The sequence below is a fragment of the Microtus oregoni genome, unplaced genomic scaffold (genome assembly GCF_018167655.1).
Source record: "Microtus oregoni isolate MIOR12 unplaced genomic scaffold, Mior012 000000F_ref0000247, whole genome shotgun sequence".
NCBI lineage: Eukaryota > Metazoa > Chordata > Mammalia > Rodentia > Cricetidae > Microtus > Microtus oregoni.
In genome coordinates this window covers 61,203,523-61,347,701 of record NW_024543059.1, presented here as the reverse complement: position 1 = coordinate 61,347,701, position 144,179 = coordinate 61,203,523, and the positions used below count along the sequence as shown (strand labels likewise).

At 42.6% G+C, this 144,179-nt stretch overlaps 3 protein-coding genes and 1 pseudogene across 5 annotated transcripts; 1 reads left to right on the top strand and 3 right to left on the bottom strand.

The window, feature by feature from the left end:
- Positions 1-8,292: 8,292 nt before the first annotated feature.
- On the bottom strand, positions 8,293-8,745 carry LOC121451464 (annotated as a pseudogene).
- Positions 8,746-21,008: 12,263 nt separating this feature from the next.
- Positions 21,009-47,371, bottom strand: Clca1 (chloride channel accessory 1). Its single transcript, XM_041652853.1, has 14 exons — positions 47,202-47,371; positions 41,577-41,717; positions 41,256-41,403; positions 38,978-39,083; positions 35,696-35,876; positions 33,682-33,900; positions 32,671-32,898; positions 30,912-31,086; positions 29,006-29,112; positions 26,985-27,200; positions 26,220-26,481; positions 25,025-25,192; positions 23,169-23,402; positions 21,009-22,406 (listed from the first exon to the last, which is right to left on the bottom strand). The coding sequence occupies exons 1-14, from the start codon at positions 47,361-47,363 to the stop codon at positions 22,018-22,020; spliced, it is 2,736 nt and encodes a 911-aa protein (XP_041508787.1). The 5' UTR covers positions 47,364-47,371; the 3' UTR covers positions 21,009-22,017.
- An 11,221-nt stretch (positions 47,372-58,592) lies between these two features.
- On the bottom strand, positions 58,593-82,188 carry Clca2 (chloride channel accessory 2). Its single transcript, XM_041657073.1, has 14 exons — positions 82,003-82,188; positions 81,032-81,169; positions 79,007-79,157; positions 76,846-76,954; positions 75,016-75,175; positions 72,543-72,770; positions 71,015-71,245; positions 69,651-69,828; positions 68,758-68,864; positions 66,617-66,841; positions 65,335-65,605; positions 63,548-63,718; positions 60,599-60,829; positions 58,593-59,788 (listed from the first exon to the last, which is right to left on the bottom strand). The coding sequence occupies exons 1-14, from the start codon at positions 82,186-82,188 to the stop codon at positions 59,346-59,348; spliced, it is 2,829 nt and encodes a 942-aa protein (XP_041513007.1). The 3' UTR covers positions 58,593-59,345.
- A 10,612-nt stretch (positions 82,189-92,800) lies between these two features.
- On the top strand, positions 92,801-122,337 carry Odf2l (outer dense fiber of sperm tails 2 like). Of its 3 annotated transcripts, none has more exons than XM_041651923.1 (16): positions 92,801-92,938; positions 94,874-95,027; positions 96,495-96,627; positions 97,416-97,544; positions 98,128-98,187; positions 98,304-98,375; positions 99,187-99,303; positions 102,487-102,672; positions 105,407-105,516; positions 106,331-106,466; positions 109,480-109,590; positions 111,972-112,076; positions 115,585-115,670; positions 115,803-115,965; positions 118,714-118,839; positions 121,703-122,337. In XM_041651923.1, the coding sequence occupies exons 2-16, from the start codon at positions 94,921-94,923 to the stop codon at positions 121,829-121,831; spliced, it is 1,770 nt and encodes a 589-aa protein (XP_041507857.1). In that variant the 5' UTR covers positions 92,801-92,938; positions 94,874-94,920; the 3' UTR covers positions 121,832-122,337. The 3 variants fall into 3 exon arrangements, with proteins under 3 accessions (XP_041507857.1, XP_041507873.1, XP_041507864.1); XM_041651930.1 differs by having other exon boundaries at positions 92,858-92,938; positions 94,867-95,027; XM_041651939.1 differs by lacking the exon at positions 111,972-112,076.
- Positions 122,338-144,179: the final 21,842 nt, after the last annotated feature.

Genomic DNA, 144,179 nt, shown 5'->3' with positions numbered 1-144,179 from the left:
CTTGCATTAGTTGCAAACATCTTCTTGATTGGAGGTCAGACCCCATGTCCACTTCCCCTCTCAGTAATGTAACCCCATCTGGTTTGAACCTGTGCAGTTCTTGTGTGCACTGCCATAATCTCTGTGAGTTCATATGCACATCTATCCCATAAATTCTTGATGATACTGTTTTCTTGGCATCATCTATTATCTTACAATCTTTCCGTTTCCTTTTCCGCATAGATCCTTGAGCTTGGAGAGGAGGGATTTGACGAAGACACCCCGTTTAGAACTGAGTGTCCAATTCACTGCACGTTGTCTAGTTGTCAGACGCTGTGTTAAAATGTCATGTACTGGAAGAAGTTTCTCTGATGAGAGCTGAGTGAGGAACTAATCTGTGGATATTAAGCTATGTCATTAGGAGCCATTTTATTGTTATTTTCTCTCTCTTTTTTTTTTTAAACAGAGTGATAGTAGTTTCCCCCTAGGCCCACAACTTATCTATTCTCAGTTTCTTGGCCACTCTAGCAGTGTCTGGTATGGTTTCTATTTCATGAAGCGGGCTTTAGCTCCAATCAAAAAGTGATTGGTCACTCCCATAACATTTGTGCCACTATTGCAGGCAGGCCACTGTTGAAGGTCACAGGGTCTGTTAATGTGGGTAATATTAATGATTATCTTTCTTTTCTGGTAGCCTGCAGAGTACCTTCCAGTACCATGACCATTGGTCATTAAGGGTAAAGCTTCTTGTTAGGTACCAGCTTGACTTCTCTGTGTTCGATGACCTAAATAAGTGTTGTTTTCAGCAAGAGGGCTTTACTGTCAAGTTGCAGCGAGCAACCAATAGTCTTGACAGCAGCCTGTGATGTTTCAGAGTTTCATCGGGGCTCCTTTGGTCAACAACTTAACATGATATTGAGACACTGGAGGTCTTACTTGGTGGCTTAAGATGTAGCTTCAGCATTGTCTCCTTTATTATTTTGTGACTTTATTTAGGTTCCATCCATACGTGGATAGTCGTAGGTTTCCATATGGTTTTTCACATGGCAGGTTCTTTCTATATTTCTTAGATTGATGGTTTTTCACTTGCAATGATAACACGGTTGCTGTGCGTGGGCCCTCAAACCTACACTCTTAATCAGAGGGAGGTGGTGGCCCCAACAGTAGTATTAGCTCTTTTGTTAGAAGTTTTTCCAAAATCCTCAAAAGATTTCAAACACCAGCAAATAGGATGGACCTTCAGATCATGGCTGTTCTGCTGGTCAGGAGGAGTCATTGTGTATCAACTACAATGGCTGATTACCTGAGAGCTTGTTAGCAATGCAGATGCGCAGGCGTTAGCCCAGGTCTGATGGATCACAGCTTTCATTTCAACAAGGTTCCAGGAAGAAACCGCATTGTATCAAGATTCCATTAATTGCATTGACTTTCGAGAGCTGCTGGTGCTCACCATATGGGCAGGATTGTCATCTGTTGGCTCTGTTAGGTTGCCTTGCACGCACGTTCCTGCTTCCCAGCCACAGCTCTCGGGAGGAGAAATAGGCTCTGCATAGCAGGCTTGACATTCAAATAATCCTTCATGCTTGGCCTATTTTCTTTGCAAGGTTCACATCTTTACGTTTTTTAGTAGTCATGAGCTTGGTTGTTGGTACAGCCAGCTTGTGTATTTGTGTTTTGGCATGCCCACCTATCTCTCATTCTCCTGCCGATCCTTGCCACCTGTGAAGAAATGTTGTGCGTTGCTCCTGTTTCCATGAAATAGTAGCCCAAGTATTTACTAATGATTGGTTGGGTTGCTTGTTTCTAAGCACTTTTAGTCCTCCCGCCCATTTTTTAACATGTGTTTCAAAGCAACACAATGAAAGTCATCATTGAACTTATTTATAAACAATAAAGCTTAACCGAGTCTAAGGTCAACAGAGAGAAGACAAAGGCTACTTTAGTGAGGTTAACAGGAGTGAAGAGTGGTTTTGTTTGTGGAACAAGACGTGACAAGTATTTCAGCAGCTCCACAACAGCGCATGGACAGGTCTTTCTGTGCAAAGGGTTCTTCATTCAGGAAACTTAAAGGAAATCCCAGTGTAGGATTCAAGAACGGACCATTGTTGCAACACTGGCCTACACCAACAAGCCTGAACATGTAGCCTGAACAGGGCATGGCACTCTGTGGTTCTCTGTCAGAGTTATGAAGCACTCTTCTATAACTTAATAGATCTCAATTTATGGTAGCTGACCCCTCCATGCTCCTTGTCATATACGCGTGCTGAACTAAATCACGAGATGAAAATCGTCCCACTATTCCTAAAAGACTACAAGCATCATCCAGCTGGCCTTGGTGAGCTCCCATTAGATCAGCCCCACCGTCTCAGTGGGTGGGCGCACCCCTCGCGGTCCTAACTTCCTTGCTCATGTTCTCCCTTCTTCTGTTCCTCATTTGGACCTTAGGAGCTCAGTCCAGGGTTCCAATGTGGGTCTCTGTCTCTAGCTTCATCCATTGCCGGATGGAGTTTCTATGGTGATATGCAAGATATTCATCAGTATGGCTATATGATAGGACCGTATCAGGCTCCCTCTCCTCACCTGCTCAAGGATCTAGCTGGGGACATCTCCATGGACTCCTGGGAACACCTCTAAAGTCAAGTCTCTCACCAACCCTAAAATGGCTTCCTTAATTAAGATATATACTTCCCTACTCCCATATCCACCCTGCTTCCATCCCAACCCCAGCTCACCAAGGCCACCTGGATGATGGAGCATGTGATCAAACCAAACTCCCTGAACATGGCTGACAAGGAGGGCTGACTGAGAAGCCAAGGACATTGGCACTCGTTTTTGATCCTACTGCATGTACTGACTTTGTGGGAGCCTAGTCTGTTTGGATGCTCACCTTCCTAGTACTGGATGGAGAGGGGAGGACTTTGGACTTCCCACAGGGCAGGGAACCCTGACTGCTCTTTGGACTGGAGAGGGAGGGGAAGGGGGATGGGGGAGCGGAAGGGAAATGGGAGGAGGGAAGGAGGTGGAAACAGTCAAGTATGCCCTTTGTTCTGGAGATTGGTCTGAAACTCCCTAGGGAGAGCGCTTGGTTGGGCTGGAGATAAAGGCTTGGCAGCTTGCTGAAGAAGCTTTCCTGGCCTCTACCTGCCCTCCCTCTAATGGCTGTCTTCGTCTCTTCTCTTCTCTTCTCTTCTCTTCTCTTCTCTTCTCTTCTCTTCTCTTCTTTTCTCATCTGTCTTTCTCTCATTATCACTCTTAATGGAGCTCATCCTCAGGTTTGACAGGGAAGCCTCTCATTCCCTCTGAAGCTCCATCATGTAGATAGCTCCATAAATTGTATCTATCCAAGGCCCCTTCATGTCCTTGAGGCTCTTTCATGATAGTAAAACATCATAGAAGTGAATTGTGCCAAATTCCTTTCTGAGATGACTGCCACTTATCATCTTTCATAACAAATATGAAGTTGGGAAAGAATTCAGAGTTTCTGAGAGCTAAAATCAAGAGCTTCACACTGAGGTACTTCTTCACACCTGTTAGAGCCGTAGACTAGCTACGTGTCGGAAACAAACAAAGGGCTGTAGCCATAGACCAGTTGCTGAAGTGCTTTCCTTGGGAGCATGGGGACCAGAGTTTAGTGACCCCGGGACAATCCAACAAATAAACAAGCATTCTATCTGCAGTGGCATGCACTCATAATCTCGGTACTAGAAATGAGGAAGAGACAGACAGATCTTTTGGACTCAATAGCTGGGCAGCTCAGTCTACTTGGTTAGTTCCAGGATAATGAGAGATAACCACTGTCTCAACAAATCAAAACATAAAGCAAAGGTGATAAACAAAATCTGAGTTTGTCATAGGCCTGCACATGTATATGCACATACTTGTACCTTCACAATGAACAGACACACTCATATACACAATCTATATCTATATACACACTCACCAATATGTTTGTATGTATGTATTAATATATTACACACACATGCACACACACACATACACACACACTCATATACACAATCTATATCTATATACACATTCACATATATGTTTGTATGTATGTATTAATGTATTATACACACACACACACACACACACACATATATATATATATATATATACACACACACACAGTCAATAGATGATGGATAGATAAAAACCAGAAAATAAGTAAGGATACACAGAAAATAGAAGCACTGTGCGTTTCTGGTATAAGTATTGCAGCCATCCTAGAAAACGTGTGGTCAGTTGTCACAATAAACACCAGCAGAATCACTTTGGGGTATACACCACAGTAAATGAAATTGAGAGAGTGAACTGTACGCGTGGTCATAGCTTTATGATTCACAACAGCAGCTCGAGTGTCCATTCATGGCTAAATGGAAGAGGATACCTATGGCGGAATATTTTCCAGCCTTCAAAATGAAGAAAATCTTCATGCATGCCACCCTGTGGGTAGCCTTGCAGATGGATGGCCTGCAGGCAAAATGATGCGGTCATACAAGGACAAGTGTTCTCATCCACTTACATAGAGCACTCAGAGGAGTCCGATGTAGGGGCAGAAAGGAAATCAGTGGTTGTCGGGGGCTGAGATGAGCAAGAGGGAGTTACTGTTTAACGGAGAAGGTGCTTCAGCTGGAGCAGATGATGAAGAGGATTGAGGGCTGCTTTACGGTATGAATGTGCTCAGTGCTGTGACTACGCACATAAGGAGGGTTAGCAGGAAACTTTGGTGGTCTGTGTATTTTACTGGGTCACTACGAAATGAATAATAAATACAAGAAATGTCTTACAAGAAGTTGAAAACACCCAAAGAATAAAATCAAATATCAAATTGTAAGAAAGATATTATGTTTATAGTTGGAAATGAGAATGGCAAAATTAGTTGTCCATAAAATTTTCATTCCGCCTTATTTTGTCTTTGCACAGTAGCTCTCCAGCTCAGATCACAGTCTCTCCTGACAGACTGAATCTCTTGATTCCTCCTGTTATATTGGCCAGCACCCTTGTTCTCATGCAAAGATGGTCCTGTCTTGTTAGTACAGTTTATCATCTGTGAGCATCGCCCAAGTTTAAAGTTCAAGACCTGCGGCTTACAAGGGACTTTCCAGATTCATGGCTTAGCTGCTGTTCTGGCCTTTTCACCTCTAGGTTGTTATCCTCATGCTTTTGGGATGAATCGTTCTGACTTTACTAAACGGGGCCTTAGTTTTGCTTATTTCCTTTTCCTGTTTGTCCAGAATCTCCCTCCCCCTTCCTCTGAGATTTTGATGAGGTGCTGTCTCATTGAAATTGTTTTCTCTTTTGCTTCCCTATAATTTATTACACTGTGTTAACTGATATTGCCTTTTTGTTGGCTTTCCCTACGAAACTATAAGCCATTTGTAGGCAAGGATCTTATAGAAGGAGCCTTTAGCACAAACTAACACATAAACAGTTATTATAGCCCAGATGTTAGACCATGCAGTGCTCAAAGTGTTACAATTTATCTATCAAATGACCCCTACAGGCTCATGTGTGGAGCCAAGCATCACGCTGTTTTAGGAGGTTCTGGAGTCTTTAAGAAGTGGGGACTGGTTGGACTGGTTGGAGGAGCTAGGTTACTGGACGTGCACTTTGAAGATTATTCCTGTTCCTTCCTTCCTGCTTCTGTTTCCCGCCCACCACAAGGAGAAGACTCTCTTTTTCCAGACGCTCCCACTGCCATGATGTCCCAAATGTTTGGGACCAAAAACCAAATGACTGAGCACTCTGAAACCATGAACCCAGAGAAACCATTCCTCTCTTCAGTAGTCCCCTCAGGTATTTTGGTCAGTTATGTGATTAAGATACTGACCAAAATTTAGGAAGTAGGCTCTCTCTTTAAAATTCCAATGAAGGATTTATTTAGCTTTTAAAAATGGAAGATTAACTGCTTCCTGAATTTTAATTATATTTTCTGAGTAATATGTAGATGGCATTCTTGGTGCATTGAACAGAATATCAAGTAAACTTTTACACAGAACGGCTATTAGAAACATATTATATGCCACAGCAAAAGTAAGTATCAGGTTGGGAGTAACTATGGAAACAAGGGATAAGGATAGAGTCAAGTTTCTGGTCGTCCCCTGCCTTCTTGGTTTCTTCTTTCATCAGAACAAGTGCCCAGAGCTCAGTTCAGAACCTCATAGCATACAGCTTTGCTTCCAGAGACACACGGGTCTTCTTCCTCATACTTACCTCACAAAGAAGAGAGTTGCCTGGTTTCTGACTCACTCATCTTCAATGAGTGAGTCACCTGTGTCCAGAAGAGAAGTGCTCAGCCTTCCCTGAGTCACCCACCCTGAACATTCAACTGCCGGCAAGAGAAGATGCACATCCGCCTGACTCAGGTCCACCCTGGTGAATCAACGTCGAAGGAGAAGTTAGGGAATCAAAGCTAGGAGGGTTGGATCAATCCTTCCTTTTCAAGGGGAGGCCCTCAGCATCACTTGAGTCTCGCTCAAAACAAAGAATCCTGGGTGTTTGAATTTACTGAACCAGATCTGTGTTTTTAAATAGCTCCTGAAGCGATTTGTGTTCAAGAAGGTGACAGCTTGTTAATTGGGAAAAACTCTTCATTTCTCCTGAAGCTGGAAAGTTTAGCACTGACGTCAAGCAGGCATTTCAAGAGATACAAGGTCATTTGAAGCACTTGGGACAAAATATGACAAGGTTTAGAAATTCCTTTTAGAGGAATTAAAAAATAGATTAGTGATTATTTATTTATTATATTATTAGGAACTCACTACACAGATTAGGCTGGTCTTGAACTCATGGAGATCCTTCTACCTTTGTCTCCATAGTGCTGGGATTAAAGGAATGTGCCACTATGCCTGTTACAGGAATTTTTAAAGAGAAAAAGTATTTTTCTTAAGGATAATTTGTCACATATGCAAAGACAGGCATTTGTACTCCCTTTATAATTTTTATAGCAAATTTACTTTCCTCAATGCACCTGCCAGAGATTTAGTACTGGCTCCTAGAAACTGTTTGCACTGGTCAGTGGCAGGCATTCTCCTGGGGCTACTTTCCTTGTGTTTCCCATATGTTCCCACTTTACATGTTGGTCATTGACTGGTATCCCTTCAGTATCAGAGTGACCTGTGTCAACCAATCAGCCAAATGTGAGACACTGGTGTTCTGTAACAAAGCCTCTACAGGATGTCAAAGCTTTTTCTGGAGAGAATAAAGGGAAGCAGTCACATGCAGCTCAAGTTAATATAGGTTTCCTGTATTTGTGATTCTTTGCTTCTGGTACATATACATATATATCATATACATATATACATGTAGAGACATGACTAACTAGGTTCATTAGTTTTAAGTATGGAAGACTTTTTAGAGTTCATTTCTATGTAAAGAAAAATGGAGTCTTACTGGAAAGGTTTCCTGGAATATGAAGTAGCATGGGACAAAGGAGGCTTTGTACGCACAGAGATACACACAGACACACACATGCACAGCAACACAAACACTTGTTCCTTCAAGCTTTAAGACCAACTGTATTCAAGTATTGAAAATAATTTATATCATTTTATTATATATATAAATATATGTTATATTATTAATAAGCCCAGAAACCTGATTTGTAATATACCCCCCCCAGGTTTTCTGCCCCATCAAAACCTCTTGTAACACACTCTATGCCTCCTTAGATGTTGCCAGCACCAAGGGAAATTATACCCCATTAGCTGAGTCCTACCTCACTCCCCTCTTATTGTTGTGTCCTTGAATATATATATATATTGAATACATATATTGAATATATGTATACACACATATGGTTTACAGGACACTTCCTATAAAACATTGGAAAGATGTTGAGAGCTGTTTCCTCCCATTTTATAATCCTTTCTAGGGCTGCGATTAAAGGAGTGCACCACTGTGCTTAAAGGTTTGCACCACCCGGTTTCTATGGCAACTAGTGTGGCTACTGGATTAAAGGTGTGTGTCCCCATTACCTGGTCTGTAAGGCTGACCAGTGGGACTGTTTTACTCTCATATCTTCAGGCAGTCTTTATTAAAATACAACAGAAATTCCACTACATTCCTCTTTTTGTATAAAATGAAAAAGAAGGCTATAACTAATAAAAGAGAACTATATACAATAAAAACAATGACTATATGTAATATATACAGGCAACAAATACATCAATAATGTCTAATCAATTTACACTTGACAAATTCAGAGAAAATGTTTTTTATCTATCCGACTTTGGTGAGTCCAAAGTCTTATACCTAATTTACTTTTTTTTAAATTCAAAGTGATTTTGTTGCTCGTGTACACAAGGGAATTTATGCCACTAAAGCAGAGGTTGTGGATTACTCATATTTCCAGTTGGGTGGGAGGACCCGCTTGGTCTTATAGTAACGAGCCAGCCGGTGAATTCTGCTCTCTCTCAGAATCAGGCGGAATTTAGCATCCTTATCCTTTCTGTTCCTCTCAAGATGCTTTCGGAGGGGACTGCCTTCTTAATCAACTGGTAGAGATCCTCAGGGAGATCAGGGGCAAGGCCTTTGGATTTAAGGATTCTCAAGATTTTATTACCAGTAACAAAACGGACCTGGGCCACACCGTGTGAGTCCCTCAGGATCACACCTATTAGGGGGGAGGGAGGCCTTTCTTGGCCAGTTTGTAAATCTGTTCCTTCACGTCGTCAGACGTCAGCTTCAGCCACGTGGGGACGCTACGGAGGTAGGGCAGCACCCACTGGGACAGGCCCTTCCCGGAGCGTGCACACGACCCATGATGGCGGAGGTCTGACAGCAAAGAGAGAACGAGGGAGGAAACTCCTCAGGAAGCCAAGATATGCAGCTTTACTTTCTATCATAACTTGCTTTCTGTGTCTGATAAACTATAAGTATAGCTATCTGATCTTCAACTCCCTTGGAGACCTAAGAAGGAAATAATATTATCTGAGTAAGCAGGAAGTGCAAGCAAGCAACTTCCAAAAAATGTGAGTAATGACAGAAACAGCTGACTGTGTAAACAGTCACCAAAGTTCCTCTGCAACTCCGGGGATACAGGCCTAGCATATTCAACAGACTTTTCTGTGAAGCAGGGTATTTTGTGTCCTGCTTGTCTAATTAGGACAGCATAATATCACCAGTCAAGGCAGGGCCATTTTCTTGCCCAGTGGCTTATTTTTGCCACAAAGAAAGTAAACTCCATGTGGAGTTTCTTCAATGCCCATTATCTTCTCTGAAGTAAATTGGTGCTGCCAGGAGCAGACATGTCTCATTGCCATAAAAAAGAAAAACCTAGGTTATTAAAACATCTTAAATGCCATATTCTGTAGATCTCTGAAGTGTTTGAAGATGACCTATCTATCTAAATTATATCTTTGTTTGACCTTGAGAACATACCTAATATGACTACAAGTTTGATTATGCTAGGTGATTAACTACTAATCTATATTTCTTTATTATCCCAAACAGTTGATAATAATAATTTTTAAGGACTAGAAATTTGAATTACATTTTTGTTTATTTATTTATTTTATTTTTTTGTTTTTCAAGACAGGGTTTCTCTGTGGCTTTGGAGCCTGTCCTGGAACTCACTCTGTAGACCAGGCTGGTTTCAAACTCACAGAGATCCGCCTGCCTCTGCCTCCCGAGTGCCGGGATTAAAGGCGTGAGCCACCATCGCCCGGCCTGCATTACATTTTTAAATGAGCTGTATAGGTACAATACCCTGAACAAGATTAGAAATGTATGTACAATTTTTTGGAGTAGGGGAGGGTTCAACCTGAAGATCTGAAAAGCAAAATAGCCAGCCACTGACTCTTACCTCGACATCAGTCTGAAATGGCAATCCTGTCTCCCGGAATCTCAGATTCTGACCAAGTTTTCATCGAATCATGCTTCATTTGACACCCAAGTTTTTGGGGCATAAATTTGAAGAAAGGCCATTTGCCTGAGGCTTTTTAGCCAGGAGCCCAAGCCAGGGCTGGGATTGGAATCTAGTTCTAGGAATTGGAACCCAAACCTAGCCACCTGGGTTCAGGAGAAAAAATAACGCTCCCAGCTCCCATCCACCCCAGTTTAGCTTCCAGGTAAAGATGGAAAACTCACAGATACTCTGGATACTGTATGTTATTGTGCTGTCTTTGAATTGTTTGACTGCTGAGGAAGGAGCAACAGCTGCTAAAAAACTTTTGATTATAAATGCTGCTGGACTAATCCAATTTATAATTTTGAAAATGCCTTGACTTCAAAATTTAATTAAAAAGATATGCTACTTTGCAAAAGAAGTTTTGCTTTTGTCTCCAGAGGAATTGAGAGGCTGTGGATTCATTCTGAATTACAAGTAAATAAGGTTTGATCAAAATGCCTTGACTTCAAAATTTAAGTCAAATGATATGTTACTTTGGAGATGATGTTTTGCTTTTCTTTTCACAGGAATTGAGAGGCTGTGGATTCATTCAGGGTTAAAAAAATAAGGTTTGATCAATAAAGATGCCCTGAAAAATCTCCAGTGGGAACAGATGGCCCAGATGATCCAACGTTTCAGAGTACATTTGTTGCAGTTTCCCCTGAGTTCTACATCCAGAATAGCGTCAAGATTGCTGGCTGAAATGATCCAGCCTCACAGAATGCTCCAGTAAGGCCTTGTGTTGAGAGCTGTTTCCTCCCATTTTACAATCCTCTCTAGGGCTGGGATTAAAGATGTGCTCCACTGTGATTAAAGACATTCACTACCCAGTTACTATGGCATCTAGTGTGTCTCTAAGTCTGACCATTGGGACTGTTTTACTCTCAGATCTTCAGGCAGTCTTTATTTATTAAAATGCAATTGAAATGCCACTACAGAGAGAAGAAAGGATCATATCACAACAGGCAAACTAAAGAATTAGATCCCGTTGAGATTGGCTGAATTCATACACGGCTGGTGAGCTATACAGTAACTTAAAGGAACACAGCTTGTCTAGCCCATGTTGAAGTTTCATTTCCTAGACACCTGGGTGAAATGTACTGAATTTGCATCTATTCATTTGAACTGTGACAAGAAAAGAGTAGCCAAGGGACACTCTCTGTCTAAAGATGTCCTGAACAGGTAAAGGAAGTCAAATCTCTGAGAGCCCAGAACTCAGTTAGACTGAAGATATATACAATCATTTTTCAAAGATTTATTTATTTATGTGTTTTATGTATACAGTGCTCTACTTGCACATAGCACCTGTGACAGAAGAAGGCATTAGAGAGAAGAGGGCATTGGATCCCATTATAGATGGTTTTGTTTTGGTGGAGGCCACTTGTTGGTTCCTGGCTGCTTAGCCCTGAAATAATCACACAGAAACTGTATTAATAAAATCACTGCTTGACTCATGAGCCCTAGCTTCTTCTTGGCTAACTCTTACATATTAATGTAACCAATTTCTATTAATTTGTGTATGGCCACGTGGCTATGGCTTACCAGCTACAGTTCTGGCATCTGTCTCCAGTTGAGCTCCATGGTGTTTCTCTGACTCTGCCCTTCTTTCTCTCAGCATTCAGCCTAGCTTTCCCTGCCTACCTATGTTCTGCCTTAGCTCTGTCCAAAGCAGTTTTTTTTTTATTCATTACACACAGCACACAGAGGGGACTCACATGTCAGTTGTGAACCACCATGTGGTTACTGGGAATTAAACTCAGGGCTTCTGAAAGAGGAACCAGTGCTGTTAACCATTGAGCCATCTCTCCAGCTTCTACTATGAGTTTTATTGTCAACTTTTCCAATCTATACTGACTTCTGAAGTTACCTAGGGGGTGATTTCTGAAGAATGGGATGGTCCCAGATGAGAACATCCTGGTGCCCAAGCATGTAGCTGCTGTATAGACTGTTATGGGAGGACCATTCACATAGTAGTTACAAGAGAACTAACCCCAGCTGGTCTGTTATTCCCTGTTGCTGTTTGTATGAGTATACGGTAGCTCCATGGTCTGGCACAAATCAGGACTCGCCTGATTTATATAATAATGCCTGAGAGTTTTCTAGATAAGTGATTTAATTTAGCATACAGTTTTAATTTATACTATGTTAATGACTTTCTAATATGATTCTTTTCTTTCTCAGTGTGTTTTGGCTTTTGTATTGCACAGATAATTTCTTTGTTGTGTGTACAAACATCTGTTGGGTAAATTAGCTATGTGTGCTTGTTGTTTTAGTTTGGAACATACAAGGTTCAAAATAATTTAATTAGGTATTATCAGACACACACACATACACACACTTTTTTCTTAAAACATCAAAGCAATCTATACATTCAAACGTCTAAACACTGCATAATGTATGACCAACAGCCCACTGAGAGAATTCTTTGGAATGAGAAGGAAGAGGAAGGGAGAAACAATGAGACACTGAAACTGCTTAGTGCTTCTTCTGTGACCAGCACTTAATACAGAAATACATTAATTTTTCTAATTTACAAAATTAGCTAATATATATAAATTTTAAATCACTTATTATGCCTGTGAAATCTTTAACACATACAATTTTAAACAAATAATTTCATTATTTGAATAAAGCATAAATTGCTATTGTTGTTAAATGTTAAGATTGTGTTTATCTATGTTCATAGCAGCATTATTTCACATAGCCAGAACCTGTTAACAGCCTAAATGCCGCTCAACTGAAGAATGGATAAGGAAAATGTGGTGCATTTACACAATGGAGTACTACATAGTGGGAAAAAATAATGACACCTTGAAATTTGTGGGCAAATGGATGAATCTAGAAAACATCATACTGAGTGAGGTAACCCATACCTAGAAAGACAAATATTATATGTACTTACTTATAAGTGGCTTTTAGACATAAAGTAAATAAAGCCAGCATACAAATCACAATCCCAGAGAACTTAGACAACTATGAGGACCCTAAGAGAGACATACATGAATCTAATGTACGTGGGAAGTAGAAAAAGACAAGATCTCCTGAGTAAATTGGGAGCATTGGGACCTTGGGAGAGGGTTGAAAGGGTGAGGAGAAGAAGGGAGGGGAGTGGAGAAAAATATATAGCTCAATAAAAACAATTAAAAAAGATTGTGTCCATTTGAGATCTTTCAAATACCGTTGTTATGAATGTTACTAAATTTTTAGTTACTCCTTTATGATGGATAGCTCACTAAACTGATGTTCCCAGGGCAAAAGACTTTTATAGACCTTAACATAATTAGCTGCCTTCTAGAGAGATGGGTGCGTATTTCTAGTCCATGAGATAGCAGATATTAACACACCCTCATTGCACTTACTCGTACGAACCTTTAAAGGTATTTTGTTGGTGGGAAAAGTAAAGATTTATTGTCTAATTTGCTAACATGAATTTTGATGCCGTCACTATTACTAGTCATTTAAATTGCTCACAGAACACAGAAAATTAGGACCAGAAGCTTCCCCCATTCTCAGATGAGGGTATTAGTGAACTAGTTCCGGTGCTTGGGATCTTCCGTCTGTTTCTCCTGGCTACCTTTGTTACTCACGGCTCACCATTCATGGCTGTTGATTTGCTACCAGGCGAATCACACATAGATAGTACGTGTGTTTCCATGCAGATCTGACCCAGCACAGAGGTAAACAAAGGAGGAGACAAACTACTGAGTCAACTGTGTTATGTAGTAGATTATGTTAGCACGTTACCCAGCATCAACGCAGAAAGCAAACAAACAGGCAGGCCAGACAATGACCTGTGACCGTTGTTAGCAATTTGAATGACACATAATGCTAAAGCCAACAGCTATGCAGAGAACTGTTTCTTTTTGTGAGTCAACAGGGGTTTTGGTTTATTTTACAATACCTGTCAGATCATAAATGTAGACTTATAAAAAAGCATACAGGATATTTAGGTAAATGTCATATGTTTCTTAAATTGGAACTCCATTCAATGGTTCCTGTCTATGAAAACATTAAAATAAAATGTTTCTGGCATCTGTAAGCTCCCCACCTTTGGAAACTGGGCTATCTGATAAAAATGATATCTATAATAACACTATTTAAAAATTCTTTCCCAGAAATTAAATTATAATAAATATCAACTGTAACTTGGGATTTATTGATGTCAGATAAATTTTTTAAAAACATTAAAATTCCCTACTTTTATTCTGGGGATAGCATTTGATGATCTTGTCTGGGTCAGTGAGCAGTCCCACCTGCCTGCATGTAGGAGTTGCAGTTATAGAGATGGATCCAAGTACAGACAGAGCTGCGTGAAGTAGTAGAACGGCCTGGTTCGAAGTGCTAACGAGCTGTATGACTACAGTCAATTTGTGAATCACTCTTGGCTTTGATCTCCTGGTCTTTCAGATTTGGGCAAGACAAGATTATCAGGAACCTCATAGAGTTCCCGTGAAGAAAATATGATATTGTAGCGGAATCCTTGGGGCAGTGCCCAGCACAGACTAGCCATTCTGATTACTACATCTAAGCAATAATCCATATTATCATTTTTTGAATAATTGTTACTACTAAAGAAAGTATCTGCTGCTCCCTTCTTCATCAAGCTCATATTTCACGAATAGCATAGATGTGATTATAACTATGTTTCTGAACCCGTCTGCCAATGAATTGTCTGAAAATGCAATTTGGCTGAAAGGTCTAGGAGGCCTGAAAATCTCCATGGCTGGTCCAAGACTGTGTGTTGAGATAGGGAGCTGCAGGCTGCGTCCCCGGCACCCGGCTGCCCGCATGGCTAGCTTATGCCCCGAAATAATTACACGGAAACTGTATTCTTTTAAACACTGCCTGGCCCATTAGTTCCAGCCTCTTATTGGCTAGCTCTTACATATTGACCTAACCCATTTCTAATAATCTGTGTAGCCCACGAGCTGGCTTACCAGGAATGATCTTAACCTGCATCTGCCTGGAGTGGGAGAATCATGGAGACTCACTGACTCAGCCTCTTTCTCCCAGCATTCTGTTCTGTTTACTCCGCCTACCTAATTTTCTGTCCTATTAAAGGGCCAGGGCAGTCTCTTTATTTAACCAATGAAATTAACACAAAACAGAAGACTCTCCCCCATCAACAGTGACTAGCTTTCTGTTCCCAGAAAGATGGAAGAGTATGCTGATTTCAGTGGCTTGTCTCCAGAGTCAAGCTAACTTCAGGGTGGAGGAGGCCTTGGCACTTCCCAAAGAGACTGCAGGCAGTGTGTTAGGTTCTAAACTCTAGTTGCTCATGGAAGCAACCTTGGAAGGACCTCTGTGACTGCCCCTGCCTTTTCCCGGCTGTGCTGACCTACGGCTAACTTTGTGGGCATCAGACGGGTGGAGTCACCTGTAGTCCTGACATCACAAGAGTAGTGTGCAGTTTTAATGCTCTGCTCTGGTTATCCTGAAATTCTTAACAATTTGAACTCTTAATCTTTATCTGATAAGACCATGGAGAATGTGCTTCAGGAGAGGGGGTAGTGTGTGTGTGTCTCTGTGTGTGTGTGTGTCTCTGTGTGTGTGTGTCTCTGTGTGTGTGTCTCTGTGTGTGTGTCTCTCTGTGTGTGTGTGTCTCTGTGTGTGTCTCTCTGTGTGTGTGTGTGTCTCTGTGTGTGTGTCTCTGTGTGTGTGTCTCTGTGTGTGTGTGTCTCTGTGTGTGTGTCTCTGTGTGTGTGTCTCTGTGTGTGTGTGTCTCTGTGTGTGTGTGTCTCTGTGTGTGTGTGTCTCTGTGTGTGTGTCTCTCTGTGTGTGTGTCTCTGTGTGTGTATGTGTCTCTGTGTGTGTGTGTCTCTGTGTGTGTGTCTCTGTGTGTGTGTGTCTCTGTGTGTGTGTCTCTGTGTGTGTGTGTCTCTGTGTGTGTGTGTGTCTCTGTGTGTGTGTGTGTCTCTGTGTGTGTGTGTGTATGTGCTATTTCTTGTTGTGCCGTTAACATAGAGATTCATGATACTCATTTACACAGAATTCACAGGGACCAAAAATGTGTGGGAATTGAGAAACTCAAAGACAAACATGTTGTGTCTAGAACCAGGAACTGTGTAAGCAGATGCCCTGACAGTCAGACGTCACACTCCCAGTTTAGACCAGAACTTCAAACACAGAAGGAATGAAACGACATTTTAAGAAAGAACGAAGGACTTGTTCCTTTCTGTTTATGTGTTACTTCTCTGTATCAGTCAACCGCTTCATGAAAATTAACCTGTAGAAGGGCAGACAGAATGACCTATACTTCTTTTTCTTGTCCTTACTTTTCAGTAGGCCAAAGGTCGAGAATCTTGGTAGAATGCAATCATATAAAGGGTGATGTTAATTTCTTTTTAAACCAATGTAACCTTTTTATTGATTCTTTGGGAATTTTACACCATGCACTCCAATCTTTCCCATGTCTGCCCTTCTCATCCTTGTGATCCCCCCTCAAAAACAGTAAAAAGTCTATTTTTTTGTTTTGTATACACTCACTGGAACATGGTCCAACTCTCAGTGGTCTGCCCCTTAACTAGCACTGAGTCCTTCCCCTCCTGCACCCCTCCACAAGCCATCAGTTGTGGAGAGTGAATGTTAGCAACCCCATCACATTTTTTTAAAGTTCGGTTCAATGGCTTCCTGTCTACGCTGTTACTTTTGTGTGTGTCCTCAGAGAAGCTTCCTAGCCTTTCTTACATTGTTGAAGGTCTGTGAGTGAAGAAGGGACACGTACTCCAATTATCCCCGACTATGAATTTTCCTTACGGAGAATGCTATGGACAGCACAGTGGATGGTTGATAGCAAGCTCCACTCTCTGTCTGGCTTGTAGGGCTGGCCTCTTTTTCCCTGGTAACCTGGGAACATAGGGAGAGTATGGGGACAGGGCAGAGCTCTGCGGAGTGGCAGAAGACATATTTATTTCCTTAGCCCTGTTGCCCTCTATTTTCTGCTTTAAAAGCAGGATTTGGACATAAATGGGGACCATTTAAGATAGGAGAGGTTTTTCCTTTTGTATGTGTGTTTTCCCTCAGCCTTGGTAGCCAGCCTGCACATAACACACTTGGAGCCTAGTATTGTAGTTTAAGTCTCCTCCCCGTGTGTCTCCCTCACAGCTTTTACCAGGGCTAGATGGCATTTGAGCAGGGTATTAGCTTCTTTTGCTTTGGGTTCTTGGAATCTATGTTAGTGCAGTTCTTGAGGCTTTATCATGGCACAGAGTCCAAGTGGCAATCCCAGTGTAGACACAGGAATAAAGGCCTCTGCAGTGGAGATAGGCAGACCTTTGTCTCTAAGGAGATTTTCTGGGCTAGAATGATCACGGTCACCATCTGCTATCCAGGTGTCCATGGGTGAGTCTGAGTATTAGCACAGGAGATTAGAAAGTCTGTTGAGTTCCTAGGTCTTCTGTATAGACTCCTTCCCCAGCTGGAGTTTGAACCTCCAGCTCAGGCTGACTCCCTCACTCAGCATGAACTTGCTCAGTTAGGAGCATCTCTGAAGTTGTCTTTTTTTTCCCTCAGTGGAATAAGGCTTTCCTCTCAAGAATACCTTTAAAGACTAAAATCTAGCCAGGCGATGGTGGCGCGCGCCTTTAATCCCAGCACTTGGGAGGCAGAGGCAGGCGGATCTCTGTGAGTTCGAGGCCAACCTAGTCTATAAGAGTTAGTTCCAGGACAGGCTCCAAAGCCACAGAGAAACCCTTTCTCGAAAAACCAAAAAAGAATAAAATCTAGCTCTTAGACTGCTAGGTTCAGAGGGAGACCTGCTTGTATGCACAGCTTTGGTCATTTGTTTATGACTCTAAATTGCCATTCGGGCTCCAAGTGCAAAGTAGACGGCTTTTCTTTGGATCTCAGGCTCATGGGAATTTCCTGCCATTTGGGGAATTCTCCCCACACTTTTAGGACAGTCCTGTCAACAGTAAGCAGATGGGGAGAGCTGGAGGGAGGCAAGGGGGTAAGCAGAAGTTTATAAGGCATAGAGGTAGAACAGTGGGCAGTAAAGTTGGCTATGTGTACTGAGAGGACAAAGAACCCATTGTGTCGTGGTCTGCTGCCAGCCTGGACCATATATTAATTCTCTGGACCAGCCAGGGAGATGTGGGAAATAATTGAGACAATTCATATGGCTTTATCGGGAGGGAGATTCTCAGGGATCCCCCATGAAATCCCGAGTTCACATCCTGAAACTTCCTCCTTGTTTATTCTCCAAAACATAAACTGAGGGGGAAATTCATTAGCATTCTGTTTCCTAGGTAACCAGGCGATGTCTTTGGTCATGTCCACACCTTTCTATGCCCATTTTGTCTTTCTGCCCTTTATGCCAGCTCTCTCATGCAGGCCGAATTAACACCTCTATCCCAGGTGTCCTCCTAATTACAAAGAAGGGGCAGAACAGCATTAGCGTATCCTGACCCTTTGTTAGCAGTGTGGAAAGCCAGGTGACCACCTCCTGTGGCAGGTGCAAACTATGGCTTGACAGTCTGGCCGCCATACAATGTAGAAAAATCTTGCCCCACATCATTGTGTCCATGTTTGACTAGTGAGCTTAGGGACTTAGCCCTGGGGAGGAGGAGTCTCCACTGTTTCTGCCAACAGGCTTCGAGCTTGTTTTGCCTGTGTATCTGATGCTTCTTTCCCCATGCCTTTATTCTGCTGCCACAAAGCTTCAGACGACATGCCCGATGGAAAATAAGGCATCCTCAGGGCAGATGTAGTAAGATGGTAGGTAGAGGAGAGACTAAGGAGTTGTTAGGACCGACAAGTGACACACAGGCACGGAGGAGCCCCACAGAGCTAGCGAGAATGAGCTGAGCAAAGGGACACAACCGTGAGAGCCACCTGAGTACTCAAAGCCAGCATAGTGGGCAGAAGGAGCAACTCCGGGGTTTGGATGGCTAGAATGGGGTGTTGGGATTTCAGATTTCACAAGGAAGTGGTATAGTGGAAGCATGGGGAAGTTAAAACGGTTTTGTCTAAGGTATTTGTCAAAGCATTAAATAAATACTATATCACTCAGAGATTCTAGGAGGGTTGGAAGAGGATGTTGCCACTCAGTGTCTGTCTTAGATAAGGCTGGCAATGGCAGTGAAGAGAGGGGATGAGACAGCGTACACCAAAGGCAGAGAACAGAGTGTTACCAATGCGGCAAGAGTGAGACCCCAGCAGGTGAGGGCCACGGGCAGGAGATAAATAGCCATACAGACAGAGCTTGAGTGTGGAGTTTATTGAGATAAAGGGGATGGGGGAGGAAAGAGAGAAATGGAGAGAAAGAGAGAGAGAGAGACAGAGAGAGGGGAAGAGAAAAAAAGAAGACACACACAGAGAGAAAGCTACCTTCTCAGAGAAAATGGCAGAAAGGAAGAGTTAGGCGGGACTTGTCTCTTAAAGGGATCTTTTGCACCTGCATACAGACTAGGATCCTGGGCTGGCCAGGGTACTGCCTGAGTGATACCTGCCAGTTGACAGGGCAGACCAGCATAATGCCTGAGTCCTAAGAAGAAGCATTCAGGAAAGATTACAGGTGCAATGCTCAGATCAAAGCATCATTCAGGAGCTTTGTGAATGTTCTATGCATCCTTCCCTGGTACATGGTACTTGAGAGAAGGGACAGGGTCTTTTGATGCCAGTGAAGAGAACAGGGAGTGAGCACAGATAACGTCATGATCGCAGAGGACAAAGGCCAGGTGGGACATAGGCACTTATTAGAAAATCCTGTTATTTACAGTGTTCCTTTAAATATCCCTCTGGGGAGTTTAATTTTCCATTTGGGTGAACTCAGTGGAATGTACTCTGGAATAGTGAGATCTTCATAGACAGGTAAGAACTAACTTCTGAGGAGAAAGGGGATAAATGTCAGCAAGTAGCTAAGACAGAAAGCAGAGCCCAACAGAAGAACACCATTTCCATGAACTCTGAATCATCAGGCAGCTTGTCACAAAACGGATTACATGGGGGGAAAAGCTAAGCTTTTGCAATGAGTAATCTCTTAGAAATTTCCCAGGCAAGTCTTATGGCAACCATGTACTAGAGAGCTGAACTTGGACCTCAGACATATTTGTTCACTGCAACATAAGGTGGCCCTCTTACCTGGCATGTGACTTGGTGTTCATTTGCACTTGGCTCGAGAGACTTGCCTCCTGGCTTTCTGTTCATTGAGTTGGCAAGAATCTGCAAGTACCCCTGACAGATGGCTAACATCTAGCATAACCACCTGGCATGAATGAAGATATTTAAAGAGAATCACACGCCCTTCTGGCTTCCTTCCTCCCTTGGCCATCAGACTATGAAACTGATCCCTGTGCTGGCTAATTTGACGTCAACTTGAAACAAGCTATGGCTATTGCAGATGAGAGAGACTCAGTTGAGAGCGTGCCTCCATGAGATGCAGCTGCAGGCAAGCCTGGAGGTTAATTTTTAAGTTAGTGATGGATGTGGGTGGGCCCAACTTGTTGTGGGTGGCGCCATCCCTGGACTGGTGGTCCTGGGTTCTATAAGAAAGCAGGTTAGGCTACCTGTGAGGAGCAAGCCAGTAAGCAGCACCGTCTCCATGGCCTCTGCATCAGCTCCTGCCTCCAGACTGCTGCCCTGTTTGAGTTCCTCCTATGATGAACACCGCTGTGGAAGCGTAAGACAAATAGACTCTTCCCTCCCTAACTTGACTTTTGATCATGTTTTTGGTCACCATGCTTGATGGCCTTTCATCATCACAATGTTAACCCTAACTAAGACAATCCCCAAAGAATCAGAAGGTGGGGTCACCATTCCAGCCAGAGGAAGGACTTATGTCCTGGAACCCAGTTCTGACAACTTGCAGATGACTTTGCATGAGTGATAATCCTGGATCAGTGATGGCAAGGGCTTGACCTTGACCCAGATTACTCAACTGTGCACCTCTTATCTCCTATTTAAACTAAACCCACCTTAGCACTTTGAATATGGAATAGGGGGAGGGTGTTAGACATTTTGCTTCCTGATATGCCCACATTGAGTAAATCTCCTCTCTCTGTTTTTCACTGTTGCTGTAGATTTAATTGTTCTAACTTGTTCTTAAATTCTAGCTATAACAAGAAAGGTCTGAAAGTAAAGAAATACACTTTGGGTGGATGTAGAGTAGCCTGCTTTATTAGCAGATGAGATCATCCATGGATTTAATTGGACACTGCTAAATAAGCTCATTTTTATATATTGGTGTGGTGGTTTGAAGAGGAACGGCCTCCATAGGCTTACACATTTGAATGCTCGGTCTCTTGTTGGTAGAACGGTTTTGGGAAGGATTAGGTGTGACCTTACTGGGAGAGGTGTTTTTCTGGGGGTGGAATTTGAAGTTTGAAAATCCCCTACCAGGCGCAGTCCCCGACCCTACACCACCCAGTCTCCGTTTCTAACTTGAGGATAAGATGTAAACTCTCAGCTACTGCTCCAGTTCCATGCCTGCTGTCCCATGGCCACACTCCACATCGTGGTGATGATAGACTAACCGGCTTACACTGTAAGAAAGCCCCCAGTTAAATGCCTTCTTCTATGTGTTGTCTTGGCCATGGTGTCTTTTCACAGCTATAGAAAACTAAGATGGCTGTTAATAGAACATTTGGACAAAGTTATGAAATATATTTTTATTTCTGTATCACTCGGTCTGTATCTACCTCCCTTCCTTGTTCCCCGTCACTGTGGCTTTAGGCATCACTGACTCTTGCATTCTACACTCATGGAACTACCAATCTATGATTTCTTCCCACAGTGTGCCCCCGTCCATGAATGTTCCTTCTTTACTCAGATCTAGGGAAAGGAAGACACATTCTTGGTGATGTTAGTTCCAGATCTTTTGTATTTAAATAATTTGGTTAGGCATTTCTGACATTATAGTAGTTAGTAGATTAACTGCAATTGAATGTTATTTTTACCTGGAAAAGTTCCTTAGGACTAACTAAAATCTACTAGTAAAAGCAACATTTGGTTCTTCCAAGCATTCAAAATTACCATCCAAAGATCGAGCAAAGATTAAACCTTAGAATCTGGGCAGAGAATTATTAATACACATAGATCCAGATTTTGAGCTTCCCATATTACTATATTGCCCCCTACAGGAAGTCTAAAATCCATTTTAGAAAGTTCTACAATGCAAGGAATGCTTTATTTATTTATCTCCTGAAAATTCAGTGCAAGCCTAGCGTCACCTGCATTTCCCCTAGCCACTTCCACATTACTTTCAGCACATGGATGCCAGGGATAGTGCTGTTGATACTAACATCAGGGCAAAGAGGAGCTGTGTCATTGGAGGTGGACTTCTCTTCAGTGGGGATGAACAGAGATACCCGTGCAATGTTTGATATTTCTGATTTCAGGTTGGACTTATCCACAGCCCGGATAGCAATGAAGATATCTGTGCCATTTCCAAAACTATCATCTTCCAGTTCAAACTCAAAGATTTCCTCAGAGTTGGCCTCCTTGGGGATGAGGTTGGTGGCGTTCACTTGGATGGAGGTATTGAACTTGTCTCTGAGATCAGCAATATTTGTGCTTATTCGGATGATGTACTTGGAAGCTAAAATGTGTGAGAGATGGGGGTGGGAGAGAGAGAGGAGTGAGACAGGATGTGACTTGTAATTCTCAAATCTTGAGCTTTAAAAACCTGTTAGGGATGACATTATCATCTCACAAAGTTACCATGAATAGACTGTAGTCACAAAGATTGACATCTCCTGTGTGCATTTGTTACTCTTGACAAAGTGGATCAAAAGCCGCTCAGTGATTGCCTAAAGCCTCTGAGCATAGATAGGGCTTGGCTGAAGAAGGGTGGTTTGGGTGCTAGTGTTTCCTGAATGTTAACGTGCTCAGACGATCTTAAAACACAGATTTAGTTAATTAGGTCAGGCTGTCGCCCACACATTTCATAAACACATGCTAGAAACAGAGAACCTCAGGCTCCACCCCACACCTAATTTCTATACTGATACTTTGAGAGCCAAAGTCTGGTAGCGTGGGAGAATTCTTCCGCAGATGTTTATCGCCGTCTCTCTTCATAACCCTTCTCTAGAAACAGCAAAACCTCATCTGTCAGCAGCTAAAAACAAAATCAAACCCAAAACAAAACAAAAAGCAAAATACCAAAGTTTTCTTTTCTGAGATAAAATATCTCATTCCTTAAGTAGGTAAGCTTCTTGGACTTTTTTAAATCTTTAATTTTAATTTTAGAAGCCATTAGAGATCCCCTGCTTCTGTCTCCTCCTGCCTTCAACACCAACCTCTACTGTGTCTCTGGTTGGTTGATAAACTCGTCTTCAGGGTCCATACCACAGCATCTTACCTCTCCCACGGTCGTAGTCATCCCCGGGAGCGGTCCAGGTCAGATTCACAAGCTTGTGCCCCTGGATGCTAGCCTTTAGGTCGGTGACTCGGCAAGGTGGAAAGAGGTCAGGAATGGGAGCCGAGGGGACGTTCGAGGCCATGAATGACCCCCCAGAAGACGTCCTAGTGAAGCACAGTTGCTTGTCTTGTACAGTATTAGTTTCAGGACGTGGAGGATTGAATTTTACTTCACCTGTGTTAAATATAAAGGGCAATATTGCTGAAAGACAAGCCCTTCCTGTTTCTTACTGGATCTTTCTTTCTTCCTGTTTCTTACTTTTCTCCTTCTCTCCTCCCACCCACAAAATCCACTTTAAAGTTTGGCAACAAAACACCAAATCGGGTTGCATAAGAAGGAAATGAGCAAAGTGAGGTCTACATTTCTTTACCTAACAGGTGTTTCCTGATTGTAATACAAAAAAAAAAAAAAAAAAAAAAAAAACAACCCTGCAATTAATTTTTCTAACATTTGCCCTGGAATTATATTCCTTCTCTCATTTTTTTCTTGTCTTTAATTAAAAATTTTTATTCAGAGGACAAATTGTAGGAGTGGATTCTTTCCTCCCACACATGGGTACCAGGAGTGGAACTCCAGGTGTTGGACTTGGCAACCAGCTCCGTTATTCACTGAGCTCTCACCGGCCTCTCAAGTTCCTGTCTTCTATAATGTCAGATTAAATACCATCTCTGCTATTGTCTTAAGAAGTCGCTTATCACTTTGATAATATTGTGAGGGCCATGGCCACTCTCATTTATTTCGCACTTAATCTCCTTGGTCTTGGAGAATGACCTTGATTGTTTAACTTAGCCTGTTTTCACATTCTCCATAGTTGTGCTTTATCTTTCTTGCTTGATTCCAATTTCTCATGAAATAGTTTATGTTAAGATTCTAACACTTTACGCTTTTGAAAGAGACAGTGTCTCACTATGCAGCCCAGGTTGGTCTCAAACTCATGATCTTCCTGCCTCCCTTTCTGGAGTGCTAAGGTTGTAGGTATATGCCACCCACTTCCAGCCCAATTGTCTCAGTCAATTCCTGGGAATTTATTCACGAAGGAATTTGCTTCACAGTCTTATATAAAACTAATTCTGTGCCTCAAAGACTACTACGGCTCATGCAGCCAATTAAGCACTCAGAACTCATCCAATAAAGGTGCTCTGTGCAGAATATGACATTATTCGGAATTTACTTTCTCATACGTTCCACTTGTTTAAAGAGTTTTTGTGGTTGTTGTTGTTGTTGGTTTTAATTAGGAAGGCAAATCGTGAAACCCTTTAGACTCTGTTGCTCTTAATCCACTCTGATCCTGAACAAGTGTTTGAAACCCAGAGTGTTGTATATGGTCTTATTTCTTGAAGATGTGTTTTTTTTTTTTTTCACTTGGTTACACGTAGGCTCAGGGGGTTGCCCTCTAAGAATCTGTTTTGCAGTGGAAGAAAGTGAAGGACAAATTTTGTCTTGTAGATGATATGACTTGAAACCAAATGGTTAAAAGCTGTGATTTGCCTAATTGGTTTTCAAATGGGGGGATTTTGCCCTCTCTTACAGGACAACGGCAGATGACTAGGGACATTTTCGAATATAGTAACTTGGGGTTGGGACTTTACTGGTATCTAGTGGACTGTTTGGTTCCAGGGATGCAGCAGGATCCTACAAGATGTAAGAGTGTACCCAGAACAAAGGATCACCAGCCCCAAACACCAATAAGGTAGAGTGAGTGTCAGAAACCAAGAGACATCTTTGCATTATTCTTCCTCAGGGCTTACTGATTCTTCTAGACCCAAGTCTTTTGGTCCAGTCTGCAGACCACTTACCATTTTCAATCCAGCCGTCTATGTACATGACTCCATTCTGAGGTAATGTTCTCTGTTTGTCTGTTGTAATTCCTCCCAGAGCCCATATTTTTATGCTGTATCTACCATTTGTATCAAAAGCTGTAAAAAATCTTGAGTAGACACCATCATTCTTGGTAGCATCAGCACCTTGACAAGGAGATGAACGAATTCATGAATACCCGAAAGGCAACTCGACACCTGTATTTCCAGTCTGTGTGTGGATTAAGATTTTGCAAACATAGAAACTGAGCATTATCAACAAGGCTTGATTATGTATAAGATGAGGCCTGATGCTTTTGTATACATGTGTGTACATGTATAGAGACTTAGGTGTAAACCTTCTCACCCTGAGGAGACTGTTCCTTTTGGAATCAGAGGTCTCAGTCATGTCTCATGACTGAGACACATGTCTCAGTCATGACTGGTAGGATGAGCTATCAATTCACTAATTATCTTTCCTGTCAAGTCAGATTGCTTTATGTATATGATGGGGAAGAAAAATTCATAATTTCTCCCCAGAGGATGTTTGAGTAGGAAATATACTTATAAAATTCATTCTAATAAAGATTCTTCTACCAGAATAAATAGACACATTCCAAAAAGGAAATGCAGAATTGTATTTCTTCTTTATAGATTTCTTAAATGCAAGAAAAGTGGGCAGAATTTCTTACTTGGGGATCAAGCCTAACCAAAGTTCACATGGATATATGAATAATCTAGAACTCTGCTGTAATTCATCTTCGTTGATTAAAGTGTGACAGTATATCTTTACCAATAATGGAGGATAGTAATACCTAAAAAGTGTGTGGTGAACATAACAATGAAGATTATATATAATATATATATGAATAATATGTTTATATATGCAGACAGATTGAGAAGGCAACGGAGAGAAAAATGGTTGTTATTCCCTTCCCTTAGTTGGGAAAGCAGACAGTTCTGTGCAGGCTCTAATGCTACTGAATTCAAACTGTTAATGCACTTTAGCTTTGTAGAGGCTCAAACTAGACCCCTCTTCATGTTTCCCAATGTTTGGGAACGTGGCATGTACGAGCATGCTGAGAACTCTTTCACCAGGCCCTAGTACCAACTGTCCTCAGCAGGCCATGCCTGTTAGCTGTTCCATGGTGGTGTGTTAGAAGAAGAACTAATTTCTAGTTTCTTTGATGGTTACCTGCCCCATTATCCAGTAACTCCAGGGTCATTGTTTTTCCATTCACGGATTCAATCAAGGCTGTGACGCTGGCCCTGAGAATTGGAGAGACTCCTTGGCGAAGAGTTGCGTAGACTGTTACAGGGCTGGGGAAGTTTGCTGTGTTCGTATTCACTACTGGGGTCACTGTAATTGGAGGCACTGTAGCACTTGCTGACCGGGAGGTGACAGTCAAAGTAAGCGTTTGTGAGCTCGCTTTCAGGCTGTATTTCCAGTGGCCCACCTGACCAAAACAGATGCAGATATCTCCAGTCAGGAACAAAGACTTAGGACAAATGCTTATACAACCAAAGCATGTTGGGAGCATGTCTAGAAAGATGTGGGTGTCCTTGATGCCCTGTCAGTTGAGGCAAACTAGAGTGTGTTTGGACTATCAAGACAAATGTGGATAGGGATAATGGGGTCCAAAAGTCGCGTCCTCACTGATTACTACCGGGAGTTTCCAAGGATGGGTTTCTGAGGGACAGGAAATCATTTTCATAATCCCAAAGCCACAAGGATCACTTGTCATCCCGATTGCTATGCAGTTCAATTGTTTCCCTTTTGTTTGGGGACATAAAATTATCCATTTCCTCTCTCTTGACTTAACCAGCAGGATGACTTCAATGAATGAAGAATTTTTATTGTTTTTCCTAAAGTCGATACTCACTCTTAAAAAAAAAAAAAACCTACAGCCATTTGTAAAAAAAAAAAAAAATCTAATCTGTAAGGAAGTGGACTTCATACCTTGGCAGTGCCTGGGACTTGGAGGTAGGCCATCTTGGTGGCTGGGTCTACAACAAAGCCACCTTGTTTTGCCCCACTGGGATCCCAGAGAAGAATCTGAGGAGCTTGTGTTGTCCAGGTGACAAGAAATAAAGTGTCCTTCCCCACTGTGCTGTCCACAATCACCGAGCCATTCATCCACTGGTCCTTCTGGAGATTGGCTCCCCTGCTCTCCAGCTGTTGAGAAGACAGAGACTTCACATCCTAGACAACACGGCGGGCATCTCACAGTCTTAGTACCAGGTCCTCATTGCTAGGAGCCAGCTAAATGGCCTGTACGTGTTCTTGAGTCCTTTGTGTGGTATTTAGGGTCATTTAAGATTCAGCTGTAAATTACTGTTCTACCTTCAAGTTCCCATACTTCTTTCTCCACCAAAAAGACCACCTCCCTCTTAGGGTTTGCAAACCCCAGACTTCACACTCTCTGCTTGTCCTTGACATCATGACTTCCTCTCTGCTTATATGAGTCTTGCTGACCCTCCAGAACTGGGTGCAAGTGTGACTTTCTTCACTTTCACTGATGTCTGTCTCTTGGGATACAGGGGTCACCCTTTTCCCTACGCGCTCGATGCAGCTTTCTCCCTGGCCATCCTTTGATGCTTGTCGTCGTCTGCTTTACTCGTGTAAACATCCCACCTCTTGCTGCACTAAACCCCGAGGGGAACTGGCTGTACTCACTTATTACCCAGGGATAGAGCATATAAGTTAAAAATTACAAGTTAAGCATATGGCAGTCCTTCTGAAGGGAACGGAAATAAACCGCTGAACCAGGTGACTGCCGTTTGCCATAGAGTGGAGTTGCTGCAGGGTAGGGGCTGGGGTGGGAAAAGAACAACAACGCTCCAGCAGAAAACGTGATTTTGAAAATTGTCTCTTCCACAGTAATTCTTTCTGTCAAAGGTGGTGCCTATTAGAAGAGGTCTTCATAGAGCCAGGCTTTCTGGTCCCATGGGTGGACAAGGAATGGGTCTGGAGGTAAAGGGCCCTTGTTCTCCTGGTGGCTTGGTGACAAGTCTGCTCTCCTTTCCATTTCACTCCCTGCTTTCTCAAATTAAAAAAAAAAAAAAACATAGACAAGCCTGGGTGCTTCTCAGCTGCTGAATTCCTTTTCTGGGTCACATTCCTTTCTTGGCCAAAGGCGGCCCTTGAGTTTATTTTTAAATTTCCTGCAGGACAACCAACATAGGAGCCATTGCTGTCTCCCTAGATGACAGACACAGCACATCTGCTGGCCCCAAATCCTATTGTTCGGAATCTGTCACCCAGGCTTTGCTGGGCCCTCCCGCTTCATGCCCACTGAAACTTGGGTTGAAAGTTTGAATGCACACGTGCTGTTGTTTATTCTCTCTAGATGAAAACTCTGTGTGCAGCGTCTGCAGTCACTCGAAGAGAGCACTCTGAAATCCATTTGCCCTCCTCCAAAGTAGTCCCGAGACATTTGAAAGATAATTTGAGCTTTTTGGTGTATTAGAACCGGACAAGCCCAGAGACTCTTTCTGCTCCATGCTCAGAGAGGCAAGGTTCTTCACTCTAAGTCAGTAAGTGGTAGACCCAGGGTCAAGACTCAGGAGTCTGAATGAACTGCATGGGGTTTTTGTAGTGCAAAGTGCTGTCTCTCTGCTAAGGGAAAACCATGGCCAATCACAGGGAGCTGAGCAATGGAAAAATACGGTCATGAAGGACTGAACACTTGTCCTAGAATATGTATAGATGATCTGTTCTGAAGACAACACAAGTCAATCATATTCCAGCCCCTGCTTGTTAGCAAATGCTTACAAGGAATTAGTGGACATGCCATATAAGTTATTTCATTGTTTTATAAAATAAGTTAATTCCAACAGCCACATTTAAATAGGTAGGGTTGTATTTGGATGTCAACCTGAAGACTCCACGTTTTAACTAAAACCCAGAGGAGTGTAGAACTCAAAGTGTCTAGTAGCCTCGTCTGTGATTATAAGAAGCCAAATAGTAAGAATCCCAACCTGGATGGAGCGCTGAGAGGCAGCTCCATTTCCTGACGAAAGGGCTGCGAAAGCATCAACAAGGCCGTTGTTCTGAGCCTGATCAGAAGCATACGTCTGCAAACCTCCTAAAATGCAATTACGTTATCAGAAGTTATATTTCAGGAAGCAGATATTTACAACATTGTAGCCATAGCTAAAATAGCAGGATAGATAATACAGATCAATATCAAATATATGTGCACACTAACTTAGAAGTCAATACTGATATGTGTATGTGTGTGTGTATCCGTATGTTTGAGACATAGTCTCTTGAAGCTCAAGCCAGCTTCAAATTCACTATTTATCCAAGAATGACCTTTACACCAGATCCTCCTACCCCTACCTCTCAACCACTGGGACTACAGGTTTATAACACTGCGCCCCATTGATACTGACTTTTCAATTTTAGCAATGAATAGCTTCAGAAACTATTGAATAGCTTCAGATAATTGAAGCTGCTTCAATTATCTGCACAAATCTCCAAGAGTATCTCCATCTTAAAGGATATGTGCTTTTACGTGAGAGTCTATTAAACCATAGATAGACCCCTCTGATTGGCTTACCATTATTGAAATGCAATTCTAACAAACTGGGTTTTAAACTTGTATTTCAAATCCAGAAAGATACGTGTGTGACTATCAAGAATAACAGGGAGCAAAGGGGCTGTTACAGAAAATTGAGATGTGTAGAAAAAGAAAAATAATACGCCAGCCCTGAAAGTTTGGGTCCGGAGGATAAGTATAACTGAAGGAGTGGATAGGAAGCTGCTCCTAACTAATTTTTATATTTTTGTATTTGTGTGTGCATGTGTCGCCTTGTGTGTGAAGGTCAGAAGATGGCTTGTGGCAGTTGGTTCTCTACAGTGAATTCAGGCTGTGAGCTGGCAGCAAGCTCCTTAGCCCATGGAATCATCTTGGGCAGTCACTTTTAGGCTATTAGAGAGCATCCAAAGTTAGGGGCAGTGTTTTAGAGTGTTTCTGAGGTCCCCTTGTGTCCTCTTGCAGGTAAGTGCAAGTTTGCCTAGCTCTAAGGTTTAACTACCCATGACCAGTTCTTTAGGGGATTGCTTTACACCAGGACCATACTACACCCACCAAAAAACGATTCTTATGTCTGCTCTGCCATTGATTGAGGGGTGCAGCAACGCAAAGAGGAGTCCCCTTATTTCAAGGGAGGACCCAGTTTGGTGTGTCTGGCCCTGAGGCCCCTTGACTGCAGTGAGCCTAGAGTGTAAATCTGCTTCCATCCTTTGCCTGCTTCCTGCTCTGTCTGTCCCCCATTCCCTTCCCTGTGAGAACCCCTCCTTCTATAATCACAGGTATCCAACCCTCCATCTCAGGCCCTGCTTCTAGCGAACATGAGCAGATATAAGAGGCTCCAACAGTAATAATCTGTGTTTCTAATACTATCCCTAAATAAAAGAAGATGTTCACCTTTCCTGTTAAAGAAGCCATAGTCAGAGGAGACCTCTCTGAATCATGTTTGTGTGTGGGACTTGGATACACAACACACTGGTCTTCTGTGAAGAAACTGCCTGTGTGATTGACCCAGCCTTCTGCATTGTTCACGGGCTCTTCACCTCTTCCCTCCTTCTCCTTCCTGTCTTTCTCAGGTAAAGTTAAATACTTATAAAGTATCCGGGAAAGGCTCCCCAAGTGGTCCCGAAGGTGTAACACAATTATACTCTCTGTAGTTTGGCCTAGTCCTGGAACCAAGACCTTAAAGAGAATGGGTGGGTTCACTTCTAATGGTCATTTGGGAGAAGCGTAGCTGTTGGCTGAGACGACTCTATGTCTTCTTATTTTTTTTCCCTGGACTCCCCAGATCACTGGAGCCCAGGGTCGGCCGTGCAAACACTGGTGGGTCTCAGCAGAGCTCCCCTCACCTGTCATTGTGGACAGCTGCTCGAGCTCTTTAGCAGCAGCCGGGCCCAGGGCCACTGTATGGATGATGGCTCCACTCTTCTTCACCAGGTCAAAGCAGGCGCCGATGTTGTTGTCCTCGCCGTCGGTCAACAGCACGATTTCAGATCCATCGGTTGGATACTTCTTCTTTATCACCTAAGGGCATGATTAAGAGTGGGAATCAGTCTTGGGGTGGGCAGGGGGTTTGTGGGAACTGCAATTACACGGGACATGAAGGAGCAACTGCAGAGGGAACATGTGCAGGGCTGGGAATGCTGGAGGAGCATCTGTCTTGCAGAGATACTGTGGTAGCGCTTCAATATCATGGACCTCAACAGTGACTTCTTGTTAGTCTGCACAGCTGTGCAATGCAGGGTAGCCCTGGTGATGGGCGGTTCTGGGGAAGGACACAGGAGTTTTGAGTTTCCTTCATCTGATCTCTCCCCAAGAGGCTTCAAGAGATTCCAAGATGCCTTCAGAAAGCATCAGCAACCAGCTGAGGGATAGTGGACCCCAATGACATTGTAACTTTAGCTTTGTATTCTCTGACAATATCAACTGCATGCTGGTGGCCATAGATTCTGACTGGACAGTGTTACCCAGATCACAGAGGTAGCTACCTGTCCTTTACTATCCCTTCTGATTAAAGCAAACACTTTGTTCTCTCTCTCTCTCTCTCTCTCTCTCTCTCTCTCTCTCTCTCTCCCTCTCGCACACACACACACACACACACACCTTTCATTTGCTTTTTGAAACAGGGTCTCACTTAGCCTACACAGGCACCAAGCTCCCTGTGTAGACAAGGACGACCTTGACCTTTTGACCCTCCCACTCCTATCTCCAAAGTGCTTCCTACAGTTGTGTACCTAGATGCACTTTTAATAGCATACAGAGGACAGTCCATCTGCCAATGTAAAAAAGATTATGATGGAAAGAAAATGAAATAAAGTCACTTCTTATCCATTTAAGAAGACCAGACTCTACACATCACTGAAATGATAAAGAGAGACCAACAGGCAAGACAAACAGTCAAGGTCAAGTAAGTCCTGCAGCTCCTGTTCTCTGGATGAGATTGTGTGGCCAGAAGGCTGGAGGGGAAGATGCAGGCACAGGGGACTTCTCCCCACTGCGTTCTCTGAGTGCTGACAGTGGGCCACCACACAAGGTGACTTTGATGTATTAGAAGGGAGTGGACTGTGTGGACTGAGACTGTGGACACCGGAAAGAGACAGTGCCGAGGAGTCTCAGAGCTGTGGTCTTAACCTTGGTCTGACCAAAATGCTTCTGGTACTAGGAAGTAAGATCTATGGCTCAGTTTGGATCCCTTTGTCTAATTTCTCATGATTACTGTGTGTTGTGGAGTAGGTTGGAGTTTCCATGGTTCATCTCAGGGAGACAAAGGTAACCGAGTTGAACCATCAGGTAAGAGCAGGTGGCTCTGCCATAGAGTACGAGAATGGGTAACCTAGTAGAGCTGGGTGGAGGAGGCACGCCAGACGTCTTCTGAGTAGTGGTCTGCATGCAGAAATACCGGAATGCCTCCTCATGCAGAAAAGGACGGAAGCATGAGAAGTGAATTAGTGAATTAGAAGTCTGTATTTTTGCACTCTTTGACCATTGCTTTAGCCTTGCATATACTCCTATTTGACACCAGCCTTGTATGGAAACACCAGAAACGAAATTTTCACAGAAGCAAAAAATCCCAAACAGTTGCAAACTACCATAGCGAACACGCCTTACTGTAAAGGCTGCTTGAAGCCCGGAGCATATAGACGTCCCTCCTGCAGGTTCTGTGGGTAAGCTTTTGGTCAGCAGGTCTCTGTCAGCAGCACTTTTTATCTGTTTGAGTTCGCTTTTTACGTAGGCCGCGCTGTCAAATGTCACCATCCCGACCCAGGATCCCTGCTCCACGGTCTGGAGCAGGAAAAGCTTGCTTGCCTGATTAAGACGGTTAAGGCGGTCATCATCCTGAGGAGCAAGCAAATAAAAGGAGTCAAGCTGGCGCTTACACCAACAGGCTACCAGCAGACCAGGCTAAGGTGCATCTGGAAGTGACTGCCCAGGGTAAGGGTGTAATCAAGCTCTATTCTCTTATGGGGCCTAGCATCCACTTTGGGTAAAATTTTAGAGTGTTTGCATAAAGAGCAAAAGACAAAAAACTGTATTAGGCAATCGCTGGAACAGAATGCATTAGCATTAGTAATAGGTCTAAGTAAGGCTTATATGGAACTCTAGACCTATGTGTGTTAGTAAAATATGAACTGTATTAAGCTTATTATTCAGATCTTTGCTCATAAGTTGACATCAGTTTAATTTAACAAAGGGGGCAGTTGATATTGAGTCTGTGGAATGAGGCAATGTAAGCTCTGTGTCTCTGTGTGCATGCATGCTTGCTTGAGTGTGTGTGTGTGTGCGTGCGTGCACACACATGTGTGCGTGTACTTCTGCGCTTCTCATCGCCTGGAGCTCACTGGTCTAAGAGCCACAGGGATTTGCCTATCTCTACCTACCCAGCGTTGGACCACAAGAAAGTTTTGGGCCTTGAACTCATGTCCTTGTGTTTGCAAGACAAGCTCTTTGTCAGCTGGGCTCTAGCTCCAGCCAAAGACGAGCATTTCTGATGACAAAGCTGTTGCTGGGTTTTGGCCCTCCTGTTGTGTTTACTCTCTACCAAGTCCAAATTGTGGGCTGGATTGTATTGCACACACACCTATGATCCACATCCCCCAAAGGAAGGCTCAGTGAACGTACTATCATGCTCCCAGACTTATCCAGAACTAGACACAAAATTCTCTGTGCAATCTGCAGCAGAGAGAAGGTGGGCGTGGGTGGCTGAGTGGTCATGGGCACGCTCTGCCGAAAGTCTTCAGAGCCCTGGATCACTTCCCACGTGCTGCGGAGATTGCACCGTTGGTTCTGGGCATTTGGGGCTTCCTTGTTGTGGTTTTTTTCTGTACAGAATTCAACAACCTGAAATTGCCAATACAATAATACATATAACATTAATGGACTTGTTTAAAATATCTAACAAAATAACCCTCGTGTGTCCCCACCCCAGGCTCCTCTGCTACCTTATAGCCATGACTCAGTGTCACAATGGCACATGGCGCTCCCGGGGAAACTCAGTCTGAAGTCCGTTTCCACCCTCGTCTTTAATGTCTCATGGGACCTCAGTGAACAACCCGCCTGCTCCAAGGTGGCTTCCCTTACTCTTCTGATTTTCTACCCACGACATCGCCCCTTTGCACACCACACTTTGCAGTATTCCTCTCACTGTCCAATCATCTCTCCAGCTTCAGACAACCAGACTCCACTTCTTTGCTTCCTGAACCCCATTAACCAACATGCTGCATTCAACCTTGAACGTGCATCATTCCAGCTCTCTAAAAATCTACCTGGAGATCTGCTTTCTCAAACGCCCCGCCTTTATAATGACGTCATCACTTCCCGCAGGCGCTTCCTCACCATCTCTGCGCGAACCCTGTCACCCAGCTCAAGGAATCAGGAAGTTGCTGCTTTCCTCCCTCAGCAAAATAACCAAGGTCTGGATGTTTCTTCCTACTAATAGTTCATAATCCTCCTCCGCCAACCTCATTTCAATGAAATCTCCGTCACCCGAGTCCTCGTGGTCTTCCTTTACACCGTAGCCTGACTAACCTGGCTTTTCCACGTGGCTGTTTCTCCAGTTTGTTCTCCCCACAGTGTTTGAGAACTCTTCCCTTTACTCTGATATATTAGACTTTTATATTTATATTGCATGTGGTTTCTTCGTGTGCTGTGTGTACAGCTATGTGAGTGGGTGCACATGCAAGCCTGTTCATGTGGAGGCCTGAGGTCAGTGTTAGATGTCTTCCCTCAGTTTCTGAGACAGGATTTCCCAGTGCATCTCAAATCTGTCTATTTAATGAAACTGGCAGGCAGTGACCTTCAGTGATTACCTATCTACATCTCTCAGTGCTGGCCTCCTTGGCTTTTGCATAGGTTCTGGGGATCTGAACTCAGGTTCTCTCTGCTTGATCAGCAGGGACTTTACCACCGAGTGGTGTCTCTGTAGCCCTCTGAGACCCTCTGTGTGGTTGACTATTATTCAAGCCTTGTGGCTTCTCACACCAAACACAGTCACAAAACCTAATGTAGATTTCCCCTTCACGCCTCACCTTCCTGCTCTGTCCTGTTGGTCTTCAGGCTAACCAAGCTTCTTCACCCCTATCCCTTTGCTCCTGATTCTTTACCAACGAGAGCCTTCTCTACCACCTGCTTTTTTGTAAAATTTATTTTAGAGGCAGGGTTTATTCGTAGTTTTTGGTACCTGTCCTGTAACTAGCTGGTGTAGACCAGGCTGGCCTCGAACTCACAGAGATCCGCCTGCCTCTGCAGGCCTGCGCCACCACTATCCGGCTATCTCCTGCTTCTTGAACCCGCCTCCTTTTACTCCTTTCCCTCATCTTCTATCCTGCTAGAGAATGTCCGTCCTTCAGTCCTCTGTGGTCTTACAGTGCAATGGACAGATGTCAACAGACTCCTTTGCAATCCAACCATGTCACATTAATTTTGCTTCCTCCAGATATGGCTCTGTGTGACACACAGCAAGAGTTCTGTAGGTTTGTTTTCTGCAATAAGATTATCCTAAAGAGAATCAATTTCCCCCCCTCAAGCTGGTAGTCTCTCTAAAACTTGATTCTCCCTTGGAGCACCTGGGCAAAACCAAAACCAAACTGCCTTCTCTACATTCATAGAAACACTGGGGGAAGAACATGGCACTTACAGAATCAATAGTTTGAGAGTACATTACGGATGCCTTCTCGACTTGTTGTTTGTCTGGTAAGAACACACAGTCTTTTCCATAGAGTCCGGTTAATCTGTCCTTTCTGCAGTTTCCTTTATTGACACAACTGCCTCCCTGGCACCAACGGACTACATTTTCCCCGGTGATAGCTGCTGAACATCTGAAAGAGATATTAAGGTTAAATGCTTAGGCAATGGGTCCATAACGCACCTGAAATTTGTAAGATTTTTTTTTATTGAACCAAGAAGAAATTACATATCTTCATATAATAAAAGCACTAAGTTTACACCAGACATTTATGTGGCCAGAAAGTACCTGGGGAGCCTCAAGAAGAGTGCCTTGATAGCCCGAGTTAGGCCAGAGTCCTCAGGCTCTTCCAATCCTGTCTCCTCGTGCTAGAACATCAAGAGTTCTCTTAGCTTCCCCGCAGGACTTGGACATCGTCCCTGTGCTACTTACTTGTCCTAATTGTTTATTCCAAACAGTTTTTGTACAGCTCTTGTGTGCTCATTGACATTTAATTTCTTATTTGTTTATGGGGTCTATTATAAATTGAATGCTTTCCCCTATGTTTCATTTTAAAATTACAGATTTGAGTACATAAAATAATAAAAACATAAAAGCATAAAAGAATATGTGAATACTCATAAAAACTAAAGGGAAGAGAAAAACATGTTTCGTCATCAGAATTAAATGAGTGCTGGCTTGTTGAAAGATTTTCTGAGTGTCAGCACGACAATGCTTTGTTTTCTGATTCATGAACTTATTGAGGTGGCATATTTAAAATATTAATACATAGATATGTAGCACATTTTTGCATAGTGTAGTTTTATTGATTTTTTTCTCTTTTGACATTATATGAATTCACCCTAACTTACTAAATTTACTTTTTCTGTTAATTTTTCAATACCCAAAATAAAATGTGTAAAAATAAACACATGAAAATTTGACCATATTTTAAAAATATGTTGATATGGCTTGTCTATCATTTACTTAAAATGGATTTTTAAACATGAAATAGTTGCCTGAGAAACGGGGAAAATGAGAGCTCTGATATATGTTATATCTTCTTTCCATTGCATATTCTTCTTTTAGTGTTTCGCTCATTTCCAGGTTTTTGTTTTTGTCCCCCTGCCCTCTTCCTCTTAAACAAAGACTCTTGTGTCCCAGGCTTGTCTCAGACTGGCTCTGTAGTTGACCATGGCTTTGAACCCTCGCCCTCCTGCTCCCAGCTCCAGCATGCTGTGATTACAGGTGTCTGCCATCACACCTGCTCCGAATGTTCTTAAGGTTCCACAGTCAGTGCTATGGTTGTAAAAGCATGGATTGTTCTGCTTCTGTGAGCATATTTCTTTTTTTTTTTCTGTTTCCCTTTTCACCCTATTTAGTTCACGTAAAACAAAAAAATTATGGGCAGTTAAATTTTTTACCTTATTCTTTAGTTATGTCTTTCTCTAGTTTTGTTTTTTGAGGCAGGTCTTTGCTGTGTAGACCAGACTAGCCTTGAATTCATATCCTTTTGCCTCAGCCTCCTGAGTGCTGAAATTATAGCTGCATAGTGCTGCAATCATCTATTATTTTAATTCTTAAGTGCACAGCAAAACTTTCACTACATAGAGATATGAACATATAAAAAGATTTTTACTACCTGCAGATATAATCTTAATATTTATTAACTTGTTATGCATTAATATTAATAATTTACATTTGTAGACTTTAGTACCTAGATATGTATAATTTGTATTGTGTGTTTTTCAATTTGACAAGTTTATCCAATTGTAAGAGATTCTGTTAGTTTTTCCCATAGTTAGAAATTTTCTTTATATCTTAAGATATTTTACCTCTCCTTATCTATTTTTCAAACTCTGTTAAGTTACTCTGTATATAAATTTCTGTTGATATACATTATTATATTTAATTCAGTCTTGAAGTGTATTTAAAAATTGACAATAAAGCTTCCTTTATTATGATCCTTTTTCAGAAATAATCTCACCGAATGATTGCTAGAATCTTTGAATAAGATACAATTTTTTCTAGAATTTTATAAATTAATAAATCAATTTTTGTTGAATTTATACATTTCATGTATTGAAATCCTCTCTGCCTTTGTTTTCTTTTAAGTCATTTAGAATTATTTTGTAGTTTTATTCAGATTCATCTTGAGCATTTCTTCCTGCATTTTCCATTGAGTTGCTATCTTCAGTGGAGTGTTTTTCCACTCTATTTTTTAATGGGTTATTGCTAACACATGGAAAAGCTCCTGGAGCATTCCCTTTGTATCTCGTCCCTGTGTTGATGTTTCTTACAACCTGAGCTATTCACTTTACTTTCTTGGGTTTTCTAAGTACAACACTCCTTTGTGTTCTGTCTTCCCCTCTGGTAGCCTTGTTTTGTTCTGCCTCCATTTTGTGTGCTACTGAATCGGATACAACTTCCTGAATAAACAGAGACAACTGTGCTCATAGAAGCCACCTTTGTCTTCTTGCTGGGACTGTCCCTACCATTTCTTCATTAAATATAATACAGTCTGTCGGGTCACATAAATATTCTGTAGTATATGAAAAGAGTAACTTCCTACAGCTATCATGCTTGGATTAGTTATGGGCCTACACATACTTTAAACATTTGTTTGGAAGACAAGGGACAATGAATATTAATAATATAGATAAAGGTAGGTTTGATTGTTTGTTTGTTGAGACAGGGTTTCTCTGTATAACAGCTCTAGCTGTCCTGGAACTCATTTTGTAGACCAGACTGGCCTTGAACTCACAGGGATCCACTTGCCTCTGCCTCCCGAGTCCTGGGATTAACCTGGTAAAGTTTTTATCAAGAGGGCATGGCCGTCGTGTAGACTAATGTGCTCTGTAGCCATTGAAGGGAGAATAAGTTGATAAATACTACTAGATCTCAGAAAACAATGTGCACACATCAGCCTTGCTCTTAAGGGAGGACGCAGTACTATTTAATGGTGTGGAAACTTAGAAGGGAGAAGTGGGGACAACAGACAAGTTTGGGGTGGTGCCTATTGGCTGAGGTTTGAGTTGTCAAACTGACATGTGGTCATGTCAGTAAAGTGACGCTTGCTAGTGTGATGGAGATTATAAGCAGAGGTACCTGGCAGCCTGTCCATCGCCATGATTTACAAAACAGGAACTCAGCAGAACCACTTGATAGAGGATCAAAAACTGGTATTTTTAAAGTAATTCAAGGAGAAGTTTGCTGTGTTTAAAAATTGTGTAGGTAAAGTCAAAATGTCCATACCTTACTGCTTCTGTTTTTCCTTTGGATAGGTAGAATTTCTCTTCATTGTTGTATTCATCGAACACCCCCCATCGGAGATGAGCCCACTCGTGGAGAAACGCCCTCTCTGAGAGGAAGACAAATCAGATGGATGAAGATATAAAACGGGGTAAAATAACCTCACGCTAGAAAATAATTCTTCTAAATGTTCGCTTTGCTTGACTTTATTATTTACTTCTAAATAATAAAATTAGGAGCTTGTTTCCCTTACCATGACCTAATGTGAGAAGTATGCAGTTATTCTTGGCTTGCTGTGTGTTCATGGGGTGATGATTGAGGGCCGGGAGGTTATTCCCCCTGTCAGGCAGCTGCCTCACCCACAATGTGTGATCTTAGGGAGGACATGCAGGATAAGAGAGAGAATGCCTTGCAGTACAAGGGTTAAGTCCTTCGCACAGTGTGGGAGTACTAGGTAACGCCAGCCTTTTTGCTGCTGTTTGCCTTTGTGCTCCAGAATTACCATGTTTCTGGGGATTTTGCTCTGGGCCACAACATCCTCTTGTTCACCTCTGGTTTTTGTGACACCTGCCTTCTCTAGTTGGCATCTCTCACTGTCTCTGCAGGGGTCATTACTGCTCTTCTCTGAAAGCCAAGCTTCCGTCTAGGCCTGGTGGCAAGTGCCTGTAATCCTAGCTATTCAAGAGGCTGAAGCAGAAGGACCATTAGTTCAAGTCCTGCCTTGGCAACACTTTTGAGAATCTGTTGCCAAAGCATTAAGAAAGAAATATTAAGTTCCGATTCCCAGCTGCCACCCGAACATGCTCAGAGTGGACCAGACACGCCTCTTTTGCAGTTTTATCATGCCCCATTATGGCCCTGAGCATCTTACTGTCATCGTAGCTTATCCCCGCGAAGACAGACAATATGATTTCCCCCCTGTTGTATCTGGGCACATCCTATCTAGAGATGATTTGGCACCATTAAGTATCTGTTTTATCTGGATGACTCTTAGTGACTTATGAACATGTTTCATGCTGGCTGAGTCTGGAGAGCTCGGTGGGAGGGACGTGCCAAGGAACTCAATCCCTGCTCTGATCTAAGGCTTCGCACTGGATTTTCTTCTAAGTTCTGGGAGGGAAATGACTGTCAAGATAGCAGAAGATTTTGAGGGCAAAGAACTGGGGTCAAGATACATAAATAAGTGACTTAAAGGAAGGGTGTGATACACAGCTGTGACAGCAATCGTGAGCGCAGGACCAATGAGTTCAACACACACTTATTGAGTCATAGGTCAGGGATCTCCTGTTCCTTTTATGGGAATGAAGTGGAGTAGTGTAGAACAAAGGGGCAAAGTTCAGACCTTGCTACTCAGTGCGTAATGTGTGGGGCTGAGGCTTGCAGCACCACGGCTTGCCCTTTTCCTCTGCCTTGCCTAGGTTAAGAAAACCAAGCTGATAGTGGAGGAGTCTAGTCTTTTTTAGATCTTATTATTTCAACACTAGTTATTCAAAAATACTAGTTATTCAATAACTAGCCATATATATATATATATATCATATATGCACTTTGAATATTTCCTTCAAGATTGCTCTATATAGCTCATATTGATATGATTGAGTATATTTTTGTAAGGATTGGACTTTTTCTTTAGTTGTTCCTTCCTTTTAAGGGTCTTCCTGTGTAGCCCAGGCTAACTCAAACTCAGGATCCTTCTGGCTCAGCTGTCCTGGAATTACTGGTTCAGAGAGAAAGAGAGGAGAGAGAGTCTTCTGAGAGATGACAGCAAAACAATTCTGTCTGCTACCTAGAGAGTGCTACCCCGAGCAGCACTACCCGGAAACTTGTTAAAAACTCGGAATCTGAGCCTCTCCCAAGTCCTACAGAATCAAGACTCAAATTCTGCTGAGTCAGGACCACAAATCAATTGAGACTGAGCATGCTGTCACCATCTGGTGGCTATTTTATGAACTTCAGAAAGGAGATTTAATCCAGTCCCGAGAAGCCCATAGATCCATAGATGTCTAAGGCTTCGTGCCAAACAATTTTATTGCAATAACCTGGTGCTATAGTAATTCATAAAGTTGCCAAAGTGCCACACATCTGCAGGTACACAAGTCTATGTTAAAGTATAGCTCCGAAATACCTAGCTCTGGCTGCTTGTTTTAAATGAAAAGCTTGCTTCACTGGCTTTCTTCCTAACGTACTGTCATCTGTAGGCTTACGCAGAAAGAGAACACAGTAGTTAATACACAACCGGTGTGGTAAGGTATCTGCTGGAACGCTTTAGCTGAGTCCATACCTTGTGGTCCGTACTCTTTCAGCTTCTTTCCTGCTAAGAAGTTGGGAGTGAGGTGAATCCTGAGTCCCTTCTCTCCACATGCCCCCACGTGCTCGGTGTGTGGCTGGTCCTCACCCACAGGGCTGGTTGCTGACACCAGGACATCGGCCTGGAATGGAGGAAAAGATGACCACACCATTTCAGCAAGCAGATTGGCATCGCTCACAGCTGAGGGACTCAAGCGCAATCCCATTTCATTCTACACTACTTCGCCTCCAACACAGGAACAGAAACAAAAGCTAAACTGCTGAAGAAAATCGGCCCAAAAGAACTTGCTCTCACATTTTTGATGGTTTCGAGTTTTGGCCTCTCATACTCAGGTTTCGTCTTCCAGCTTTCAGGAATTAAAATGGCAACATCTTTGAAATAAAATCTTTTCCCCGTAGCTTCGAACAGGTATGGGGAGGCTCGCGCCACCATGTCCTGGGAGGAGAGAGAGAGCACATGTAACAACGTCACTGTAAACAGACCGAGTTACAGGTCACTCAAACACGGGTCTGGATCTTCCTTTCAAAAGCCTTGCCGGGCAAGGTCATGGCTTCCTTAATAACAGTGATCGTTCTTCCTGAGTGTCTATCATATCACAGAGCAACACCGAACAGCACAGACTCCAGAGGCAGATGCTCATCCTGGCTCCGCCACTTCTTGTGGAACATTAGACACTTTCCCATTCTTTTTTATTCAATTTACCATTTTAATTTTTCCTTTATGTTCCTGAGTAAGACTGACTTTGTACAATCCTTGTCTGTATTTGGATTAAATTTATATTATCTTCATTGAATATATAGAACAGATAACCATGGTAAAATAATATATTTTATTTTTTTATTGATTTTTCTTGAACTCTACATTTTTTTTGCTCCCCTCCCTGCCTCTCCCCTTCCCTTCAACCCTCACCCCTGGTCCCCATGCTCCCAATTTACTTAGGAGATCTTGTCTTTTTCTACTTCCCATGTAGATTAGATTTATAGGTGATTTCTCAGAAAATTAGGAAACAACTTTCCTCAAGACCCAGTAATACCAATTTGGGTATATATCCAAAGGATGCTCAGCCGTGCCACAAGGACATGTGTTCAACTATGTTCATAGCAGCATTGTTTGTCACTTTCCAGTTCTAAGCTCTGATTTCACCACTTACAGCATGGGAAACGTAGCTGTGACTACTTCACAGATGACATCACCCATGTGACACTGTCGTGGAATATTAGTTTAAGGTGTATTACATTTATTTGTGCTGTGGAATATTTAGTGATACAAAGATGTGTTGCATTCTTTTATATTGTATTTGCTTAACTCTGTAAAGCTGTGTTATTTTGCACTTAAAACACCTGATTGGTTTAATAAAGAGCTTAATGGCCAATAGCAAGGCAAGAGAGAGAAGTAGTTTGGGCTGCCAGGCAGAAAGAATAAATAAGAGGAGAAATCTAGGGAAGGGAGTGAGGAGCGGGTAAAGGAGGAGAGTAAGACACCAGGGGCCAGCTACCCAGTCACACAGCCAGCCATGGAGTAAGAAGGAAAGAAAGATATGCAGAATAATGCCCAGAGACGAAGCATAGTTAAAGAGAAAAATGGGATAATTTAAGTTAGGAAAGCTAGCTAGAAACAAGCCAAGCTAAGGCCAGGCATTCGTAAGTAAGAAAAAAAAAATCTCTTGTGTTTATTGGGGAGCTGGGTGGTGGGCCCCTAAAGAGGAAAAACCCACCAACTACAGGATACACTAGGAAGCATGTTCTCTTGACATTAATATTTATTCACTATCATCTTGTGCCCCCATTGCATTTGATCCCTCGACCATAAGAAAAGCTTGGACAGAGGAATCAAGAACTGGGCTATAACTCTCTAGGTCTCACAGCACACGGCAGGGAGAGAATATGACATACTTATGAGTTTCCTAACAGTTAAGCTAAATCTCATGATAAATATTAACGATAGCATTCATTTTAGTATAGTATGTTTTAATATAGTATTAAGAGTTAGATTTAAGGAACAGCATCGTTTAGTATTTGCAAATTATGTGTAGCTTTATTTCGTAGCAGTGAAAGAACCCCAGTAGTATGTGTTCCTGGAGGCTCCCTGGAGCACACCGTGACAGGGTAGAGAGAGAGAGTGGTGTATAAACAATGCTGTAAGTAGGCACTGGCTGGGTCAGCTAGGACAGATGGGCGTTGACAAGGAAAGAAGAGAACTCTGGTGTTCTCAGACTGGCAGGGGAAGAGAGTCAGTGCACAGAGAGGAAACCAGGAGTAATGGGAGGAAGGCTGGGGTGGCCCCTGCCTTGTGCAGTATGGTGATCCATGTGCAGTATGGTGATCCATGTGCAGTATGGTGAGCCATGTGCAGTATGGTGAGCCATGTGCAGTATGGAGACAGCTGTGTGTGTGAGTGCAGTCGGGAGGGTGGGAGGAGAGAAACTGGAGTTGGCGGCTACAGATAGCGGGTTAAGACACGTTTATTTAAATGGTAGGGAAATGAGAGATTGGCCATGGGGTTTGTTTGTTTTCATTGGAACTATTATAATTTGTAGATGTGAGTGGAAAAGGATAGTGCAGAAAGGAAGGAGGGCTTGCTGCAGGAGCAGAGTCCCGGCTGGAGCAGACCTAGTGGGGAGCTTGCCCAGTTGAGGAGGACCTGGGAGAAAGACAGTTCAACGTGGTGAGGGGAGGCCACACTTAGCGAATGATGCAGAGCTGAGTCTTGTTCCTGCCCATCTCAGTGGATGAACTTGGGAATTTACTTTTTTCCTCCAAGCCTGATCCTCCCCCCATTCCAAACTGTGACAATAATGATTCCCATTCTAACTTAGAAAGCATGCTTAATGCTTTGCGTTTCTATCCCCTGACGTCCAGATTTTAATAATCATTGGGAGAATTTAACATGCTACCATTCTCCCAATTTAATAAAAATAATAATTAAAACCACCAAATGATTGATGGTATAAACCTGACTATGTTTGCATACTTGTCCATGATTCCCCTTGTAAACTGTGACTATTTGACGCCTTCCAGAAGGTGCAAGTAGTCTGAAGTAGATGCCGTTGTCTGCAGGTTTTAACAAAGGCACATGCCATCTGTTCTGCTTTCTGAGAGCGTGATATCATATCTACATAGATATTTTAACTCTGGGCAAGAGAAGGGTGTGGGACATTGTTTACTGGATGGAGCTAGCATTCCCGAAAGACAAGCATTGAACGCTGGTGGCAGATGGATTCCTAGTACCTTATATAATGTTGTACTTTGCAAATAAATGATAAAAAAAGACTGATTGACTGAGCAAATTATTATGGTGAATGACAAATTAATGCATGAGTGCCAAGCCAGATAGTCCCTGGGCTCTGTGCATCCAAGAGACACTTCCAGATACTCCCATTGTTACTTGTGTCCCTTTGTGTGTGTGTGTGTGTGTGTGTGTGTGTGTGTGAGAGAGAGAGAGAGAGAGAGAGAGAGAGAGAGAGAGGGGGGGGGGGGGGGAGAGGGAGAGGGAGAGGGAGAGGGAGAGAGAGAGAGAGAGAGAGAGAGAGAGAGAGAATTTCTCCCTGAATTCCTTCTGTGCAATGTCCTCCCAAGGTTTCTGTATGGAGCAGTGGCAGTACTGGCAGGGACCAGCATTGGTGGGCAGCGCTGCTGTGGTCCCCTCCTCCACACACTGGTAGGAGACCCTTGAATACTGCCTCATTGAAGCTAAGCTGACTTAGCATCTATGTCCCAACCATACTTCCAGGTAGAGAATCTCCCCTCAAAAAGGCTGTTGGAGCAGGGATTGAGGAGCCAAGAGAGGCAATTGCACTCATCAGTGGCAGCTGGGCTGGGGTCAGGGCATTCCCTGAGATCTTCAGACATCAGATATCTGGGGCATCAGATAGTAGGGGCTGGCTCTCTCTATGCAGGGACCCTCCAGACACCATCAGACTTAACTGTGTTCTTGTTGCACAGAAGAAAGAAGTGAAAGCCAACTTAGCTCGCATAGCTCAGACCTTGCTCATTTTAGAAAGTCAATTCAGTAACTGTGGTGAGAAATCAATGATTTTCACCAGGAAACCCACCAAAGATGGCAAGGGCAAGCACTCTGAAGGCTCAAAGCTTCGTGGAACACCAAGTTGCTGTTATTAAACATAAGGTTCCAGTTTCTCCCAGCATATCCCCAAAACACACTGGCCTGAGACAGAAACAAACCAGTCATGCGTCTCTTCCGTTTTCTGCTTTGCTTCTTTCTCCAGGTATCTGCTTCGTTTTTGTTGTGACAATCAACAGCCCACCCGAGGCTTCTGACTACTGATCAGTTTCAGGCACGGAGTTGCTTGCACTGAAGAGGGTCTGAAGGCCTCTATGGTAAACATGAAGACGTCCTTGGACGTGCCGCACCTCCATCTCCCACACCTATTTGAGTTATACTCTGGCCAGGAATCCTGGCAGACAGAAGTGGTTCTTTACCCACACTCCATGATGCATCCCGGAGAATCTTCTGGACTTTGGTCCTAGGAACCTTCCCTCAGAAGGGGTAAAAGGGCAACTAATAGAGGAGGGGCTCAGGGGGCCCTAACCTTCACTGCCCAGCTGTTTGCTACATAGATTCAGAGAGAGAACAGTCACTGCCTCCCGTTGTGAGCTCACTGTTGACCTGCAAGGGTCCCATGAATAGTGCCCATCCAAATGTCACACAGACAGCCACCAAATGTGCCACTAAATAAAACTAGAAGTCATGAAAGGGACAGTGAGAGGATGTTGATGGGGATGGGAGGGACAAAGAGTAGGGGTGGCTACTAGTCAGAATGCATTATGTAAATTATAAAATTGTCAAAGAAGAATTAATATTTAAAATGCTAAAGAAGAATCTAAAGATAACATATTGCCTAATAATGAAATGGGTATACAAATTAAACTAATGCACGAGAGAGAGAGAGAGAGAGAGAGAGAGAGAGAGAAACAAATACAAGCATAAAAGACAATAATGTAAAAGTACTGTTAAAATGTAGCAAAAAAAGCAAGTAAGCAAGCAAAAACAGGTGACTGGAAAACAGTGGCAGTAGCTGCGGTTATTAAGCTCCATCTGTGTCTTTGTTACTGGTGTGCACTTCTGCATGCTCCTCACAGGCTTTGTAAGAGAACCACTTATTGTCACCCATTTTACAGAACAGGACACTCACCCGTTTCACAGCAATGACCATGGATGTGCTTTGAGCAGACTGAGGACTCCAGGGTGATCTTTTAGAAAGTGTTTCCTTCTTATTCCCAGCCCTTTACTGTGGTGGAAGAATTCTCTCCTCTCTCTACCTTATGACAGTTTGGATGGCTCTTCCAGCTCTCCCGGGACAAAGAGCTTCTCCACTTACAGAAGAGGCAACAACGGTGTACCCATGTCCCCCTCCCGCACACACCTGCAGCAGCCCTGAGTTGACCCCTTGCTTCCAGGTTGAGCAGGTGCTGTGACTCTGCCCACTGGAAGGGCTAAGTGAAGGCTTGCCTGTCAGGCTGCTATTTAGCCTCACAGATTAGTTTCAAGTAGAATAACAAGAGGGTCTACTATGTGGTGGTGGTAGCAACCTGCAGAAAAATTACCTGCTCGTTATTGTTATACAGCTGAACCTGTCTTTCTCTAGCACAAAATAATTCTCGGTGACAACCTACAGCCAGAAAATACAGATGTCATTTGTTAAGTGCCAACAACATATCTAACTTGGAATTATGTGCATTGCATTCACCTTGTTTCTCATAAAAATCCTAGTGGGTAAAGAGTTATTGCTTCCCTTTTATAGATAAAGAATTGGAGATTCAGACATAAAAGTGTCTTCCCAAGTCAAGCAACTAGAGCAACACAAATCGTGTTCCCTTCAACACAATATTATGCTTATTGTTGATTAAATGCTGGTAGCTAAAACAGTCAAAACATAGAAAATCGCTTCTTCGCACACACCTTTATGTGTTGAATGAGGGCTTCGTCTTCAGGCACATCATGGTCGATGGCAATGACGATGCCTTCATAGCCATTTTTGTTCAGCTGGATGAGGGAGTTGCTCAGAACCCCTTCCAGAAGGTGGAGGACCAAGATGAAGACAGGACTCTTCAATGACCCCATCGTGTAGATGTCCCTCGGAAAGGGCTGGTTGTAGAAGTGTCTTTACTGCTATATATATGCTCTGAGACACAGTTCTCCCTATCCAAGGTGATTTATTATAGGTCTTTAACCTCTTGACCCCAAATGGTTCTTGACCACATTTGTCTATAATAGGAGAGTAACTATTCTTTAAAACCAAACTGTGTACTTTGTGTACAAAAGTGTTTCCATCTAAAAGGAGTGTTGGGCTTGCCTTGGGTTGTGCCAGATGCTTGAGCAGGGGTGGGGGAGTCTACATCCGGTTCCCAGAAACATGCATGCCAGAAAAGCAGGTTGGCCATTGGAAGATCTGTTGACTTACAAATATTTGTCTAGTCAGGGACACTGATCCACCCACCACCACCCTGAACCCCACCTGCTGGGAAGCTTGGCTTTCATGCATTTAGGTAAGTTACTGTTTCCTGTAAGGAATCTCTCTGATTTTCTCTCTTGGGGGATTTCATTTTTACCCTCAGCAACATTGGAGCAACCTCAGTATCTCTCGGCATGCTCCTTCCACAGTCCACATACAACAAAGCCATCAGTGAGAGTCCAGGCACTACAGAATGGTTTACAGTAGAGAGAAAAGGTAAAGCTTCCATCTTCTTTTGTGAAACAAGCTTCTCAAGTTCCCTCGGTACCCACTGCTTCTCTACCACACAGCTCCAACAGTCAGTTAAGTCTAAACCAACAGCATACATTTGCTGAAATTAAATGTCACTCTGAATCATAAATTATGGAAGATCAGTTCCCACATAGATTCTTTCAAGCTCACTGAACTTCAGATGGAAATCCAGCATGGCTCACGGTGTTCCTGACTTCAAATTACTTGTAAATAGCTTTGGCACAAATTTAATTTGGTCTTCAGGTAGACAAATGCATCAATATTTACCCTGTCTGTCTGTCTGTCCATTTTATTTGATATTTGGCTTATCACAATTAAGTTAGTATTTACTGCTAACGAACTATTAGACAATTGGAAATGAAGACTAAAGTGGAGGTTTGAAGTGTTTGTCCAGATGATCCAAGCCCACGTCCATAGGAAAAGACGTGCATACTAAGTTTAGATTCCAGGCCAGAGAGATAACTGTGTATAAGGAAAGGCGCCTGCTGTCAAGCCTGACAACCTGAGTTTGATCCCCGCAACTTGCATGGTGAAAGAAGAAAAAAGACCCCTGCAAGTTGTTCTCTGACTTCTACACACATGCCTTGGCATATGCACGTGTGTGTGTGTGTGTGTGTGTGTGTGTGTGTGTGTGTGTGTGTAAGCTGAGAGCAAGGGCAAATTTAATCATTCCTAGAATCTCAAGTTAATAAATAATCACAACTTCTTAAAACATGCGAGGGAGGAGAGTTCCCATCAGTGTGCCCTAGACAGGCACACCTGTGTCTTTCTGGGACATCCAAAGTTAATCCGTAGAGTTAGAGTGACAAGCTACATCATTTCCACGGGATACAGTTTATCACATTGTCCTGATTTTTCTTTAGACTATGGCTGTCAACTATCACAAGTTCTGGAATGCTCATCTTGATTACCAATGTTAACTCTCAGGTCACACGCTGCATGTCGCACAGCAATGTACTCCTATAGGCATGTATATCAGAATAGCTACCAAGGATCTAAAGAGGTCATACAGAGAATGAAACAGTCTCATCCAAAGCAGAGTTGGAAAACTGCAACAGAGGCAGAAAAGCCACAGAAGATGCTTTGACAAGATGCTGACAAACCCACCGAAGAACTTGTTAACACTGAGGTACTGAAGTACAGGACCTTTGAGGTGAGCCACAGGACCAGGTCTAGGAGTACAAATGGTTGGGTGGATGGATGGGTGGGTGGATGGGTGGATGAGTGGGTGGATGGGGTGGATGGGGTGGGTGGGTAGATGGATGGGTGGAGAGACAGCAATTAAAGTGGATCGTGTCAAACAGTTGGGACTACTGAGCTGAAGCCCCTAGGGGACAATCAAGAGTTATTTGATTGTCTATCACAGTGTGTCAATGGTTCCACCACCATCCCAGTGTGTCCATGGTGACACCACCATCACAGCGTGTACATGGTGACACCACTATCACAGTATGTACATGGTGATACCATCATCATAGCATATCCATGGTACCACCACCACCATAGTGTGTCAATGGTTCCATGACCATCCCAGTGTGTCCATGGTCACACCACCATCACAGTGTGTCCATGGTTACCCTCACAGTGTTAGGGATCCCTCCTTTCATGTTTCATGAGTTCCAGGTAAGGGTATTGCATCTTGTTCATCTGGCTGTTCTTGGAAAGCTCTTGTTTTTTTTCTGATATGGGTTTTAACCACCCTCATAGTCATGTGTTCTTAATTACTTCTGTAAGTCCTTAAGTAGTATTTTATTACTTTTACAAATAAGTTATTTATCATCTCATGTCTCGTGGTTCATGCTGGACAGATGGCAGCGTCTGCATGCTCAGACGAGACGCAGATTTATTCTGCCTCTCTACCTTTGCCCTTAGAATGGAGTCAAAGTGGTGCCTTTAGCTGTCTTTGCTGTGCTTTTTGGCAACAGTGGTCCTGGTGGAAAGGCCCCACTCTGTGTTTGTGTCTTCCCAGGTTGACTCGGCCTTCCATCTGGCATCTGCCACTGTTCTCTCACCAGTGACAAGCAGGGTCTCCTATGCTTCTCCCAGGCCAAGGGCCTGACTCACACTGCTACCACATACAGGCCGTGGCTACTCTTCTACCCTTTGGTACTCACCAGGGGCCTGTGGCGTACGGAGGTCTTGGCTCAGATAATGCACTACACAATGGCACCTGGGATCTGACTTTCCAGGCCAGACCTATGAGTCAAACAACACAAATCTCAAGTGCAGGGAGTTAACATTCTAGGGGACAGCCTTTTTTCCAAACACGAGACATTGCTGCCTCCTGGGAGACTCCTTTCTGAGGCAAGACACCCAGATGGCAATTCCTGTCTGACTTCCGTTATCACCTTGGTTAACCTTGCCTGGTTTCAGACTTCTCATGAGTGCAGATTCAGAATATGAATGCTTGTGTCCGGATACTGTGACACAACATGTTATACATGAAATTCAGCCATGTCGTTTGAAGTGGCAGCAATATGTTCTCTTACAATCATATTCCATTGCAAAAATGTGCCCCAGTGCATTCCCCATCCGCTGTTACTTCTGTACTGTTTCCATTTGGGCTAATGTGACAGCAATGCCATAGATAGAAGTATTGATTTCAGTTTCATATGTTTTAAAATCCTAACTGCTGGGCCTTAGGGTAGCACATATCTAATGTCAAACTCTCCTTTGATCAACACTCTGGTCAGAATCTCCTCTCTTTTCAATGAGGGGTTCCTTCCTTGTTGGATCTGCTTTGAACATGAATTCTGCTAAGATAGTGCAGGGAGAATCCCATGCTTGGCATGTGGTTGATCTAAAATCTCATCTCCCTGGCCAGCCTTCTGAAAATTGCTTCGCTCAACTGCCAACTGAGATGAAACTAGCACACAGGTTATACCGTGAGAGAATCTAATTAACGACGCCCCCATTCAGCAGGAAGCAGTTTGGAGAGAAAAAACTACGCACATGTTCCGAAACATGGTTTATAAACGTTCTTTAACATTTAAAGGGGGATATGATAGAGATATGAATAATTTGCACTAGTATAGATTTTGCTTTATTGATAGAGATTTAAGGTCAATTTTGTTATATGTATAAGTGTTTCTGATTTTGATTAAGGTATTGTGATTGTGTAGTTCATTTAAATATGTACTGTATAATTAAGAAATATAGGTTGTTAATGGATAATCATCGATAATAGTAAAGCTTGCAGTCATGTTAGTTAGATTTTCTAGATATATAGAGATGTATTTCAGTTAGATAGACATTCTTCATGTCTTTCAAAGATTACAGAATAGGACATTTAATGTTTTAATAACTTAGGACTTTTCATGACAATGAGACACTCTGCTCCTGGCAGCACCAATGTACTTCAAGAGGAAGATGGGCATCGAAGAGGCTCGTTATGGAGTTTGATAGCCATTTGGGCAAGAAACTGCTCTTGCCTGGACTATTGCATAAACTGGACACAGAGAACCCACAGAGAGAGGACTACTGAACTTGCCTAAGGTGAGATGATCTTTCGGGGTTCCTGATTCACGAAAGAGTCTGCGAGACATTCTGCAGGACACAACAGATAGTGACTGAACTGACTTTGAATTTTCCTGCTTTATGGAAATGTCTGCTGGATACCATGGGCCTGAAGGCTGAAGATGGATGCCCCAACGGTACAGAGGAACTTTGGGTGACTGTCCAGGCAGCGAGATGTCTCTGTCATTTCTTGAGTTTTAAAAGTTGCTTTTTTCTTGTTTGCTTAGGTAGTATTGTATCTTTCTGGAGTCTTTGATGGAGTTAAGAATAGTTAGTTATAGTTATAGTTTTCCTTAGTTATGATAAAGATTATTGTAACTTTTACTTGATAACTGTTTCATTATATGTAATTTTGCTATGTTAAAGTTAAAGCCATTTTTTTTTTGTTTAAACGGAAAAAGGGGAAATGATGGAGGAAGGTCATTGGTTAAATAAAAAGAAACTGCTTGGCCCTCATTGGTTAGAAGATAGGTGGGAGGAGTAAACAGAACAGAATGCTGGGAGGAAGAGGAAGTGAGCTCAGATTCCACAGCTCTCCTCTCGGGAGCAGACGCCTCAGAGAGATGCTATGCTCCCAGCTCCCAGGCAGATGCACGCCATGAAGCTCCGACCCAGTATGGACATAGGCTAGAATCTTCCCGGTAAGCGCACCTAGGGGCGCTACACAGATGATTAGAAATGGGCTAAATTAATATGTGAGAATTAGCCTAGAAGAGGCTAGATAGAAATGGGCCAAGCAGTGATTAAATGAATACAGTTTGTGTGTTGTTATTTCGGGCATAAGCTAGCCAGGCAGCCGGGGTGCTGGGGACGCAGCCCCACCTCCCTTATTACTACACCCTTCCTGCAATGCCCTTGCCAACTAGTGAGACCATGCTTGCTCCAGCCTAGCACAGACCCTCGGGAAGTCATGATCCTCTTTCCATTCTCTGGAATTGTTTGTATGATTATTTCTAGTTCACTAAGTTTCATTTCATTCTTGTACCTTCATATTCTATGTTCTGAAATCATATGTTTTAATGATCATTTATTTCCAAATGTTTTATAGTTTTAATTTTTTAGACTATCAATTAAATAGAGATGTACTGTACTGTTTTTTGACCATTTGTTGATTTGTAATTTAGTTCCGTTGTAGTTAGAAAACATATGTGGAGATTTATTTTTTAATTTGTTTGTCAGTGTGTGTGTGTGATGGTAGGTGTTTCTATGCAGCTGTGACTTGTATGTGTGTTTATGTATATATACAGGTCAGAGGTTGACATCCAGTGTCTTTCTTGACTGTGCCCCACTTTGCTTCTTGAGACAGGGTGTCTTCTTGAGTTGGGGCTTACAGATTTGGGTAGGCAACAGGCCTCCACGATCCTCCTGTCCTCCTGGAGCATACACACAGTGCTGCGGTTAGAAGCGCAATCCGCTTTGGTGCTAGGTAGGAGTCCAGACCCTGGTCCTCATGTTTGCATGTGGAACACTTTACTGATTGTGTTGTTTCTATGGCCCATAGTTAGAGATGTAAACTCTTTAAAATTTGTTGTGAACGTTGAATTTTTCATCAGCTCAGGTATATTTTGGTAATAATTAACATGCATTTGAAGAAATATGTATTGTACAATGGTTGGGTATATTTTTCTATATATGTCAGTTAAGCCAGGGTAGTTAACCACACTAGTCAAATCTCTGTTTTATTAATTTGCTGTCTGCTTTCTCTTTTAGTTACTGGGGGAGAAGTGTTGAAAAATAAATACCAACATAATTTTGGATTTGTCTTTCGCTATCCCTCATGTTAGGTTTTGCTTTAAACGTATTTCAAGCTATATATTTTGGAGCATACAAATTTAATAATATTCTATCTTTTCTATTTCTAACAACTCTACTTCCATTATGACTTTTATATTATTTATATTATATTATTGTTTTAATGCAGAAAGATTTAAAAATCAAAGCAAATATAACAAAACTATCGCACTGCCTTGGATCTTCAATGGATTCAGTGAGAATTTTTCCTATACCATTCACTTCCTACTATTTGCCCAGTGGTTGTTTTGGGACAATTGGTGGGAGAGTAGCCAACAGGTTGAAGCAAGCTAGGAATTCATATCCGACACTATTAAGAAAGGATGCCCATGGATTAATATAAAGATATCAATATTAAAGTGTTAATTCAGAACTCTTTGTCACACAAAGCTTTGATATGAATCCTGCCTCCACCTCCCTCATTTCACCATTCCCTGATAACCAATTAATCCCCCAGTAGGTGCTTATTTAAGCATCAACATTGAGAAAAATATGCAAATGTTTTGAAGGGTACTAACCATCATAGTTTAAGAGTGTAGTTTTAACAATTCTGCTTTTGGAAATCTAGCTTGCAAATACATTAGGTTAGCAACTTTTCATACATGAGAGACAAGCTCACATAGACTTATAAAATCATATGTGTAAGGATGTCTCATGGGGCCTTCATTATCTTAGTGAGAAATTGAATGGACTAACTACTCTATTAATAAACAAATCTTATTTACTATTAACTTTATGGCGTCTTATTTACTCATATGTAATGTTCATAATATCCATACTTTTATATGAAAAATATGAATAAAAATACTGGACTGGAGGCCATGAAAATCTTGTGTTTTTTATGGATGCTCTCTTCTCCCTTTACATCATTCCCCTTCCCACTTTCATCTACCAGGGTCGTCTTCATGCTCTTCTTCCCAAGGAGAATTAAGATCATACCAATTTATAAGTTATTCCTGCTGGGCTTTTGTTCATTTATATTGCATCTGTTCCCTGAACCAGGAAGATAAGACATGATTTCCTCCCACTCTGACTACCCTGCTGTGTTCTGTGCCCATGAGTCAATTGTTCTCCCAAGTAGGCTTCTTGATAAGACTTAACAGTCTGTAGCAGGAAGCGGGAAATGAAATTATCTACCGTCTGGGTCACTCTCCACCTTTCCTGGGAACCGTCTTGCACATAAGAGCATTCCCGTCTAAGGGCACCAGGGTTCATAGAGTAGGAATTTTTTTCTTTTGGTCCCTAGGCACAAACTGAAGTCTCCTTCCTGCATATGTGTGCAGGTTCCCAAGAGCTTCTCTGTCATCATAAGCTTTGTGAACTGTGTCCCTAACTTTTATTTCCTTTCTTCTCTGTCTTCACGTCTGGTCTGTATACTTCAGCTTCCTACAACGTACACAAGAAGAGTTTCTCCAATGTCACTTCTCTGGTTTCACATCTGCCTTAATTTCCTGTCTGCCACAGTAACAGATCCTAACACACTCTGACATAGTGGATGCTTCTACCCTTGTGTACTTTTCTTCTTTCTTTGTTTATATTTTTCTTTTATTGAAAATGGATTCTTTTCTCATACAATATATCCTGACTACACTTTCCCCTCCCTCTCCTACTCCAGTCTCTCCCCACCTCCCCTCTCATATGGATTCACTCACCTCTGTCTCCTTCACTAGGATTGTCTTCATATATTTAGGAAGCTTCCATTGCACTAGGTTTCCATAGCGTCCCTTAAATAGCCCTCAAGTTTAGCTGTCTCTCCTGATATCTCCTCTTTCAACCTCATCTTCCTTCCCTCTCCCTACTGTTCCTCCCATTCCTGTCCTTCCTGGCCCCCAAACACCCAGAAAATCTATTCTATGTTCCTCTCCCAGGGATATCCATGTGTCCTCCCAAATCCTTTCCTCTATACCTAACCTGTCTGAGTCTATAGATTATAGTTATGGTTATCATTTTCTTATCAGTTAAAATCTACATGTAGGTGAACACATACCATATTTATCTTTCTGGGTCTGGGTTAGCTCACTCATGATGATTTTTTTTTCTAGTTCCATCCATTTGCCTGAAATTTCATGATGACTTTTTTTTTAAACATCTGAGTAATACTACATTGTGTAAATGTATCACATTCTCTTTATTCATTCTTCTGTTGAGGGACATCTAGATTATTTTCCAATTTCTGGCTATAATGAATAGAGCAGCAATGAACAAGTTTGAGCAAGTGTCTTCATGGTAAGATCAAGTGTCCTTTGGGTATGTAACCAAGGGGGTATAGCTGGATCTTGTGGTAAATTGATTCCTATCTTTCTGGGGAACTGTCATGATATTTCCATAGTGGCTGTGCAAGTTTGTACTCTGGGCAGTAAGGAATGGATGTTCCCTTTATTCCACATCCTCGTCAACAGCATTTGAGATACTTCAGCTATGAGAATGAATGATGGCAGATACCTGAAGATATCACTGATTACTTGGAGGGGTGCACGGGATAAGGCAAAGAGGAAGACCCACAAAAACGCTGGATAGACATTTTGCAGGAAGACTGTGGAACCTTGGGTATGACAATGACACACGCATCTGGGACTGCCCAGGATAGGATCAACTGGAGAACCACTACACACGGGCTGCCCATGCATGCTTAAGCATTGCCAGGGCATAAATGATGATGATGATGATGATGATATTATATTTTACTTGTGTGTGTGTGTGTGCATGCAGGATTGTTCCTATCATTTTTCTCTGAGTTCTATTTTAGTATTAGTTTAATTATTAGTCGTCTTGACTCTAGAAAGATCTGATATAAGGCTTTTTTTTTAGAGGAGATTGCGGATTTGTCTTTAGTTCTAAGGCATAATCTCACTGGGTAACGTGGTCTCTACCGCGGCCAGAGAAAACCCAATGTACTTACCCCTTTCTCACATAGATGCAGTTGAGTCTTCAGCACCTTTGCCCCAGGTGAGGCAGTAGCTAAATATTTATCCAGCTTTTTTGCCTTTCTGTTCTATTTCTCCCACAGGCCTTCTGTATAATGTATGACTCCTGCAAACATGAAAGGGGTGTCGACTTGTGACCTCCTCTCTTTGTGATACCTGCCTTCTCAGATTTCACTTTCCAGTTTCCAGCCACTCTGCTATCCTGAGAGCGTAGTTCATTCATCCCCATAAAACCGTTGCTTTCTGTTTAAGCACTGTCTGCTGTTTCAAACAGCGAGAGTCTTCCAGGGAGAGCCGGCTAAAACCAGATCACACCCCGATGACCTCCCCATTGAAGTGGCACAGTTTCCCTGGTTTCTGCCATTTTTTGTTAATGTCCAGTGTCTTAGAGAATCTTGTTTCATATTTTGTCTGTAGTTTTAATTGTTGTCAGTGAGAAAATTTATTTGGAAGGAGCAAATAAACTTATTAATGCCATTGGATTTAAACTTTGAAATAAATGATGCAGTAGGTTCAATACTTCTTAGAATAAATACATTTTAATAGCAAGCAAACAAAGGCAAATCAACCCTTTTAGGGCAGATTTTTCCGGTAACAACCTGCAGGCATGGCAGTGCCTGCTCAGTAGGTCTCTCCGTTGCCTGGCGTGTGCTCTGTCTGTGGTCTCCGAGAAGCTATCCTTTGCGACTTTTGCCTGGCTTCCTTTGAAATTTAATCTTTCTTTGCTATCACTAAAAGCTGGGGGGAAAGTGGGAGAGATTTGATCCCTAGAACATAGTTCTATCTACTGTATAACCAGCACCATTCTGGCATTTAAAGGCTATCGTGTTTGCCTATATTACTCTCATTTCCCAGACTCCTCTGCCCCAATCAGATAACTGAAAATCTAGCTCATAATTTTCCTCCTCTTGTAATCTCTGGTCAAATCTTTAATGGTATCATTATTCACAAGGAACACAGCCAGTGACTAATGCTTATTACTTCCTCTTTCTCCCTGTTCCGATTTTCTGTTTTTTTTTTTTTTTTGTTGTTGTTATTTATTAATGATCAACAGGAACTTTACCACAGCTTTGTTCTATTGGTGCCTGGAGTCTCTAATTCAGGATTTTCCTCTGTCTACTGCAGCTTTCTTGTTGTCTTCACTTTCTCCCCTCCTGATACTGAGTGCCATTTAGCCTCCCCACTTCATGAGACCACTCTACTGCGTGTGTGTTAAAGTTACATCCTTCCCTTTTGCCTCTGCCACTTTACTAAATTCTAGATGGAAGTCAGATGTGCTTGTTTACACCTGCTCTCAGGAAATGGGGGAGAAAAACAAGAGACAAAGCAAGTTCTTTAACTCTTTCTTTCCTTTTCATATATTTTAGTTTTATGAGACAGAGTCTTGCAATATGGTCTGGTTTGGCCTCGATTCCCTACCCTTCTGTCACCCTCTTGGATGCTGAGATTTGAGCATCAAACACAAGTGGCTCCCTCCTGCTGAAGACCATGGAAGAGTGAAGTATCTCTTGACGGCTCTCATGGCTTCTTCAGTAGCAGAGCGGTGGGCTAGCTGATAGCCCGACTCTACACTGATCCAGCTCTGCCACCCTCCAGCACACTGCCTTGATCCACCCTGGTTCTCTGTCTTTCCATCTGTAAAATAAAAACATCTGGGAGCTCAAGCCCCTCACTCACAGCCCCATCTCTGCATTTCACCAGGCCAATCTGAAGCCACAGAGAAGCAAAGATCAGGCTATCAGATATAGAGGCAGCACAGGGCAGAGGGACTCAGCTCCACACTGGGACCTGGGCTGAAGAGGCCACCAGGCTTCTAGACTTGGAGATGGAGGGACTAGAAACTCAGACAGCAAGGGCAGACATGGACAGGAACAGGAATTCCAGGAGGAGCTGGGGCAGAGAGAACCCCTGGCTGTTTTTCCCATTCTGCTGCATCTCTTACTCCTGGCCTCACGCCCTCTCTTTCCTGTTTTTATCCCATGTCCCCACATTTTGTCAACAACATGTCCCCAAATGTGGCAAAATCATTCTTAGTTAATCCTGGTTATAAACCCAAACCTTCATTTATATTATTATATTTAGTCAATAAAGTTTTGGGTTCTTGAATTTAGAAGTGAAATGACATTACTATTCAATAACATTTTTTTACAAAGAGGAAGTAATTTTCCAAGGTCTTTCTTCCATGTTATCTCTGCTGTCTCCTTTCTCTGCCCTTGATGAAGAAGCTATTATAGACAGTTGATTTAATTAGAGGGCAGACTTTGGTAGTTGTTCCTAAATGCTTATTCTTCCATGACCTCTTCTTTGAAAGACAATAAAATTGTATGGCACACGTATTAGAATTATTTCAGAATAATGTTTTTTTTTTATTCTTAAAGCCTCATGAGAGCTGTAAGCATTTTTACTCAATTATTTCCAAGGCAACACCTTAGAAAGATGCTTCAGTGGGGCTAAAATATTACAAACCATAAACTCTGGTGTCTCTGTCACAGATCATCATCAAAGGGCAAGGACAATAACCACATTCTCAGGTCTCCTCGCAGTGTGAGAAAGGATCTCTCCAAGCGTTAGTGGTGGAGTGTGAACCATCATGTATTTAACCAAAGGAGCCCCGCAGTGAGGACCCCGTCTATATAGCAGTTTGGCTGCCAGCTATAAACATGCATCCTGCTCTGTACAGATAAGCAGAGATGAGAAATTCATCAGAGTACCACGGTTGCTTCTTACAGACAATTACACTGCCTGTTTCCTGTGTCTGGGACATTTTCTTCCCCCAGCTTCAATAAAATAGCTTTTCTTGACTCAGATTTGATTTTGCCTTTACCTTGTCTTTCAAGATATTACCATGAACAATATTTTTTTAATTATTTGTCCATAACTGGAGCCTTACTGTTTTCTAACCTTCCCCCCAAATGCGTATTATAAAAGTTGTTTCTTTTGGAAGGGGTAGGGGATATCTAGCTGCTAGGTAAAAACCTGAACCATATTATATAAATGCCCAGGTGCAGTTCAACACAGTGCTGATGCTAATTTGACTTTGTTGGCTTTTTTATGAACGTAAAGGCCACGGTCATCATATCTAGTGAGGAAGGAACTATGCACACTTGCTCACAGCAATTTTGTTCCATTCTCTTTCTTTAAAGCTCTCTTTTTCCTGTTTAAAGTCCAGTGGGCTGCCACTATAATAAGGCAGATGGTCGCTATCAAACCTACTGCTATTAAAACCCCTTTAAGTACCAGATCATCTCTGCTCAGTGCAGGAGCAGAGCTGGGGGGAGTAGACAGCGACACCAGGGCAATGTTGGACACAGCTGACTTCAGGGAGTTGTGGTCCACTGTTCTCATGGCCACATACACCATGTGGTTTTCCTGCATTTCTCCATCAGATTCAGGTTCAAGTTCATCAGTGACAAGCTTGGGTGAGAATGTAAATGTTTCCCTTGTGCCAGCTTGCTGAGGGTCAAGCTCCGATGTGTTCACTAGAATAGCCTTGTCAAAGTCATCGCGAATTCCCCGTAGGCTTTTACTCATTCGTATCTCATAGCTTGTTGCTGAAATTAAGAACACAGTTGGGGAAGTTTCGTCACTGAGCATTTTTTTAGTTTATTGAAAATGAGTAATGAAAATAGCCACAAAAAGTCAAACTATCAAGGAATATGCAACTGGAAAAACCCTAAATACCAAGTCAAACTGTAAAGATTCATGCTAAAATCTGATACCCACGAAGACTTGATAGTTTTAGAAAGCAAGATCCAACATAATCAATATGTCATTTTCCCATGGTTATTATGTACATTGTACATTTTAGGTAGGTTTATTTGAGCTGCCTCTAGGTTTGGTTTTAAATAGTGAAACTCTTGTAAAGTTTATACGGAAAACTGTTGCAGGATAGTTGATCACACTGTGTGAAATGTGTCACTATGTTTTTTTTTTTTTCCTGATTGGTTTAATAAAGATCTGAATGGCCAGTAGCTAGACAGGAGAGGCTAGGTGGGATTTCTGGGGAGAGCGCATAGGTTTTACATAGATCTCACCAGTGAGACACATAAGAAGTTGGACATACATTATGGAGAAGAGCTAACAGCCTCATGGCAGAGCATAATTTAATATAAATGGGTGAATTTAAGTTACAAGAGTTAGTTGATAACAAGCCTAAGCTAAGGCCAAGCTTTTGTAACTAATAATAAGTCTCCATGTCATTGTTTGGAGGCTGGTGGTCTCAAAAAAGTCTGACTAGAAAGCAGAGATAGAGATAGAGGTAGATAGATAGATAGATAGATAGATAGATAGATAGATAGAGATATCGAAGACGAAATACTGTATGAGGAAAGGTAGCTACGTAACAAAGTCAGCAAACTTACCCTGGCCCTGGTCGAAGTCTTCTCCAGGTGCCGTCCAAGAGAGGATCACATCCTCTTCCACTTTCACAGCTTCCAGGTCAGTAATTTTGCACGGTGGAAACATGTCAGGATGGGGGCCAGCTGGAACTCCCTGCACCGAGAAGGAGCCCCCGGCACTTACTCTACTGAAGTCCCACTGTTCCTCCACACCTCTGCGACCTGGTTGTTTTGGAGCGTTCATTTGAATATTATCTGGAGCACAAAGAAAAAGCCAAGTAGGAAATTACAAATCTGCTGCACAGCGTTGAGAGATTGTCACCCTGTCATTAGAGTTTCTTCAGTCAATAATGTGTCCATTCACCCATTAAGTCCCTCCACACGTGTTCTTTGGGGGCAGACTGCTGTGCTATGAGTCAGACCAAACACTCTCGCTCATGAGCTGTACAGCCATGGCAGTCATATCAGTAAACAGGTTTTTATAAAGTGTGACTAAGAGAGAGTAATACAAAGGCAGGGTGTTCTGCAAGCTCTCATCTTCAGGGTGGTACTGAGGAAGTAGCATTCAGGTTTCCCAAAGGCTGAGTTGGTCAGGTAAGGCGTGACAGGGGAAACACCCTGGGCAAAGAGAACAGCTTGCTCGGAAACCTTGGTTCAGGAAAGTAGCAGGTTAGGGAGGCTAAACTAAGAAAGAGGGTGGCTCCACCTCCAGCCCTAGCATGCATGGCACCCCGGGATTCCATCTCCAGCACTGCAAACAAACAGCAGGAGAAGAGCTCTAGATGAGGCAACCGAGCAGGCAATAACTGACCTCAGGGATCAGTGCAGGGCTTGGGTTTGAACGCCAGGGCTGTGGGGAAGCAGGGATGTTACAGTTCATCATTTGGCTTTCTAACAGGTCCCTAGGAAATGGATCAGAGTTCAGTAAGCAAGAGGTCGCTTAGAAAGAGCCATTCAGTAGTGAGACACAAGAGCTGAGTGGAACATGGGAAAACAGTGGCAGCTGTCAATGAAGACTTCAGGGGGAGGCAAGCAAGGGTAGCCCCACGAATAATTCACACAGTTAGCACAGTTGATGACAGATTCGAATGTGGGATGGTGAAAGAAAAGTTGGTTAAAAGCAGCTCCTAGACCCGGGGTGGGGGGACCCGTTTTGACAACTTGTCTTCTGAGTTCCACACACTTGTTTGGTGTGAACACACACACACACACACACACACACACACACACACACACACACAAATATTTTAAAAGTAGTTCTTAAAATAGTTTCTTATTGGTGTAATTTGATAGAAGGTGGCCAAGGAGTCAGAGAAAAATTAAGTTTATGATTTCTCTAAAATAGAACTAGTTAAATATGGGTTTTACTATTTAACAACATTTAAGCTAGACTCAATAATTACAAAATTGTGAATTCAGAGATTGTGGGCATATAAATGCTATCAAAACCATATGGCTTAGTAAAGCTATCTAATGATGATTTTTAACTTTAAGAAGTGGTGTTCACTGTGTGTCTACTATGGCAAGGTATTTTAAATATCTCATTATATCAAAATACTCAATTCCCCCAGCAAGGCAATGAAGAAGGTGACAATTTTTTTTGCCATACATTTATTGATAATGAAACAGAGAGACACAGAGCTAAGAAAGTTGCTACATGTTACACAGCAGCAAATGGGGGAGCTAGGCCTCAGGACTGGGCAGTGCCCCACTAGAAGAAGGTAGGGAAGACCCAGAGAGGTGGAGGTAGCTCAGCCAGAGAGCACCTGCCAAGTGTGCGCTAGTGTTTGGGGCCCATTCCCAGCATCGTGAAACACACCAAAAAACAAGCAAAACACATCAAAGCCAATTAAGATGAGGCGAGTGGTGCTTGTCTCAAAATCCTCCAGGTTTAGAAATAAAAATGATTAGAAATGGTCCCAGAGAATGTTTGTAGAGACAGCACAGTACGTCATATTTCTGTCTTATTTTAGCTAATGCTTCCTAATGAGACCTGAGATAGTGTTTCCTATAAAGAGAGTGCACACCTCCTATTTATCTGGCACTTTCCTTTGTGGGATAGCAGAACCTCTGCTCAACTGTGTATAATAGCCAAACTGATGTTTATTCAGGAACTCACTTCCTGTGTTGATCTCTGGGGCTGTTAGCATCACGCTTTCAACTCTTTGCTCTTGCATAAATCTCTATAAAGGAAATATGGGGCCCAACAACTTTGTCTGTTAGTTACTGCAAGCAAAGAATCACAAGACAGTATTCAAAAAAATACTAAAAGATGAAAGGATCAATCTATAGGAAATACCTATTTTCTGTCACAAATCATTAAAAATTGAAGGAGCAGTCAATAGTGGCTTGAGTATGAGTGTGTGTGTGTGTGTGTGCGTGTGTGTGTGCGCGTGCGTGTGCGTGCGTGCGTGTGTGTGCATGTGTGTGCGTGCGTGTGTGCGTGTGTGTGCGTGTGCGTGCGTGTGTGTGTGCGTGTGTGTGTGTGCGCGTGTGTGCGTGTGTGTGTGTGCGTGTGTGTGCGTGTGTGTGCGTGCGTGCGTGCGTGCGTGTGTGTGCGTGCGTGTGTGTGCGTGCATGTGTGTGCGTGCGTGCGTGTGTGTGTGCGTGCGTGCATGTGTGTGCGTGCGTGCGTGTGTGTGTGCGTGCGTGCATGTGTGTGCGTGCGTGTGTGTGTGTGTGCATGCGTGTGTGTGTGTGTGTGTGTGTGTGCGTGTTACTGGGGGCTGAGTCTTAGCTCACGTCAGGCAAGTGATCCACTACTACGGAGCTGTAGCCACAGACCCAAAGATGGTTTTAAAATTCCATGTCTCTCTCAGGTCTTTTTCTTCTTCTGTCTACGTCCTGAGTCTTGCCTTTGTCTCTCCTCCTCTTCTTTCTCCTTTCTTCCTTTATTTTTGCACGCACCCGCGCTCACACACACACACACACACACACAAATATTGCACACATTCAATGTGCAGAAGTTCTTACCGTTTGCTATATAACCTGGTACATACATAGCATGGCTTCCTGGAACAGAGTGGGCTAGGGTGCTGATGCTGGGAGAGTGACGGACACGCACTGTCAAGCTATATCTACCACTTACAGGAAAGGAGAAGAAATACCTGGAGTAAATGCCATCATTTTTTATAACATCAGCACCTGTGTACATAGACAGAAATTCAGGGTTAGCCTGTCTTCAGCGTTGATTGTTAATACTTAATGTTAAACATCTGTTCCTCTTACTGTAGAGAGCAGAGAGCTCTCTGTGCTCACAGATAGCACAGGGGAAGCTAGAATGGTAAGCACACGGGGTTGTTCTTTCGAGGGAAGGAAGGCAAGACCTGCTATCCCCCCAGAAGGCTGGGAGCAGGTGTGCTTCCTAGTCTGGTGACCTCCGTGCTATCTGTGTGGCCAGACCTCGCTCAGACTCTTCTCATGAGTTTGTTTTTCTCAGTCTCTACACCGTTTTTTTTTTTTTGGAAGTATCACATGTACTTCATGAAGAGTTTCCTTGTAGTCACGTCTGATCTTTATTTAGCTTCCTTTGTTCCTCAAAGAGATTTATCTGTGCTTTGTTGTGCACACAAGTTTGAGTTAATTGTCATGAGAAAAGTCTTAATCAGATTGTGCTGTGTTTACATCTGCCCAAAATGAACCACAGTGTGTTAGACTATTGACATTTGAACTGAACTGCCTTCTTGCCTCCTGCAGATGGTCTCTCTGCAGGTCCCCAAAGGTCTCAGAGACACTCCCCTCCCTTGCAACACTGTTTCCATTTGACATATGTTACTGTAGCAACTTTTGACATTACCATGTAGTTTAAAATAATATGGCATCATAATTTCTTCCTGTGATTACTTTAGCTCTGAAAATTGTTTTCTAGAGCTGAATAACCTATGAACAGATCGCTCTGAATGCACCCAGCCTCATGACACCTATTTCAGAAGGAACTCTTGAAAATCATCTTGGAAGTTCTCGTTCATATGATCCCAAATAACAATAGAATATATTGTACTAAAATCTATATTCAATTAAAAAACTAATAATAATTTCTAGAGAAACAAAGCATTCTTTAAGATTATTTATTGTCACATGGCCATATTTATTCGCCCCTTTGAAATAAAATCTGTCTCCAAAAGATAAATTCAAAAGCACTTACATAAATTTTCATGTAACTACAAGAGAAGCCTTTGTTTATGAGCCTTGAATGAAATGATTAACAGCCTTGGTAGCTGATAAAACAGCATGCAGCTAGTTGATTTCCTTACTATGAAACGATTAGACTGTCATTTCGAGTGGAAAGAGTTCCCTGAGCTGCAGTTGGCAGGCTGTGGTGCCTGTCACTGTGCCTCACTGCAGGGAGCCTTCTGTGAGCCTGCTGTCTTTGCATTGTGATTCTCAGAGGACAGCACAATCCAGAGTCAAGACAGAAAGCTCTAGACCCCAGGACAGCAATGCCTTCAAGGCAGCCTATCGTACCTCGCAAGCAGCCTGTCATATCCCCCAAGGTCATTTCAGTCCTCACACCACACCTTGGGCTCCAGATATTGATACTGTGTTATTATTAAAGTGCTCTGAAATCAGCTTTCCCCACTACAGCAGCATGAGAAAATTGGGGTCTGTCCATAGAAAATAAGTGGTAACTTATTTGTATGAATAGCTGGGCTCCCCTTCAAACAAGCTCTCAAGAATCAGTTGGGCTGAAGGGATTTCTCGGGGATCATTAACACCTACAGAATCTCGTCACAGTGCCACACCATGCTACTCCTTCTTACCTGCTCCATTATCCAGAAGTTGCAGCACAACAGGACCTCCAGCTTCTGGCTCCACTGTTGCCACCACAGTGGCATTGAGAATGGGATACAGACCCTTCCTCACGTTCGCATAAATTATCACCGGCTGAGGAAAATGGGTGCTGTCCCTTTCCACAAAGGCTTCCACAGTGGCTGGGTATATGGCCAGGCTGGAGGCACGGGAGGCCACTGTCACTTCCAGGGCTTGAGGAGAAGGATGTGTGTTGTTCAGCGTGTAAGTCCAGCGCCCATGCTGAAAAACAAGGGGTTGAAATGATTAGACTGTCATTTCGAGTGGAAAGAGTTCTCTGAGCTGCAGTTGAAGAAGAAGCATGAAAAAGAAAAAAAAATCGATACTTTATTAATAGTTTTTTTCACTTGGTAGTTTGGGAAGCTGAAGGGGGAGGAATGCTTGAGTCTGGGCAACACAGCGAGAGCCTGACTTAAAACAACAAAATTATAGGAGTAAGCGGATAAGGGTAGTGGTTGATGGGGCAGTCAGGTCTGAGGGATTCCCACGCCTCCTCCCAGCCTCCAGGGCTCCCTCTACCTTCAGGGTGCACCCCCCTACTCTCTGTGCTATCCTGAATAACCCTTGAAGCTTGGCTACCAGCCCTGGGGGCTCTGCCCTCCTCCCTGTCACTTCTGCTCTCAGCCCACAGGCTACTCTCGGGTCCATCCCTCTTGAATTACCAACAGCCCTGCTTTGTCTTTGAGCCTTCCTCGGTTCTATGTCCCATGCCAGAATGCGGTACCCACTTCCAGCTCTCCTGTCTCCGTGATGATGTCCTTATCGCTAGGCAGCTTCCTTCTCCCTATCCTCATGTGTGTTCTGTGGTCCCCGGTGCTTGCTCCTAACAGGGCATTTTATTCTAAGTGTGAGACCCAGAACACAGCAGGTATTCAAAAACTTACACATTTCATTAGTCCTATTATAAAGGCTATATAGAGTTGCTCCCAAACATATAGGAAACTATATCTGAATGAATAGCTCCTATAATGAAAGATACAGGTTTCCAAAAACTACTAATGCTACGGAGAAACATTGATTTCCGTTTTGAATGTAACATTGTTTTATCTAGTACTTAACACTGCGGATATACTTTGGTTGCTCCTCTTAAGTTTTTAACATCCACAAAATGTTTTTATAATGTTTTGACGTGTCAGCACACTTCCTTTAGGTCATACATCCAAGCACGTGACTCACTGGCAAGCCCTACGCTTGCCTGAGCACGGCCAGGTGTGAACAGGCTCCCACACTGACCTTGGCAGTTCCTGGAACCCGAAGGCTAGCTGTCCGAAAGGCCAGGTTGACGACAAAGTCGCTAGCGTTGTACTTTCTTCCACTGGGATCCAGTACTACCATCTCAGGGGGCCCGCTGGTCTGCCACGTGACTTGGAAAACCGTGTCATTGCCCACGGCCCCATCCACAGTCACAGGGTTCGTCCGTTGCTGCTGGGGCGGCACGGTTTCATACATGCTCTCAAGCTGTGGGAGAGAATGCATGGGGCAGTTTCCAGTGAACACCTCACGTTCCCTTCCTTTACCTTGCTTTTGTAATAAAAAAAAATGACTAGGTAAAAGTAAAATACATTTAAGCCTTGAACTCACAAAGATCCTCCTGCATCTGCCTCTGGAGTTCTAGGATTAAAGGAGTGGACCTCCACATCCAGCTTATTTTCCGCTTTTAAAAGTTGGGGTATTTTCACTTCTTGCTGTGGAGTCATTGGAGTTCCTTGTCGATTTTGGATATGGGTCGCATGTCAGAAACACAGCTTTTAAATACTGCCTCCTTCCACAGGCTCTGCCTGTGTTGGACTGATTGTTTTCTTCACGAAGCCAATTTTTAGCTTGATGTAATCCCCCTTGGTTAATTTTAGTCTTTATTTCCCATGTTTTGAGAATATTATCCCCTGCTTCCATCACCCCCCCCAAAAAAAAACCCATGTTTATCCTAATGTGCCAGACTGTTTCCACTATGTTATCTTCTAGGTCAGGTTTACTAAGAAGAATTTTGTCTCTGTTGACTTGGGTTTTGAAACTGGTAAGTGATGTGGTCTTCTTCCATTCTTCTGCGTGTGGGCATCCAACTTTTTAGCATCATTTGTTGAAAAGTTCGTTCTTTCTTGGTTGCATATTTTCAATCCTTTTTGTCAAAATTTGATTGGGTGGCTGAGCACTGTGGTCCATGCCCATAATTCCAGCATTTGGGAGGCTGAACAGGAAGACTGCTAAGAGTTTAAGGCCAGCTTGGGCTAGTGGGCTAGCCTAAAGAATAGTTTGGCTGAGCGAATGCTACTGGTTGGCAGAGTTGTTCTACAGCACTTGCACTGTCTCTTTCACCAGGCCTATAGAGATTCCGCCCAGATGGCTACTGTCTGCCAAGTTTATGTGATATTTGCTTCTTTTCTTTTTATGAATCTTCACTTTATCTTTGACCTTTGAACACTTGATTTCAATATCTCTTGAGACATTTATTTGACTGCTGGCGATGGGATGATTACCATCTTTACTGTGCATATCTAAGTTGCATGTTAAATATTTCCTGGCAAAAATTCATTGAGTTCATTGTTTACATCAAGCGTAACTTGGCAGGTTTACTCACCATCTGTGAGGAAATTGCAGGTGAAATTCTGTTTGAAACATAGCTCAGTTATGCCTAAACTCTTTAAAGTATTTAGACTGGAAAAGAATTTAATGGTAGCTTGATTAATGGACGTTTTTGTGTCCCACATCAAATAGGTTGTGCTAATTAAAGGAGCAATCTAAAACTGAGGCTGGTGGCTCTGCCTGTGATTCCTGTAGTTAGAAGATAGAACTAGGCAGAGTTCAAGGAGTTCAAGGCCAGCCTGGGCTACATACAGTCTGAGTCATATGAACCCTGTCTAAAAACAACACACACACACACACACACACACACACACACACACATGCACATATGCATACAAGGATAAAGATCTAGAAATGTCTAGAACTTCATGAAATAATTAATATTCATAATAAAGGTAAGAAGCTTTAAAGATGTTGAAGCAGCCAGAGTGAAACACAGTGTTGTTGAGGGAAAAATTGATTGAACTGAAGAAATGAAAACACAGCTTCTTCTTTTTGTTTTGGACCTTGGCCCACTCCACCGGTCCTATCCTACCCTACTCTATTCCACCTCTAGCTGCATTATCAAGCATAAAGAAGTCATGTCATGGACCGTGAAAGCTGAAGTGGTCATTACAGAAAGTAACTCCTGGAAATGAGCCACACAGACATGAGGTTAAATGACTCCAGGCTCTGGGGACACCAAGAAGCACATTAGAACCTTCTGCATACAGAGGAATAATGCATACAAAAATGTGGATGGTACAGTCCATCTGGCCTACCCCCCTCCACACATAGAAGATAGAGATTCTGACCTGTAAACTTTGCTGGAAAATGTCTCCCGTTCCAGAAGATATTCTACAGAAAGCTTCAGTCATTCTGTTGGGATTAGATTTATCTGGAATGAAGAACTTTAACCCTCCTGAAACACATGATTTGAATGCCAACTATTAAGATAGAAAAAAATAAAGATGACATCTTCTCTGACACACTGTGTCTGTATTAGTGTGTTAGTCTGGAGTTAGTAGGAGGTGGCCTTGCCTCATTGTGAATAACATCTCATATATCTCTTTGGCAAGTGGCCTTAAGGAGGTGATTTTTGTTGTCAATTCATGGATTTTTTTTCAGGTTTTAGTGTTTTGCTCACTATAGAAGAACTTAGTAAATACTTACGGACTAGTCTTAGATCAAAATAATTTCTAAATACTCTAGATGAATTGCTAGTTGTTGCATTACTATGCATTTGCACTTATATTCCGAGATCACCATTTTTAAACTATCCAACAAATCTTAATTTTCAGTGGTTCATTTTGTTGGATTACTTTTTATAGAATGTAAGATGAAATTATTATTTGCCTTGTCTAGAAAAAAGCAGACATGTAAATCTTACAACGGTGCTTGTATGTGTACTGGAAGTTGTTGCAGTCGTCTGATAGGATCTCAGTTTCATAAACATGCATTCTCAAGCTGGCTTAACAAAATCACAAAAATACTATTTGCATTAGATGTACAAAACTTCAATTGTAGGGAAAACATTTTAAAATTGGAAAAATTTTTAGCTAATTTTAGCAATGATTTGTGTGTTTTAGAAGAAATCTTTCCCATTTTTTCCCCCAATGAAGACATGTAACCTGGGCTTCATAGCTGAGCTTTGAATGTTCAGCTTTCAGGGCATGCTCTAAAAGATACCTTCTTGAGAGGCTTTTACCTGTAAGATGTGATAATTCCTCCAGTTTACTGGCAGCAGAGGAACCCAGGGCGATGGAGTGAATGGTGACCCCGCTGCTCACCGCGCTGAGCAGACAGTTGCTGATGTGCTCATCTGCTCCGCTGGTCACCAATATCATGACAGAGCCGTCGGCTCTCCCATTTCTCTTCTCAAGCACCTGAACAGAGATAGCCAGCGTGGCTTAGGAGGAAATGTGATTCAAATTGTCTGACTAAACAAAGGAATCTGTGCTCATGTACAATGGCTACCACTGTTGCCTACACCTCTTCGAGGTCCGCTGTGCTCTGTGACCGTCTCCAAGTTGGTCGCACCTCACTCCATCACAGTGCAGTTATACAGGCTTTGTCTCATGGAAGATATTATGCACATTATGGTATGAGAATTTTGCCTCTAAGACGGAGCCAGTAACCTGTAAGAGGGCTGAGAGCTGTGGCTCTCACCCTTAGCTACATGGTAGAATTAGACGGGAGTGTTTAAACAATTCATTACCAAGTTACACCCCAGATCAATAATATCAGAACCACAAGACCTGAAACTCAGGCATCATGGGTTTGCCTGAGAGTGAACCTAAAGTCACGTGCACACTAAGCTGCACTCTACCACTGAGCCCGATCACCACCTCCTGTTTTCAATCAGGCAATGTCAGTGGGCAGCTTAGGTTGAACAACTGTTGGCTAGGGGTGGAAATAGTCCTATGTGGTATCTTTTTCTCTATCAGATTTAGACATGTGCACTTCAGATGCTGATTTAGATAAATCCTGTCAGTCCTGAAACATGTATGTAGGCTTAATTTTGTGTGTGTGTGTGTGTGTGTGTGTCCTGGTTTGTGGGTCCACACATCTGTGTGAGTGTTGATTTATTTATCTTCTCAGACTCTCTTGATTCTTACATTTGAAATCTGGTGTTTCTGTAGGCAGGAGACCAAAACTCTAATTTTGCCTTGAAACATACAAAGATAACAATTGTCCCAGCTGGGGCCACTTCAGAATAAGCAGGGACAGTTTGGAGAGACTCTAGATGACACTTTCAGTCCCTTAGCCACGCCCATTGTACTTATATATACTCATTCTTTTAGCAAGCAGTTCTTAAATAATTATGACATTGGCTACTTCCTTCAGCCCAGGGAGTGCAATGGGAGTAAGAAATGGGGTCCTGACTTTAGGAATGATGCACCTTTACTCCCTAACAGCCGAGGCCGCTGTGACCATACTATAACGGAGCACCCCTTTTCAAAAACAAAAAGAAAAAACACGCAACAAACAAACAAAAACATGCCCTCTCAAACCTGAGATTCAAAATGAAAAAGAAGGCCGCCGTGGCAACTGAGACCCAGAGTACGCTACCTCAAAGCCTCGTTTAACGCCCGCGCAGGTGTTCGCTTCTTCTTCGGTGGACACACTGGTGGGCAGATAGGACGCCAGCTGCCTCCGGTCATCGTCACTGTTCATTTGCTGCAGCTGGGCTCTGATTTCTCCTTTGCTATCAAAGGTGACAATGCCCACCAACGTGCGCACTTCAACAACTTGCATTAAGTACAACTCAGCTGCTTGCTGCAGTCGAAGGAGTCTGTCCGCCTTTGTCCCCAGGAGAAAAGAACAAAAGAGGAGGGGGGGGTGACATGTGATTGGTTGACCAAAGATGATGATGTGATTCAATTAGCAAAAATATTTGTCGATTTTTTACAGACACTGGACAGCTCTTTGAGTTGTAAAGCGTGGCATAGGACTGGAACATCTTTTTCCGATTAAGCGTATACTTGACCCACAATTCAGCTAATTGTGTGTTAGTTGTGCAGAAGAAAGTGTGTTGAGAAACAAGTTGTTCACAATTAAGATGGCTTACCCTCCCCATTTCACTCCAGCTCAGAATTTAACAACCTTTGACGTCAATTGAGAATATGTTTGTAACTGTTGTTGTTGTTTTTTTTTTTTTAAATTCAGTCCTAGTGAGAGGAAACATTGCACAGGGAAGTGCTAATACAGAGGTGTGCTGGTCCCTCTGCCACGGTGGCCATTGAGGCTAGACTCTGTGCCTATAGAGTCAGCAAGGTGCTATGTTTGTTGGCTGGATTTGTACATAACAGGCACTCATCAAGCATAGGGACAGTGCTACCAACTAATTCACTCGGGTGCTTTATTGGTGGCTCTGAAGGGAGAGAAGAAAAGAGTCTGCTGAATCCCAGCGATCAGCTGCTCCTAGATGGCTGGGACTCTATCTTTTGATGTCTGCTTTGTTATCCAGACCTGCCTCTCCCACCTCTCAGGAGCCATTACCAATTAAATGTCCCATCGATACTGCAGACTAGACAACATTTTAATTTATTGCTCCTAACCCAAATATTACTTCTTTTATAAGCTGGGGAGAAGGTTAGTAGGGAGACATGGACCTTGAATTCGGCCTCGACCTTTCAAAATTATGTGGGCATAGAAAACATTACTACTCTGTGGCTTTGGTTCCTTCTGTCACAGAGCATAGGGACTGAGGGGGAACACAACAGTTTTTGTCTTCATCATGGTGGTTGTGCCGTCATTCCCAGTCACAGCCCCTAAGAGTTGACTGGAGTGTGGCCAGGCAACAGCTTTAAACTACATGTAAGTTTTAGAAAAGGGTTTTAGGGGAGAAAAGGTACAATTAGCAGCAGCACAGGGATGCTAATGGGCTTGGGGATTCTGTGTGAATTTCATTGATCTCACCTTCTCAATCTCTGGGCCTCCTTCTGAGTGTGTCCTACCCATTTCCCAAGAAAATAAGGTATCTTCGACTCTTTAAAAATTGTAGTGTCTTCCCTCATCATACTCTGAATAAAACAGAGCCAAAACCTGATGGGGAATGGAAAGAATGGGCTTTGGTCCTTTGGAATCCGTGTGTTACCTCTGCCATCTTCTTGGACACGTCCATCACTAAGCAGATGACTTTGTCCCCAGCTTGCATGAGGGAGAAGGTGGGAGGAGGTGGAAGCTCAGCCCCATGCATGGGGAGGCTGTGATGAAAGTCAGAGGAGTCTGCGATTACATCCCAAGTGCTCCTGAGGCTGCACTTTTGGTTCTGCAGGTTTGGGGCTTCGTGGTTGTGGGTACTTGCATTGCAGAATTCAACCACCTGGAAAAGCAAAAATCACCCTGAGTTCCCAGAGCAGGACTCTTCTCATTCTCTGTAGGCCACAGGTAAAAAAATGGACAGAGCTGAAAGCAAGGTCTCGTGCGTCTTTATTTTCAAAAGTGACAGCAAGTTTGCAAATAACTCCTGACACCTTTTGTTTGACAGAGTAGCGCCCTGAGGTCACAGGAGCAATCTCTTGTAAAAGCATGTTTGCAGTAAGAAAACAGAGCAGACTGTGTCTATATACCTTAGCCTTAAATAGAACAACCCCCCTCCTCCCTTGCATGACACTGTGTTAAAGAAACACCCTAGGTGAAGATGTCAACCTGGCCAGCCCATTCTTTGGGATCTCATTATGTGACACTGTGTCTTTTCTGGGGATCAGTCAACATACAATGATCTAGTGCAAATATTGATCCCTATGAGGGTAAGAGGAGGGCAAAACAACTTAAACCTACTTCCTCAAACTCTTTGCATTTGGAAACTGGACTGGTGATAATTCATTTAAAGACAATCCACCTATGCCAGCATTCCCCATTAAAGTTACAGCTTTTGCAATGCAAGGGAATGCCTGTCTATTCCCAGGCCCTATGAAGAACAAAGAAAAGAGCCATGGAGCTCAGAGTTTGAAAGAAATGTACGGGCTCCCTGACTCCATCTCTGATTCCATGGGCAACACCTGCTTAGTTTTTCAGTGGGGTGTGAGTTAGGGGCACACCTGTTCCTCTTCATTGAGGGTTTTTTATCCCAACATCTCATGACTGTACAAGGTGATTTTTAAATTTTTGTGACTGGATATGTTTGAGTAGGTTTTCTTTTCAAGGGGTTACAAAGATGTTATCTAATCACAGATAACATGAACCAACTATCTAGAACTTGGTACAGGACATATATGAAAGATATAAATTAAAAAATAGAACAGATAAAAGCAAGAAATACCAACGGTCATGTTCACATTGCAAAGGACCGTTGACTAAAACCAGGCTGAAGAAACAAGTTAGTAAAATGAAGGAAAGAAGGAAGAAAAGATGGGCTCAAGAGAGGGATGGAGGGGAAAGGGAGAGGATAGAGGGAGAACGTTTCCAATGCAAGCAGGATTGGTCAGCCATGTAACAGGGAAAAGACTCCAGAAAGACACGTGCCCACCACACCCCCTGTCCAGCAAGAAAAGATCTACAGATAGTGACTTTCAGGTCTTCGGAAAGTGCAATAGACAAATGAAGCCACACAGGCGGGTCCCATTAAACCTGTGAACTAGCCAACTCCCTCCTTCCTGACTCTATGCTTTCTCCTAGCGCAAGGTTCCGGTGACAGTTTGACTATATGTGTGACATACTTCTTAAAGAAAATGAAGTGGCCAGAGAGAAACACTGTAACTGAATACTCTTAAGTATCAGTTTTAAAATGGGGTTACACATTCATCGTTTGTGAGTTGATATGAAATATTAGTTGACAAGACTTGGGTACAAAGCTGAGGGTCAGTTCACTTCCCTGGGCTAGTTTGCTTGTCTTTGAAGTTCTAGATTTTTTCAAAACAAAGGAAAGAGCCTTGAGGGAGAAAAATATTGCTATTTGCTCCTTCATTCTTGCAAACTTCATACCTCTTCCTCTGAAATGACACAGAAAAGGAATGGCGCCACATGGGCAGCTTATTTTGTGGCCTCAAAGGACCTCTTCTTGGACATTCTCCTGGAAAGTGGATTTTCACTTTTAAAAAACAATCTGTATTTGCTATCATTTGGAGGAGACAGATTTTTCTTTCTGTTTTTAAAATGTAGGATAAGGACTAAGTTAACTGTAGACCCCTCAGACTCTATTATAGTGACTCTTATTTGTCCCGATTTTTACATCCTTCAAGCAGATCTGTGGTGTGGGAGGTCCTTCTGTCTATGTGTTGCTTTTATTGATTAATGAATAAAGAAAGAAGTGGCTTGTCCTATAGCATGGGAGAAGGAAGGTGAAGTTAGAGGGAAGCCATGGATCCTCCACCTGAGATAGACGCTGGGAACACTGCCCGGTAAGCCACTGCCATGTAGTGATATGCAGGTTAATAAAAATGGGTTAAATTAATATGTAAGATCTGGCCAATAAGAAGCTAGAGCTAATGGGCCAAGCAGTGATTTAAATAATATGGCTTTTGTGTGATTATTTCTGGTCTAAGCTAGCCGGGTGGCTGGGAACCAACAAGCAGCCTCCTTCCAACAGATCTGTGTATAGGAGTTTGTCCTTCCAAGGACGTACTTACAGAAGGCAAACTCTGCATGAACATTATCGATGCAGTTGCATTCTGGGTGCTGTTGTAGAGGAATGTGCATCCTTCTCTGAAAAGCTTGCTGATGATGCAGTCTTCATGGGGACAAAGACCCTTTTCACACACAAACACCCCAGTGATGCCAGATGAACACCTAAAAAATGGAAGGAGAAACTAGGAAGTGGGTATTTTTAGAAATGCTTTTCTTTCTTGATTATCTTTTCTAATAGCTTGTTTCAAGGATTATAGCTCGGTAGACATGTGCAAACATTTTAGAGTCTTCTCTTAAGGAAGTTTATTAGCCTTAGAAATATAGTCTCTCTCTTTCATTTTAAAGCCCTTGAGTTTGGGTGAGGGAGTTCTGTATTGCCAAAACCTTTAGTGAACAGAGTGAGACAAAGTGGAAGGGAGCTCAGAGGGACTGTGGGATAAGGAAGACTGGGGCAGCAACATCCTGAGCTCCACTGGACATCAGGGAAAGAGAGTGAACTTTGGAAAGACTCCATCTTCATTAAAATATTCTGAACATTGCTATGTGAGTGAGAAATGGTGCCGTTTAGAAGCAATACTGATGATGTCTATCTGTCTACTAGTGAGGATGCTCTCTGCTCTAGAATTCTTGGGAGGTTTTTTAGATATATGGATTTCCATGCACAAATCTGAAGTAGCATGTGTATGATTATATGAACAGCAGTGATATTTAAAACCACAAAAGGTTGCTATTAATCACTATGTCCAACAGGAGGGGCTAATTGAATGTGTTATGGCATAACAACACAATGGAACACTGTGTAATAATTTTTAAAAAGGTGAGTAAAATATATATATTCCTATTTATTTAAATTTTTTTGATGAGGCAAAATAAATAAGAAATGAATCAATATTGTTATTCAAAGGTGATAATAGTAGGTAGAAAGAAGACAGTGGTCAAACAGTGAAGAATATAACTTTTTACAGTTCATAGAAGAAGCAGAATGAAGATGGTGGTCAGTAAGATAGTGAAGGACATAACTTCCTCATTGTTCATATTTGAATCACATAAATACTTGCCCATTTTAAAACTCAATGAAAGTTAAAAATAAAACAGAATAATTTATTTTACTTGCTAATATTTACTTGTCCTTAATCTATTTTTATTTCTTATTTTTGTGTCATATTATACTTAAGTCAAGACAAAAAAATTCTATTTTCTTTTTTGTCACCTGATTTTTTTTTAGCCTTTTGAGACAAAGTTTCACTATGTGGTTCCGGCTGATCCAGAACTCACATGTGGACCAGGCTAGTTTTTATTTATGGCACCTTGTGCCTCTGTCTTCCTAGTGCTGAGATTATAGCAGCATGTGTCAATGTGTCTAGCCACTTACCATGAAAAATATTCGAAAACCCTCCTAGTTTTTTTTAAATATTCAGTGCACTCAATCAGTAGTGCTATGAGATAACCCTTCTATATTTTCTGAATATGTATTCCTCTCATTGGTTAATAATGAAACTGCTTTTGCCTTATAGCAAGACAGAAGAAGGCCAGGTGGGAAAGCCAAACTGAAAATTCAGAGAGGAGAAGGGGGAGATGCCAGCCAGCCTCTGAAGAGGCAAGATGCCAGCAGATCTGTAGAGCCACGGCCACATGGCAACACATATATTAGAAATGGGTTAATTTAAATGTAAGAGCTACTTAGTAATAAGCCTGAAGCACAGGACAAACAATTTGTAGTATTAAACCTCTAAGTGATTATTTAGAAGTTACTATGGGACTGGATGGGGCAGGGCAGGACAGAAAAACTCATTTACAAGCAGTGAATTTTAAATATGAGAGAAAGCACTGACCTTGTGACTTGAATTTCATTTCGCCCATTCAGGTAGAATGGCTTGTCCTTGCTATATTCATCAAACACTCCCCAGCGGAGATGGGCCCATTCATGGACAAACACTCTGCCTGTGGAAGAGAGAGTTGTGGCCTTTTGAGCCCCTAAAGTCTCAGCAACGGGCCTTGCTAATCAACGTCAATGTAGTATTGCCTGACTATATTCTTGCTCCAAACACTTGAAGTCAGAATTTTGGTCATTTTCCTCACTCTTACCTACCTCATCCTCTACCATCATAGAAATGAGAGCATGAAAATGATTGCTCCCATGACCGCGAGGTAGTGCCCATTTGATGAAGAGACAAGGAGTCCCACATTCTCTTTCTCCCTGAAGTTGTCTAACAAGTTTTTCCTTAGCTTCTTGCATGCAGCCCAGTAGGTTCAGGACTTAGAGGGAAGACGCACATCTTTGTAATTAAATAACTTTTCGAAGTTTAGTCTGTGCCTAAGCATGCTTGTTCTCTTGTGGGCATTGCCCTATCTACATCAGTGACTGCAACCTAGCAACCAGGGAAGAAGGAAGGAACTGAAAAGATCACAGCATCCCTCTCCAGCCTTGATGCTCCTTTCTCTTTGATCCTGTTTCCTAACCCTTGCTCTTGGAAATTCTCATTCTTAACATCAAATCCTTCACAGATTTATCTTGTCCTCTCTAATCTTAGATCTCCTTTCCTTCCAACTTCAGCTCAGAGGTTAATTGTTCTCCATGGAAACATTGCAGGTCAATGCCCTTCCCAAACCAAAGCACCCATCCCCTTTGCCTGAATTAATTTAGGTCCTGTAACTCAAGGTGCACTTTGTGCGATGTTTGCATCTAGGGAGGAAACAGTCACAGCTGAGAGGAACAGGGAAAGTATGTATCGACTTATGAATCTAGAGACACTGACGAAGTCTTATGCAGGACCAGAGAACACCAGCCTTGAGGTTAGTTACCAGATAGAGGGAAATCCAATGTTTAAGAATTTTATAAAATATTCTATGGTATATTGCTTTACTTCCTGCTTGCTAAGCAGGAATAACAAAGTCTACTTAGTTTTAAATTTCATAAAAAATAAAAATCTTTGAAGGGCCCTACTTAATTTTTTTAGCCTGTTTTGGAACTTGCTCTTAGAGACCAGGCTGGTCTCGAACCCACAGAGATCTGCCTGTCTCTGCCTCCCGAATGTTAGAATTAAAGGCATGTGCCACCACCTCACCCACGGTCTACCAGTCTGCAGGCTGGTGACTGTGACCTTTCTCTTAAGTGTCATACACCAATATCTGACCATAGCCAGTCATCAATAGGACGCTCCCCTGCTCCCCAACATCTTCTTGCCTAACCCAGACCAATGACTTCCCCTCTCCCCTGGTGCCCCTATTTCCCAACGTCGTCCTTGTTCTTAACGTCGTCTGCACACAGCTCTTGTCTTTTACTCTGCAGCCAGCCAGCCGGAACTCCTTTCTGGACTACTCAGCACTTTGGACCACTCAGATTTCATAAGAAAATACTTTAAATGAAATTGGATTTCTGGGCATGGGAAATCCTTGTTGCCTGTATTCTGGATTCGGGCCTTTTGTCCGTGATGCCCAACTCACGCCTCTTGATCCCACCCCTGAAGGATTCTGATGTATCCTTCCGCATCCAGCTTCTCCTTCATTGATCCTAGCAAGCCCACTTACGCACACGGACAGATCCACCTTCTGAAAACTATATGGTCCTGTTGTTCCCACACACGTGAGCCTTCAGTGGGGACTTCATGGTGTGGGTTGCAGGGGACATGTTGGCATTTCCCTTCATGTCCTGTCCATGGGTCTAATTCTTCCCTCAACAGCCTTGGGTCCCTGTGCAGATTCCGTATTTTTCACATGCTTCCTGATACTCTCCTTTCCACTAAGCAAAGTGTGGCTCAGCTCTCCTCTGTGAGACATCTCCCGACAACCCTAGGCTTTGTTGTCTCCCCTGGACTCTCAGAGCGCTACTCTATACCTTAGCTGGTTCTTGGTCTTCCTGGCTCATTCCGTCCCTTTCCTTCCTTGTGCACTTGGCTTGCCTCCTGACAGGTGGAAGGTTTTATGAGATCTCTTCTGTACCAAACACAAGCTACTGTACTTTTGAGGGGCTGGATTTTTATTATCTGAACTTACCTCTTGAGCCGTATCCTGCTATTAACTCATCATTTAGTAGGAAGTTCGGAGTGAAATGGATGTATTTCCCCTCTTTTCCACACCCTCTGTGCTGTAGGGTATATGGATCATCCTCATGTACCCCATTCTGCTCAGTCACTATGACATTTGCCTAAAATAGAACAAATTTAAGCTACAATTTTGTTGTATGTAATTATGCATGATTTTACAACAGATTAAAGGCAGAAGGAGTGCCTTGAATTTAAGAGTTAAGATATTCTGAGAACTAAACATTAGCTGAATTTGTTGACACTTTCAGAAAGATCTTTAAAATTTAACCAGTTTCCATGAAACTTCTTTCCCTCCTTTATTACCCTCCCATTTTCCAGAGCAAAATATTCTCGGACATCAACATTGTAAAATTATGATATTATGGCACTATAAAAGCCATAAAGTTGGGAACATGTAATAGTATTTGCACATCACCCAGGACTGCACAGTGAAGAGCTGTGACAGTTTCAGCCAAGTCTCCATGGCTCCTCTATCAGCGAGGGCAGCAGGACAGTGCTTGTGAGGTCTCCTCTGTACTGAGTATAAAATACTGTAGCTCCATCATTTGTTTCCATAACCAGGTAGATCAGTATCATTCACTAAATTGTGCTTAACTGACATTATGATGTATCCAAGACATCTGATGATATTACATATGCTGAACTTAAACCTTTCATAGGATCAGGGTACCACCGTTGACTTCTCAGTAGGACTGAAGGGCAAGTTCACTAATGTAACCTTTATTGAGACTGCGTAGCTTGGTGTAAACAGTATGGGTTTTGAAGTTGAATAGATATTCAAACTCTGGGTCAGTAATTATTACTTATTTGCATGGAACAAAGTCCTTACCCTTTGTGAACATAATTATTAATTTTTGATAATAGTAACTAACTTGAGGCTGCATAGGCATTATAGACACGCGCGTGCGCGCGCGCACACACACACACACACACACACACACACACACACACACACACACGCCCAAATTGAAGGTACTTAATGGAAGTTTAATAAACTCTAGGTTTTCCCAGTTCCCTGTTTATCTTCATGCAAGCACTGTCAAATGCTTTTATCTGATGAAAACCCAAATGCTTTTGTAAACCACTCAATGGCTTCATGCCTTTGGGCTATAGTCTACATTGCTAGGCCATTCAATTTCTAAGAGAACCTTCAAGGGAGAGCTAAAATTAAAACAATCCAAGGAAATTTAAGCCAAGTGACAAAGATTTTTAAAAGACATGTTTTCCATGCCCTAACTACTCTGATGGTACTATAGTTACAAACACCAAGCCCACTCTATTGCTGAAGCCCTATGTTCTTCTCCATGCTCTGTTCTTAGCTCTCCTCATATATGCAATGGACTCTTATTCACAGTAGTTTCAAATGCTTTAGCATGTATTTAACCAGTGAATATTTGCATATCACCTGCAGTTTGTTTGTGTTCTTCAAGGTTAAGACATTTTGTGATTAGAAAAGAAGATGGAACCACTTGCCCCTTATTCTTGCTCACCCCTCTCTATTCTCCTTTGAATCGGCATGCCGGAAGGGCGAAAGCATGCTCCTTTACTTCACAGTTGCATTTTTACACGTATGGATGACGCTCAGTATGGGCTTGACTTTTCCCAACCCAATGCAAGTGAAGATTACCAGAACTGGATTGGGCTGGTCCCTGCTCACCCTCAGCAGGATAAACCTGACTCTTTCCTCTACTAAAAACTGAGCCAGGATCATGTGCATTGCAGAATAGAGATGTCCCGAGAAGCAGATTAAACTGTGGCACATGGCTTAGTTTGTGACTGAATAATTCGCACTTGTTACTGTTTCCATTTTTCTTTCTTATAATCATGTGGACTATGGGATAAAGTCCACACACTTTCTCAACAACACTCCTTGCAGTAACATAGCTCTGTCCCAGTATCAATGGCAAAGTAGATTTGAAAAGTTTTTCTCCCTCAACTTGAATTAGGCTCTTTTAAGAGAATCCCAAATCCTTACCTTTTCATAGGATTCTTGTTTGACTTTGCTATAATTATGAGCTGTCCAAGTGGCAGGAATTAAAATCTGGATAGTCCTGAAAAACACTCTTCTCTTGGTAGCATTGAACAGGTAAAAGGAAGCTTCAGTTAGCATCTCCTATAACCAAGCAGAAACACTGGCACCTGTATACAAATCCCTGTTTCTCTGAAGACACATAAACCACAGTGAAAAACACATAAACAGATTCTGAATGAAGCCCTGAAGGTTTTCTTGGAAAAGACATTGAATGGCCACCTGTAAGAGATTGTTAGTACACTGATTGTATGTCGGGGCTTGCCCTCACGATTTCCCCAAGTTTCTGAAAGGGTTTTAAGCTTTCACTGAACACATCCTGATGTCACACCTATGGGCATGTCCGGGCCTGCACCTTCTGAGGATATTACTTTCACTTTAAGCAATAACTAACAAAGAGGCTCTTAGGTAACGAACCTTCCTTTCCATGCTACAGTAAAAACTGTCATTATTTCAGAGAACATCGAGAAAAAACAAGGGATTTCTCTCTGGCAGTCTGCGTAGACTCTTGTGAATTCTTCCCTGGTAATTCTCCTTCTTGAAATGAGATAGCACAGGATGATCTTAACACACGCCCCCATGCTCCTCTGGCATTCAACCATCCGGTTTGCTTTCACCATCGCCAACTTTGGTTTCTCTAAGCCGTTCTCCAGGAGAGTCACATATAAAAACTACAATTATCTCCTACAGCTCACAGATGGTAATTAATAGAAAGACAGAAGAGGGCTCTATGAGGGGAGACTCTCCCCGACTATGTGATCTGGCCAGAATAGTCACAGTCCTGCAGTCTGCGTTGTCTTCAAGAAATACTGGTCTCTGTACTGCTCAAGTTCAAACCTGGTGGGGTTAACTTCTTAAACACGGCAACAGGTCTGAACTAATGGGCTAATGGTATTGACTGTATAATTGACACTCACCTTAATGTTTGCAATCAGGCTCAGATTCTCGGGTACCTGAGGATTAATCGCAACAAGCAATCCATCGTAGCCATTGTCTTGAAGCTTCACTCCGGCTCCTGGGAGAAGCAGTTCTGGACTTAGGGCAAACAGAAGAGTCACAAGTTTCAGCCCGCGGACAGGTCCTGTGTTACTCCTGTGGGCCATCTTGTACTGAAGCCTCCGGTTTACTCACAGAGAGCCTGCTGGGTACCTCGAGTCAGGTGATCAGTGTGGAAGCCGATGGCTTCTTCCTGCACTTGGAAGTTCTTGACAATACATGATGAAGGAGTTGCCTTCTTTGAAAAATCTGGGGTGGATCTATCTGGGACCTGTTGCTACAAGTTCTTCTCTAAGGCGGTAATTAGTTCTCTCCTGTTCTGTGGCTAAGCTTCCTCCTGAATCATATTTGAACAAGAAGACTTCCACCCCTTACTAACTTCATATCTTTTCAGAGAGAAAAGGGAAATGAGGCAAGAAGGAGCTTAAGAGCAATGGGCCTGTCTGCATGGCAATCAGAGCATTGGAATCCATCAGGCCACCTCAGCACCCAGTGATTTTCCTTCCTGAGTCCCTGGCAACTTCCTCCATCAACACCACTTCTCTTCTTCACTCGGGACACTGTGCCTGTTGTGACAGTCCCTTGCTTGCTTATTTTGAAGATTTGGAAATTATCCCATATGCCTGTCCCTAGAGCCCTGGGCCAGGCAGTCTGGGCAAGCTCTGAGCTGATGACTGGGGTTAGGAGACCAGATACCCCCCTAGGGAGGGCCAAGTGCCAGGAGCTTGGATGCTGTGCAGGCCAAGGCCTTTCCCCTGTCCCCAATGCCTTTACTCCCACTGCCAGGGAAAAGAATGAATTTCTTTCTAAGCACGGCTCTCCTGGGAATAAGGGCTTGATTCAATCAACTTGTATCTCCTGCAGCATCACAGAATGAAGCAGCAGGCTTCACAAATATTTTATGCCTTGTTTATGATCTCTGTTAACAACCCAGTGCTCTGAAATTTGCAGGTGAACCCTTTTAAATGTCATTCCCTGGATGCAGACATCATCTTTATTCCTGCTTTTCAAATGCTGATAATTAGCCAGTGTGTGGGACGGAATGCATACTATTAGAGAATGGTGGATTATACCATCTCTACCTGTGATTGACTATGGCAGCTGAATAAGAAATGTCCTCCATAGGTTCAGGTATCAGAATACTTGGTTCCAGGGTGGTGGCGCTGTTTGGGGAAGCTTAGGAGGTACAGTCTTGCTGGAGAAAAAGAATTTCCCTGGAGGTAGTCTTCGAGAGTTTAAAGCTCCGTGCCATTTCCAGCTAATTCTGTCTACTCTTGTTTACAGTTGAGAATAATATCTCTTGGTTTCCTGTTCCTGCAGGCACTGTCTGCTGCTCCCTGCCATGCCGTCCCATTTCAACGGATTCTTGTACCTCTGGGACCATAAGCCAAAAGGACACGTTCTTCATTTTAGAGTTTCTTATTTTTTCTGGTTTTGAACCCTTTTTTCCTTAAGTTGCCTTGGTCACAGTGTTTTATAATAGCAACAGAAAAGTAACAAACACTGCATCAAAGCTAAGGCTCAGGAAAACCTAAAGACCCGTTAAAATCAGGAGCAACAGCATCTGTTAAACAAGAGCGATGGGCTTCAGCTGCCGGTATTTATCACTATATCATGTTTTACATTTCCAGACTGTCCTTCTCTCAGAGGCGTTCCAATCCGTGGCCTATGGAGCTGCATAGATGACAACATCTTGTGTCATTGTCACAGGCTGGACCCAGCGACTGCTGCTGTGAATCTTCCAAAGCCGAGGGAAAGTTGTTTGCACAGAGAGCACATCTGGGGCCCTTCAGTCGCTTGCACATTCTGCCTGGCTGTGACCCATAGCTGAGGGCCTCTAAGGATTGTAGGGTGTCAGGCCAAGGAAAAAACCTGCCGCTGCTCTCAAAGTGGAGGTCACACCAAGCCTGTGCTCAGGATAGATTCACCGTCATTTTTTTTTTTCCCTAAAAAGTGGAGTCTTTGACCCAGGACTTTAGGCGCCCACCTTTGCTCTTGCGTGTCATGATAGCGTGCAGTCTTCAGTCCGGACTTGCTATGCATGCATTTCCTTTGCTGGATTCGTGATAAAGTGACTGCCATAAGCAACTCGTAGGAGGGAATATTTATTTTAGCTTGTAGGTATCTGAGGGTTTGGTCCACGTTTGCTTGACTCCATGAGCTTGGGCAGAGCCCCATGGTAGCCAGGTATGCCATTGAAGAACATCTTCATTTCCCAGGCTGCAGAAGGCAGAGAGGAGGGGACTGAGGACCTTATAAACTTCATAGGTGTGACCTTAACTGCCTGCTTCCTTCAGGTAGACCTCGCTTCCCACTGTACCTTGAATTTTCCCAGCTAGTACCACCAGTGGGGACCGAGGCTTTAATACGTGAACCAGTGGGAGACATTTTATAGTCAAACCAAAACCCTTTCTATGATTCTCATTTTCAAAATTAGATTTTATTAACATCTGCAATTGACGGATTAGAATTAAAAGCTTAAACAACACCTGTAAGAGAGAGGTTAACATCCACCATTTCCAAGTTCCAAAACCACAGAGAAACCCTGTCTTGAAAAACCAAAAAAAAAAAAAAAAGAAAGAAAAAAAAGAGTAATCAAATGCTTATAGCAGCCCTTAGCATACAGAGAGTAGCATTCAAATACTAGCGTTCATGGTTACTCCCACCGTCAAGACACGTAACTCTTATTTTTTTCCTTTCTCTCACTAATACTTATTGTTCATAGATTCCTGTACTATGAAAACTGCTGGGATGACAAAGAATAAGGTTTACTCCATTTCTCAGGGAGCTCACAGTCCAACAGGACGGGTGCCAACTTACAAAGTTGAGCCTCAGAGGCAACTGCATCGCGTTGGGAAGTATTTCTCTGTGGCCCAAGAGGGGTTGAAGGGCAAGAGTCTCCCGCAAGTTGAGCTGGGAAAGGCTAGTAGATGGTAGGTGATAGAGAGAGCCTGGGGGTGGGGGAATCTCCAGAGCAATCACCCAGAGGGTAGAGCCACACTCTGAGAGGCCAGGCATGAGGGGCAGGGTTAAGAGATAGAGAGGGAGACTTCTCTGAGAGCCCCCTTTCCGACTGTTCACCAGCTTTTCCTTCAGATTCCAGCTGTGGACTTGGGAGTTGCTTGCATGAGTGTCTCCATGAGTCAAACCTCCCTCCTTCCTGCTCTGAAAGTACCAGCCATTTGTATTCTCCTTTGGTGCACTATCCTGAGTCCACTCATGTTACGTCCTGATGCTGGATTCCTGTGGCATGACATAAGGGACGTGTCTACTTTTGCTTACTACTTTCTCAGCACCTCGCTCTGTCAAATCTGAATTTGCCGGATGAGCAAATTCTTTCAGGATAAATAAGAGCTAGATCATGAAGAAGCCTGGATTATGTCTTGAAATGCACATCCCCATCTCTCTTTCCTAGAAATGGCTCCTTCTGTCAGGGAAGATTTCCCGTTCACTGCTGCCCGACAGACAGCTCTTGGGTCTTCTGTTTCTCTGGGTGTGCTGGAGAATGGAATGTAGTTCGCGGTGTGGCTGCCAAACTTGCTCACCTGCAGCTCACATCACACCCTACTTTCTGAGGATCCTTTGCAGTGTGGTTTTCTTCCACTGGCTCATGTGGCAACTCCCCAAGGGAAGCAGTGGATGGTGACTCACTGTGCAGGAAGAAGCTCTTCGTTTTGACTTTTCTTCCAGCTTATTTCCTTATGCCAGGGTCTTGCGTGCTTTTTAAGAAAAAGTAGTCCATGCAGCAAAGCAACACAAAATGAAGTGAAACTCATTTCTTGTAAGAAGCGCTTCTTGCCATCATGTATAGAAATCACTCCCCGCATGAGAGGACAACTGAGGACCATGTTCAGTTATTGCAAGGGGGCTGCTAGTTAACCCTGAAAGAATCACACAGAAACTGTATTAATTTAATCACTGCTTAATCCATTAGCACTAGCTTCTTATTGGCTAACTCTTACATCTTAATTTAACCCATTTCTATTAATCTGTGTATTGCCACGTGTCTGTGGCTTACTGGGTAAAGTTCTGGTGTCTGGTCCCTGGCAGGGCTCCATGGCTTCTTTCTGACTCTGTCCTTCTTTCTCCCAGCATTCCATTTAGTTTTCCCCACCGAGCTCTGTTCCTCTATAGCTCTGCTGTAGGCCCGAAGCAGTTCCTTTATTAACCAATGATATTCACAGCATACAGAGGGGAATCCCACATTCAGTCTCTCCCTGTTTTGGTCAACAGCTAACAATTACTGATGCAGGTCAGGCTAGTATTGGCTATACAGAATACATGCAACTTTGCAAAGAATACCTTAAGTCAGTAAGTAGTCTTGTCCAACTTCACCTGTTTAAACCCAAGCAGGTATGTCGGGGCTTTTCTTATGTTGCTCTGATACTCTAGGCTTGGCGCCCATTCTTGTCTCTCTACTTCCTATCTCCCTGGTTCTGGACCAAACCCTCCCTCTGATCACTGTTCTAGATTCTGCTCTTATCATCTGTTCCCTACAAGATTCCCAGCCACTCACTCATTTTTCTGAAGGTACCTTGATGAAGCACACTAATACAAGTTCAGGGTCAGAATTTGGGGTTCATCCTGAAGATCCAAAAAGCAAAGCAGTCAGCCACTGGCTACCTCGACCTCAGACTGAAATGGTGGTCCTGTCTCTAGGAATCTTAGAATGAGACCGTGTTTTGAGAGTGGTTTCCTCCCATTCTATAATCTTCTCTAGGATTAAAGGTGTGCACCACCGTGATTAAAGTCATGTACCACCTGATTTAAATGGCAACTAGTGCGGATGGAATTAAAGGTGTGTGTCACCATAACCTGGTCCGTAAGGCTGACCAGTGGGACTGTTTTACTCTCAGATCTTCAGGCTGCCTATTAAAATACAATTGAAATGCCACTACACCTTGGGAAATGCCACTAACCCGCTTCTGAAACCTATATCTGCCCTCTGGATATAGGTTTGCTGTCAAATTTCATGCTGGGAGATGTCTTTACTACTTTCTCCTTCCCCTTGATGACCCTACAGTAGATAAAACAAAAAAAAAACAAAAGTTGGGAAAAGTGACTTGGCCAAGTAATTAAAAATGAGTCCTAAGCACAGTGTTCTATTCTAAAGTGACTCCCAGTGAAGAATTGAGCCTCTTGTGTCCACAGGGTCGATGATGCCTGATGAAGTGGAAAAAAACTGGACCTGTGATTTCCCAGGGCTCATTTCAACATTCCGTGAACTTTACTACTCTGCCCTGCTTTTATCTGCTTGCAAGAAAATAAGTTATCCTATTTCACTAACTCAAGAATCAAACCCATCTTTGTTCACTGTCTGGTCTGCTGGCCAGCTTGACCCTTGGAGGACCTGTGTGTTTCTTTTCATGAAGACTTGGCACACAGCAAGGGATGGATGTCAGGGAAGAGGGCAGATCTGAAATCTTTAGTCAGAAGTCTTGGACTCTTTCTTTGTACTTTGGTTCTGACTGCCCCATTTAAAAGGAGAAAATGCATGTCTCTGTGGCAGAAATGCGAAGTTCATGCAGTGCTTATGAAATTTATCAAATTAAAAGTGGGAAAAAATGATCACCATAAGAATGTAAGGCTTTGCCCAGGGATCAGATAAATTCCCTGCCTTCTTGATTAAATTTTATTTAAATTTATATTCATTTTCAAAGACAAGGGACAAGTTGGATGCTCCACATAACTCCTGGAAAGCCGTATACTCTTGAGTCTTCACCTTGTCAAACCATGGCGATGGAGAACAGGAGGTGGGGTGAGATGAAGCAAGGGCAGAAAGGAGCATTTCAGCACGTGGCTCTCGCGGGCTACTTATGCAGGGGCTGGTGAGAAACTGATTCCAGAACTGAATAAGACAGGGACATGTTTCAGGGCAGAAGGAGGCACTGAGTTGGGATCCTGTGATGTTTCCCACACTGAAGACCTGGCAGCTTCGGAAATAATTAGAACTAATATGTTTGTTGGTGGTATGGTGTTTTGCAGGCTTAAAAATAATTTCTTTCTCTGTCTCCTTTCATCGCCTGATGAAGGTTAATATTCCTGAGGATGCCTATGTGTTTGTCTTTGGATTCACCTTATTTAGCTTCTCTAGGAACATGAATTATAGGCTCAATGTCCTTTATTTATGGCTAGAAACCAAGTATGAGTGAGTACATCCCATGTTCCTCTTTTTGGGTCTGGCTTACCTCACTCAGGATAGTGTTTTCTATTTCCATCCATTTGTATGCAAAATTCAAGAAGTCCTTGTTTTTTACTGCTGAGTAATACTCTAATATGTATATATTCCATACTTTCTTCATCCATTCTTCCGTTGAAGGGCATCTAGGTTGTTTCCAGGTTCTGGCTATTACAAACAATGCTGCCATGAACATAGTTGAGCATATACTTTTGTTGTATGATAGGGCCTCTCTTGGGTATATTCCCAAGAGTGGTATTGCTGGATCCAGGGGTAGGTTGATCCCAAATTTCCTGAGAAACCGAAACACTGCTTTCCAGAGTGGTTGCACAAGTTTGCATTCCCACCAGCAATGGGTGAGTGTACCCCTTTCTCCACAACCTCTCCAGCAAAGGCTATCATTGGTGTTTTATATTTTAGCCATTCTGACAGGTGTAAGGTGGTATCTTAAAGTTGTCTTGATTTGCATTTCCCTGATCGCTAAGGAAGTTGAGCATGACCTTAAGTGTCTTTTGGCCATTTGAAGTTCTTCTGTTGAGAATTCTCTGTTCAGATCAGTGCCCCATTTTATAATTGGGTTGATTAGCCTTTTACGGTCTAGTTTCTTGAGTTCTTTATATATTTTGGAGATCAAACCTTTGTAGGTTGCAGGGTTGGTGAAGATCTTCTCCCAGTCAGTGGGTTGTCTTTTTGTCTTAAGGAGACGGAGACAGAGACCCACACAGGAGCACCGGACAGAAATCTCAAGGTCCAAATCAGGAGCAGAAGGAGACGGAGCACGAGCAAGGAACTCAGGACCACGAGGGGTGCACCCATACACTAAGACAATGGGGATGTTCTATTGGGATCTCACCAAGGCCAGCTGGCCTAGGTCTGAAAAAGCATGGGATAAATCCGGACTAGCTGAACATAGCGGACAATGAGGAATACTGAGAATTCAAGAACAATTGCAGTGGGTTTTTGATCCTACTGCACGTACTGGCTTTGTGGGAGCCTAGGCAGTTTGAATGCTCACCTTACGAGACATGGATAGAGGTGGGCAGTCCTTGGGCTTCCCACAGGTCAGGGAACCCTGATTGCTCTTCGAGCAGATGAGGGGGGGGGGACTTGATCGGGGGAGGGGGAGGGAAATGGGAAGCGGTTGTGGGGATGAGGCAGAAATCCTTAATAAATAAATAAATTTAAGAACAAAAAAAAATTTCTTACATTTATTTACTTAGTGTGTGATGTTGTTGGTGTGTGTTGGGGGTGTGAGTGGTTGCATGTGTAATGGGGTGTTCATGTGGAGGTCAGAGGACACCCTGTGGGGATCACTCCTTTCATTCCACTATGTTGGTCCCAGGGATTGGACTCAGATCCTTAGGCTTGGTGACAAGAGTCTTTGCCCACCAAAGAAAACTTTGGAGTTTTCAAAGCACGTCCACATACCTTACTCCACAAGACTCAATGAGTTATGATGCCTCAGTTTTGCTAAATTAAAAATTAAATATAGGTAATTATCTTTTCTAAGGATCATTTTAATGAGACTTGTCTTGAGTTCAAGGACAGGACTGAGGTCATGGGGGCTCTAAATAATTCTGTGAAGATCAGTAGAATGTTCCTTGTGATGTAAAAAGCAGGAAGTGTTGATTGCATTCATTTTATATAGAAGTCTGATCACAGCAGTTAAACTCTTGAGACTTGGATCAAAATGAAGAGATTCACTTGTTGAGAATTATTTCCCCATTTCTTGCTAATTTCACTGTGGAAATAGCTTATTAACAACACGAGAGAGAGAGAGAGAGAGAGAGAGAGAGAGCGAAAGAGAGAGAAGTTATTTTTGTCAAATAAGTGGCTAATAAGAATTACTATTAACAATTTAATACAGACAGTTGGAGAAATGGTATTAAATAGTACCCATTTGAAAAGCAGGCATAAAATTACTTTCTATTAAATACTGCTTTATCTGAACCTGGTAGAATACAACATCATATCTTTGATATCAGATGTTGTTATTATTACTATAGATATTTTTCAGAGATGAAAATTAGCAGAAACCAAAGGGGATTTTTAGAAGAGATGAAGAATAACCAGAAGGACCGGAACCACTTCAGTTTGCTTTCTGCTCTGACCCTGACATCAATGTGTCCCTGACATCCCAGGGTTTTGCCAGGTTCCCCTGCTGCCTCCAGTCACACGGAGAAGCAATGGCAGGTTGTGTTTGTTTTCTTTCCTCTATTTTGTCCTTAGTATTTCATTTCACCTAGCCACCCCTGTGAACAGTCAGCCAAGGAGTTGGAGACCCAGACTCTGGATTAGGGTTCCAGTTGGAAGGCCTGGATTAGGGCTCAGCCCACTGCTCAAGTGGTGCAGGCCTCTGGGCCTCTGAGTTTTCAGAGCAAATTCTCAGCCAAGGGAACTGACATACACAGACCTCGCTTCTATGATGCAACAAAATTCATTGAGAACTTCCCAAATTCTATTATATTTAAAATTATCACCTTTTCAAAACTGTGTGTTGTACACAAGCCAGTCAAAGATTATGTTTTTGTTTTATGTTTGGGCAGGTAAAATATATGTCAGCTGTCTTGTAGTCTTTTTAGGCTTATTTATTTATATCTGTAGCCATGATTTTCATGGGGTCTCCCCTGATCAAACATGCAAATATGATCTCTGTTAATCTTGAATGAATCCACAGTCTTTTGTTTTCTATGGAAACAAAAGCATAACCTCCTCCCTATCACAACGTATTTTTGACTTCCATTTTGAAGACATTTTAAAAATCTATAAGTTGGTTTAATTTTGCAGTTTTCATAATCCACTGTCTCTCAGCCGCTATTGTTTGCCTATCTAAGACACCACACAGAATCCAGACGCTCTGTGAATTTCCCATTTTTATGTGGCTAACTTTTTATATTATTTTATTCTCTTTAAAAACTTTATTTTATTATTTATAAACTATTTTTCTATGTGTCTATACTCATTTTTTCTCACTGAAGCCTATGTACCTTTTTAAACACACTCTAACCTGTTTAGAGCTTTCTTCAATCTGGATCTGTCTTTGCTGAGCATCGGTAGTCTTCTTAGATTGCATGAGACAAATCTTAAACTACTAAACAGCTGCCATACTGCTCAGCTCAGTACACGGCACTGGCGGCTCCAGACTGCAGGCAGCATCTGGTAGCTGCATTTCTGTACACCACCAAGCCTACCAAAGAGCCTGTGGTCACCAGAAAGCCAAATTTGACTCCACGTTCCAAACTTTATTTATTTTTGATGCTTTCTCAGGCCTTATGTGGATATATGTGGCCAGACGTTGGTTAGCAAATGTAGACAGACTTTTCTTTGGGCTGCCAGCTCACAAAAAATAACACGGAGACTTGCTATTTATTTGGTAAGCTCGACCTATAGCTTAATTTGTTCCACTAGCTCTTACAACCTCACCCATCTATGTGTGGCCATGTGACTAATAGCTTCACCTCTCCTCCTACATGCCTTGCTCCCTCTGCATCCAGCTAACGACTTCTTCTTCTGTCCCCAGACCTCTCCTTCCTCAGAAGTCCCATCTAACGTCTCCTGCCTATGTAATGGCCATTCAGCTCTTTATTAAACCAATCACAGTAACACATCTTCACACAGTGTAAAGAAATATTCCACAACATATTGTGAATGGGATTATTTTTCTGTGTCATCTTTAAACACTTTTTTTTTCTATCTATGAAAAAGGGTTGTTCTCTTCAGCACTCCAGGGAGAAAAACATTGCATTAATTATTAATTTTTATGGTGGTACTATAATTTAAATACTTTGTAAAGAACTTCAAAGTGCCATTTTATTTTTTTTATTTAAATTTATTTATTTATTAAGGATTTCTGCCTCGTCCCCGCAACCGCTTCCCATTTCCCTCCCCCTCCCCCGATCAAGTCCCCCTCCCTCATCTGCTCGAAGAGCAATCAGGGTTCCCTGACCTGTTTAATACACACACAAACACATATTCACATGTTCACCATCAGGTCCAACTAAGTTTTACAATATAAAAAAAAAAAGCACTATCAGATCCTCCTCTTTCTTCACTAAGATCTTGTTTTGCTGGTTTTGCAGTTTAGGAAGTATAGCAGCTTTATATAAGTCATTTGGGACCTGGAAGGCACTTTGGAGAATGACGTCCAGAGACAATGCCACACATCGGAGTTTTTAGTCACCTTATCTTGGCCTTTTTCAAATTTCTCCTGCAGAAAAGCAAAAGCAGAGAGGGCATTTTCGATCCAGTGTCAGGAGAGCAGTTGAGACTTTCGGGAACTACACACAAAGCTATGCTTTTTCTCAAAGCAAAAGCATTAAAAAGCCTCACCAGAGAAACCAGAGCAGAAACAAAGCTCCCCGCCGGCCTCGCCCTCTCGCTCCCGCCAATCACAGCAGGAATGGAACCGCGCTCTAGAGTCCTGGCCAATCAGCTACGTGGGAGCTTCTGGCGGAGGGGCGGGGCGTCCGTTTCCAGAGAAGCCGCGGGCCGGTTACTAGCAACGCTTGGTTCTTCCGTGGCGCGGCTGTGGCCACCGCCGCCCGTTCTGGTGACTCCTCAGCTCTTGCCTCGCGCGCCCTGTCCTCCCTTCTGCCTTTCTGCTCTTCTCTCCGCACTCCCTGCCTGCCGAGGCGACCCAGGACCGGACAGGATCTCGAAGGACGCCACAGCCAGCGCAGGTAGCGGCGGCGGAGGATGACGTCACGACGACGTTGGTCGCCGCGTTCCGGGGCGGGCTCTGAGCGTGGGCCGCGGGTGACCCTAGGAAGCTAGGGGCGCTGGGGAGCGGGGTTACCCGGATGTGAGCTTCATGCATACCCTTGGCAGGTTAAAAAAAAAGTTAAGAATTATTGAACTTCAAGTATTTGCTTAAACTTGTATAGGACGGGCCTTTGTCTCACCACTAACAAGTTGTACAAAGTGCAGTGTTTGTCAGTTGGTCATGCTTTGCACTTAACTGAAAACGCTTGGACAGCACCTGGTTTCTGCAAAAAACCCTTACTCAACTGAAATGAGAGTTTAGTTTATAAAGATAGGCTATATTTTATATTAAAGGAAAGTGTTCCATTTTGTGTAGCGGACAAATATTTTTGTATTAAAGTATTACATTTTGCTCATCTAATTTTGGTTATAGAATTGTCACAACACAAAAACAGTGAAGTGGCTTTGAACATGCGGATAATCTTCGTGTTGGTGAAGATGATTTCTTGTAACTTCTGTGGGCGTTTCTGACACTCACCCAGTTCCCAGCCTTGTGTTTTGAGGATTCTGTAATGATAGTCTGCTGAAGTCATTCTTAGAGCCCATCCTACTTCCATTTCCTCTTGTGAGAAGATACCTTGAAAGCAGTTTTGAGAAAGAAAACTTTATTCACACTTGCAGATTACAGCTCATCACTGCAGTGAAGGCAGCAGGAACTTAAAGCAGCTAGAAACATCCATAACCAGGAACAGGGGAAAACTGAGTGCATGCTGGCTTTTATTTAGCCCGGGTCCAGCCTATAGTATTGTGCCACCTATAGTCTGGATGGTTCTTCCCACCTCAATCCAACTGAGACAATCCCAGACAGGCATGTCCACTAACCAACCAGCCTAATCAAGACTGTTTCTCATGGAGACTGTCTTCCTACTCATTCTAGATTGTGTCTGGATGATAATTAAAATTAACCACCACAGATTCCCATTTTTTACCACACATTGACTTTATTTACCATTACAGATGTAGTTAATAATTGTAGGTGGTGAAGCACATTTTTGCTTTATAATTTGTCTTATGCACACTCACTAATAGCCCGGAAAACTACCTGAGAACTCACTTAACGTACTGATTCCCACATGATTCTCGTTTTAGAAAGTATTTCCTAAGAACGGAAGGTCCCTATCATTTCATGCTGGTTTAAGTTTTACTTCTAAATATAGAAACCATTTTATTTTGTTTGTTTTAATCCCTCAGAAAGGTCGGTCAGGGGACAGAAAAGTGAAAGCAGTAGTCTGTCATACTCATTGAGAGTACTACGCCTTTCCAGGCACTGCTTACTTTTCCACGGCTTGTAGACATTTGGGAATCAACTATAAATAAGACATTTTTTTTTCTCTAGATTCTAGCCCGTGGAGAGATAAACATTTAAACACGTGGATGAGTAAAAGATAAATGCGAATTCTTCCTTGAAGAGCTGAGGTGGTTACAAACCAAACAGACGCACAAATGCGTTTGTGGTGACTTGGCAGAGCGTGTTCTTCCTTAGCCTATTTTGGCTTTTCGTGTGATCTGTATGTTTGCACTTCTTCTGGGCTGTAAATACCCTTGTGTATTCTCTGCAGTGTGATGTTGTAGTAACAGATGTTGCACAATTCAGAAGCCAGAGATCCAGGGAGAGTGACACAGGATCTCTGGGTTAAAATTCCTTCTGAATTTTAGCTACTAAATATTTGTCACGCATTGTACATAGAAACATCAGACAATTTAATGCAGTTTTTGCAGGTGAAACCATGCCCAGACAGCAGTTGTGATTTTGATATTGTCTTTGAGACGCTTTATACATAACTGGGTCTTTATCTCAGAGGGTAACAGCAGTAAGGAATGATGTGTGATAACATACGGTCCCTAGCTTTAAGCATCCGTGAAAAGTTGCTGAAGCACCTAGAAGAGAGCTACTGAGTTGATGGAGATTCCTACTAGTGATGGAAGTTGCTCAGAGGGAACCTTTTCCTATCTCACACCGGAGAGAGGACGTGTCCTACAGTGTGCTAGTGGGAGCCACCTCAGCAGGTATCCAAACCTCATTTCCTAACTTCCATATCAAGTGCAGTAATCAGTCAGGAGTGTCCTCACATTTAGTCTTCAGTCGTTAAAATATACCTATATAACCTAATTATAAAAGTACTTATTTAGCAGTTTAGAGCAGTTGCCAGTCTTTTTAATATATTTTCTATTATTTGTTTGTTTGCTTTACTTTTTGAGACAAGACCTCACTGTGCAGCCTAGGGTGATGCTGAATTCTCAGGCCTTTCTTACCCTGGGGTTACAGGTGTATGGTTCAAGTTTTTATTCTTAATGAAAGCAATAGGAAAGCCAACCAATTCTATTAAAACTTTGTAAAGCAAATATTATTGCCTGGTATATTATTGTGTAACAAATGATTATCTTGTTTTCCTTTGTTTGAATTGTAAATTACTTGTTATTTGTGTGAGTTAATATAGTAATAGTAATCTTAAAATGTCATTATTGTCATTATGGGTAATATAGTCTAGTGTCTAGGTTAGCTGGCAGAAAGTAGAAGATGGTGTTTCACCAAATATAATTGTTGATTTTCAGACCGTGGTTTTGAATGAAGGACAGTTTATCATAAGCTTTTTACTTTAAGCCAGTGGTATTTAAGAACAAAATTTTCTCCTTGCCATATATGTAAGATGCCAATAATTTTATTTTCGTGTGTGTGTGTGTGTGTGTGTGTGAGAGAGAGAGAGAGAGAGAGAGAGAGAGAGAGAGAGAGATAGAGAGAGATATTTGTGCTGTGTAGGTCAGAGGACAATGCTGAGAGTCTGTTCTGCACTCCCACCATGAGGTCCGGGGTCTTAGCAGATCTCCAGGCTGCATGGCTTGAGCCTTCCCCTGCTGAGCCACCTTCCTGCCCCATCAGTTCTAAATACAACATTCTGTAAAGAAACAGTGCGATGCTCTCACACTTGTTTTGTTTATAAATACTGAAAAAGCTTCTTTAAAGTTTAGGGATTATAGCTTTTTATTTATTAAAAATTTAAAGATGTATTTGATTTATATATATGAAAATTTTGCCTCCATGCATGTGTGTGCTCTACATTCATACGTGGTGCCAATGGAGGCCAAACAAGGGAGTTGCAGACAGTTGTGAGCCACCATGTGGGTGCTGAGACTAGAACCTGGTTCCTCTGGAGGAGCACCAGTGCTCTTAACTGCTGAGCTGTCTCTCCAGCCCTGTAGATAAATTTTAATTGCTCATAACTTATGATTCCATAAAAGCAGAATGTAAGTAAAATGAATTATTATCTTCTGTATCCCAGGCCCACCTCTTTTTCGTTTCTTCTCAGCTCACATTTGGCCTGGACACCTATAGTCCTGATGATAAGGCTTCCCCTAGGGGCATCTGTAAATCAAATTAATGGCAGTCTGCAGGCAGGCTTGTCTGTTCTTATTGTACATTAAAAAGTTTCCAGTTTGTGTGTTAGATGTAACTGAAAGTTTATTTGTCTGTATTAGCCTCAAGCAAGACATCGTAAATGAAAAGACAGAGCTAGAGGCAGCGCTTAAGGAAGCTGAGTCGGCATCCTCTTCAGTCGAATTACTTTTGCCGCTATTTAAGAACACCGTGGAAGGAATTAGTTTAGAAAATGTGAGTATTGGACTTGAATGGCTAATGAGATGGAAAGTGAGCAGAACATTCAGAATGACCTGACTAGGGACTCAAATCTTAATGGGAATGCCCACATATGGGTACATGATACCAAAAATTGGGCTGGGGGACAGTGTTCTTTATCCTGCCATTAAAAGGCAGAAATCTCTCAGACATGCACCTAGTAAGAGACTGAGCTGGAAACTGCAGATTGATGTGTGGCTTACCTGACCTTGAAACAGAGAAGGAGATTTTCTGAAGAGTTCATTTAAAACTACAACTGCGGACTGCAGAGACGGCCAGGGGTTAGCAGCACTGGCTGACTTCTGGAAGACCATCCCTCCAGTTTCAGAAGCTCTGATGCCCTCTTCTGGATTCCACGGGCACCAGGCATACGTGGTGCACGTACAAACATGCAAGCAAAATACTCATTTATATAAAATAAAAATAAATAGGTCTTTAAAGAATAAAATTCTGAGAGATGCCTTTACCTGTTTTCTGTGGTGTCATTTGGAGCAGAAGATGGCTAAACTCCATTTGGGACAAGAATAGATAGCACTCTGTAGTTTAGTAGAACAAATACTGCAAAGCTGTGGAGTTGTCCAGCTTATTCTATTTTAACACACCTCATAGTGCATCCTGTCCACTATGGGTAAACTTGTCAAGGCTCACCAGCACTACACACAAAATAATGATTACAGCTGACACTAGGAAACAGTTCCTCATTCCAGCGTATTTTACTTAGTGTTTTCTTAACATGTGTATATGTGCTTTTTTTATTTTGTCAGGTTAATCTTTCTGCATCCAGTTTGAAGAAGATTTTTGAACAGCAGGAAATATTAGCAAAAGAACTAGACACTTTTAACCGTGTGAAATTAGCCATAGAACAACTTCTCAAACAGACACACTACGAACAAGTAAGGCTCCTGTGCCGTGTATTCCCATGTCCTGTGTTCCCGTGCCGTGTGCCCCCATGCCGTGTGCCCCCATGCCGTGTGCCCCCGTGCCGTGTGCTCCTGTGTCCTGTGTTCCCGTGCCGTGTGCCCCCGTGCCGTGTGCTCCCGTGTCCTGTGCTCCCGTGTCCTGTGTTCCCGTGCCGTGTGCTCCTGTGTCCTGTGCTCCCGTGCCGTGTGCCCCCGTGCCGTGTGCTCCCGTGTCCTGTGCCCCCGTGCCGTGTGCTCCCGTGTCCTGTGTTCCCGTGCCGTGTGCCCCCGTGCCGTGTGCTCCCGTGCCGTGTGCTCCCATGTCATGTGTTTTTTTTAAAGATACATAAAACACAGAAATCACAGCAAAATATATAAATGTGATTACATCAAACTAAAAAGCTTCTAAATAAAGTAAGATAACAGCATGGAGACAGTCTACAGAATAGGAGAAAATATTTGCAGGCTTCTTGCAGAGTTGATATCGGTAGAAAATGAGCTCCCAAACTTGACAGTAATCATGCTTAAAACAGACATGTGTGGTTTTAAACACTGGTATTCCGCATCTCCCTCACAGACAGGAGAGAGCCCGCCCAGCTTGTTGAAGGACCTCAGTGACAACGAGAGCGAGAATGCTGTGAGTGTTTTCCACTTGACAGCCTCTTTGTGACGCTTTTGGCGTCTTTGTATACTATGTGGTGTTAGCTGGCATTAGTCACGTTCTGAATTTCTCATTCTTTGTATTTCCTGAAGAGTCTTAAGAAGAAGGTGCTTGAAAAAGACACCTATATCCAAGAGCTTTCATGTCTGTTTCAGAATGAAAAGGTAAACACATTCTGATTTTTAACCTTAACTTCTATTTTGTCAGTATTGACCCCCTTTCTCTTCCTCCCACCCTGCTCTGGAATCCTCAGTCATGAGCACAATTGAAGATGTTTTGGCAGTTTAGATCAGTGTTGATTTTTATGTATCAAATAGAGCACCTTAACTTTTTAAGTTTTCTGTTTGTTTAGTTTAGTTTTGTGCTGCTTAGGCTCCTTGGCGTAAACCACCACAAATTCTGTGCTGGGTTGGGCGATGGGCCAGTCGGAAGAGCACAGCCTGAGCTTAGTCCCCAGAACCCTTGTAATTCTGGCCCTGGAAAGGGAGAGGCGGGAGGAATCCCTGGAGCTGGCTGGCCAGCCAGACTAGCTGGTGAGCTCCAGGGCAGTGAGGGGCCATTCACAGGAGCTGGATCATGGTCCTGAAGATGACACCCAAGGTATTCCTGTGATCCCACACACATGTCATATTTGTGCGTGTGTATGTATGTGTCTCTACACCTGTACACAGCTGGCAACACCTGCCATATACACATGCACATCTTAAAACTATACATTGATATTTTTGTTTCTTTGGAAAAATTAAATAGTTTTGTTATATGGAGGAACATATTGCACAGACTTTAAGTTTTACTTGGGAGGAGAGATGGGAAGGTTTGTAGGAGAAAATCAGAAGTCACTGGGAGCTTTACCTGCAGTTTTATATGAGAGGAGTGCCCTGCTTCAGTGTCTGCTCAGCTGCAGTCAAACTCTGGGCTCTAACAAAGACAAAGGGACACTGTAGTTATTATCATCATCTTTCTTTTCTGTTACAGGAAAGTGCTTTGAAAGCAAACCGGTTTTCTCAGTCAGTCAAAGTGGTACATGATCGTCTACACCTCCAAATTCAGAAAAGGGAGGCTGAGAACGATAAGTTAAAAGAGCATGTAAAGGTTATGAATATCCATTTTATAGTCTCAGGAATAAAGTGAATGAAAAATCTAACTTTAACAGCCTGGTTTAATTGTGGAATTCAGTGATAATAAAAGTATGTGATTTTTGTGTTTCTGTGGAAAACACTGAATGTAAATCTAACCTTCTGAATATGTAGGTTCAGATCACTGTATGAAAATGTTTCTCTTTATATTTCAATCTAGGAAGAATGTTTTTCTTTATATTACTAGTTCTCTAATAATGATATGGAAACTTGTTATTAATTGTGAAAGCTTGCCCTTAGCTTAGGCTTATTCCCAACTAGCTCTTAAAACTTAAATTAACCCAACTCGCTCTTAAGTTATCATTAATACAATTAATTTATATTAACCTACAGTCTGTCACATGGCCCATTACCGAGTTAGTACCATCTGTCCAACTTCCTCTGCATCCAACTGACCAATCTTCTGTTTCAGATTCTTTCTCAGAGTTCCTGTCTCTGCCTGGAAGTCCTGCCTGTCCTCTCCTGCCTAGCTGATGGCCATTTAACTCTTTATTAAATCAATCAGAAGGTGCCTTAGGCGGGTGAGGTTGAACAGAGACATGTTGTCACATAGTATACAGAAAGATTATCCCAGCAGAGACTTTAAATCTTTCTCATCGTACAGTTAATTTGTGTTTATAATGGACACTTTTGTAACTTATGAAAACATAAGTTAAACTAGCTTAAGGACACTGAAACGATTGTTACCATTTTGCTGCAGAGCATTCTGGTCTTTTTCCATGCCCAGGTAGCCTTTTAGGGTATTCTCACATGTATCTAATAGGCAATCAGTAAGTTGTTTCTTTTGCTGCCAGTTATAGAAATTGGGAAAGAGCTTAGTTTTGTGTTTAGTGCACTGAGCAGCTCCCTTTGTATTTGCGCAGTGAGAAGGAAGGCTTGGTTTAGAAAGGTGTCCAAGCCACAGTCGGTTTGAGGTCAGAGCCTGAGGGTGCTGCTATGTGTCACAACTTAATTGGACCACTGTCTTACTTTTTGCCAAAGGAAAAGCAACAGTGTTCCTACCTCCAGAGACTTCTGCAGACCAAGGGTGAGGACGTCTAGGTAGACCTCAGCTAGTTCTTGTCCCGAATCCAGAAGATATCTGCAACCTGTAGCACCTGCTTGTCCTTCAGTGGCAAAGAGCTTTTGCCTTTCTAAGGGCATTAAGCAGGTTTATGGAAGACGTAATTTTTTTAAATTAATTTTGTTCTTTGGCAATTTCATACTTGTGTCTGGTATATTCTGATTACGCTCCCCCTGGCTTCTGCTATCTCTTTTCTGTCCTTATCACCCCCTCCCCGTCCCTACCACCCCCTTCCCTAGATGCCTAATGTTCAGTGTTGCTTTCATTTTAACCCTGGCCATCTGCGTGGCCATCAGAGTCTGGCAGTGTCAGTAGTGGTAGCCTATTGAAGGCTTTGGTTTCCCCTTTCCTGGACTCTGTTAGTAGGAAGGAGTCATTCCTTCTCAGTACCTGTTCCTCCCAGAACCTCCCGCTGTAGCCGTGCTGGGTCCTCTTGGCTCTGCAGGGTGAGGACACAGGCTGGTGTGCGTCCCAGGGTTGTGTAGGCACCACAGGCAACAGTGCGACCTAACCTGCCAGTCCACTTCAGATTGTCTTTCACGGTCTAGTGCCCTCAAATGGCAGCTGAGGATGTTTTCTTAGTTCTAAATGAAATAATGAATTATTTTCTAATAGAAGTTTTAGCAATATTTTTTTGCTTTTAAAATCAGGACAGGCTCCAAAGCCACAGAGAAACCCTGTCTCGAAAAACCAAAAAAAAAAAAAAAAATCTACTTGATCAATCTGGAGGCAGAACACGAGGCTAAAATCCAGAGCTCTGCTGTGGCATCCCCATTTTGAGATGATACTGGGTCTTTAAGTAAATGCAAAAACAGCGTAATGTGGTGGTGACACCGTGTGGCCATATGGGGGAATGACTGGTGCGCTCCTTGTGGACGGGTCCTTGCTCACACATGGACTTGACCTTCTAGCTTGTTTTTTCCCTTTTACTCTAGTGCTCCGTGAGCCTTTTTTTTTTTTTTTTTGTCTGTTTAAGATAGATTTGTAGAGGCAGCTGAAGAGGTAGTTGCTGCTTCGGAGTTTACCTAGCCAGTCTGCAGAGACGAAATCCAAAGACGTGCTTCTTAGTTATGCTGGAGAAAGTGAAGGGAGCCATAGCTTTTATTGGTCGCAGGGTCATGTAGAAAAGCCTGTCTACTACTGTGTATCTTAAATTTATTTTTAGTTGAAATGACTGCCCCAGGCAATGAAGCGTCAAGCATGGATTCTGTAATGTCAGATTTAACATATATGTAATTTTAAACATACAGAAGCATAACACTCTCTAGTCATTAGTTCTTACATACTTAATATTCATTAATATTTACAAAGAGCACTTGATGCTCGGATACTTGGGATAATCTGAAAGGACAACGGAACAGTGGTCACACCAGAGCAGCCCTCATGTTCGATGCAGCGTGTGTCGGGAACCGGTCCTGCCATTGGCACTGTCCCACCCAGTGGCTGCAAGCCTGCCTGTGGACACCCGTTTGACCTGCTTCGTCAGACTGTGTGGACCTGGCAGCCAGTGATTCATCTACACTGCCTGGCCGTGGAGTCGTTCGTTTCATGAGTTGCTCTCCTGGTTATACCTTCCTAGTATCAGCGGATGCCTTTTGGTCCTAGAGTTAAGATTGGCCACCAGGTCTCTGCTTACCCTGTCTTCGTCCTCCAAGCCCTGCACATCTTGTCCCCTGAGGCACTCCTGTGTGTTTGTCAAGCTACCAGTTCTTTCTGAGCTTTGCATACGTAGGGTTAAGATCATGTATTCAGCTGTTCAGTGTTCTATTTCATACATGAGCTAAATGATGTCTTATCATTGGGGCTTTAAGGAAGCTGATTTTTTTTTTGGCACAATCACAAATATTAGCCTCTGTAGTCATAGCACATTAGTTTTAAGTATACTGCAATATTTTGAGTTTTCATTTTTTAACTTGCTACAGGAAGTTTTGGCTATGTCACCTCTTATCACTGTTTAACTTTTTAACTATTCATAATTAGTTGTTTAGATAAAATCTGTGTGGAAGGTGGCATGTGTTTTTGCAACATTATACATTGAAGCTTTCATATAATTTAATTGCTTTTATTATTTTTTAGAGCTTGGAAGCCCAAATAGCCAAGTGGAACTTGCAGGTGAAAATGAATAAGCAGGAGGCTGTAGCCTTCAAAGAAGCAAGTCGGGAGAAAGCTGCGGCTCTGCAAAAGGCTTCAAAAATTTACAGACAACGGCTAAAGCACTTTACAGGGGACATTGAACTCCTCACTTCCCAGATCAGAGATCAGGTGAGTGTGCACATTCTTGTGTAAGACGCTGCAGGCATTTAAATACCGGAGTTACGTAGACAGAATAGGTGCATAGCATAGTTAGATAGCATAGTTAGTTAGAAAGTATAGGTAGATAGCATAGTTAGTTAGACAGAATAGATACATAGCATAGTTAGTTAGATAGCATAGTTAGATAGCATAGTTAGATAGCATAGTTAATGTTGTGAAGCTTTACATAATGGTATCATTCTTACCCATCTTACTATAAATGCTATAGAAATTTGCTCAATTTTTTGCTTTATACTTTTATTTTGAAATATGATGTATCATAAAATACATTTTAATTATATAGCACTTTTGAGGTTTACTGTAAGGAAATGTAAATGTATACCATGCCCCCCCCAACACACACACCCCAAAAGCTTTTATGGCTAGCTAAGAGTAAGGCTTCCTCCATCTTGCCCACTGGAAAGATACAGTGCATATTAACATATTAAAGGCCCTGAAAAGGCTCTCAGAAGGCAGTAATGAGAGCATGGAAGTAGGAATTTCCCACACTTAACCACAGAACTCTTCTTGTACCCACAAAGCAGCTCTTGGAAGTGGTTCTGAGAAATATCAGTTTGGAAAATGCTGATTTATGTTATTAGACCATATGACTTTATTCAGTAATTCACTTCATTTAACCTCTGTAATGCATTTGAAGCCATATGCTGACGTAAACAAAACATGTGAAAGATATCTTTGAGTATAACACAGAGCTGAAAAATGGACTTAGGACTTTGTTCTTCTTGACAAATCATTATTCTTATTCAGTTGCCAACCATTAAAATATTCATTGTTTCTGTGGCTCACTAGTATCCCACCTCTTAAGAACGTATGCTAAGGCTTATAGATTTGTTAGTGGCTTTGGGAAATGAAAACAGACTTGTATAAAAGCTTGTACAAACAAAACAAGTTAATATTTTATAAGGTCAAATGTCACCATTTTAAGGCTCTAATATTTAATTTATACACACTTGAGTATAACTGGATATTGAATTGAAGACTAGGCTCAGCCCCTGCAAGGTTGTAACCAGGCTGAATACCTACAGATGCTTGGAGTGGTGGACACCGGTCCTGGCATGATGCTCTCGGCTCTCCCATTGAGTGAGCACTGCCAGAAGCCACGCCAGTTTGGAAAGACTCCTGCACTGGTTAGCCCTGGGCACTTTACAGAGGCGTTCAGCCTCTCTGCCCTTCATTTCTGTAAACTAGGGCATAAGAGCGCTGCTCACCTTGCGATTGTAGGAACATGCATGAGAAAACAGATGGGGTTGCTCTGTGCCTCTCAGTGGTGGAGCCGCTGCCTCTGGCTTTAAGTTCTTCCTTGCTCTTTGTCACTGGTTCTTTTCCCCTTTTCAACTGCCTTCTCTCCAGAGATGGCCTTCCCTTACTACCCACTGTGTAGCAGCCCTTTAACAGTTACTTATAGTGATGTCTGAATTCTATGGTATTTATTTCATACCGCCGCTATCTCATGTTTTACTATCCTCCCTCCTCAAGGATGTCTTAAGCTTGAAACACAAATGAGCAGTGAGACATTTTATTGAATTCTTATTTGGTTTGCCATGCATGTGCATGCAATAATACAGCACAGGGGAATCAAGGAGGTGGTTAGGAAGGGTCTGTGAGGTCTATGGTAATCAGGAGGCTCCCGTAGTGCGAGTTCAGCAGCATTCCAGTGAGGAGGGAGGCAAGGGGCTCTTGCTCTTTGTCTTTCCATAAGGACAGGTGAAAGAAGCAGTGAGAGCTTTACATACCTAATATATACATTCTTTCGATGGATTTAATTCCTCAGTATCTTGTATTATATATATTATAATAGGAACTGACTTTATAATATATGTTATAGCCATCTCTTACTTCATAATTTATATTAAAATTTATTTTGTACAATATATGAAATAAGATACTAATCTTCAGTGTAATAAACATAGACAATGTCTTGTACATAGTAGATGACCAATAAACTCTTTTCTATGAATGAATGATAGAAGGACAGAGGAAAATAGTATGTTAACTGCTGTTCAAACTATTTGTGGGTCCTCTGATTCATGGGTAGCTGGCATTCTTATAACTAGTGAGTTTGCTTCTCTGTAGAATGTGGACAAAGCCACAGAGTGGTGCAAAGAGCCATTGGCATTTACTGTGTGTTCCTGGCACCATTCAAAACTCTGCAAGCAGTGATGAAGAAAACAGACAAAATTCTCCTTTGTGGATCTCACATTCAAGCTGGCTGAGCCATTTTTGCTCCTCTCTGCACAGTAGCAGTGTTGGCAAGCTGATGGGTGACTGCTCAGACAAATAATGCTCGTTCGGAGATGCTGTGGAGTTGCAGGAGTTTCTGTGTGTTGTGGGAAACCCTCTTCTCGTATGTAGGTGGTTGTTAGCTCTTCTGTGTCAAGAATGGAAAATGAAGATGCATTCATAAGTAAAATAGAAATTATTTTGTTAATTGTGAAATATTACTTAAAATTAGTCACATCAACATCATAAAATAGTAAGTTGGAACTTTACTGTGTGTACATAAAGTAATTTTCATTAACACTTATTCAAAATTTTCTTATATTTGAAGCTGCACACCTAGTTTCTCTACAAGAAAAGTTGCATGCTTTGCTGGAAGAGTGTTTTCCTATTTATAGTATATTTGTGTCTAAAACCTGTGAAAAACACTTTTAAGTTACAAGATGAATGCTTTATGTATTTTTAGGAAGCCAAGTTGTCTGAAATGGTTTCAGCTTCCAATGCCTGGAAGAGTCATTATGAGAAAATTGTAATAGAAAAAACCGAGCTGGAAGTTCAGATCGAAACAATGAAAAAGTAAGCAAGAATTTAGATTGTCATTGTCTAATGAGAGGCGACTCAATTGTTCCCTAACACTGCATGTCTTGGCTCTTCTGTCTGTGGTAAAGGTGTTGTTGGTAGTAACTAAGCTGTTCTTCCTCCAATAGAAACCAGAGCTTACCCCTTAACTCACATTGCTATTCCCATTTCAAAGGCAAAACTTATAAATAGATACTTCGTTCCAAGTAGAAGTGACGTTTGTCAATTAAACAAGGATATGAACAAAACAAATTTTAAAACATGTTTCACAGTTCTAAAAATTATTATCCCTTAATCCAAGGGACTAAAGTGTGTAATGGAGAAAGTTAATGAGTAAAGTGTGAACATCTTGTTCGTTGGCACTGCCGCTAAGGGACAGTAGCGGACCCTAAGGTTTGCTCTGAGTTTTGTTTTTGTGCTCTTGTGCTTTATCATGGAAAACTAACAGGTAATTTGCTTCTAAAGATGAGGTGTCACTGCCTCCCCTGATCCTTCCTTTAAACTTGTCTTCGTGTGTGTGTATGTGTGTGTGTGTGTGTGTGTGTTTGCATGTGTGTGTGTGAGAAGGACAGGCAGACATGCATCCTGTGGGCTGTGGTAGATGGTGTCATCAGTAGGTGAGTCTTTCTAATCCTGGCTGCTTCGAGCACAGCCCTGGGTTACTCCTGTTTCTGCTCCCCTGCTCCGTCCATCCTGCCGCCTTCCTGTACCTTCTCCATTTCAACCAGTGCACCCTACCAGAATGACTTCCAAACCACTCATCGTCTGTTCTCTGAGTGAAATTTTCCGTGTTTTTGCTTCTTTTATAAAGGCAAATCATTAATCTTATGGAAGATTTGAAGAAAATGGAAACTCATGGAAAGAAATCTTGTGAAGAAATTCTTAGAAAACTTCACTCACTTGAAGATGAAAATGAAGCCCTAAATATTGAAAATGTGAAATTAAAGGTAGTGTGTGTGTGTGTCTGTACACACTTAGTAGCAGTAACTTGGAGTAAAAAATTATTGGATGATGCTCATGTATTGTATTGTGTTTCATGTTTCTCATGATTTTGTATTATTAAGGTAAATAATTTCTAGATACACAGATAATGTCTGTGTTCGTGCATATAAGTTTTAAGGTTTTTAGTGAGAATGCAAAAATAAGTTTAAATTGCATCTAGCAGGGCAAAGCAAGGCTTATGAGGCTGAACAACTCTCTCTTTGTCTCAACTTTGAAACAGTTTTAGCTGTGGAACATCCAGAGCTGCATTAGTTCTACTGCACAGAGCTATCTGTAGGTGTCGTGGTCCCCATATGACACACCATCAGGCCAGGTCTGTTTGGAACCCAAAAGTATGTACTTGGCTTCTTTATAACCAGAAAGAATTTGCAGCTGAGCCAACTCCCAGGAGTGACTGGTTTATGTGTGTCCCAGGGAAGGGATGGGCAAGGAAGATTTTGCACTTTGTGAGGAAAGAGGAACCTGAGTTCTTAGACACAGACCCTCCTGTGGCTGGACGGGACTCCACAAAACAGAACTCAGGAAAGAAGCCTTTGAGCCATGCAATTATCACAAAATTCTACAAGATCCATGTTCTAGAAACAGAAATAGAAGTTTAGAAAGAGCAGGAAAGATTTGGATGTCAACCCCACTCCCATCCCCTGGCCAAGGGAACTTCAACACTTACGAAATTCAAAGTCTGGAATCCTGTCATTTTTTTTTTAAATCCATCAATAAATGCCTAAAAAGTCCACCAAAATTTTCCTAATATGAACATAATTTTAAACATCCCATGGTCATAATCATTTCAAGAAAAGGAAACAAGTGTGTTTCTAATGCAAAGAAAAGAAAATGCTTCATTTCTTAAAAGATGAAAATTCCAGAAGTTCTGTTTCATAGTTGTGTTCCTGGAAACTCATCTCCACTCATGCCATGTGCAGCAGCTCCTCGGGGGGCTGGTCTCCCCTCTCCTCCTTGAGCCTGCACCGCCTAGCTTAGTGAGTATCTCTCATTTTGTTAGGATATATTGTTCAAGATTTTTAACTTGGAAGAAGTGCATGTAAAAAGGTTTGGAATATACCTTTTTATGTCTGAAAATTCCTTTATTCTGCCTTCATTTGCCTGCCTTCAAGTAGATACAACATCCCAGGGAGAGGGTCTTTTGTAGTTAGAGTTGTTAATAGAAAACAATCTGTTACTAGGCTGATTATTATTCTGTGGAAATGCTAGTTCAAATCTACGTTGGATTTTCAGAATATTCCTTTGTCTTTGCTGTCTTAAGGTTTCATATATGCTGGGTAGTGGTGGCGCACACCTTTAGTCTAAGCACTTGGGAGGCAGAGGCGGGTGAATCTCTGTATGTTTGAGGCTAGCCTGGTCTGCAGAGCTATAGTTCTAGGACAGCTAGTGTCTTGAAACACACACACACACACAAGGAAAGAAGAAGAAAAAAGGATTTTATGCACACTTGTAGAGGTATGTTTTCTTCGTGTCTTGGTTCTTTGGAATGCTCTCTCTCCCTTTCCATTTTCTTGGGTTCAGGGTACACTGCTGATTGGACTAATGAGTTACTGGCCTGGATTGATACTTTGTTTTCAGTCTCTGTTCTTATTCAGCTTTTTTTTTGGGGGGAGGGGCTAGATTTTTTTTTTATAAAGCTCAGAACCACCTGCCTGGGGAGTGGTGCTGCCTACAATGGGCTGGGCTGTCCTTCATCAATTAATAATCAAGACAACCCTTACAGATATCCCTGCAGGCCAGCCCGAATGAGCGGTCCTTCAGTTGACTGTAGGCTGTGTTAACAGTCAAGGCTGATGAGAACAACATCCTCAGGAGATACCAGTAGTTTTCTTTCGTAAAAAGAACAGACATGAATTTTTGAACTTTGCTTTCTTCTAATACATCCCGATCCATATGTAGTTGTCATCAGCTCCTTTGTTTTACCCATTAGAGTGTGCCTTAGGAAATTAAGGCAATCCCTATGGTTTTGCTGCTTCTGCTATGAGTAATAGGGCTCCCGGCCTCTTGCCCGGTCTGCCTTATACTAGCGTCTGTGAAGCTGTGGAAGACTGACTGGCTTGCATATGAGGAGCGTATCCTTGCCAGCCTTCACATCTTATAAGAGACTGCTGTTCTAAAGCCGCACATGGTTTGTCGGGATCTTCTTTCCTATCTTTATATAAAGCATTTAATTCATTTGATTCTTCCGTGGCAGTGGACCGAGGCAGGTGGTTAGCCAGTTTCTCTAGCAGTTGCAGGTTATTCAAGATTTGCTTACAGCCCACGTTTTCCCCAGTGTTGTAAAACCCAGCCTTGATCATATACTGTGTTGTGTGTTTTTCTTTTCCTTTTCTGCTGTCTTCTTTGTTCTTAGTGTCTTGATAATGTGATTCTTTATATGTTTCAATATGTAGTAAGCACAGATGTTGTTCACTTAGTATCATTTATAAATTGTTTGGTCTTTTCTGTTTACTCTCTCATATAAGGTTTTGTATTTCTGTTTTTAACTTTGAGACTGGGTTTTATTAAATAGCCTCTGCTGGCCTGCACCTTGCAGCAGTTCCCCTGCCTGTGCCTTGTAAGTGTTGGATTTATAGTCAGGGCCACCATGTCTGGCTGCCCTGTGAGTTTGGACTTAACACTGTCGTATGCCCTCCAGATGTCATACATTTAGTTGAGATTGAAAAGTGTTAAATGAATGTGGAAAACTTGACATGTCAACGTTATTGATTCTTTTTATTTAGAACACAACTTACTTTAAGCTTTCTTTTATTTGTCAGTAATTTAAAAAAAATCTGTCCTGTGTACTGATGAAATTATTCATGAGTATGAGTCATTAATTTTAAGTGGCAATTACATGCCATCAAAATGATTATTTCATTGATGTTGATGAATGAGCTATGCTCTAATAATTCTTCAACATGGATTATAATGTTCTGTTGACTGAAAAACTCCCATCAATCATGAATTTCTTTCTAGAGTACACTTGATGCTTTGAAGGATGAAGTTGTTTCTGTTGAAAATGAACTTGTGGAATTGCAGGAAGTAGAAAAACAACAGAAAACTCTCATTGACGTCTATAAAACTCAGGTGACTTGCATCTGTTTTAATGTTTACTAAAATCCATAGATGACTTAAAACACTGTGTTTCAAACTGACAGAACTGAAGAGATGGAATAAATATCTGTAACATAGTACAGCACATCTCAAACATTCCTGAAGACCCCACATGCCTTCATAAAGGTAGTCCTGCCAATTCATGGTGCTAGCACTACTTACAGAAATTTTAGATATTCCTAAGAAATTTAAAATTGATTGCAAAGGTGTGATGAGAATATTAATGTAGAATCTTGTTAGTATATTTAATGACATTGATTTAAAACAATAACTCTCACCAAGTACTTACTTTTCCTAATAAGTGATGTATAATTAAAATGTATCCACATGAAATGCATGGAAAGAAACCTATGAGGTTTGGTGAGATGACTCAGTTGGCAGTGTGTTTGCCGTGCAAGCATGAGGGCCTGAGTTTAGACCCCCAGGACCCAACTACAAAGCCGAGTGTAGGAGTATGTATTTGTAACCCAGCATTGGGGGTGGAGGTAGAGACTTAAGGGTCCTTGGAGCTCCTCTCTGGTGTAGGAGGACCTTCTGTCTTTGTGTTGCTTTCATTGGTTGAATAAAGAAACTGCCTTGGCCCTTTGATAGGGCAGAGCTTAGGTAGGCAGAGTAGACAGAACTGAATGCTGGGAAGAAGGGCAGAGTAGCAGACACTATGAATCTCCTGCCTGAGATGGACATAGGTTAGAATCTTGCTGGTAAGCCACAGTCACGTGATGAACACAGATTTGATAGAAATGAGTTAATCAAGATGTGGGAGTTAGCCAATAAGAGGCTAGAGCTAATGGGCCATGCAGTGATTTAATTAATACAATTTCTGTGTGATTATTTCAGCTGTAAGCTAGCAGGGACGACAAGCAGCCCGCTCCTCCTGTAACACTCTCCAGGCAGCTCAGCCAAATTAGTAACTCATTTCAATGAGAAACCCTGTTTCATAAAATAAGGTAGAAAATGATAGAGAAGACATGAGTACTGACCTTTGACATCCTCACAAAAGTGCACACACATGCAAATATGTACACACACATATGCATCACAGATATACAGAAGAACACACAGTGATTTATCTAAAATAGAATGTATGTCCAATGATAAGTTTTAGTTAAACTTTCAGTTTTGGAAATGCAATATTGAGGGAAAACTTTGTGGGAAAGACTCCATGTGTCCAGACGCTTGCGTGCTGGGACACAAATTGGTCATTAAGGAATGTGCTATTATTGGAAGAGTGTGCACTAAAGAATAGTGATGGACTGGGGGTGTGGTATAGTCAGAGACTGCTTGCTTGGCAAGTATGAGGCCTTGGGTTGAGTCCCCAGCATTGTGGGAAGGAGGAAGGAAGGAAAGTGTATTACAGGTAAAAGCCTAAGGTGGAGTAAAGTCTAGCAAGCAAGAGGGGCTGCATTTAGATGGGTTGGGTGGCAAAATCCAGTTGAGATCCCCAGCTGAAGTACTGCAGGTAGGGGTACACATGGAGTCTGGAGGATTGTGGTGCCAAGCACATTGAAACCCACCTGCTTGATTGGATTTAAGACCCCAGCAAGAATGCCTCATCTGAATGTCCATGTTGTGGCTGCTGGCCAGTGTGCACAGCTCACCCATGTTCTTGGGTGGATTTTGATGGAAATGGAAAATTATTGGAATGAGAGATAGTTTCCTTTTCTTACATTGAAAATGTTTTTTTTCCCCACATAATATATCCTGGTTTTGTTTTCTTTTCTCCCTCTACTTTTCCTAGTTCCTCCCTGTCTCTGTGAGGGATGTCTAGCTTGTTTCTAATTTCTGACTATTATGCATAGATCAGCAATGAATGTGACTGAGCAACTCCTTTTGTGGTAGGATGGAGCATCCTTTGGGTACATGCCCAAGAGTATAGCTGGATCTTGAGATAGATTAATTCCCATCTTCCTGAGGAACTGCCACACTGATTTCCACAGTGGCTGTACAAGTTTGCACTCCCACCAGCAATGGAGGAGTGTTTCCCTACTCCGCATCCTCGCCAGCATGAGCTGCCACTTGTTTTATTGATCTTAGCCACTCTGACAGGTGTAGGAGGAAATGACAGACCAGTTTCTTAAAGTAGCAAGGACCTGAAAGTGAAGACTGATGTAGTTAGAGCTCGAGAGAACAAGAGCATAGGCCAGAGAAGACCGAGGAGGAAGGGTGTTAGGACTGGACACCAAGAGGTCCTGCCAGGAGTAATGCTCATCAAGCACTGAGAGAGAAATGGTGAGTTCTTTAGAATACAAATTCCAAGTGAAGTAAGTGGAAACACATGATTAACTTTCTTCTTATGCTATACCTAAAATAATACATGGTACTTTACAGTCTGTGGGGTTTTTTTTTTTTTTAAGATACAAAAGTTGCAAGAAGCTGCTGAAATGGTAAAAAGCAGATGTAAAAATTTGCTACATGAGAATAACCTAATAATAAGAAACAAGAATAAGAGGTTAGAGAAGGTAAGTGTGAAGAGGAAGTACCACAGTGTTTCACACGTGTGCATCGTCTGACCCCGACTGTCGTGCTGTCTCTCCGCCATTTCCCAAGTGCGTGCCTGGAGTGGCCCTTGCAGTCTCTGTGGGAGTTCAGTATTTCCTCTTGAAATGTTTATTTGTGAGAATGTCTTTTTTTGTTATTCATGTTTGAGAAATAGAATAAATGTTTTACTTTTTTGACACAGGAATAAAGGCCCAATTATTTATTACTGAGATCTATCAGCAGTAAAATGAAAACTAGTCTCTTTTTTTTTCTATTTTTACATTTTTTGTGCCTAAAAAAATTACAAAGTAAAATTTCTCTGGTAAATGCATTTTGGGAAGAAAAATGATATCTTGAAAATCCTCTCCTTTTATTCACCCGGTTGCAACAGGAGCAGGAGAAGCCAGTGTTGGCAGGTGATGGTGTTTTTGTGAATATTTTTAGTTTTTAGATGGAACCACATTCCCTTTTGGATTTCACATTGTTTTGGTAAGGAAACAGTGAGAGAGTCACAGGACACCGGATTCTGGCTAAGAGGTCGGGGTGTTAGCCCGGAGTCCATGCTACTGTCGCTGCGGGCTGGCATATTGGAGGTTGGGAACTAAGAGGGAGCTATCACTGCTAAGACAAGGTTGTCCAGGGCAGGCCACCAGGCCACCACATGAGGAACCTGATCCTTTCCTAGAATTGTTTCTCAGCCATTTAGCAGACAAAGAAGATGCCATTTCACGTTGTCTGTCTCTCACAGGACACAGTTGTGAAAGTTCCCTTCCCTGTGAGGGAGGACAGTAAAACCTCTCAAAAACCTTTTCAGAGGCACAAGGGGAGGAACCTGGCTTTCCAGCTGTTGTCCTGACAGCGTTTTCTGGTTATAGAACTAGGAAAGTGTGTTGTTTTCAAGAAAAAATTCTTTTTACTTAGCCATTGCTTGAATTTCTTGATTTTCTCATGGTTTCTTAGCTGGTCCAGGGATGCAGAGGTGTGCTTTATTCTGGTTTTATCTCTTGTTCTGAAGATGGCCAGATGTTGCACCGAACCTGTGGGTGTCGCCAACTCAGGCAAGTTATCCCTCTTGTGTTTCCTTTATGGGAACATCGTAAACACCACATTTTAGCTGTTTATAGTTACACAGAGTGGTGTGGCCTTTTTGAAGCAGCATCACGGCTCTCTTCTTCATAGTTTACAGAAGCACTGCAGTGAGACAGGGCGGGAGGTGAGGGGAGTGCTGTGGGTAAGATCAGATTTGCTCACAGGGCAGGGCAGTAACCATATTCAGCCAAGTGAGAACTGATGGGTTAGCTGTCTACAGCAGTGCTCAGTGAACAATGCTTGGGCCAGCAAGACTGAAAGGGTCTGAGTGAGTTAGAAGACTTATGAGTTATGAAGGGATGGTCACCCGAGGGCTGGAGGACCTGTGGAGTTATGAAGGGACGGTCACCCGAGGGCTGGAGGACCTGTGGAGTTATGAAGGGCTGGTCACCTGAGGGCTGAAGCACACCAGTTCCTCAGTCACATTTATTGCGTGTGACACCTGAAGTTGGCTGATGTCACCACACTCCCTCGCCTGACAACCATTGTGAAAATGAATTAATTCTGGTTTTATGTCTCATGTAAATTAACATTTGTAAAGTGCTTATTGATAGCAAGTCTGTCTAGTCTTTAAGGTAGAAAGACTGTTCCTGCCAAATGTGTGACCTTGCATTTATTTCCCCTGATGCCACACCTCAGATGAGAGGCCAGGTGGAGTCTCACTTGAAGCAGGTAGAGCGAGCCCACCACTCCTTCACATCAGCCGAGCAGAGACTTCAGGAGTGTCAGGAGAAGCTGCAGCGCTGCAAGGAGAAGTGCACAGAGCAGGCGCACACCGTTAGGGAGCTCCAGGGCCAGGTGTCCCATCGTTCTTAGTCTTGGAAGATGCGTTAAAGGAATATTTGACATCGTTTTGCCCATTTAGGGGCACTTGGGTCGGGTTGAACTTTTTATTCCTGTCTATATCAGGGGATGGAAATATTTTCATGCAGATACTCTCCTGTTACCTTTAGCATGTCCTGGTGACACTGGGGGTTGAAGTAGATGATCCAGGTTTTTGTGTGAGTCTGCGATTGGACGTGGAGAACATAGTGCAGTGATGAATGAGAGGAGGGCAATGGGGACTTGCATGTCTGCTTCTTGACATCAGCATAAGAGAAGTAATAGTTTCCCTTGCAAAAATCAGAATGTGTTTTAGTTTGTGTGTCAAGCTTATTGGGATTGATTCCATCCTTTTACTTAGTACCTATCAACCCATCAGAACCGGGACCTTGTGTATCCTTTTAATCACCATGCTTATAGCTCCTCCCTCAATGCTTATCACCCAGTAAGCACTCATACGTGTTTTAGGGTTACTGCATGTTTGAGTCTGGCTGCCAGTCTGTTTCTGTACTTGCTACCCTTTCAGGAAGATCACTCTGTATCTTCCAAAAGAATGTGTTCACCTCTTAAAAATACCAAGCCAATTTCCATGAAGAAATTTTTCTAGAAAAATAATCATTATATTTTACTTAAGTTGCTACTTTAATGTGTGGGGGGAAATGTTTTTTTATTTTATTTTATTTTATTTTATGTGTATGGGTGTTTTCTCTGTATGTCTGTCACATGCATGCAATGCCCACAGTGGCCAGTAGAGAGCACTATATTCCCTAGGACTGGAGTTAGGGGATGCTTGTGAGCCATCACATGTGCTGGGAATTTAACCTGGATCCTCTGGAAAAGCAGCCGGTGCTCTTAACTACTGAGCCATCTCTCCAGCCCCGATGAGACAATATTTTTATTATTTAAACTACTTAAACTATTTAAATCAGACTTTGAGGCAGTGGGAAGAGTGGTCCTGACGTGAGCAGCTGTGTGTTTGATTTATTTGGGTTTGACTTTCAGTTGTATCTTCACAGTGGAGCATTGCTGATATGAGAAACCTTAAATACCTGATTAAAAATATTAAAGATTTTCACACAGTTTTTTTTTTTTTTTCATTTTGGTTTTGTTGTTTGGCTTTTGAGGCAGGGTTTCTTGTGGCTCAGGCTGGCTGTAGCCTGAGGATGAACTTGAATTTCTAATTCCCTTTCCTCTACTTCCTGAGCCAGGATTGCAGGCAGGAGCCACCACACCTGGCTTTGTATAGTGCTGGCTTTTACGTGCTGGGAAAGCTACCGGCAGCTGAGCCGCATCCCTAGGCCCTGCGTAACTAAATGTCTCTCTTCAGTAAAACACCGGCCAGGATATTTTCAGTTACCATCACATAGGGGAAATGTAGTTAATTGTCTAACATAGACGGCATCAGTTTTACAACCCAGTGAGGAGTTAGAGAGCTTGTGAGTGAGCATTGTAGATATGGCTTGGTGTCTTTCTCTGTATTTATAACATCTTGTTTCTTGTGCTTCTAAATAGAGTGTTATTTCCTTGGAAGTCAATGAAAAAAATAACTGAAAAAGTGTTGTTTTTTTCCCCACTTAGGTTGATAGGAACCATAGCCTTCTAACCAAGCTTTCTCTTGAGGAAGAGAATTATCTCATTCAGTTAAAGTGTGAGAACCTGAAAGAGTAAGTATCAAGTTGATATAACATTGATGGTGCATGTTCCCCATGCACTATAGTTTGTATGTTTGTGTGAGATGTATATGTGTGTATATATATATATGCATATATATCATATATACATATTTCTGTAAAAAGAAAGTTAGAGAAAATGGATGCAGAGAACAAGGAGCTGGAGAAGAAGCTGGCCGACCAGGAGGAGTATCTGAAGCGCAGCGACCTGGAGCTGAGAGAGAAGGCTGCAGAGTACGCAGTGCTGTCCAGGCAGCTGGAAGCCGCTTTGGAAGACGGGAGACAAAAGGTACAGATGGCCTTTATTTAGAAGCTTCCTAATTAGTTTGCCAGAGTCGTCTCCCACTGCCAAGCCTACAGCTATTGTTTGGATGCTGATGGCAGGGTGGAGGGAGCAGCTCCGTTTTTGTTCTTTACTTAATTTTCCCTCAGAGCAAAGCCCAGGGACTGCCTTTCCAGATGAGTGGCCATGTGGCGAGAGAGTGGGCAGAGATGGGAATGATTTGGAGAGCGCGCTCCTTTCACACACCTGCTCTGCGTGCGGGTGCCGTTAAATCCATGAAGCCAGCTTCAGCCTACCCAGCCTCTTGGCGTGTGGGCACTCTGATAGTGCTTCACAGGCAGGGATGGACAGGCCAGACCGAGCTCCTGGGGCACTCAGTATAGCAGGAATACCATCCTCTCTGCAGGTTCTACAGTAGAGGAGGGCTCAGGTGGCACCAGAAAGAGGGTATTTCAATTAGAGTGGAAGGCAACAGTGGGAAGACCTCAAAGAAGAGATGAATTCATCAAACAACTTGACTGGAAGAGACTATTTGAAATGGGGTATGTTTCAGGGTCAGGTAAAACCCGACACAAGGGAATCCCCAGGAATCTACAAGGATGTCCTCAGCTAAGACTCCTAGCATTGTGGATATGGAGCCTGAACTGGCCATCACCTGTGACCAGATTGGTGTTTAGCCCAATTGTCATCAGAGAGGCTTCATCCAGCAACTGATGGAAACAGATGCAGAGACCCACAGCCAAACATTAGGTAGAGTTTGGGGAGTCCTTTACAAGATGGAGAAAAAGGATTGTAGGAACCAGCAGGGTCAAGGACACCCCAAGAAAACTCACAGATTCAACTAACCTAGGCTCATGGGGGCTCACAGGGACTAAGCTGACAACCAGGGAGCCTCCATGGGACTGACCTAGGCACTCTGCATATTTGTTACACTTGTGTAGCTTGGTCCTCTTATTGAACCCCTAACAGTGGTAATAGGGGCTGTTTCTGACTCTTTACTGAGTTTTGAGATTCTTCTCCTCATACTGGGTCACCGTGAGCAGCCTTAATACATGGGGGAGGTGCTTAGTCTTACTGCAACTTGATGTGCCCTGATACCCGTGGGCAGCCTGCTCTTTCCTAAACAGAAATGGAGGAGTGGATTGGGAGTAGAAACAGAGGGGGGCTGGGGGAAGAGACTGGGAGGAAAAGAGGGAGGGGAAACTGCAGCCAGGATGTAAAATAAAAAATGAATAAATTTATTAAAACAAAATAAAACCAATAGCTTGAAAGACCATAGCAGGGTGAGGTTTGGAGTCCCAGTAGCTGGGTTTGGATCCTGGCTCTGATGCATGGTACCCTCACCAAGGGCAGGCTGCCTCTCTAGTTGGCAAATGGGTCTTGTGGGTTTCACTTGTAGGGTATGTGAGCCTAAAAAGTGACCATATCTCCACTGGGGACTCGTATTTGATCCCACTGAAGTCTACTTTGCTTGGCATCTCTATTTAACACTGACTTGCCAAACTAAACTTTGAATCCTTCCTCCTGTCTTTTATTTACTCTCTTCCTCCAAGTCCTTAGTGTCACTTCTGTCAAGGCTAAACTCGGATATCTTCCGCAGTTTTGAATTTTCCTAAGCCCCAGGAACCCAGTTGGTTCTAAGGGACACATCACTGGCTAAAAGCCAAGTGACGAAGAGCGGTGCCGATTGTCCACGTGCTCTGCAGGTTTCTCGGCTGCACCAGCCTCTGGGAGGAAAGGAGACCTTGCCAATACCAGATGCTCTCCAGCTTTTCCCCAAAGTGGTCAAAGTGCCTCTCTCTCCTCTCCCGCACTGGTGGAATGTCTGTCATTTCTGACACTTAACAAGGGCCATCATTGCTTTGTTACCCTCGTCTGCACTGAGGGCAGAGGTGTTTCCCTGAGCCCTCTCCTCTCTTCCTGGATTCTGAGCTCATGGCTGTCCTTACATTTGCATTGTGAAGAGGTCTATGAGTTGGTTCACAGTAACGTAGACCCGAATCCTCAGGGTACTGTCCGAGCAGTCCTTCCTGCTTAGCTCTTTCTTCTGGTCTATCCTTCACCTCTGTGCTCACACTTGTGGCTCCAAACCAACATTCTTACAAATGAGCCTCCTCTTCCCCGAATTTCTGATGAACATATCTGGGCTAGACTTTGTGTTAACATAAGCAAGCAAGAGAAATAGAAAAGCTCACATGCAGGCTGCATTGAAAGTGAAGGATGGAGCGCCAGTCTCGTGTGTCTGTCTAGGTGCTGTGTGCACACTGCCCCTACACTGGGTATCCCAGACACGTAGTCGGTGTTCAGTGAGACCTTGCTATGTTCCACCACGTGACTATAAATACCACCAAAAGTGGCAATTAGGCTTAGTATGTCTGAAAACTGTCAGGAGATCCCTACCCAGGTCACAAGCAGTGCAGGCCCCGCACACCTCTCTATCTCAAGTTAATTTTCCAGATAACTATGATGCATATACACTCATATATTGTTGTGCTTCTTCGGGTTAAACTCTTCCTTGTTCCCTTTGCAGTGCTGGGGCTGAACCTAGGGCCTTGCACAAGCTAGGAAAGCAGCTACCATCGAGCTGTATCCCAACTCAAGATAAAATACATTTGATACTTTCCAATGGAATTGTTTAATACCCAATTAAATCTACTCGGAAAAAAAAGTAGTGTACTATGGCTATATCAGGGCTTCAAAATATATTTAAGAAAAGCACATTTATTTACTTTATTCTTTTAATGAAAATTACAGGTTTCTGAAGAAGTAGAGAAAATGTCATCTAGAGAGAGGGCTTTACAAATTAAAATATTAGATCTGGAAACTGAGCTTAGAAAGAAAAATGAAGAACAAAATCAACTTGTTGGCAGAATGAACAGTGTAAGTATTAACATGGCTTGTATCGTAAGAGTTAGCATCTAATGTGCATTTCCTGAAAAATGGACAGTGTGCGTAATAGCACGGCTTATATTATAAAAGTGTAAGTATTCGCATGGCTTGTTTCATAAGGGTGAGCATCTAACATGCATTCCTGTAACTTTGATAGATCTTAAAGTGCAGATGGAGGTGAGCCAAGACTTTTGTTTTGCTACAAATACTAGAAATGACAAATAATAAAAGTGCAAGAATGTGCTGTTGCCATCTTGCCAGAAGATTCGCTGCCCTGCTGGATGGCAGCTTCAGTCACACTGACTCCGAGTCTCATCAGGGAAGGCTCCTGATGAGAAAATTTAAATTTTTATTTAAATTTTCATCTTTTAGCCGGGCGGTGGTGGCGCACGCCTTTAATCCCAGCACCCGGGAGGCAGAGGCAGGCGGATCTCTGTGAGTTCGAGGCCAGCCTGGTCTACAAGAGCTAGTTCCAAGACAGAAACCAAAAGCTACGGAGAAACCCTGTCTCGAAAAATCAAAAAAAAAAATTTTTTTTTCATCTTTTAAAGATACATGCAATCTAAAGTTATGAACTGGATTTTATATCTGTCTTGATTAATGAGTATATCTTAGAAAGATATGATTTTAATATTCACCACTGTTCAATCTGCATAAGTGCTGGATGCTTCGGTCCACTCAACCGTGAAATGAGAATACCAGATTGGCTGTGTTTAACTCCTCTCATATTTTTCCTGAATATTCATGAAATAGTCTATTGGCATAGGATAATCTTCAAGTTGGCATTGGTTGTGCTTAAATTACTTAATAACTGTCTACTTGATAATTACATAGGAAATGTTGGTGCTTTATTTTTCCAGGAGTTGGAAGTTCTGAAAACTCTTTTTCAATTTCCTTTAAAAAGATGTAAACCTAAAAGGTTCAAAAAGTTAAATTATTTTGACATACATTGTTTAGTCTTATTGCCTTCAGATGTTTAATGAAAACTTAATCAGTAAAACATTCATCATTTTTAATTTAACACAGCTGTTTGCTGGGTTTCTAAACTTACAAACAAACAAACAAATAAATAAACTCCTCTTCAGGATTCCCGGTATTGTAAAATATGTGTGATGTTCTTTGTGCAGTTGAAGCCCCTGAAAAAAATAGACTGAGATGAGATGGATTTCTCTGTGCTGTATTTAAGACTTTGCTAAATCTACTAAAATAAATGGGTTAAGATCTGATGTCAGACCTCATAATTGTTCTGCTAGTACACAGTCTGGAATTCTGAGCCTAAGTTTAGAGAGAGCTAAAGATGAGTTCATGTGTCCTGTGCCTTCCAGGGCACAGACAGTTCAGCGGGTAATTAGAATTCACACGCACATACATTGGCCAGACCAAGTCGTAAGTGCTCAGAGAGCCGGAGCCTGGCCATAGTTGATCGTCTCCAGTGTCTTCCATAGTACACTGCCTCCCCGACAAGCCTTCTCATGGTTGTGGTTGAATACTTTGGTCGGGAGGTAGGGTGGATGCACAGCTTCACAACCATGACAACCCTACAGAAGCCACAGGATCTGTCAGAGTTCATTTGCATTTGCATTCTGCTGTGCAGTGTGTGATTGTGTGGCTACTATTTCCTCCACACTGCTGCTCCATAAAGACCATCCCCATTCACTCTGTGACTTGTGTGGTCTGATCTATTGCATTACCACACACTACCTGCTTCTGCTGGGCACTGCTCAGTTTCAGCTGCTGTGTAGGAAGTCCTGCTAGGAGAAACCCACAGGGTCTGTCTCTGTTCTTGGGGTGTTTCTGTTTTAGCTGAAACACGTCTTCTAAATGCTTGCTGCATTTGCCCACCTAGAAACCTGTCATAGCCAAAGTCCAAAAACCTGTATGCGTGTAGAACTTCTTCCTCAAAGGACATGAATTAAGTTTTTAAAGAGTTTAGGAGAAAAGGTTACCTTATCAAAACAAGAGTTTTGTCAGTTTTTAAAATAGCTTCCTTTCTGAATGCATATTCTAATGGTACAGCAGATATTTGAACTGTGTAGACTTTGGATCTGGTTAATTTTGATGCTTGCTATTTTTAATTATTTGAAAAAAAATTTTATAATACAATTTATAAAATAAAATTTAAAACATTTTTATGTTTTTTTTTTTGTTTGTTTGTTTTTTTCGAGACAGTGTTTCTCTGTGGTTTTTTGGAGCCTGTCCTGGAACTAGCTCATGTAGACCAGGCTGGTATTGAACTCACAGAGATCCGCCTGCCTCCGCCTCCCGAGTGCTGGGATTAAAGGCGTGCGCCACCATCGCCCGGCCCATTTTTATGTTTTATGGGATAAAATATGATATTTCACAGAAAAATGACAAAAAAGAATATGAAAAGATGTCATGTGAAGCATAATAGGAACTAGTAATGTCTGCCCTAAATAAAGTTATCTTTTTTTTTTAAAATATTTATTTATTATGTATACAATATTCTGTCTGTGTGTATGACCGCAGGCCAGAAGAGGGCACCAGACCCCATTACAGATGGTTATGAGCCACCATGTGGTTGCTGGGAATTGAACTCAGGACCTTTGGAAGAGCAGGCAATGCTCTTAACCTCTGAGCCATCTCTCCAGCCCAAATAAAGTTATCTTAATCACATTAAATCTCTAATAATCTAAGGCTAAGTAAATGTATTACAGTAAACGATCAAAGTAGAATGATCAACCATAGATGTTTTAATTGCTAAGGATATCGTTTTAAAGAAGATGATATTTAAAAATTCTTTGGTAAAATTGACATATTTGATTATTTTGTATATATTTATAACTTCATCTTGTAAATGAATGCCATACTGAGTATCTGTTCTCTCTTCATCTAGAAAGCCCAACACCAAGATATCTGTTTGAAAGAAATACAGCACAGTCTTGAGAAGTCGGAGAATCAAAATGAGAGCATTAAGAATTACCTGCAGTTTCTTCAGATTTCCTATGTAACGATGTTCAGATAAGTTGTTGAATTCATGACCGCTGATTGTCATACTTTAGGTTTATAGGTTACCAGTGTTAGGGTTTGTATGTGAAGATAATTGAGACATAATTTATTATATGATTGAAACTTTAAGAAATGATAACTCTTAGTATTCCTTTGTGGTAGATAATTTGCATCGAACTCTGGTTTAATTCTCTTCTAAAAAAATTAATTTTTAAAGTATTTTTATCTATATATGCAAGAATCAGAATTATTCTTATGAACCATTGAATAAATTTGTAATAATCTAGGCCAATTATGAGCCAAATACATGGTTTTAAATAATGTGTTTGCTTGTTTTATATTGTAATGCTATATAAATAAAATATTTAGAAATTTAATTTTAATAATGATATAACATGTTCTAAAGATAGCAAATGTCTCACCGTACTTTATATTGCTCCGAGTATATGTTGAGTTCCCATCATCGTTTCTATGTGACTTTATATGTAAACTATTAAATCATAACTATCCAGTGCCTGCTGATGGTAGCAGAACAAAACATGTTGTTAGCCTGTTCCTTTTTATAGGCATTCAGGCCATCCTGTGAAGCCAGAGCTCCTTTTATCTTGTGTTGGGATTGTCTGATGTTGCTACTACAGATACCTAGAGTCTTGGTGCTAATGAGAAGATCAAGAGGAGAACAGCTTACTCTGCCTTTCCCATGGCCAAATCACAGGGGATGACTAAAATTACTCATTCCTACCACTAAGAGGCTTTGGATAAGGCCTTTTATTTTCTTTTTGAGACTATAATATAATTACACTTCTCCCTTCCTCTTCTTTTTCCCCCCAAAATGTCACTGCTCACCTTCAAATTTGTGACCTTTTTTCCCCTACAAATTGCTATTGCATCTCTCTCTCTCTCTCTCTCTCTCTCTCTCTCTCTCTCTCTCTGTGTGTGTGTGTGTGTGTGTGTGTGTGTGTGTGTGTGTGTGTGTGTTTTAAATATAAGCTGTTCATTGTTGACAGAGGTTTTTGTCCTGCCCTGTTCCCACAGTCATTCAGTCCTAATGAAACATACAGAGGTTTACATTAATTATAAACTGATTGGCCTAGTACCTCAGGCTCTATTAACTCTTATAACTTACATTAGCCCATAATTCCTGTCTATGTTAGCCATGTGACTTGGTACCTTTCTCTGCGAGGCAGTCACATCTTGCATCCTCTGAGGCTTTGTCATGACTGCAGACTGAGCTTTCTTCTCCCAGAATTCTCATTGCCCTACCTCTGGCTTCCTGCCTGGCTACTGGCCAAACAGTGTTTTATTAAAGTACAATTGACAGGGTACAAATGATTGTCCCACAGCAGTTCAGTATATATAATGTTACTTATATGTAAGTCTCCAGGGCTGCCATTTGGCACCGGACAGCCAGTTGGCATGCTCTCCCCTGAGGAGGACTGTCTTTCCTCTCTCCCAGCTCTCCTCAGTTGCCTGTACTTCTTTGTGTAGGGCTGAGGCCTCATGGGCTTTTCCCTGTCCACTTTGGCATGACTACTAGTGTCATCTTTGTTCAGCTCATGATTGCGCAGCCATGTTGGTAAGACCTTATGGGTGCAGCTTCTGATGTTACTAGGAGACACAGTCCTCGATTCCCCTGCTGTGAGAGGCTTTCTGTCCCCTCTTCCAAATGTTTCCTGAACTTGAGAAGCCTGTGTGTTTGGTAGGTGTATTGAGAAACTTACCTGACTATGTAGTGCTAGTGAAATCATAGAGAATCTTCAACTACTGACCTACTAAGCCAGTATAATTCCTAACAGCCATCTATAGACATTTGCTCTTAAACCCACAAATAAGTGTAGTAGGTATTCACCCCTCATCAAGGAACCTCCTCTTTGTAACAGAAAGCTACATCCAATCAGAATGCAGAGTTGAGGAGCCCAGTCCCAATGGGATAAGGTCTTTATTACTATTGACATGAAGTCAAAGGGAGCTCAAGAATCTGTTTGCTGTCATTCCTCCCACAGTGTGCCACATTGATCCACAGGGATCAATGATTATAACCGCTCTTGGAGAGTGGCTGAGTATTGTTCACAGAGCACTTACTCATCAAAGATCAACTGGCCTGGCATAGTGGCTCAGGCTTTATTAATATTCTAATTACTTTGGAGGTGGAACCAGGAGAATTGAAAGTTCAAGACCTGTATAGACTTCAGTGTAGGGATAGCCCAGCTCATTGGGGGGCGTGTTTGCCTCGGGCTAATGTTTGCCTATAAATCTGGCGGGCATGAGCACCGGTCTCTTTTTTTTGTATCTCCTGCTCATTGCTGGATTCCTAGTGTTGTAAGCTATCCCTTCATTAAAATTTGCTGTTTCATATTAAGCTAGCCTGGTTATTACGCCGCTTACAGTTTGGCGCCCAACGTGGGGCTTTTCGGATACCTGCCCGGAATCAGAGTCTCCTGGGTGGCGACCGCTGGGAGCCAGTGCCCGCCCCCCCCCCTGGAGGCCTCTCCCTCCACGCAGATTGTACCCTCTCAGCACAGCTCCTTGCCAGTCCGCTCTGACCGACTACAGCGGCAGAAGCAGCTGAGCTTCTGAGTCACTGAACATCTGCAACGACTCAATTTTTCGTGGCATTTGCTAGAAAGTCGGCAAACGGGACTCCTGAAGGGCAACTTGGCCCAGGTGGTTCGGCAGATAGCTGAATCGGCCCCGCACGAGTCTGTGCGCCCATGCGCTCAGCCCTGCCCGACAGTGGTGCAAGCGCCTCTGTATTCAACACCTCCCCCCCCCCCCCCCCCCCCCCCCCCCCCCCCCCCCCCCGCCCGCCCCCCAAACACCTATCAGTACACAACGCCACTCCGCGCAAGTGACTGCTCTGTGTCCCCTCCCCGCGGGTGGCTGAGTCCGGCCTTGGCTCTGCCCCGTTTCCTAGCACCCAGGAGGCCAACTTAGTAAGACCCTGTCTCAAAGAATGAAAAATCAGGAAAGATTGGACATATCGCTCAGCAGTAGATTTCTTGCCTAACATGTAAGTTCTGGGTTCAGGCCTCAGTACCACAAATAATAACACAAAATAAAAAAATAAATGTTAGTAGTAGAGTCATTCATAGAGACAAACAAGGTCTCTCTTTGTAGCCCAGGCTAGTCTTGAGCTTGTGGCTCTTCTGCCTTAGCCTTCCAGTTCCCAAAGTCAGTCATTTTCCACTTCATCCAGCTTCTAGTTTGCTAAAGTAGCACAATACAGAATGTCAGAAACTGGTTTTCTCTCACAGTTGTTGCCCTTTTACTTTGATTTAGTCCATCTGAGTTCTTTGTTGGTTCTCCTAGGGCCTAAGGAAGTATTCCTAAGGCTCCTGAGCACTCCCTACCAGCAGACATGTATGCCTTCTTGTTGGTGTCTTGCGCCCTACATAATGCTTTGCTGTACACTACTCGGGTGATGGATATGGAAAGAGCTGGCTTGCTTGAGTTAATGTTTTGGATAAGAACAAAACAGAAGCGTAAAGAAATCAACTGCTATGGCTGCAGTGTGAAACTCGAGTTCTAAAGCTGGCATTGGAGCTCAAGTCTGTGACTACAAATTCAAGTTCTGCTGTAGCCACATCAGAGCAGGGGGTGGCTCTTAGCTAGGAAGCACTGATGCAGTCCCGTTCTAAATGTGATCTGTGAGTGGCTCTCACTTTCCAGGAAACTGAGAACTTAGAAGTCAAGGAACTCACCCTCTTCACACGGCTGGCAGTCGGGAGGCCTGCCGCTCCACATGCTCCGGCTGTCCCGTCTTCATATGACCTCTCACAAGAATATGCTTATGTATGCATGGATGGTTTGTGTCCTTAACTGTGCATCTGCATCAGAGTAACTTCCGCCTGTAGCCTTCAAGTGTTTGTACCTTCAGTGTTTTGGATGGAGTGTGAAAGGAAGGATGTTGTCTCACAGCATCTTTATAGTTGGTACTTTGCAACAAGGATCTAGATAGACCCTGACAGTGGGAATTTCACAGTCTGTGTGCTTTGTGCTTCCCTGTGAGGCACTGAGTCCCAGCACCCCTGAGACCTCAACAGTGCCCACTGTCCCTGAGCGATTTTTGTGTCCCAGCTTCCCACCACCCCAGCAAACTGTCTCCCCATTGTTGTAGCAGATTTGGGGATTTTCTTTGTTGTCGATATCCAGGCCTTGAGATGTTATTAATTTCTACAAGTTTTATTCTGCTCGGTTTATTATCACTTTGTCCTGTGTTCTCCCTTCCCTTTGGTTCTCTGGATCAGGATCTGTCACTAGGCTTCTCGGAAGGGTCCACCTGATTTTTTTTGACCACTAATAAAGTTTTGGAACAGTGTAATTCCCCTTTTCGGTTGGAACATTGGATTTTTTAATCTAAAACTTATGTGTTTCTTAATTCCTAAAAGCACTCTTGAGTTATGTAATTCCATTGTATTTTCATTTTCGCCAGGGTCCTTTTCTGTCTCTTCCATTGGTTCTACTTAAGCAGGCTTCTCTTATTTTGGTCTGCTGGCCTTCCTGCCGTCCAAGCCTCACAAGTGAGCTTCAAGTTTCCTTGCCTACTTAAGGCTGCGGTTTCCTCAGCACCTGCCAACAGCCTGTTGTGCACATCTGCTGAGCAGTGGCAGACCGAGTGGTGAGAGGTGTGGAGACCTTGGTTCTCAGGCAACTCTGAGCCACGCAGCCGTCTGCAGAGGCTCAGCGAGGAGCTCTTCTGCCCACAGTCTCTCTTGGTTATAAGCAGCCATTCTTTCTCAATACAAAGATTGGTACCCCTTCAAGTCCTTCTGGGATCAACAGGTCTGGGAAGGTAGGCATACAACCAATGGAGTCTTCATTCTTCTGCAGAAGTAAGCTGAAAGTACGATCCATCGTGGAAGGAACCTGCACCACCTTAAAGACTTGGGTCTTGCCTGCTGATCTGTGATGTCTTCATATTTTTAATTAAAAAAAAAATCCCAAGATTTTGTGTTCATAGTAAACATATTTTGTTTTTGCTTGCATGTAAGTTGACACATGTTTGGAGCTGCAGGGATGTGGACATGCCTCCATGCTTTGGTAGGCTGACGAAACCACTCAACTTCCTCTTTGTTTTGCTTATCCCTAATGCAATTTTACTACTTTTATGTTAATTTTTTACTAAGATAAATGACAACCTTGAAGACTTGTCAGCTGGAAGAGGAGAGTAGGTGTGGGGGGTTGGTGAGAAGTCGTGGTTCAAGAATGAAGTGCTGCGATACGATTTTCAAAGCTGTAGTAATTTTAGATAAGAGGGACAGTGATGAGAGGACTCCCTGAGGTTAGGAAGGTAGCCACTAGAGTCAGATTTTTAAAAAGGGGGCACAGTCCTAAACAGAGAACTCTCAACAGAGGAATCTAAAATGGCTGAAAGACACTTTAAGAAAATGCTCAACATCCTTAGCCATCAGAGAAATGCAAATCAAAACAACTCTGAGATTCCATCTTACACCTGTAAGAACGGCCAAGATCAAAAACACTCAGGACAACTTATGCTGGAGAGGATGTGGAGCAAAGGGAACACTTCTGCATTGCTCGTGAGAGTGCAAGCTGGTGCAGCCCCTTGGATGTCAGTGTGGCAATTTCTCAGAAAATTAGTTAACAACCTTCCTCAAGACCCAGCAGTACCACTTTCGGGTATATATCCAAAGGATGTTCAACCGTGCCACAAGGACATGTGCTCAACTATGTTCATAGCAGTGTTGTTTGTCATAGCCAGAACCTGGAAACAATCTAAATGCCCCTCGACCAAAGAATGGATAAGGAAAATGTAAATTTACACAATGGAATACTACATAGTAGAAAAAAATAATAACACCTTGAAATTTGCAAGCAAATGGATGGAGCTAGAAAGAAAAAGCCCACCAAACCCGAAAGTGTTCTCACTTAGGGCCAACCCACACCCATGATGTCATAACATGAGTGGGTAAAGTGGCAGGCAAAACACTTGGTTTCCCTGGTTTCCTTTCAGGGCTCCAATGGTCACCTGCTGTGCCAGAGATGTGAATTTGTTTTCAGCTGCCAGATGTTTGGTTCCTGGCTGCCACAAAGGAAGCTCTGATCTCTGAAGGTGGCTGTGATGTTTCAGCTGCTGTGACTGTTATGTGGTAGCCTGCTGGTCTCAGGACTGCTGTGAAGGTCCCACAACTTCCACTCAGGGCTGGTTACCAAGTCCTGACTGCAGCCACCACCGCTGCATCGCCTCTCAGAAAGGGCGAACCTTGCTTTCATCAGAGGTAAGAGATTCAGGGTGCACAAGAGCTTGTGTATAATCAGTTGCGCATTTCACAGGCCACAAGGGAAACATGGGGAACAGCTGTGGGAGAGAGTCCTGAAGGCAATTTGAATTTGTAGCTTCAGACATGCTACTTCCTGCTCCTCCCCCTTCCTTTCTCCTTCTCCCTGAGCCCGACAGGGCACCAATAACAGACTAAAGAAATAATTCTACTGAAGTTGAACTGGACCAACTAATGTTTTCTTGGAATTTCCTTTCAGGAATATGGGCGTTAATGAAAAGCCTCCTCCAGTGAGTGAGGTCTCAGAAACAGGATCTCCAACTCGCCACACAATGTGTTTCAGTGGGACAGGTAAGTCTTCTTTCTCCCCCAGCCCTCTATATTGATCCCACAACCTTAGGAGGGAGGGGCCTTGTGATTCATAGAAGTTTTGGGAACTTCCTGAGACTTATGAGTTGTTTACTTCTTGGGGTTTAATGGTTTTCCTCTACTGTGGAATGTTTCCGTTTGGAATTAAAGTCTTAAGGGTGCACCCTCCAGGATGGAACTGTTCAGAAGACGTTGCTGTATAACACCTGGCTCTCCTTCCTCCCTCCTTCCTTTCATTCCCTTCCACTTTCTTTTTCTTTTTGATGAATGAAAATCCTGAGGGGCTGGAGAGATGACCCAGTGGTTAAGAGCTCTGGATGCTCTTGTAGAGGGCTGGGGTTCTATTCCCAGCACCCATAGGTGGCTCACAACCACCTGTTAACTAGAGTTCCACCCAATCTGATGACCTCTTCTGGCCTCTGGGGCCCCAAGCACCCACATGGTGTACATACACACATCAAACAAAATATCCATGTACATAAAATAAATAAGTAATAAAATAAAAATCCCGTGTGTTTCACGATACCTTTCGAAGATTACTGAATTGGAGAAGGTGCTTGGCTCTCAAAACGTTGCGATATTTTGTGGTTATTTACTATAACTAATTGTGACTCTTAAATTTTGCTTAAAACTTCAAATTTTAAGATATATTTTCAATAATAGTTAAAACATTTTTCTCACTTAATTTATACTTTGGCATTATTTGGGTAGGGGTTAACAGTAGGAAAAATATTGTTATTACTACATGACATTGCTATTGATAATTACTTTTAAAACACAGAGATTAAATCTATGGTTTCCTATTGTATTGCTTAGTAACAAGAATGTACTATTGGGCAGCTTTATTTTTTTGCCCAAATTAGGTAGACTTACACAAACTAAGGCAACCATGTAGGGGAAATAACCTTAAGGGATTATGGTCATATATATGAGCTCTCACTGATCAAATTTATTGTGTAACCAATTAGCTAGAAATGTAACTGTATACAGGGGACAACTTTTTTTTTTTACAACTTTTTAAAAATAATCTTTCTATAATGTAATGTAAAAAATCACATTTTAAAAAGAAACATAAGAGAAAGGACATCTGAACCCAAATCAGTAAGCAAGTGCAGATGATCTTTAGGGAAAAAAATGTTTTCTGGCAGAGGCCATGGGAGTATACAGCAGGTGACAACTAGTGTTTAACAGGCTCACCTACCAGATGAGTGGTTCTCGGATGGGGAGCTCCACTTGGAAGGGCTTTGTGGTCACTGGCTATCTAACTGTTTGTCTCTGTTTGTTACTTCTCTCAGAAGTCACTTCATTTCCTCCCCAAGTCACTTTCCCACTGTTGTGTGTTTATCTCATGAAAGTATTCCATCTACTGGGCACACATAGATCTGTGGATGATCAGGAAGATGACTTCTCATTAATCTGTATAATTTTGATATGCAGAAAATAAGCTAGGACATGCTTCATAAGTAGATCTATTGTTCCATGAGGCTGTAAGATATTAAAGCCTGCCTTGTTCCTTTTACTCAGACTAACACAAGAAAATAACAATTTCTCCTCAGTCTAAGGCAAATTGCACACAATTTGGCTCATTTTTCCCTCAGAGCAAGTTCAAACTAGACTAAAGGTTTTTGTAAGTGGATCTTAAGTTAAAAACTTTACAGTTAAGCAACAAGGTCAGAGTTGCAGTTATCTAACCAAGGTTATATACACAAAAAAGCCTGAAAAATTATGCCAATTTTTTTTTTTTTGCTTTTTGAGTCTCAAAGCTTATCTCTCTGGGTACAATCTCACTTCAGAAACCTTGGAACTTTACATTGCCATTGCAAAGGGCTCTGCCCTTGTCACTCACCAAAGGAATGTGCTTTGACCAATGAGATGTGATTCTTGTAATTTTTTTTATTATTGCTTCAATATTTATTTTTTTATTTAATCTCTAATGAGCTAACCCATATTAAAACACCAAAGTTAATACTGGGTAGTATTAAAGATACTTAAAGACACGTCCTTTCTTTCTCTGACAAAGCAGCATTCTATATACACTTTCACTAGTTCCTTTAACATTAATCATAATTATTTTTTAAGTTGATTTTTGATAATTTAGTATCTAAGTAATCTCTGGGTTTGGCTCTGTGATTGTGTTTTTATCTTTGTTTTGATATGCACACACATAATACTTTAAAATATTGTTTTATTTTATGTGTGTATATCAGAGAGCAACTTGTAGAATCGTGAAACTACAGGAATTAATATGTGCCCTTCTTCATTTTGGTCTTCTGTCTAATCTTACCTTGCTATTTTTCCTTTTCTCTCCTTGCAGATGAGAACAGCTATTTTGTGTCATTGCATGCTGCAAGTATGCACTTTAATTTTTACTTTATAAAGACTTACAGCTATAAGTTGCCTTGAGTATCAGAGAAGACTGTAAACTTGGATCCAACTATGTTTTTGAGGCAGGATCCCATGCAACACAGGCTAGCCTCAAACTTGCTATTTTTGTTAGCTGGTTTGTTTTTTATTTCTTTGCCTGCTTTTTCAGTTTGACAATCATTACCCTTTAATTAAATAATTAGCCTGTCTATGTTTAATATAGTTAAAATATAGTTCAGCTTATATCTACCATCTTACTAGTTATTTGTATTCTTCTGTTCCATCCATCCGTTTATGTTCCCTTTCCTCTTGTTGGATTCCACTTGTAAATTGTCAAATGTTTTACATTTCACTTTCCCTTTTGTTTTTAAAAGGCCATAAGAGCTCCAGATGTTATCTTGCATTTTTAAAACAGGGCATACTTTCAGCAGGACAGAGTTCCCTTTTGTGGGGAGAGGGGGTGTTAAGCAGATTATGTAAAGAGGCACTGATAATCCTAACCCAATGATTAGATTGAATTGTGCGTTACATTTTATATGTTGAAGGCCTAACTCCAACATCTTAGGATGTAACTTTATTGAGATAGATCATCTGAAGGGTAACCAAGTTAAAATGAAGCTGTTAGGAACACTGGAGTACAACCTAATTCAATCTGTCTGTAGAAGAAAGAGATACCAGGGGGCAAAGGAAGAGCAGTTGAGGAAGGACCCAACATGTTTACAGTCCAGAGAAGCCATGTGTTCTTTGGGATTTGGTCCGAATGCCTAACGAGTTGTCTCTTCTTTAGCTTTGACAGAGCACAGGTAATTCTGCCCTGCTCTTTACAACTTTTCAGCCTAAGACTTTAGCCAGTTTCCCCAGTCTTGATATTGGCACACACCGTATGTGTTCAAGACCAACGTATCGAAACCATGAGCTGTGTCTGTCTTCAGTTTTTCCTGTATGCCACTTTATCCACCAAAGCCTCTGCCAGTTTCTCTGATATCCCTTACCCTCCAAATGTGGCCTCATGCTAAGGACCATGCCTGAATTCCCAGCTTGTAGTCATGTCCAGAATTGGCCGCTGTACCCTCCAAAAGCAACTCCCTCCAAAGCTTCCAGCCCTCGCCTCCCACTTGCTGGAGGGCTTCTGCCCTCAGTAGGTCTTTGTCTTTCATCGCTGTGTGAGTCTGCATGAAATTATGCTTCTCTCTTTTGTGGTTTTCTGCTTGGCTCTTTAGTCTCCTACCCTGTGTAGCTTCAGAGCCTGACAAATATTTTGAAGTATAAACCAGCCATGCATTTGATTCCTCTGCCTCCAACTTTGTCACTCTTAGCCATATGAGGTCCCCAACACCTTTGCCAGTGTGCTGAACACCAGCTGCGGCTCTGTGCCTGGCCAAGCCGAAATTCTTAGCCTGTGACCTTTCTGGGAAAATGCAGCTGAGAATCCTTAGCTTACCTCTGAAAATGAGTTCCTTCAGCCATCCTTGCTTCCATGGCTCTGCACTCCCTTTTAAAAAGATCTGTACACTTTATTTGGGCTTTCTTGCTATCGTGGAGTGGCAACCTATCCAAGATTGCTTGTGAGCGAGATATATGTTGGGATAGAGGACTTTCAGTGTCACAACTGGGAGGGCTTTGGGGGAACCAGGACTGTTGGAGGAGCTAAAGATCTGCAGGAAGTCTGGATGGTTGCAAAGCTCTTTGTCCCTACTCAGAAGGGGAAGCGTGATTATCATGGATTAACTAACTAACCAGCATTAGGAAAAACACTCCTGCTTTTCCATACTTTTAAACAAGGAGAAGGAATGGCAGTTTCCAAAGAATACAGCTCTGATGGGAAGGCTTGCACTAAAGTAGCTCTTCCGTGCTGTATCCGCGGCTGTGAAATTGTCATGATTGGGTATGCTAAAACAAACAAACAAACAAAAAAAAAAACAGGCGAAGTGGGTGTGTTGCTGACTTAAATACTATTTCCAGTTACAGATGTGGCCTATCTGCCACAGGAAGGAGTGGTGAATCCTTTGTATTCTGTATCGTCGGGCCGAAGGGGAATGAGGGAATGGGCAAACTCACGAACAACATTATGTGTCAAGGGCTGGAATTGATCCTGAACACAGGAAGATGGTTCAGGCCTCTTTCTGTGACATATGATAAAGTTTCTTAACCTTTTGAAAACCATTGCAGAAAATAATAATAAAATAGTAAGTGTGTGTGTGTGTGTGTGTGTGTGTGTGTGTATTACATCCAGGCTGCAGTTTCCTCTCCCTCTTCTTCTCCCAGTTCCTCCCCCCAATTTTCCTCTTTGCCCCCCCATCCACTCCTCCACCATTTGTATTCAGAAAAGGGCGGGTCTCCCATGGATATCATAAAAACATGTCATATCAAGTTGAAGTAAGACTAAGCACCTCCCTTTGTATGAAGACTGGACAAGGCAACCCAGTATGAGGAATAGGGTCCCCAAAGCCAGCCAAACAGTGAGAGACAGCCCCCCAATTCCATGAGCAATCAGGTTGGGGGCCACAGAGTGGGAGAGTACTGAAAGAGACAACTCGAAAGAGGGGAGCATTTTGAAGTCAGGTAAAAACCTAGCACAAGGGAATCTCCAGAAATCTACAAGGATAACCCAGCTAACACTCCTAACAACCAGTTCAGATAACCTGCACTGGCCCTCTCCTGTGACCAGACTGGTGCTTAGCCCAGTTGTCATCAGAGAGGCTTCATCCAGCAACTGATGGACACAGATGCAGCCTCACAACAAATATTAGACAAAGTTCTAAATATTTATATATTTATATATATAAAACTTGCTTTAAAAAGTTCACATGGTTGTTTCTAGTTAGTCATTCTGGCCCAATTCTCTATCTGGCCAGTATAGGTTGATCGGATCCAGGCCATTCTGTATTCCTCCTGAGAGTAGGGCCTTCCACATTTATAACCCGTTTGTGTCTGAATCCATCACTGGCCTTGCCTCTTATGTTCTAGGATTTCCTTAGCAAGGACCCTCTGAGCATAGTCTCATGTCCCTAGGGGAAGCATGGTACCAATTCGTAGCTTTGGTGCATAGAGGGCTTTGGTCCTGAGATCATACATGCATATGTGTTCTCTCCCTGTCTCTGTCTGTCTCTCTCCTCTTTCTCTTTATCTCCCTCTACCCATCCTCTCTCCTCTCTTTCTGTCTCTTCTCTTTATCTCCCTCTTCCCTCCTTTCTCTCTTACCCACCCATCTCCACTCACCCACACACCCCCTACATCCTCCCACACACTAAGCCTGATCCCTTCACATCCCTTGTCAATCTGGACTCCTGTTCTATAGCACTTCTTCAACATTCACACTTAGTTGCACAGATGCAGAAAACAGGTTCTTAGCAGGCTGTTTTTGCCTTAGCCCTGCCTTTTCCCTCTCCACAGAATCCATATTGAAAAGAGATGTTGGAGCTGGACTGAAGAGCTCATGCATTGGGTAAACTGCTTACCGTGCAGTTTTGGAGACTTGAGCTCATGCATAGGGTAAATTGATTATGGTACAATTTTGGAGACATGAGCTCAGATCACCAGCACTCACAGAAAATGCAGCAGCACTATAAGCCCAGTCCTAGAGGCTAAAACCAGGCACATCGCTGGTCCTTGCTGGCCACTGGTCTAGTAGACAGTGGTAGGGGATGACACAATATAGACCTCTGACCTCCACGGGTGCATGCGTAAGTGAGTGCACCCGTATACACATCTGTAGACACACACATACATAGCATCCACAACCTTCCGGCTCTGCTGAACCATGAATAAACTGTGAATATTACTGTGATACCTCACTGAGGGATGATATGCAGGACTGACAGCATATATTCATATATGAGAAGTCTATTTGGTTGGATGTGATATCTCTTGTGAGATAAATAGATAGGGACAGTACTTTCCTTTTATAGAATTGATTCTTGGTGGGATTAGATTATAGCTGACAACACAATCACACAAACACTCCAATTGAGAAACTGGGATGGTTGAGGTAGTATGTCCTCATAGCAAGTCTTCAGGGCTGGTGCTGAAGGGAGCCTCATCAGGGATGGGCTACATGGGTATGCTAGGAGCAAGCCCGAGTCAAACAAACGCTGACATGGTAAAGGCTGGTTCCTATATAAAACTTCACAAGGCTGCTATGACTGCAGTCCCAATGCCACAAATGAACTGGCAACCCAGTCCCCATCAAAGGTGAAAGGATCTGGTTGCGACTCTCCAGCCTCCTGTCATTAGGTGACTGTATAACCACACACTTCAGTATATGGCTTTGGGGTTCATAGGGAGACTTATATTTACCAAAACAAAGAATTAAGTTGCAGAGAGTAAGCATATTCATAAATTAGTACTGATTTAAGTATAAGATGAGCAGAATTTAATGTTACATGATATTTTTAAGATTCTTTTTTTGTTATTTTTAATCAGACATATGTGTGTATATACATATCTGTAGGGTCTGTGCACATGAGTGTGGGTGACTGCCGAGGCCCATGGATCCCCTGAAGCTGGAATTACAGACAGTTGTGGATGCAGGGTAGTGAATTGGGCTCTTCTGCAAGAGTAGCAGTGTCTTCACCACGGTGCCAACTCTCCAGCCTCATGTCTAATGATTTTTAAGGCAACTGGAGGAAAAAGCGTAAAATCAGGTTTATTAGATGCTTATTAGCATACTTTCTTTTTTAAAATTAAATTTATTCATTTATTTTACATCCCAACCACAGTTTCCCTCCTCTTCTCCCATTCCCTCCCTCCCCTTTCCTCTACCTCCCACCCCCCACAGTCCACTTCCCCTGTTTCTGTGCAGAAAGGACAGGCCTCCTATGGGTATCAGCAAAGCATGGCCTATCAAGTTTCTGTAAGACTAGGCTCCTCCCTTGTATTAAGGCTGGGCAAGGTAACCCGTTATGAGGAATAGGTTCCCAAAAGCCAGCCAAAGTGATAGGGACAGGCCCTGCTTCCACTGCTAGGAGCCCCACCAGTGGATCCAGGTTTACAACTGTTACACACATATAGAGGGCCTAGGTGGTGCCACACAAGCTTCCTGGCTGTTGGTTCAGACTCTGTGAGCTTCTGTAAGCAAGCCCAGGTTAGCTGTTTCTGTGGATTTCCCTGTGATGTCCTTGGCTCCTCTGGCTCATACAGCCCTCCCCCCTCTCTTTGGTGGTATCCCCTGAGCTTGGTCCACTGCTTTGCTGTGGTCTCTGCATCTGTTTCCATAAGTTATTAGACGTAGGCTCTGATGGTAATTGGGGTGGTCACAGTCCTATGCCATCAGCCTCTGGGTCCTGGCACCCCAGGCAGTGGCAGGTGTGGGCTCATTCTCTTGGCATGGGTCTGAGGTGTGACCAGTCATTGGTTGGCCATTCTTTTGTCTTTTTATTTACATCACGACTGCAGCCTCTCCTCCCGCCACCCCTCCCAGTCCCCTCTGCCTCCCCTCTCCTGCAGATCCACTGCTCTCCTTTTCCCTTGAAAAAAGGGCAGGCTTCCCAGTGACAGCAGCTGTCCATGGCATAACAAGATGCGCTAAGACTGGACCCAAACTCTCAGGTCATCACTGAAGGAACCCAGCAGGAGGCAAAGGGAAGAGGTGGCTCACAGCTTGTGAGAAAGGCCAACCAATGATTGGTCTGTCTTAAGGTCCAGGCTGCAAGTGGGAGCTCAGGCCCAGCATTGTTTGCATGTCCAAGAACTGGACGCTGAATGGCTCAGAGACTTAGGGTAGAACCAAACACAGCTTCTCAAAATAAAAAAAAAAAAAAGAGTCAATGTAAGATTCCTAATGATATTCTGTTATACTTATAGATAAGTATGTTTGTCTTAGTTTCATCATTCCAGCTCCTCACAGCTATTTATTGGTAGAGTTGTCTTCAGCATTTCATGCTTTCGTGGAGGTGGTGCTCATTTCTAACTCACAGTTCCGCATATATCATAGAATTTACAGAAGATGCCATTCTTCCCTTGGACATAGGCATAGTGCTGGTTCATTTTTCCAGTCTTCTGACAGGTTTTTTGTGACTTTTATAAATTGGCTGTCCAGCCAGGTGGTGGTGGTAGCACACACCTTTAATCCCAGCAGTCGGGAGGCAGAGACAGGCAGAGCTCTGTGAGTTCAAGGCCAGCCTGGACTACAGAGTGAGTTACAGAACAGCCAAGGCTGCACAGAGAAACCCTATCTCTCCAAACAAACAAATAAATAAATAGGCTCTCCGGATTGTCATTAATGTTGCACCATTATTCAACATCAGCTCCGAATGTCCTTATAAGTGGGTTTGCTCGGATCAGGACCTAACAACTGTCTTGGTAGACGAGCCCTTGTCATCTGTAATCTTCCTTGCCTTTATTTTCATGACACTTGCTGGATCATTCACCATATATAATTCCCACAGTCTGAATTTGGTTATTTCACTCTTATGACATTAGTTAATATGTTCCCTCATCTCTATTTCCTGTAAACTAGCAGTAAGAGCCAAAACCTTGATTGAATTCAGGTTTTACTTTTTTTTTTTGGCATAAATACTTTCTGAGTGGAGCTGTGCCTTCAGTCCCTGGAGCATCACTTAGGGCACTGCGATGTTTGGTTGTCACATCCATTAAGGTTAAAATGGTTATGTTTCAGGTGACGTCAGACTGACTGGTCCATTAAAAGAATTAGGTCAGCTTTTTTACCTAACGCCTTTAAACAGCTGTTGATTCTCACCCAAATAAATCCATTATTGCATTAAGGAGTAGTAAAACGGTGGTTGTTTCTTCCTATTATTTGTCTACATTTATTTATCGTGCTTAGTCAATGTGGAAAGTTCCTTCGGCGACTGGTTATTTACCCTGACCTAAGGATACAGAAGTAAGATGGCCGCTTGAGTCATCAGCCGAGGAAGGAGCGTCCCCCACTGAGGCAGTCTTTGTTTTCCCTTTGTTTTATTCTGGAGAATTTCCACAGGACAAGGAGCAGATACAGATCCACTTTGGTGTATTTACATTACAACCAACAGATATTCCAGACAGCAATAACATCCCAATGCTTTCTCATCTGAGTCTGATCACATCTTGGGGTTGGATCTGTTTTGAAACGTGTTTATTTGTGCTCCATGAGTAGTCTCCCACCTCCTTCACTCATTTTCATCTCCTCAGCAGTGCTCAGCTCTGTCAAAGCTTCCAGCTTCGTCTGCTGTTAACGGTTATGAAAGTTACTGTTTTTTTTTTTTTACTTGAAAAATCAATGGAAACAATGCTGCGTTGGAAAGTAGACCTCAGCTGCTTCTCATCTGGATCCCAGCCCCTAATCAGCTGTCTTTGTGTTTCCCTAATCCTGAAAAAAAGTCCAGTTCTCTGGATAACCCGCTGACGGGGAGAGATATTCAGACTCTTACAAGTGAGGAGAAACTTCAGTCACTTACGTTCGAAATGATGAACTCCTGCAGCAGAGAGATTGACGGGAGATGACGTGGCAAGCAATCATTAAAAAAAAAAAAAACAAACAACAACAACAACAAAAAAACAGTCCATTGTTTCTTTTAAATAAGAGCAGAAACCCGGACTTTAAAGGGAGATTTTCTGTATCTATATAAAGCACGGCAGGGCTTTCTCTGCATAGAATGTGTAATTTTAGCGACCCCAGTCTATTTAAAGGCGGAAAGTATGGTTTATCAGTGGTGTTGTAAGGCGTTTTCATCTTAATAAAATCCTTCTAAGGCCATGCATTCCAGTACTGAAGTCTTAAAGTAGTTTGTGTACACCCAGCATGCAAGGCCACAACTTTAATTATTTCCTCACCAGAGCCTCAATTATGCCAAGTGCTTTTTAATTATCCCGTATCCCACACGTCTATTCTTAGTAAACAGCATGCCTTTCACAGAGGCAGGCTACTCCTCTGTGGCAGGAATCAACTCACCACTCAGCCACCCCACCCATGAAAAAAGCTCAGTTAATTAAAAGCTACAAAATTAAGCGTGTATTTTTAACAGCTTCAATTTTAAAGTCAATTTTGGTATAAAAATTAAAGTGTTTTTTTTTGTTTTGCTTTGTTTTTTGTACAGAAATGCTATGTTAGCTTTTCAGGGTGTTTGGCGATGCATTGAGTTGTTTGGGTCCCTTTCACAGAACTTAGGTAGTTTCTTAGAGCGTGCTTTTCTTTGTCCTAAGGTGAATATATTTAATTGATTTGCCTGATCCCTTTTTATTTTTGAATTATTTTTTTGCAAAGCAAATTCTGAGCAAATAAAATAATAGGAAAAGAATGTATGTTTAAGGAGCTGAAGGCCTGAAATACTAGCACCTGGGAGGCAGAGGCAGGGGGATTGGGAAGTTCAAAGCCATCTTCAGCTACATAGTACATCAGAAGCCATCCTGGGTTTCATGAGACCCTGTCTCAAAGATAATACAACAGCCCCAACCTTGCGCCCATCAAAGAAAAACATTTTTTTTAAAAAAATATATTCATAAGGCAGGACTGTAGGGGAGAGGGAGGAAGTTAGGAGATTCAGCTATGGTTGGAGAAGCATCTTTCTGGAAAGGAAATAGGCCCAGCATTTCACATACTGACAGAAACATAAGTACAAACTGAAAAGATAAGAAAAAAATATAGCACACAGAATTACTGTTTCTGTTTACTATATTTAACTCTCAGTAATGGGACAACGTTCTGTTTTCCTCTTTAATACAAATGTGTAGCATGCAAAGCTGGGGGAAATATTTGCACCAGGGAAATGCTAATTACAGGTGCACAAGGAAGGCGATGTTGAGTAGTATGTGTAGTTGTTGTTGTTTTAAAGCAGGTGGGGTAAGGCTCGGTGGGAAGCTCCCAGAGAGTGGCCTTCCCCAGCTGCCCCACAGACACAGATCCTCCTTCGTGCTGCCTGCTGAGCTCACGTGTTAGCCTGGTAGCTTTGGGCAAGGAAAGGGAAGTTAACTATATTTATTCGTGAGGGTTACCTTTTAGATTCGTGTGCTCGTTAGGGTTCAGGAGGGAAAGGAAACTTCTCTTTTAGCTTTGCGGCCAGTGCAAGCCCTCTGGTTCCTTTTTAACTGAGCAGTGCTGCATATGGCTTGTGTAAAGGGTAGTATTTAGAAGCTTTAAGCCACCTCATTGAGAATCTGCCTCCTTTCTCAACTTCCTAACCACATGCCGATCATAATTCAGAGGAAAAGGTAAGCGCAGATGTGCAGGACACTTAGGCGGTAGCTGTGCTGAGTACGCGGTTGGAGTTGAGGGAGAGAGCTGATGAGAGTAAAATGAGGTAAAATCGTCAGAATCAGACAGAAACTGACATGCGCGGGCCAGTGTGATGGCTTCGAAGATAAAGTCATAGGGGCAGATGATCCCTTCTTTCTACAAGTTGATAGGATTTGGATGTGAAATGCCCCTTCAGCTTCGTGCATTTGAACACTTAGTCTCCAGCTGCTGCTGGTGTTTGGGAGGATGTAGAGCCTTTAGGAATGGGTCTAGCTTCAGGAAGCAGGTCACTGGCAGCTGCCTGTTCCATTCTAGCTCTGCTTTTGGTCTGTGGAGATGTAAACAGGCAGTCACCACATGCTCCTGCCAGCATGCTCCACAGCATGCCTTCCCCACCAGGAGAGTTTGTATTCTCTCAAACGCTGAGTCAAGTAAAATTCTCCTCTTTTTAAGTTGTTTCTTATTTGATATCTGGTCACAGCAAAGAGCAAAACAACTTGAACGTAAGTTGAAACAATCGTTGATGGATTGGGCCTGAGCACCTGAAGCTTCAGTGACACACAGCCTCAAGGAGAACCCTGACCACCCCATCTGAGAAACCGAGCAGATGAGGAGTTTGGATTCTTAAGCTGGGCTAGGATCAGCTAAAGAGAAAGTATTTGGGAGAAAAGAGCTCCTGCTAGTCTAGAAAGAAAGATCTGTGATGTTTTCAGTAAAAACGGAGCTGGGATTTGTCTGCCTTGCTTATAAGAGAAGTCAGGGCAGAAGGAGTAATTCAGGAGCCGTTACAGATTTCTGAGAATCATAGTGTTGACTAGTTTACCACAGACTCTCAAAATCAAATTAATGTTCTGTTATGTCAAGCTGAGGAGAACCACCATAACTGATATGAATTACACAGATTCAGAGTAGCTCCCAGGACGAACAATGTCTAGCTCCGCCATGCTGCAAAGCACCCCAGGACGATGCTCTAACTTGTCAAATACGTACGAGTTGCCCTGGGAAGAGCTTTGAATAGGCTTGCATGTGCTGCAGAACTTTCTTTTCAAACTTTTTCAAGTAAGTTGATACAGCTCTAGGCCTCAGATTCATTTTGGCTCAGCGCTCTGCCAGCATCAGAACCACATGGCTTTCCATGCCTTCTGAGAACTGCCACTTCTCATCTCCAAGTTTGCGCATGGCTTTATTATTTTAAATTAAAATTTTTACCGTGAATATGACTATATGTGAGTATGGATGTGTGTGTGTGTGTGTGTGTGTGTGTGTGTGTGTGTGTGTAGATCATAGGACAACCTTAGGGAGCATGTCCCACTTTCCATAGTGTGTTCCAGGAACCAAACACAAGTTTTCAGGCTTGCATGAGGGACTGCATTTTCAGCTGAGCTCTCCCGGCAGCCCAGCTGCAGTTGGTTTTAGACCGTTGGTGTGTTCATGGAAGGCTTGTGCAAAAGCACTGTTTTTGCAACAACACCCTGCGCTTGCACACCTTTATTTGTTAGTCCAGTCAAAGCCCAAGGGAGAGAAGCAGATTGCAAGTATTCTGCTGCTCTAGCCTTCCAATCCTGCCTGGTCGGGATCTGTTGGCAACAGGGAGCTGCTGCTCGCTGCAGGTGCGGTTTGAAGCCTCAAGTGTATGTGGACTTGGCCTATCTGCACACAGCTCTTGTTCTTGTCCAACTAGTGTATGTGGACTTGGCCTATCTGCACACAGCTCTTGTGCTTGTCCAACTAGTGTATGTGGACTTGGCCTATCTGCACACAGCTCTTGTTCTTGTCCAACGTTGATGCTCTTCTCAGAATTGGGAACCCTTATTTAAAATATTTAGTTTTGCACAATGGTAGCAATGAAAATATGCTGTTTATGGAAGATGTTGTGGGTGTCTGGGCCACCTGCTGAGAAGAGAGGACTTCACTGACTGGAGGTGAAGCCCTCCTGGGGTACACTTAGAGGATGGCAGCCAGCCACCTTGTCCATGTGCACAGGCAAAAAAAGCTGCCATCGTGTGCAGCTGCATGACAAGAATGGTTTCAAAGCCGTGATGAGCACACATGACATCAGAGACACTTGCAGCAGCAACTGAAACCATGTGAAGGTCTCTATTATTGGTGGCAGAATCACTTATTCTGTCCACTGTAATGCAATCTTCAGCTGACATCCAAGATTGCAGGACAAGCTGGATGTTAGTTAGAAGTTAGTGAAAGCAGAACCGGGGAGGCAGCTCAGCTGGTAAGGGGCTGAGCTAGTACGCACCAGGCCCTGCAAAAGCCAGGGCTGGCAGTGCACACCTGCAGTCCAAGGACTGTGGACAAAGGAGGACCAAAGGTTCAGGGTGCATAGAGCCCTCAAGGCCAACCTGGGATACACATGAGAACCTGTCTTAACAAAACCTTAGTGAAAATAAGTATCTCATCCCCTCCCCTGCCCACTTACATTTACATGAATACTCATGGGCCCTTGCCAGAGCCCCTTGGCTTAGGTCTAAATTAAAATATTATTCTTGGACAGTTTAACATTTAAGATGCTGCTCTTTAAGGGGCAGTGTACTTTTATCTCCCTACCCCAATTTAGAGCAAACTGAAAATAACAGGCCCTGAAGTAAACGATGAATCAATCTGAAGGACTTTATTGCAGATGGGGCTATTTGAACAAGTTTACTCACAGACCCCTTAACGGAGCCCGATTCTGACATTTGTGAAGCATCACCACTTAACCTTAGCCTGCAGTCTTGACCAGAAAGAAGCACTAATTATGTTTCCCCAGCATATGGACTCCTAGCCTCCTCGCTACAGACACAACGTATCTGTAATGCATGCTTTTATTTAATTTTAGCACAGCAGGTTAGTTTTGTTGGTACCATAGTTCCTTAGATAGTAATGCTCTTATGACTTTACAATACCTACAACAGTGCTGGACATCATCCGGAGCAACTGTCTATCTGTCCACCCAGCCAATCAGAACCGATAGAGGCAGTGTCGTGCTGAAAACTGGCTCCAGATTGTTGGGAGGGATGGGGGAGCATAAAAAGGTTGGGTGTGTTCATCTGTAACAATAACGTCCAGAAGTCAAGGTTATGTGATCACTAGAGATTCAGAAAGCAAGAGGCTTGCTACCAGGAGTCCACCCTTTTGTCCTCAAGGTGGCTGGAACTCATTGTGACTCCAACAGGAAGTGGGGATTAAAAGCTCTCACAGGCGCCCTGGGGTCCTGGAGTCTAACTTACTGGCTGCTGTCTCCATGTTGTTTATTGCACAGAACGCTCACACTCACTGCTTCCGTCTATGTCAAGCTACTTCCAGAAGGGGAAGTCTCCTTCACTCTCATCTCTGACAGCTTCCTACCAGCGCATTGTCTCCGGGAAACAGCTGAGAAGCACGTGTGAAGACAGGCATTAGACAGTTTCTCTCTTTTCTGCGGTGGCGAGGGAAGTCCAGGAAGGTGGGAGTGGATCTAAGAGGCAGTGGCCAATGAAATGCTAGGTTTCCAAATACTTCCAGTGAAACCCGCCCCTTCCCTTAGCGCTGCTCCAAGCCGTGGTTCCTCGCAATCAGCTAGCTTCCCAGCTGAGCAGTACAGGAAGGGAGCTGGGCGGACACGAGGTTTCTCTTCTTGTAGTTGGGATAAAGTAACCCAACCAAAGCAACTTAAGGGGAGAAGCGTTGATTTTTTTAGCTTATGGTTCCAGAGGACTCCAGTACACCACTCTGAGGCAGACATGGCAGCAGGCGGGGAACAGACATGGGAAGCCCCAGTGTCTGAGGCAAGGAGGGTGCTGGCTGATCACATCGCATCCACCTTGAAGAAGTAGAGGGACTAAGCAGGAAGAGGGGCCTTTACTGTAAAGTCTCAAGGTCCTCCTGCTAGTAGAGGTTCCATACTCTTCCAAAACAGCACTGCCACTGGGAACAAATACGGGAGTCTATGGGCATAGTAAACATTCAAGCTACAACACTAAAGAAGACAACCAACTTTGTGCCCATAATAACTCCCATCTTGGCTCCAATAGAAGATTGGTATCCTGAACTGACCACTAAGACTGGACTGGGCTCGTTCACTCCTCTGTCCCCATGCTCAGAACACAAGGCCTGCCACTGAGTATAATCACGATCACAACATAGTCTGGCTCCTAACATATATTTAATAGCATGTGATATACTCCCACAGTTGGCACTAAGCTGGTGATCATTACCAGCAGAAAATCCACTTGTAAAAATAAAGTGAATGGAGG

Bases quoted from the DNA above. Each gene is read 5' to 3' on its own strand.
- Clca1 (XM_041652853.1), bottom strand. From the start codon at position 47,363: ATGGGGTCATTGAAGAGTCCTGTCTTCATCTTGGTCCTCCACCTTCTG. The intron at 35,877-38,977 runs GTATGGACATTT...TATCTCTTTCAG, and splicing joins GGAAAAACAGAAGCAGTAAG to ATGTTCAGCAGCTATCACCG. The intron at 27,201-29,005 runs GTTGGGATTCTT...TCTTCTCAACAG, and splicing joins CCTCTCAGCGCTCCATCCAG to CTGGAGAGCAGGGGAGCCAA.
- Odf2l (XM_041651923.1), top strand. From the start codon at position 94,921: ATGGAGATTCCTACTAGTGATGGAAGTTGCTCAGAGGGAACCTTTTCC. The intron at 112,077-115,584 runs GTAAGTGTGAAG...TTCCCCACTTAG, and splicing joins AGAATAAGAGGTTAGAGAAG to GTTGATAGGAACCATAGCCT. The intron at 115,671-115,802 runs GTAAGTATCAAG...TTCTGTAAAAAG, and splicing joins AAGTGTGAGAACCTGAAAGA to AAAGTTAGAGAAAATGGATG.
- Clca2 (XM_041657073.1), bottom strand. From the start codon at position 82,188: ATGGCCCACAGGAGTAACACAGGACCTGTCCGCGGGCTGAAACTTGTG. The intron at 76,955-79,006 runs GTAAGTTCAGAT...TCTCTTCCACAG, and splicing joins AGCAGGATACGGCTCAAGAG to GCAGAGTGTTTGTCCATGAA. The intron at 68,865-69,650 runs GTAAAAGCCTCT...CATGTGTTTCAG, and splicing joins GGAATTATCACATCTTACAG to GAGGGTTAAAGTTCTTCATT.